This window comes from Rutilus rutilus (genome assembly GCF_951802725.1).
Source record: "Rutilus rutilus genome assembly, chromosome: 9".
In the NCBI taxonomy this organism is placed as follows: domain Eukaryota; kingdom Metazoa; phylum Chordata; class Actinopteri; order Cypriniformes; family Leuciscidae; genus Rutilus; species Rutilus rutilus.
The window spans coordinates 17,023,245-17,167,423 of NC_140223.1; the positions used below are offsets into that span (position 1 = coordinate 17,023,245).

The window sequence follows — 144,179 nt, forward strand, 5'->3', positions numbered from 1 at the left end:
CTTCTCTTGATTTACCAGGTTTACTGTTCAATCAGGCTTTGAAGGAGATTCTCTAAAGGCTCTTTCATTCCCGGTTTAACCTGTTGGACTGATTTTATGTATTGCACATCATTTGTTTAATCAAATAACATTAGCATGCATAGCTAATATTATTAGCTCTATTACTGCAGCCTTGTAGTCACACACAGCTGCGATGTCTAAAATGTATGTCAAGGCACGTATAAATAACCATTGGGGAAAAAAAATGTGCTTGTTGGTTTGTCACCAACAAAGCAATGGCCTAAATAATAGCCTACTAATAACACTCAGATTTTGTTTAATATCCATAGACTAGTGGTCTATTCTGACTCTAAGGCCTATTCAAATTTTTGTCCGTTTTAAAAATTGCTGGCTGTGGGAAGAAAATTGCAGAAGTGGGATGGCAAATCATGTGCCTCAGGCCATTTAGGTCTGATTTATTGTGGTTTTTAGTATTTTAAGTAAGTTAAATTATTTGTAAGTCATTTTGTGGCTCTCTTGGAAAGTTTACTGAGATTCATTCCTTAACTTTCTGAGGAAGTCCTAAGCATTCCCATAAGCAAGGATACAAAAATTAATAGTGCATTTCATATGAACCAATGTTGTCTTCCATCCATCACAGCCTGGTTTGATGTTGCCAAATCAAACATTACGAAAGTAATACTATAGCAGGCTAGCCTAAAGTAGAACTCTAGAAGATAACAGGACAAGATAAGAGATGTGTCATAAAGTGTTTTCTAGTAGGTTATGTCCACAGCGCAGGGGAGGGGCTTGAGGACAGACCTATAACCGCCCATCACATCTTCAACAGATGAGACACGTGGGGAGAACAACCTCAAAGTTTGAATTTACTGACGTAGCCTACGCTGCCCATACTGTAGTTTCTACATCATTATCCAGCAAGGACGCTCTAACGCAAGGATATTATTTCTCAAGATTAAGTGCAACACAGTCCCAGACTGCCGAAAGATGCACTGTACCGCATTTTTAACGTGTCTGCTCACCGTATGCCTGATCAATCAAGGTAATTCATTTTTACATATATTTATTTTATTTAAAATTTTAGAACGTTCGCAAACGTAATTTTAGACGAGATGGACAAGTGAAAGAACGGAGCAGTTTTACTTTTAAGGTCATTTGTAAGAGCTTAGAGAATGATCGCACCACGTTATGAAATTATATCACGTCCTTTTTAAGAGAAAACGCTCTTTCCAAAGCTTTGATGAAACTATGATTTACTACCTTTATCAGCAACATAATATCAATTCATTTCTATGGTCTTCTCCGTATAAAAGTAACATTTATTTCGATACACGCTTTTTGTCCCGCCCCCACCTTTTGCTACTTTTTGCTTGCACCTGTTAAGCTTGTGAAAAAAAAAAAAAAAACTGTCGGATATTACGCGGTGCAAGTTAAACCTTTATCGGTAGTTAAAATCCGTTAATAATTAATTTAAGCCTATATCTAAGTGTGCCTGTGTATGTTTAAATGCTGGGGCGCTGGTTTCCATAGCGCATGTTGTCGTATTAGTGCAGCAGTAGCATATTCAGGTAAGGAAATAAAGGACACAAAACAAAGGCTCGTGAACATCTGTTAGTATTTCAATGCAACTTTATAGAGTCTCATTCGCCTTTTGGGCTGGAAAACCAAAAGTATAATGATAGTGTGTGCTGAAAGATTGTTGGGTTGGAAGACAAACCTAAACGTTGAGTGAGTTGTGGCGGTTTTGTCCTTAGTTGTAAGAGAGAGACGGAGAGAGAGGAAAAAAAGTGTAATTCCATAAACCAGTACTGGATAAGTTGGACTTTATAATTAAAAGTAGTGGTTAATTAGACGTCGAATACAATTAGTTGTTAAACAGACTCTTACTAATTTTCTTCCCGGAGGAAAATTTGTCAAGATTTGGTCATGTGTCTGTTTGAGTCATTCTTAGTAGTCAGTGTTATTTCATTTTCACCCGTGACTGTTTGTCTACTAGATTGACCAAACTGAGTTTACAACCAGTAGTTTAGTGCAGCATCTGTTTTTTGTTCTCTCTCTCCACCCCTCCCCCACAACCCCCCTCAAAACACACCATCTGCAATGTCACACCCTGTGTTTCTAGTTTAGCCGGTGGGTTTCTGTCAGTTTGCTGCAAAAATATCACTTTTTTTTTCTAAGAAATCTACCCTTCAGTGATAAACTGTCAAGACAAATATTGTTGTAAATGCAGTACTGAGGTCTCCGAGTTCAGACTTATTTTTGGTGAGAAATTGTCTTCAAGCAACTTTGCTTTTTTGTATTGCAGAACTAATTAGCATATTCTCATTATCTTTATGGGCATATGTCGAATGGAAGTTTAATTCTAATTCTGATTTCAGTAAATTTAGACTATATAAAGAATTTTATTTATATATTAATATGAGACTTTTTAGAATCTTTTATTCAAAGGTGAATCAGCCACTTAGAGTTACCCGTCTGCAATATTGCACCATCAAATACTGCTCCGTTTTATTGTCCCATTATAAAAGAAAGCAAATATAGTGCATCAAAGGGCTGTTTACTTTGTTTAGAGGTCCTCTGTGCAATTTATAGGGCTTGTCCATTCATGCATTTATTAATATGCTTCCCTTAGTGAAAGTACTACTGTGGAAATACTATTGTCATCCTCTAGCTTGTACTCTTTTTACTGCAGAAGTACCTCTTTTTCATAGTGGCCTTCATAGGAACCAGTTTATCTGTCATCAGGCAAGACAAGGGAGCAATTGTCCAGTCAAAAGAGAGGAGACACATTGTTTTACAACAGGATAGGCGTGTGTGTGCTTAACAGTGGCACTCTTGACTTGCAGAAATGCGTCCATTGAGATGCATGAAGTCCCCCATGGTTCTCTGTAACCTCCAGTGCACTTTCTTGGATCTACCCTGCATTTCGGGACAAAAAGTCAGGTTGTTTCACTCTTGTTATTCGGCTTCGCCAAGACCTCCTTCGAACCCCTGCTGACTTTATTGTCCGGCAGGTTTTTTTAACTAATGCGTGTACGATTGTGACATCTCCCACAGACTCTTCTCCATTTGTAATTAAATTCAACTGTATACTCCCCACCGAGAAGCCGTTATCTCACCCAGCTCCTTTACATGCACTTCTGTTGAAAAAGACATTGGGTTACATATGAATTACTGCAGTGCATACTTCTGTTCTCTTCATGCATTTCAAAAGCACCACTGAGACTGAAGTATTAAACTGTATGTATTACAATAGATGTTTGTTAAAGGGATGGTTCACCTAAAAATGAAAATCGTCATCATTTACTCACCCTCAAGTTGTTCCAAACCTTTATGAGTTTCTTTCTTCCTCTGGACACAAAAGAAGATATTTTAAGGAATGTTGGTAACCAGACAGTTGATGGCACTCATTGACTTCCATAGTATTTTTTCCCTACTATAGAAGTCAATGGGGTCCATCAACTGTTTGACAACCAACATTCTTTAAAATATCTTCTTTGTGTTCAACAGAAGAAAGAAACTCATACATGTTTGGAACAACATGAGAGTAAGTAAATTATGACAATTTTCATTTTTGGGAGAACTATCCCTTTAACCCCATTGAGGTCTAGGCAAATGTATTTGGTTTGCAAATACTCGTGTCTGTCTTTAACCTGAATACTTCTAATATTTTTTACTTCAGGTAATTTTGTAAGATTTTTTGCAGTGTTTTCACAGTAGCAGCTGGGAGGAAGCATCTGTACTTTATATGTTCATTTGAGAGCTCTTAATCCTGCACTGTTTGCACCGGGATTCAGGAAATGAAACCACCATTACAATAAAGCCGCCTACCCCTCCTTTCCCGCCTTCTCTCTCCCCCCCTCTGTCTCTCTCTTTATCTCGGGTAAGGTGAAGCCAGAGGCAGAATTCAAAATCATTTTTACTCCTGCCCCTTCACTTCAGCTCTTTTCCTCATGCATCACGTTTCCTTCTTAAGAACCCCCTTTAGGCATAACCTGACACAATATTTCAGTTTTTTTTAAATGTTTACTTTTATTTGCATAGTATGCTGCAGAAGAGCTGTCATAATCTCATTGGTTTCCGCCATATGATCCATCTTTTTTTTGGTTGCATTTCTCACCAGACCTGTTAGCGTTAAATGCAATGATTGATTTAGTTAGATATGTTGACCAACATAAAGCTGTGTTAGCTGTGCTTAATATATTGCTAAGCTTTTGATAATGGACCTGTTTTCTTATGAAAATTCACCGAAATTTTGCTTATGTGACCACACCTTAAAACTTATCAGTCACCCTCTACTTTGATTCTTTGAAAGTATTGGTCAGATCACAGAAATCTTTGGAGGAGCCCTGAGAAGATCCTATCTCAATAAAAAAGGGCTATCTCAACACAGGTTTTCAGAGCTGCTTTAAACAGCTAGACATGGGTGCTATGTTTTGCAGCAGTAGGCTTTATTAAACCATGATCGGCTAGCTTAGTGATGTCATAGATATGTTTAAGTGGTTAGCCAAAGTGTGGGTCTCGTTTTAGCTTCCTTAGCTGAATGTTTTGATGATTGGTCTTCAATAATGAACTTTACCACAGCTCATTTAGCTCACGTACAAACATACTATGCATTTTTATATACTTTAGGTTATGACTGTCTCCTGATGAATATTCGAACACCAGAATTTTACATCCTGTTTAAAACCTGACATAATATGTCAAGTATTTACAAAGTTTATGTTCATATTCACAAATATGATGTTGAGTTCTTGTAGAAAAACAGTAGTACAACTCTATTTAGCATGTTGTTGCATATGTGCAGATTGTGTGCACTTAGTTTCTGTTTTTGTTTGCCAAATTCATTGATCGCCCGCCCTTAACATTTATGGCCCGTCTCATCTGTGCGATTGGCCTGATTCATATCAAGCTGGCAATTTGAATATTTGAATACTGATACAGGGAGGGTGAGTTCATGCAAAAATGAAAAACTTGTCATCAATTACTCACCCTCATGTCATTCCAAACCCACAAGACTTTTGTTCATCTTCAAAACACAAATAAAGAGAGCGCTTTCTGTCCCTCCATTGATAGTCCACACAACTACCTCTTTGTGGCTTCAAAAGATTCATAAAACAAATCCATATGCATTGTGCGGTTTAGTCTACATTTTCTGAAGAGACACAATCACTATATGTGATGAACAGATTGAATTTAGGCTTTTATTCACATATAAACATGAGGGTGAGTATTTGATGATGATGATGATGATGATGATGATCATATTTAAAACATTGTTTTACATTCCCGCCTAAGCTGCTTTAATGATTAATGATTCCAGTAAATGATTCACTGGTCCATGCTATTCCAAATAGTAAGACTGTTTGTCTTTGTAATCTTTAAACAAAATGTAGCTAACTTGCTCTTCCACTGAAACGACTTCACATTTCTGCTGATGTCACAGATTTTGTGGACTGTTGGAAATATTCATCAGATTATATGCAGAAGATTCTGATTCCTGAATCTCAGCACTTTCTGATTCCCGAATCTGAGCAGAAGCCGATTAATCCTGGATCTAAACCGATTCGATCAGATTACGGAAGTAAAGCTGGTTGCAAAAAGCAATCACATTGAATTTAAAAACAAACATCTTTCAGTTCAAAAGTCGGCGTTTAATGACCCACTATAATGTGGTGCGGGTTAGTGCATACTGATAGTGAAAAGGCAGACGATCCGATTGTTTCTTTGGAAATGTGTCCTTTTTTTCTGCACTTTTTTGGCCTCTTTCCAATAATCCTTTGACATTATAACTTTGAAGTTTCTTTTTTTTTTTTTTTTTTGAAAAGAATAAACATTTCTTTAGTGGGAACTTTGATGTTGCCTGCTTGTGAGCTGGCATGCCTGCACAGGTAGTGAACAACAGCCGCACCTGTCCCAGATGTCTGTGCTCTCTGTCAACATGAGAGCTATACCTAGTGGCCTTCCGAAATGGCACAGATTTCTAGTTTCCTCAACAAACACAATTTATATGTAATATACTAATTTTAGTGGCATCAAAGAGCATTGGAGTATACATTTGCTCTAAAAAATTGTGGTATCCAATAGGAAGGCGTTATATTTAGGTGCGTCATGGTTGTGACCGTTTCCTTAAAGTAATTGGAATTGAATCCATGTCATGCACTTAAAGAGGTAGGAATAGATTGAAACGTCTTTTACAATGTGAGACTTTTCCGATTTATACAGTTAAGGGTACTAAGTTACCTGGAGTTAATGATTTTTTTAAATGTATTTATTATTATTGTGCCTGGAAATTGTGTGGGAGTTGGTTGGTTATATCCACTTTCACTTGTGGCTTACACTTCCTGGATATCGTTAGCCTCATAGCATAATTGCCTAAGTCATTTCTTTTAAAATATGACTTAGGCAATTATGCTATGAGGCTAACGATATGTGGGTCAGTTGAAGCTGTACATTTACATTGATGATTATGATGATTTGCATTCTAAAAATCATCTAAAAAAGGTATTTTCTTTTTTAGCAGCTATTAGGATCATGTCTTCTCGAATATATGTAGAGAGAAAAGGTCTCTGCTCTGGTAGTTCATCAATAAATACCAATTTTCAATCCAAGTTATGGTTTAAAAATACTTTTTTGAAGTTCCTTCAAAGTCTGCAGTGTATATACTGCATTTATGCTGTTTTCTAGGTAGCTTTCTGCAGATGTAGATCCTTAGGCTACAGGAATAATGAAGAAGGAGACAGTTAAGGACCTTCGTGACCTTTTTTTACAAACCTGGCCAGTCCCTGAACTACACAGGAATGTGAAAAAGATCTGATTTGTTGTATCACAGCATCATAGTGGAGAAAAAAAAAGAAAGAACAGTCTCATTAGTAGTGACATACTATCACGTCAGAAACTTTTAAACCTAACATAATTCCTGAGAGTTAATCACTCAGACAGAAAAGGCCTTGAGCTAGTACTCCCTAAGTTCCGCTGTCTATTTTTTGTTGTTTCACTCCCTGCAGAGTGGAGTTCACAGTTGCACAGCACACACCCACCAGCCATGCTTTCTGAAATCAATATTTGCTCTACTTTTGTTTAAACGGGTATAAAGGGGGTCTATATATAGAGCCAGTGCTTGAAGTGGGGAACAAAAGTGCCGGTACTCCCGAGGGGGGTGGGTTGTTGGTGAGGTCGCTCCCCCTCAGTCCTCCCCCCCTCAGTTGCAAGGGCATAGTTTTTGGTTTGAACATTGTGGGGGTTGAAGTGTGAACAGTTTAAAGGGGTCCCAGGGCATGCTCCCTCGTGATGTTTATTTATTTGTTTTATGTATTTTTGCAAAATGGCCTTTTGTGATATCATCCACACATGCAAAGTTGGTTGATAACATAACTGCAATGAAGTAAGAACCTAGTTAACTATCACTTGTTTACAAAGTGCCATGTGAAGTCAAATTTTGTTATACTGAAAATGTTAATTTCCTGTCATCTCTTGGAACATCTGAAAGCCAGGGTTTTCCTAATATCTGTCATTATTAGCTGAATACATTTTACACAACTGTTTAGTCAATAATTCAACAAGGTCCAGACTTTAAAGCTCATCTAACTTCTATTTGGCCTTGTAAAAAAGTAACATAGTTCTTGTAATTGTTTAACTATAGAATTTGTTACAATAATGATATAATTACAGGTAAGGCCATTGATGTCTCCTCATCAATCAAGCTTCCCATGCTTAGGCCAATGTTAACTTTGTTCTTTCTTTTTTTTTAATCTGTAGTATTTATGAAAAATAGCAACCCATTTAGAAACTATAGCTACAACATGCCAGTGAAAAATCTATTCCCTTAAAGTCCCCCTGTGGTGAAAATCAAGCTTTTAATGTGTAATAGACATCTTTTTATGTCTATGTGGTGTTTTTAATATGCTTTAAGACAAACCATGTGCAAATGCATAAGTCAACACCATTGCTGAGTATTTTCTCCTTAAAACTGCAGTGAACCAAAGACAGTCTCAAAAACACGGTTTGAAATCGCTGGTGTTTCTTCTGACATCACAAACTACCTTGCAACCAATCACGTCAACGAGTGGATCTCTGAGCTGGTGTGAGTGAGTGGGGGCGGGGCCAATTTGCATTCTAGTATCAATTCTTGTAAGGGTGGTCATGAGGAGTTTAAAAAGCTTTATAATTTGTTGGTGCAAGATAATATTTTCTCTTTTCATCAGTCTTTTTAGTTTATGTGGCTATTTTAGATTATATTTGACTTTCTCCATACATTTTAATGTGGTAAATTCTCAATAGAATCATCATCGCGATAGGAACAGCTTGAGCAAATCTTATCACACTTTTGGAACGCCCCTACGGTGATTTGCGCGCCACTCACGCAAAATTAAACAATTGGTCTTCAGTCATATTGGGCAGATAATTGGTCAGTGTAGGCCTACAAAAAAGCCTACAAAAGCTCAGAATGCACGATGTATATGGTTCATTAATAGTTCTATGTTTTGATATGGGCGGTCAGAGTACAGACAGCATTGCCGGTAACCAAGATAAAATGAGGGTACACTACAGATTAAAATGTTGGAGTTTTGCGTACCGCCCCATCTCAAGCACTGTATAGGATTGAATTGTTGTGGGCCCTCTCACAACTTGAGAGCCAGCCCTTTTAGAGCCCAGAGAAAGAGCTCATTTAACTCTCAATGCAAGCTCGCTGACCTCTGTGTTTTGGCACCAAATTTGATTGGTGTTTCAGTGGCTGCAAGCAAATGCTGATGTTGTGAACACAAGGGCCCCTCCAGGATCTTGTGGAATGCAAATGCCCATAGCCTTGAGGCATCAGGAAGCAGAGAGACTGGTTTAGGAAGAGATAAAGGTGCTCTGTCTGTCTATGCAAAAATACGAGACAACCTCGCTGTCTTGTGAAATGCTTTTGAGATATGTTTAACAGAACACCTTTGATGTTAGGGAATGTTGTTAATCAAAGAACACACGAAAGCTTCTGAGTCTAATTGCTCGAACATAAATTTGTGAAGATTTGAAGTCAAGACTGGCTGCCTCAACGTGCTCATTAGTTTTACGTTTAAAAGTGTCTGTTCATTTTATACTGCGTGCCATCATGTCTAAGTATGTTCATACCTTGGTTAACTGATAACCTGGATGATCTTAGAAACGTGCTGTTTTGACCTTAATTTCTCAAATGCTACGAGGATCTCATAACTTACCTGATATAATCAGGTCAATGACATGAGACATGACATCTTATTTATGTTATCTAATAATTTATTACGAAATACATTAAAATGCAATTCACATATCTTCTGTCATAAGAATGTTTTTCATTTCTAAATTAAATAAATCTTGATATTTTTTTTAGGCCCGTAAAGTCAAAATATTTTGATCTAATCATAATGAAGAAGCCACATTAAAAGAATGAAATTCTTGAAAAGGAAACCTTAAGTACTTTATCAACATATTTGATCTTCGTTCTTAAAATTCATGTAACAAAACAAATTTTCAAATATTAATTCCCTCATGACGGTGAGTCATGGTCTCTAAGTCTCTTGAAATATCAGTTAATTGTACCTTTTTATGATGAGGCAAATTTAGTTCTGATCATAATGTGGTGCAACTTTTCATTTTTGTATATTTATCAATATCAGGTAATAATTTAGGATATTTCTAGCAAAACTTTCAATAAATTGAAAGTTTTCTTGAAAATGGTGTGCACTTTTTTTTTAAACCAACTTGAATACAAAGACTTTGTTTTTAATAAATCTGCACACTTTTTAACACATTTTTTTAAAGATTTTTCCTTTTCTTTATCATTGCTCTAAACATGCTGGGTTGTTTCAACCCATGTTTGGGTCAAATATGGACAAAAACACCCATTGGGTTTAAAAATTAAACCAATGGTTGGGTTTGTGCATATTTGACCCAAACATGGGTTGAAACAACCCAGCAATTTTTTAGAGCTTTGATTTTAAGATAAGATAAGATTCTGCAGCGGCAGCAGAATGAACAGTCTGTCATAATAACCTTGAACTAGTAAATTGCTTTTGGGGTTAATGGACCTCTACGGAAGCTGCATGACTGTATTTTGTTAATAGTTCGCTATTTAGTTTAATAGCTGCTCACGAATGGGGGGCTGTCGGTGAATCCTCTGGGTCACTATTGAATCTGCCATGATCTGCTGTCAGACGCAGACATTCTTTAAGTTCCCCGGGGGCCCCTGCTATCAAATACATAATTTAGAACTTAATGGATGTGATTTCTGAGTGCACTTATCACTTATGAGTCCAACCTGCTTGATGAGTTTTGTTTTGAGAGCCATTTCAGGCCCGTCGTAGACGTAATTTATGGCATTTTCAAGGAAGCCTAATGGCTCTTATATGTTGGAGTGAGTAAAGAAGGACATTTGGTGTAATAAGACAGACTCCAAATCAATTCCCGGGTCGTCTGTGTCTCCTGGATATTCACCATGGTGGCGGGGTTGTTCTTGGCAACAATGGACACATGATCTCTTAACTGACTGATCCTCAGGTTAATGGTTTACGAACATCCTCTTGGCCTGTGAGAGCCATTATATTTCTTTGAGTCTTATATGGCATTCAATTTGACTGCTAAAATTAATTAATTGTTGATTTTATTGAAATATGCCCACAATTTTTTTCATTTAAACATTTAATGTTTCTTTAGTTATAAACATAGTATCATTTCTTTAATGTATTAAATAAGGTCCACAAGTCTGAAACCACAAAATTATTCAATTTTTCCCAAATTATATTGTTAATTCATTTTTTATTTTGGAGATTTTTCTGATTTTAATAGATGTTTTCCATCAAGAGATTTTCAGCAACATAGAGTTTTAACAACAGGTGCATGGAGAAGCTCCTGCTGTAGCACCTGTTCATGAAACAAAGAGCAGAGGGACGAGGGGGTTGGGAGGCCTGTGCCATTTGTTTACTTCACCTGGAGCTGGTTTTGTAGCTCTGAGGGCAATCTGACACTCAATCTTTTGCTTTTTTAGTTTGTCAGCTAGCATCCATTTGCTTTATGCTACTTCTACTTAATGCTCCAGTTTCACCCCAAGTCAACATATATGTCATGCTAAAAAAAAACAGACAGCTGTTTGATTTGAAATCTAATGGTGTAGATCCAGATTGTCCATTCCAGGTCTTACAAATGTATTATTACAGTTAAGGTCTTAATCACAAAAACAAACCTGGCAGGTTCGTCATCAGGGTCTTGTATGATCCTGAAGGGGTTTATTTTTTTAGCACTGACCAGCTTTACTGTACATAGTAATTTATTTTGTGAGGGGAAAAGAGACTTCAGAGTGACACAGGAGTTGCCTGGGACAGTGGTGAAATTGTAGGGGCCATTATAAAAAATATTTAAAGCTGAACTGGAAAGTCACCCTATCTATCTTCTAAAATCTAAATGCATGTTATTGATCTTATTGTGATCAATTCATCAGTGCATGTCTAATTTGCAAAACTGTTTTGACCTCGTAACATTTAATAAAAATGTCTGGATCTTCTGGACTTCTCTCTAGTGATGTACAAAGGACTTTTCCAATCATTAGTCCACTTAAACTCCATCCCTGCTGGACTCGTTGATCTGCCTTCACTTTTGAGTGCAACGCCCAATTCTCAAAATCCAGTCAACAGCCATTGCGTAGGACCAAGTCCCTGTCCTACATTTTATTTGTATTTTTCGATCACAATATTAAAGGTATAGCGGAGGATTTTCTTTTTCCGGGTGGATCATCAAGACTATTGGTCCTCCTAAGTGTCAATCATTCTGCTGATATGTTTACGTAAAGCCGTCGTACGTGCTCGTGCACACGATTCACACGATGGTGTGCGCTCAAAACACAGGTTGGGCTTCCCACTGATGCCTCAGTCGCGAAGTTTCTACTTGACAGGTAAAGTTTGGCATGCTATTTGGAGAAATCCATTTAAAATCACTGCTAGTAAAAGTTAATGTAAGCTATGATTAGCTCATGCATGCTCTCTCGTGCACACGTTTAATAGGCGTTCCCTCTCGGGAGCAGGTAGAGTGCCTCCAAAAAGTGGAGAGGGCGTTCTTTTCTAAAATTCAGGAAAATCCTCCGCTATACCTTTAAAGAAGTGATCTGTTGGTACTTGGGTTTCTTTGTGACTTTAAATACAGAAAGGCGCAATTGACCATCAGAATGAAGTATTCCAAAAAGAATATACGATACAAAATGGATTAGTAGCATTAGAAATTATTAGAATGTACATCCTTGCTCTTGCAGGTCTTGTAAAAAAACATGGCCAGGAACTGAATCTAGTTTTATGACATCTCCATACATCCGGACCACACTCCACTTAGCAGTAAGACAGAAATGTATCTTAGCATAACAATGAAGCTTATAACTGTGTGGTCACAGGCTGCATTGAGGGCTTTGAGCACAATCTTTTCTCTCCCACTGGGTTCATCTGATATTTAATGAACCTGTACACTGTATGCTTTTTGTTTTTCCAGACAGAAAACTTGCTACAGAATAATTAACTTTTAACTTTTACAGTATATATGAAAATAAATTCACGTCACAACAGCCACAGATTTCTGTTTGTAAATCCTAAATGAGTTGTGTGGAAGGTTGAGTCAAGCTTTACATTTCTTGATCCATTTCAGTGGAATTTTGTCAGAAGGATGCGGTTTTGAGCCTCAATCTTATCTCATACTTTTATCAGGCCTTCTGTTGACAGTTATCCATCCCAACTGATGAGGTCCTATTCTCAGAAGTGCAGTTGTGAGTGTGACACATCAAACCGGTTTTACTTGCTTTGGTGTTTGTCTAGAAATTGGATTCGAAGCCTTTTTCCAATTTGAATATTTAGTTTCAGGTGAATCTCATGTCAAATTGATGTGAACTGAAACCCCAAAGAGTCTGATTGAAATGGCCAACAGAAATGTTTGAGTAGCATAAAAGTGTTTTTCCCCTAAAAGCATCTATTAAAAATCTAGAGATAAAAATGTTTGAAACAAAGTTTGTTTTTTTGTTGTTGTTTTTACCTGCCGATATTTGCGTCTTTAAATTGTTGAACAAAACTTAAGTTATTTTATTTAGTGACTGTTTGTCAGAGAACAAGACTTCTCTCTTTCAGCAAAGACATGCTCTCAGCAAAAACTCTTTGAATATTCAAATCACCCAGGCAAATTGTAAATATTTAAATAATATTAAAATATTGGGGGTCAGAATAAAAAGCCACTGCAAACACCCTCTTGACCTAAAATCAAGCAAATTAGTTGCAAAATACAAACCTATTACAATATGAGAATATCATTGTACATATGTCTATTTGATTAGGTTTACTTTAGGCTTTGTGTGTTCCTTCATAGGATGTTTTCACAACGCATTGTATTCACTGTCAAACTTTTTTTTTTTAATTGTGCATTTTAGTTAGTGGCTTGGAAACTGTCACTGGAAAGTATGGAGACACTGTTGAAATCCCATGCAACAATGGCCGTGTCACGGAAGGGCTTGTTAAATGGAAATACGTAAGTTACTTATTTATTTTTCTCTCATAAATTTACAGTGTGAAATGTCTCTGGAACTTAAAAAATAATTTGGTATCCCAAATATTTCTATTGCCACTTCCCTCTCTATTATTGTTAAGACAAACTACTCCAATTTCTAGCAAAATGGCTTATCACAAGAAATCCCACCCCCAATCAGTACAACTGTGGACAACTAATGATAGTGGCTAATTTGTTTTAAAAGCACTACAGAGCCGCAGTGTTTACACTTGAACATGAATGTCAATGTATGAATGGCGTAATTGTCATTGTCTCTGTTAAACGTTTTTTTTTTTACATGCACTAGGACGTCGATGGCAACATTCTGCTGAAACATGTTGGTCAGAATGCCTCTATTTCAAACGATGCGAACTACAAGAACAGAGTGGGTATCAAACAAGATTTTGGCCTCATCATCAGAGAAGTGACCATGGCAGATCAGAGAACCTTCACCTGCATGGTGGCGGGGAAAGATGACATTTTGGAGTTCCCTGTTCAACTGGTCATTTACAGTAAGAATCATACACAATAGAACATTTTCATACTTATAATGATAGAAGTTCTGGGGCCGTATTCACAAAGAATTTTAAGGCTAAAAGTAGCTCCTAAGTGGCGAATTTAGGAGCAACTCCTAAAAATATTGGGCGTGTCTCTCGTAACTTTAGGACTCCTAATTTTTTTGACTAAGAGTAATTCACAAAGCATTTTAGCCCTAAAAGTAGCACCTAAGCCTGGGACAGTTTAAAAGAAGTCGAGAGGACTCCTAACTCACTAAGACCTATTCACAAACCGCTTTTTGTGGCATTTCACGTTGCGATGTTTTGAAATGCGTATACGGCGGCTACAGGAGCTTCCAATCGCAAGGGAACAATTTTGCATTGTAGGCATAACTAGGGATGCAATAACGCCACCAACAACAACCAAAACTAGGCTACTCATTCATTGCATGTAAACGAATTGTAACGATTGATTGTGAATCAAATTAAAATGTTCTTCTCTTTGCAAACGTAGGCAGAGGCATATAGTGACAGATTAATTCAATAATGTTGCAAAGATATTGCATCAATCCATATGTTTCATTAGGCTACTAGGCTATTTGTTTTTCCTTACTCTTTATTCATTTAGGCTATTTATTCAGTTATTCATCATCTTCCGTCCTTCGCACTACTTGTGTAGCGCATGCATTCCCAGACCTGTCACCTGTCAATCATCATCGTAGGGGAGGGGTTTGGAATCATTCCCGCGTTACAATCATCAGCCAATCAAGGTGGTCACTTCAGTCAAGCTCGTGCATGAGTAATGACGTCATCCATAGCAACAAAGACTCACTCTTAGTTTAGGAGTTGTCATTTTTCTTTACTAAGAGTAGGTCTGAAAGGCGTTGTGAATAACTTTTAAGAGAAAACTCCTAGCTAAAATCTTTTAGTGCGATTTAGGAGTACTCCTAGTGGTAAGATAAAATGCTTTGTGAATACGGCCCCTGATAACTAAGTGCTAATATTGAATGCATTTATGAACTACACTGTCTAACAGTTTCCTCTCTTTTCAGAGCTTCCATCACGACCTCAGATTACAAACCAAACGACTGCGATGGCAGTTGGAAAACTAACTAAGGTATGTGTATATTAGACACAACATGAGAGCACTGAACACTGAATGAAATATTATTTGCAGTGAAAACAGCATGAATGTGATTTAAAGACTCGACAAATTCTTATATGCACTGGAAGTTTCACATAAATCCACATATAAGTCCTCTTAATATCTGCATTAATATTGTTTGGGGTGTTTATTTTTGTCTCATCAGTTAGCGCAGTGTCGTACTGAAAGTGCCAATCCAGCTGCCAACATCACATGGTTCAAGAACAAAACTCCACTTTTGTCTGATGGAGCAGGTAGAGTGAAATATGGTGAAAGATGCAGTTCACCTAAATATTTGCCATCATTTACTCACCCTCATTTCATTCCAAATCTATGTGACACAAATTAAATAAATAAAAAACTGTTTCAAAGCTGTTTCAATAATGGGTAATGATGCTTTCCAACTTTGAAAAAGAGGAAAAAGCACCATAAAACGATCATAGAAGTGCTTCTCCGTTTGTGTGAAAGTCAACAAGTTTGTAAAAGCATAAGGGTTAGTTTCAAATTATTAGAGAGTAAATGGTTACAGATTTTTTTATTCTAAGGTGCTATTTCTTTACATTTTATATTCCTTTATTAATTTTTTTTCTTATTTTTTCAGCCATTAAAATCAGTACAACTGTGGATGTTGATAAAGCGACAGGACTGTCTTCAACACAATCTGACCTTGAGTATACAGCAGTGAAGGAAGACATTGGTGCCAATTTCACTTGTCAGATTCAACACATCTGGTCTGCTAACATGGATTCCTCCCCTCTTATCTTCACTGTGAACTGTTAGTATCTTTCTTATACTGCTTTCTTATTCTTTCTTATAGTATTTGGATAATATTATTCCTAGTTGTGCTTTTTTGGCAAGTTTTTAATCACAATGCTTCTACTTTCCTCTGTAATTTAGTTCCAAACAATCTCACTGAAAACAAATGTATTCAGAACTGAAGTGGTTAATTGTCTAATGTTGAGCATAATTCACAGAATTATTCAGAATAACCCTCTTTCCATTTGAAGTAGCCATGAAAAAGAGGCCTTATCAGAATCAAATGGCTTGTTGAATTTCGTCCAATAAGATATGTAATTTGGCCTTTCAGGAGCAGGCCGTTTAGATGTTGAATGGGGTTTTGTCTTGCCTCTGGCTATTATTGTGAAGGTACTAGTCCACTGCTAACTCTCAAATGCATTTCACACCATGAGAGCCCTCCCAAAGCCTCAACTCTTGAGCTGAAGGGCCTCTTCTGGCTCATAAGGAGCTTTTCTGAAGTGCCCTTATCTGCATGGGCTCTGGCAGGGCTTTTCTGTGCGTGCTGTGCTGTGCTGTCCTCCATGATTTACACAAACCCTCTCTCCACAGACCCTACCGAGAAGGTCAGTCTTCAAGTGATGTCCCAGGGTCCTTTTAAGGAAGGGGACAACGTGACCCTCAAATGCACTGCAGACGGAAACCCTCCCCCTTCTAGCTACATCTTCTACATGAAGGTAAATCTTCTCAGATTTTTATTTATTTATTTATATTTATATAGCGCCTTTAACCAAGGCTCAAGGTTAACCAATTAACTCAAGGTGTTCACTTTGTTCGTTCCTTAGTCGTCAGTCAGGAAACGATGGCTGCGTTTCGACTCAAACTGCTGCTAAATCTTTCTTACTTTATCTGCAGGGAGAGAAAAAGACAGTGGAGAACTCCAACACATACACCTTGACCAATGTCACCCGAAAAAGCACTGGAGACTACAAATGTTCTCTGGTGGACAGTGAGGATGTGGCGGATTCTGTACCCATCACAGTTGAATGTAAGGAAATACTTCAGGATTCTGAGATATTTTGGATTGTTTTTCAAAGTAAAAAAATGTGACCGTTAGCTCTGTCTTTTTTCCAAAAGATCTTGATGTGGTTTTTAGCACCGCTGATAACATTTCCAAGGGACTTGGCGAGCGTTTTGAGATTACTGTAGACGTTAACGCTTCAGGAACACCACAAACATCTTGGAGAAAGGTAGAAAGTGAATATCTCTTTATAAAATATTGTCATTAAAAACTAAGGCACGCATGAGCACTCACCCCTATTAAAAAACTAAACCTTATGTTGATTTCTAGTCATTCATAAATGCTGAAACTTTTTTTTAGGGCAATACCAAGCTGGATAGCCCGCTCAAGTTTGACAAGTTGAAGTACTCCGACGCTGGTTTGTATGAGTGTGTTGTTTCCATGGCTGGCCTCAAGAAGACACAAAGATTTGAATTAATAGTTCAAGGTAAGATGAATATTTAATTTATAAAGTAGAGATGCACCGATCGACCGGCCAGGGACCGGAATCGGACGATTTTGTATTCCGCATAATTTTACTAATTCCCACAGGTTTCGCGCTCACACAAAAAGCGTGCACCACTGATCTATATAAGTGGAGCGCACAAGCCTCCTCTCAGTCTCAAGCAGCTTGTGAGTCACAAGTATCAAAATGAGTGGCTTACTGCGCTTAAACGGTCAAATACACACAAAATTATGTCAAAATCCCCGTCTTGGCGAGTATTAAACAGTCAGTTTTGGAACCTAATTAGTTGAGAAAGATAACGCCAGTATATTGGATCCCATAAACTCTTAAAGTGACAGCAGTCTAATAAACCTGTTGCTGTCGGTCATGTTAATAAAAGAACAAAAGACAAAGAAAATCACTCTCTGCTCTTAACAAAATAACTTGTGTAACTAATTGAATGCATTAATCTGTATTTAATTTGTACAATTCCAGTGTTATTTTACATCTGATTACTTTAATATTTCTTACCTGAATATACTGTATACCCACCTGAAAAACTAAAGCTGTATTTTTCTCTTTATTCTATTTCATTTATTTGTGCTGTTGTTTGAAATGTATTTGTTCTTATTTTATTACTGTCTTTTTACTTTTTATTTTATGAAAATTTAATGTTTTCACTGAAGAAAGACTTTTGTTTGTATATGCTATCAATTATAGTTCTTTGAAAGAAAATCAGAATTGGCAGGTCACACTTAAAAAAAAAAAAAAAAAAAAAAAAAGGGGTCGGACAATAAATTTGCAGTCGGTGCATCTCTATTATAAAGTATGCATTTGCTTTAGCTGTTGACCACATTTCAAATGCTTTGTAACCATTGTAAATCATAGAAATGCTTTTTTGGATGACTATTTTTGATAGCTGATGACATAAGTGTTTTTGCAGGTTCTCCAGTGATCAAGAACCTGCTCAAGAAGCGTGATGGAAACGTTGGAAACAAGGTCCTGTCTTGTGAGGCTGAAGGCTTTCCAAAACCCACAGTACAGTGGAGTGTCAATGGCACAGATGTAAGTCTGAACTATCTGACACACTTCATTCTTGTTATGAAGTAATATGAAGAAATATGCTCTGGTCAAGCTAGTTAAAGGTTTTCCAACCAACTCACAAAACATCACAGAATTCATCAAATATTTGCCATTGCTAATACCTAATGACTTTCTGGAGTAGGATGATGATGATGTCATTAGAGAGCTGACTTGTGTTATTAAACAAAAGTTAAATTGAGGATACAGGAAAAACCTTGGTAATTCTCACCAATAAACAATATTCCCCAGAAGGCATGTTTTGTTTAGAAAGAAAAAAAACCTGGAATATTTCTAAATAAATTTGCTGTTTTCATGTTCATGAAAAAACAAAAGGCCGTTTGCCAGGTGTTCATGTTATTCAATGCAGATCACTGGGGGACAAGGCAACATGGCATCATTCTTTCAAAGCAAGGAGCGAAATTATATTTGTTCACTGTGAATCGTGATGCTGTGATAGAAGACAACTAATATGATTTCCATCTGTAATATTTTTAAATGTATGTATATGCACTGCGTGATAGTCTTCTTAGTCTCAATCTATAACTAAAGGACTTTCTTTGGCTTTTTAAGTATCTTTTTTTTATTATTATTAAAACCTGAAACTAAGCCTTCCTTAAAGCTTTTGTTATGACATTTCTGAGCATCTGAGCTCTTTTTGAATTCTTCTTCCAGGGTTTATTGCTGCTTTCAACAGTGAAAGAATCTGAAAAGAGTAAAACTGTGCATCTCTTATTTTGAACAAGCTAGCAGCACATTTGTGAACTGATAAAGATGTTCTCACTGTGACAGCAGTAACAATGGGTCAGAATGTATTTTGTTAAACAAAGCAGTTATAGTACCCATATCAGGATGCACTAGGAGAAGGTCACTATTCAAACACACCAGACAAGTAGTGCGCTTGAGTGGGTGCAGGAAGCGATTAAAAATGATGAGGCTTTTACATACATCCTGTATTATGTGGTTCTGTATTGGTACAAATTGAGCTGTCAGTGCAACTCATCAGATGTGCATTACCTCATTCTCTGTGTACCTTCTGCTTTCTCTTTGTCTAAGTACATGCCTCCTTAAAAGTGAAACTGTTAGTGCACAGGGCAATAGCGCTCTCTAGTGGTGACCGTAATCCTTTACAAAAGAGCTTGTACTTCCCATATCGTTGTTTTAAATATGTCAAGTTATAATAGCTGTGAATGTTTAATGTTGATGTTATGTGCTGTATTCGCAGGTTTATGAGAGTACTTATGTGGATGGAAAAGTCACATACTACATCACTATCACTCCAAAGGTCAATCTCACCGTGTCCTGCACGGTCTCTAATGCCTTGGGCTCTGTAAATAAGAGCGTTAATGTGTCACGTAAGTGTAACCTCTTTCCACTCTTATCTGACTTCCGAACCCTCATGCATCACAGGATTTTTCCTGTATAGTTTATTGAAGTTGTTTAATTCATTTTTAACAAAATCATTAAGACAAAACTTTTAAAAGAAGAATATTTGTAAATGGCAGTGTTTGACATCTGAAATGACACTTATTAAATTCAAGTCACATCCCACCAAGATCAAGTTTGTGTTCTAATCTAATATAATGACAGTAACACCTTACAATAAGGTCCCATTAGTTAATGCATTGACTAAAAATAGCTAACAATGAGTAATTTATCATCTTTAACGCTGGTTAATCAAAATGCAACTGTTCATTGATTAGTTCATGTCAGCTCAGGTCCATTAAATAATGTTAATAAGATTTAATAAATTAACATTTAAGATTACATTTTAGTGTTAATGTTAACAAATGGAATATTGTAAAGTGTTACCATAATAAATATAATAGAGTAGCAAATATATTTTTGTGTAGCTTTTATTTGTTGACCTTAGAATATCATTTACAGTACAAGCGCACTTTTTTTCAACTCGGTTTTAATAAAAGTTTTGTCTAAATGGTTTGTCTGGCATTAATATCCAAGTGTTAGATAACAACATTACATCATGAAAACTCTTGCATCTTTTATTAGAGCTCCTTTTTCCTCGTGCTCATCTTCTGTTCTGTTTGTCGGGATGCTGGTCTGTGCTCTGACTAACACATGCTTTCACTATAATCACTATATATTTCACTATGCTTTATATATAATTTATATTTATATATATCGATATGTTTTGCCTAAACAACCCTATATATAAATAATTAATACATAATTAAATAAATAATGTATATGTATGTGTATATGTTTAGCCATATATTTGGGTATATAATTTCTTCAGTTCTCCTATGCAGTAGGCTTTTCATTCCATAATTCAATACGAATGCAAGTTAATGATTTTTATATCTGATTACAGTTGTTGAGGACCTGACATTTTCAAAACAAGGTAAGATGTTGAGCTGTTATCTACAGTCAGGTCTGGCACTGTGTACGGCTTTGCACTACAGAGGAAGAGAGCATATGCCAAAACTCAGTGCCTGTACTCAATTTCATAAATGCTTTCAGTTTGTACAGTGTAGAAGAATACATGTCTATTTTTTTTTTTAAGAAAGCTAAAACAAAGGTGCTGAGATGCCCAGCATCCTGACAAATATTGCATCAGCATCTTGTTTATTTTTGTTTAGTTAATGAATGGTTTATATAAGTATTCATCCAGTTGTCTGTCTTCCCCTTCTCCTTTGTTGCCCATATGTTATTCTGACTGTTTTATCTATTTCTTAAGCAGATCAGAAAGATGACAACAGTGATCCAGCACTAGCTGTTGGCATTGTTTTTGGCCTGATTCTGGCCATTATTGCAATCGGAGTAGCCTATTGGCTGTATACGAAGAAATACAGGTACTGGCATAACATCCACGTCTCAAACAGTAAAGATATATTTGCACTATGCTTATGTCATTCAGATTTGTTTTAAAGTGGTAGATTGTCTTTTTTTTTTATATATGAATGTAGGCAAGGATCCTGGAAAACCGGAGAAAAGGAAAATGGATCAGCGGAGGAGAGCAAAAAGCTGGAGGAAAATCAAAGCCAAAAAGCTGATGTGTAATGTCAAAGGAGCCAATCAGGGTGAGATGGGAACAGATTTCTGAAACAACTGAATATATGGGAACAATATTAATAATTTTTGTTGTGTGTGGGTCATTCTTGTAACTGTTGAAAGATATAAATAAATAATAATAAAAAAAAATCTTTAAAGAAGTCTTTTATGCTCACCAAGGCTGCATTTATTTGATCAAAAAAATAACAATAGTAAAAACAGTAATATTGTGCAAAATTATTATAATTTAAAATAACCGTTTTCTATTTTTATATATTTTAAGTTTAGAATTTTCAGCAACCATTGCTCTAGTCTTCAGTGTCACGTGATCCTTAAGAAATCAACCTAATATGCTGAGTTGCTGCTCAATAAATATTTCTTATTATTATCAATGTTAATATTTTAATAAACTGATCATTTATTTTCTAGATTATTTGATAAAAGAACAGCATTTTTTTTTAAATACAAATCTTTTAGAGTCTACTGTTACTTTTGATTTAAAAAAGATTGTATATGTGGATCCTTAACGACCAACTAAACTCCTCTATATTATGTATCTTGTCTTTCCTCAGGATTTATGAGAGATCCGTGAGGGAAGGAGTAGAAAAACTGGTGGAATCTGTGAAAAATAAAAATTTCAGAAGCTGTAATAAAGGTCCTGACTAGCTGTGTCAGTTACAATTCCACCATAATCTGTAACGTGTCTGTGCTGGGAGATTTAATTAATAATGTGTGTTGTAAAATATGTGAATCTTTTGAGGTGAAGATCAAGCCTGTTCAGAAACCTGTGTCTGTAAAGTGTTCATCCATAATTTTGGGTTTCATATTTGATCCCCTCTGGAGAAAAAACTCTTGTTTTTTGTGTGTGTTTGTGTATCAGGTATTTAGTTAATGCAAATTTTCATTTGCAATTTCACATGGTAGAAACACTGTGGCCTTTAATATCTGCAATGGACTTTTCCTGTAGAATTACACACAGTACCTAATCTGTGGCATGATGTGAAGCATGATTTTCAGATTTATACTGAGCACTTGGCTAGTTTTCAGGTCTTAACAAGTCAATGAGCAAAATTTATATCCATATATTATACTTGTTTGCATCTAGAAGACCATTATTTACCAATATAGACCTTATAAGCATTTTAATAAAGACTGACCTTCAATTTGAAGTTAAAATGTCTAAACCGGACAGATTACATATTGTGATTTCAGAAGTAAGCAGATGCAGGGACCAATGCTTGTTTGTTAATGAAAACCATGCCTTTTGCTTAAACTGTTTAGCATACTGTTTTCAATAACTGAAGACCATGTTCATTTAGAATCTTAATCAGATCTCAATGTATATTTACACTCCCTTTTTTCTCAGATTATCACCTGTTTCGTGTGTTCTTTGTTTCATTGTTTTGTGGCAGAATTGTATGTGATCTGGATTACTTGTAAATATGGTAAACTCTTTTTTCTATGTTCTATTTATATTGTTAAGGTTTAGCTAAATGCCAGTGTTTGACATTACGATAGCTAGTTTTAGTCAATTTGTTGAATGGTACAGTACAATTGATGGTATTTACTTGCAGGCTTTAAAACTGTGAAAATCTTTCAGTTTGCATAGTGGTGTTGCTGTATTCCCAGACTTCAGTGCTTATTCTGTGCATTTAATCCATCAAACCAAAGAGGTTGAATGTGGTCATGCAAGTATTGTACATACTGAACATTGTTTTGTACTCCTAGTTCAAATAAAGTGTACATTTTTAGGAAAGTGTTAGTTTATTCTTTGCTGTTTTGTTGACCGTCTTTCCACGCTGTATGCTCACTGTTAAAAAGTTTGGGGTCTGAAAGGGGTCCTTTTTGTTTTTGAAAAGTCACCATTTATTTGATCAAAAATACAGTAAAACTAATATTGTGAAATATTACAATTTAAATGAACTTTTCTTTCAATAATCTGCAAAAAAAGAAACTTCGCTCAGGATACTGTATTTTAAAGATAACTGAGTAAAATCCAAATAAGTTTTACAGATATCTTTATTGGAAAGTGTTTAAGCAATGTTTTCATGATTGTTCAATGACCGATAAACAATTATTGCACATGCATGTAGAACAGTCCTTAAGACACTACCAGTTTAAAGATGTAGACAGTTAAGTTCACAGTTATAACTTCGAGGACACTAAAGAGATCTTTATACTGATCCTGAAAAACACCAGGAGAATGATAGGGTCCCTGATCACCTGTGTGAACATGCCATAGTCCTGCTGCAGGGAGGCATGAATCTTTATGTTCATACAAATATTTACACGCATGATCCTTCAGAAACCATTCTAATAGAAAAATTTGACTAGTTATATCAGAATCTCAGTATTTGTAGCATTAGGTGATGACTGCTCAGTTGTAGCACATTACAACAACATTCCCATAAACACCACCTAATGTAACTGGGTCATCATATGGACGTTGCAAACCATGTCCAAAAAATTCCATATTTCTTTAGTAAAATGACAGACCAAAATTGATTGATGGAGATGGATTTGATTACTTTTAAAATTAGGCAATAGAAAATATAGAATAAAACAATAATATACATTACAAAAACAAATAGAAAAGTTTAACTATTTTGTGGTTGAAGAGGTAGGCTAATTGTTGGGGAACCCTGCTCCATGGACTTTGGACTTTGTCTTTGTCTTGTAAGGTAAATTGGAGAATGGCCTATAATGTATTCAAATGGTTAGCACCTGTTAAGTCTCCCCCAACAGTTTTTATTTCTCAGTGCAGCTGTTGCTGTCCATGGTGCTGTAATAGGCAAAATATTGATATATTGCAACTGCGATCAGATGAGCAGGTTTGATAAGAACAAACTCACCATTAACATTACAACACAATCCATGCATCATTTTTTTTTTTCTCTCAGGACAATCAAATGGCTGTAAAAATGACAAGTCTGACAAGTGATAAGCACAAAATGAATCACACAGACCCGAGAGACACTGCTAAGTAAGTTGTGCATAAAGTTTTAATAAATAATAAACTTTCAACATCATACAGCTTGACAAAACACAATGAGAATCTGGATAAACTTGCAATGTCCTCTGATGTTTTAGAATGTTACTGATCCTAAGCTTTGTATCAATTGTTATATATTTATTTTTTTACTTATTACATATAGTATGTTTTACCTAAAATAAACAGATGTTTAAAGCTGCATCATTATTGTGTAAACATAACATTTTGCATAATGTAGGCTAGTTGATTCTGAACAAACTCTGTCAATAAAGCGCAAAATAAAAAAGCAGCCCCATGTGGCATAAAATTGTTCAGCGTTTTGAAAAATGGTTTTCTGTGTAAAGGTTTTATGACAGTTTTACTTGATTGACACATTGCGTGCAGCAACCTTTACTGTCTGCTTCCCCTTACGAATCGTCATTTGAACATCCGGGTACTGGGTTGCTTGATTGACAGTTGCCATAGCAACATCCCAGGCTGTCGCCATTTTGTCAGTTGCTTTTTTAATCTTTCAAATGTTTTCGCTTCCCGCCGGAATAATGCAGTCACGCGCTCGTAACAGTGGCGATTTTGGAAAGGCTTCGCCAACCGCGTCGGACTGAAAACGACACCGGGACAAAGAATCGGAATGTCAGGAATATATTTAGTGGGCTAGTCGTCCGTGTCTCGGGTCCGCCGGGCCGGTCCGCTGCGCAGGTTTGGAACGCGCGCCATTTTGTGAAAACTGACAGAAAAGCTTAACGTTTTTTTTGTTCACCTTTTTTATGCAGCTGTTTCTATAATATCTGCACGTCGTTGTTTTTAGTGATTAAGTTTGCTTTTGAAAACAATAACTTTGCGCCTCCACCTCTCCAGAAGCGAATAATCTTGAATGTGCGTTTCCGACGCTAGCTGGTTAGCTGCGTTCGTTAAAGTCACTGAGAAAGAGCGCTAACTAGCCGCTAGCCTTCACTTCACCACCTATAAACCATGATAAATACACACATGAAGACTGACACAGGCAAAACTGAACTGGAAAGACGCTGTTTTATCTGCCAATTAAAATAAAAAGCATTTAGCCCCGTCTGGCTCAGTAACGTTACATTAGGGGTGTCTCATCGGAAGCAGCGTAGAGAAACTGGATCAGTCGCTTCACTTTACTGGATCTGGGACTTTAAATGAAGATCACACCATCAAAGGTGAGTCTTTGACATTTGTAGAGGTCTTATGGAAACATAGGGGGGGGTGTAGGTTTGTTTACAAATCGCTTGTTTGGTAAGTTAGAAGCTACAGGCTAGTTTGATTTGGCCTAGATGGCTAGCCGATTAAGAACGTCCCTTACGTTAGTTAGCGATCTTTTTTGATACACCAAATAGCTTATCCGATCATCTCTGCCTGATTTTACACTCCCCAAGCCTCAGTCGTGAGCTTTTGTACTGTTTTTAGGAAAGTCTGCTAGTCGTTTAACGGGAATGTTAACCCCCGTGTAGCTCCGCTAGGTCAGACTGCAGGGGCAAATGTTGTTTGCTCAGCCTAACGATTTTGTATACCAGCAGAAAGTCGGCCAGCTGGTCGTTGCAAAAGTGTATCATCAAATCAGTCTGATGGGAGTGTTTGACTGGTAACTGTGTTGATGGTGGTGGTGATGATGATGATGATGATGAAGCCCCATGACTAGCGTGTTGTCAGTTAGCCATCAGGCTGGTTTCCTGTCGGGGGAGGGGGGCTGACATTAGCCTGCGATGTGATGCTTAACCATAGTTATCCAGCAAACATTGCTCAGTCATGTAGTACGGGTTTAGACTTTTGCGTGACGATGGAGGCGTTAAACGAGTCCGATCGACCCCGATGAATGGCTAAGCCAGCTAGACAGGTAAGGTCCGCTTTACCTGTCACTGTCAATCAGTTGAACTCTGCTTAGTTTTCTAGGCTAGCTGCGTATTCAAGGGTTTATATCAAGTTATTATGGTTAATGTGGAGGAATTGATGGCACGCTACTCAGATTTGCATTTGTCAGTCTAGGTAACGTTAAAGCTTTCAGAAGGATGCTTTCGCCTTTGCTTGATGAACAATGATCTCTGACCAGGTAAATACAAGGCAGGCTGTAAGATTTGCCCTCACTTTCACCTGAAGGTTCAGCTTTAGCACTGTTATACTTGTAGCCCTAATAAAAGTACAGTTGGTTCAGATATGAATGTAGTATATACACACAGAGATGTCCCTTAAATAAGGTCATGGTTGGTTGTCTGTTTCCCAGAGGTAAACTTTATTCTGAAAGTTCATAGGTAGATCTATGTCAGATGCCATCTTTTTTGTCCATCACTTACTCCCACAAATGTGATTGACAGTGGCCTCACTATAACAGAGGCTTTTGTACTTATTTTTAGGGATGATCAGATTTATTTATGTTTTACAGCCAATACCAATTTTAATAAACTAGTAGCCGATTTTAAATACCGATATTTGTTACTTGCTCTCTTATATGAACTTTTGTCATTAAAATATATTAGTGTTCTCATCATGTTTTAAATTAGCAAAGTTCAAAAACGTATGCATTAAGGTATACGAGATAGTTTTATTGCTGCATCATCAAATAATTTCTATTGAACATGGATCCATTTAACATTCAACAGGCCAACATATACAACACAAAGATACACGTGAAATAAACAGTGCTTTTCAGGTGGTCTAGCAGTAGTTTTCAGGCACAGAAATAAAGTAATCAAAGTAAAATAACATTGCATTTTCTTTACTGTATGAATTAAAATATACTGTGGTATACAAGCATATCATTTCTCAACTGTTTATGTTCATGTTAAACCTAACGTCTATGTTTGCACTTTTTTGTGAATTAGAAAAAGCGAAAGATAACTCAATTTAGTATTTGCATGCTGTCTGAGTATTGACTCTGACTCTGACTTTGTGGCTTTTTAAAAATAAAACTTCTCACACAGTGAGTAGAATTGAATTCTCTTTCTCTTCTTGCACTTGAATATTTAAATTCGCAAGACTTCAAAACGTGTAAAGGATAAACTTTACTGAAGATGCAGCACTAGACCGATCAGGACAGTGACCGTTCCGTCAACTGTCCCGAGCGTCGTTCACGCTGGCACCGAACGATCAGTCCTTATTTTCAAGCCCTGCTGTATTTTGTACAGATTTCATTTTGTTTTGGGAAGTAGGCTATTTAATTATTTTACCCATAATCCAAAACAATCCAATCCAAAACATTGGATTATGCAACAGACATGATACAACTCAGTACCTTCACATAATTAATAAATAAACAATTGGTTTGTTATATCAGCTTTTTTCATGCTATAGTTGATATGCCAATGGTTTTAAATTTATCAGAAATTGGCTGATAAATATCAGCAGCCGATAAATCGGTGCATCTCTGCTTACCTCAATCACACTATAAGATTATGTGTGAATTTTGCTACATATGATATGCAGAAATAGGCCTACATGCACAAAAGGACCAGGATCCGTATACTGTCGCTCATTTGTTTTCTTCTTAAACTCCATAGACATTCCCATATCCCTTTCCCCGCCATTTTATTTGAATTGTTTTTGAGTATTGGTGCTGAAATCCAGCTAATCTGCTGGAGTGTCATTTGAGAGCTTCTGTTTTGATTAGCTGTTTAGACATTTATTTAGAGCATTTAGATTAATTATATCTTACTTTAACTTTTAATGGGAGAATTGGAAGAAAGTTTTTACTTTTTGAAAAGGTTAAATTAGGCAAAGTTTAGTTAGAAGTTTTGAAAATTTAGGCTTACTGGTAGAAGTAGGAATTTTATGTTGCCCAAGTTTAAAAAACAAAGTACACATGCATGCCTAGTGTTGATTTGAGTAATATTTTCTTTAATATGTTTTGTCCTTTTATTGCGATGTTTATTTTTTTTGTATCCAAGTTTATTTGCAGCCCTTATATCCATGCAGTACTCTTAAGGAAACGATTAAATGTGTTGGATACGTTAGTTAACACTTATTGCAATGAAAGAAAATGTTTTACAATGATTGAAGATTAAATAAAATAATAAATTATAAATAATGCATTCAGGTTAGTAGTTTGATGCACCTCTTACTCTATTCATCCCTGCGGTATTTGTAAATTTCAGTATTCATATGTCTAATGGTGAAAGTTGACTATTGCATGGCTAGATTAAATCACTTTAACATTTATTAGTTTGAAGTGGAATAAATAGGCTAGTAAGTAAGCAAAAACAAACTGCTTTTTCTCTTTGTTGCTTAGTCATAACTTGGGTGAAGTTTGTCTTTGTTTGCTGCACTTTTTTTGTTTTGTGTTGTTGTTCATGTGCTCCATGCCAAATATTAAGAGGAATAATGTTTTTGAAAATTTAGCACATATGTTTGCAATTTGAGAAGGAAGGTGTCAGTGGCTATCATGAACGCCATTAAAGTACAGGGAGCTGGCCTGCTATTAAACTAAGTAAGGGCCAGTTATGTTGATACAGAGCTTTATTATTGATCGGAAAATGTTTTATTTAAAGCCGTAACTGTTCTAGGTTCTTTTTGCATGTGCATTCAGCATTTGTTCAATTCAGTTTGGCTTTGTTGAGAGATGGTAATTTAGTGATCACATTTCCCCACTGTACAATAGTCAAAGGAGTTTGCTGTATGTTTACCCGGGCATGTCATAGGATAAAATGACTTAAAAACGATGAATTAAATGAGTTTTGGATTAGATGTCAAAAGCTCATGCGAATGATTTTATTATTCATTTATTTATTACAAATCACATCACAAGTTTGTTGTTAAAAAGCCAATAAAACTTAATTAGTCCTACTTAATTGTATTTATTTATGTTTTACTTGATTCCATCCCTTAAAACAGGATAATCACAGATCAGTAAACAGTAAAGTTGAGTGACATGCAGAATAGGGAAATGCACTGCTGAGGGTCATGTTGAATGTTTAGCCTATATTTGCAAAGGCTTGTTGACATTTTGTATGCTACCAACTTTACAATTATAATTCAGGCCTAGACATTCTCACAAAAATTTGTTGCATTTATTCTTTGAATTATAAAGGCAGCTTATAAATCACACAGAAACAGCACTAGATATACATTTAGAGGGACTTACATAGTGCAAAGTCTAATGTTGTTTCTGTTTGTATTATGACATACATCAGTTTTCTCTTGTTGAATTGCATGCAGTCCTTGATACCATGAATCATCAAGCCTATATTGAGAAATGTGCCATAGCAGAACAGCTATATATAATTGAAATACAGTAAAATGTAATGCAGATGCTTCTTTTATATATATAAAAGAAGCATCTGCATTACATTTTACTGTATTTTTAATTATAGAATCAATTTTAAATATTTATATTAGCAAATGTAAAATGTGCTGTGAAATATGTATTATTATTTCATAGGCTTTTGGCTTGAAAATCTTTTGAAATGGTTGTGTTTTAGGCTGTAGAAGTGTTTCCATCCTCTGATATTTTGTGGATCACATGAATTCTTTGCCCTGCCTTAGTTAGGTCAGCTGAATCATTCTCTGCTCCTACACCATGAGTGGGGTCTGAGCTGCTATTTTGCTGTCAGGCTCCAATGTGGTGGATGCTTCATCTAAGTGTGCCAAAGTTCAATTTTATTTCTTCTTTATTTCTTGTTTTCTTATTGGAAAATGGGAGCAGCTCTGCCCTGGCAACAAAAGTAGGCTATTTGCATACTCTTCTGTGATTGGCTTGAACATTGATGGGCTTGCCAAATCACACTGTATCTTCTTGGTGATAGGCTATGCTAATTAGGTGCTGTTGCTGGGATTCTGAATAGTGGTGGGATTCTGTGGCTGTGGTGCATTGTGTTGCCTGGCAAGAGATGCTGATATATGAGCAAGCTCCTTATAATTATCACAATTTACAGCTAAAAGAGGACTGATTTCTGACCAAATTTTTTTGCTCTTGACATGAAATTTGCGCTGTACTCTTTTCTATTTTTATTTAGAAATTGAGAAGAGAACTATTGTATTTTTCTTTTCTTTACAGCTACATTAATTGATTCTATGTATTTTTGCTCCTTTTCTTTCTTTAATTGCTAGTGCCCTAAGTTCTCTGGCATTTGCACTTAATAGGATATATTCTGATAAATAACATTACATAAATACACACATTTTTGTACATAAATATATATTTGCTTTCTATCCTGTTTTGTGTTAGTTCTAGTGCTATCTGTGCTTCACTTTGGTTACATAAAAATCTCAGGGATGGGTTTGCTCTCCTAAAACAGAGAAAAAAGGATACTCTTATTAACCTGAAAGAGCTTTGCAATTCAAAGGATCACAGGGAGAGAGGAGAATTTTGTTCTAACACACACTAATTTAGCTTAAATTTCCTCCAGGGGGAGAGACCTCAGCATGCAAACCCTCGTCTGTCCGGCTTGCACCCTCTCTTTCTTTCCATGCTGCTGGTCTTCAGATGGCTGCTCCCATGCCTCATTCGCACCAGCAGTACAGTGACTGTCACCAGCAGAGTACAGACCAGTCTGTCGCTGTACTGCCATACAGTGATCAGACACAAGCACTCACTGCCAGCCAGGTACTGAATGCTCCGCTTTTGTTTATTCACTTAGTTTGTTTATTTTTGCTTAAACATGCAAATCTGAATAAACATGGATGGAATATGCTCAATTATTACACTTTGTAAAATTAATTTTTACTGTTACATTTCACCTTGTTTATGGATTATTTTTCCTTGTTGACAAAAGTAGTTGGATTTGTTGAGAAATAATAAATATCATCTATTAAATCTTTGTGTTGCCGCTTTTTTTTTATTATTATTGCAGAGGCACATGCCCCAGTGCTTTCGTGACCCCACTTTAGCTCCTTTGAGGAAGCTCTCCATAGACCTGATCAAAACCTACAAACACATCAATGAGGTGAAGTTTCTTCATTTTAATCCTATTTCTGTGTTTTGCCAGATTACTGTCCTTGTAGTAGTTAAGCACCAAATAAAGATGAAAAGTAGTAATAAAGAACACAATTAGAATACTATATGTTAGGGCTGCACAATTAATTGAATTTCTAATCACGATTACAGATGCCACGATTACGTGATCGTTCAAAGCCGTGATTACAGAAAAAAAACGTCCACTTACATTATTCTGCGTGCTTAAGAGGTGTTTAGAGCATGTTACTTTGTGAGAGGCGACAACTACTTAAGAGTACCCAGCACAATAGGTACTACCAGTGATATGCGAAACACCAGCACCTGCCATTTTTAAAAAGCCGTGTACACAGCCTAAATATTTATTCCACAAACTAACTCTATGAACATGGAAAACAGTGATGGATGCGATCACTTCAGAGTTCCTACTGGCAGTGCGAATACAACCAGGAAAACGGCCCTAGCGGAACATTAGTTCTCGGCGAACCACCCTGGTGGCTACTGGCTAGTTCCTATAACTACGTTTCTAGGTCTACACTGGTGCGAAAGCCCATATTAAACCATGCATATTATTTTTACTTTAAACATTTTTTTAATTAAAGAAGAAACCAAACCAATATATAGTTGACATTTGAGACTTAATGCTATAGAAAAGCAATAAAAGTTTTTCAGGAAGAGTGTTTTCAGCTTGTTTTTAAATTTTTAAAAAATAAAAATATGGCATGCAGTTGCTTCAAACATTGGTATAAAGCTTTTCAAAACATCATTCAGTGTAAATTGTGATAATCGTAATTAATAGGCCTAATCGCAATTACAATTTCAAGGGAATAATCAACAATTATGATTTTTGTCATAATCGTGCAGCCCTACTAAATGTGAAGGTATCTATGAAAAGTATTTTAGGAAGTTCTCAGACTAAATAATAAAGTTATGAGCACAACTATGCTTACGTATTTGAGACTGATGCTGTGAAACTTACTTTCACTCCTTTGTATAGGTGTATTATGCAAAAAAGAAACGACGGCATCAACAGGGTCAAGGTGAGGACTCCAGCCACAAGAAAGAAAGAAAAGTCTTTAACGATGGCTATGATGATGAGAACTACGACTACGTTGTCAAGAATGGGGAAAAATGGATGGACCGCTATGAAATTGACTCTTTAATTGGAAAAGGGTCATTTGGACAGGTATGATGTTTTTGAGTCTCTTCAGATTTATTTTGTCAAGGAAAATAATAGTAAGAAATATCAACTTTTGCCATGACGAAACATGCTAAATTATTGTTTTGGACTTTGAAAGCAAAATCCATATGTAATCAAGTTTTCAGGGTAGTTTAGATATTTTGTAAGTGAATGAAACTTAAAATGATTGTCTTATGAAAGTAATTGACACATGATTTTAGGTTGTAAAAGCTTATGACCGAGCTGAGCAAGAGTGGGTAGCAATTAAGATCATCAAGAACAAGAAGGCCTTTCTGAATCAAGCTCAAATTGAAGTGCGGCTTCTCGAGCTAATGAACAAACATGACACAGAGATGAAATACTATATAGGTAAGTTGTAACTGTTCAATTCTTTGATTTATTTTCAAAGTCTTTACACACACGGTGCATTACTTCAATTCAAAATCTAATGTTGTTGTGGTTTTTTTTCAGTACACTTGAAACGGCATTTCATGTTCCGGAATCATCTTTGCTTAGTATTTGAAATGTTGTCATACAACCTGTATGATTTGTTACGAAATACGAACTTCAGAGGTGTCTCTTTGAATCTGACACGGAAGTTTGCCCAGCAATTGTGTACAGCACTTCTGTTTCTTGCTACACCTGAGCTCAGCATCATCCACTGTGACCTAAAGCCAGAGAACATCCTGCTATGTAACCCCAAGAGAAGTGCCATCAAAATAGTGGACTTTGGGAGCTCCTGCCAACTGGGACAAAGGGTATTGTGAACCACCTTGTTTATTGCTTGTATGGAGAATATTGAAAATGACTGTGTGGTGATTGTCACAGTATGCTTAATTTAATTTTGTATTCCTCCTCCCACATCAGATATATCAGTACATCCAGAGTCGATTCTACCGCTCCCCTGAAGTGTTATTAGGAATGCCATATGACCTGGCCATTGATATGTGGTCTCTGGGATGTATTCTGGTGGAAATGCATACAGGAGAGCCTCTCTTTAGTGGAGCAAATGAGGTAAGGAGCTATATGAAATTGTATTGATTATTAATGATGATGATTATTATTACTAATGTACTTCCATAACATTCCATTGATTCTCAATCTTTTAGACTCAAAAGTCATTTTAAAAGTCATTTTTTTACTCAATTTCGGAGTAAAAAATCTGAGTTTTTTTTTTTTTTTTTTTTTTTGAGTTTCAATTTACTCAATTTACCTGATAAAATATTTTAGAGCTTGGCATATCTTGAAAAATGTATGTTAATAAAATATATAAAATGCCTGAGGAGTTATACGATTTGATTAATTTGTATGACTTTACCAGAATCACACTTTTATAATTCTTCAAATTATGCTCATTTGTAATTCGCTTTGGATAAAAGTGTCTGCTAAGTGATTAAATGTAAATGTTCAAAGACAAAAAAAGAGGCTAATTAAAATAGGAATAATATCTTTATTTTTTTAGTTGTTTAGGCTTATTTAAAGCTTGTTTTGTCTTCATTTGAAATTATTTTAAGTTATCTTTAGGCCCCGTTAGAGGTTTGCTTAGGCCCCCTCAGTTGAGATCCACTTACTTCTTGTTTAATGTGTTACAGAATACGGGAGTCACGCCATAGTTGATTTTGGATGATTCTACCTAATTAAAATTGACTGTTATAGTAACAAATAGTGTGACAAAACTTATTTTTAAAATGAAACCCCAATAGGTGGACCAAATGAACAAAATTGTTGAAGTACTTGGGATCCCACCCAATCACATTATGGACCTAGCACCAAAAGCCAGGAAGTTTTTTGAGAAGTTGTCAGATGGCACATGGAGTATTAAGAAGACCAAAGATGGAAAAAGGGTATGTGTTACTGATATTTTGAAGTGGAATCACTATCATGTGAAGTTTTATGCAGATTTTGTGTGCATGCTTGTTATTATTGTTGTAAGTTCTGTAATGTGTCTCTGCTTTTCTGTGAGCAGTACAAACCTCCGGCATCTCGAAAGCTCCATGCCATCTTGGGAGTGGAATGTGGTGGACCAGGCGGTCGTCGGGCGGGAGAATCCGGCCACGCAGTAGCTGACTACTTGAAGTTCAAGGACCTCATTCTCAGAATGCTAGACTATGACCCCAAGACGCGAATTCAGCCCTACTATGCCCTCCAGCACAGTTTCTTCAAGAAGACGACAGATGAAGGAACAAATACAAGCAGTAGTGTGTCAACAAGTCCTGCACTTGAGCAGTCGCAGTCATCAGGGACCACTTCTAGTACATCCTCAAGCTCAGGTTCTACTATGTTTTAATCTGTTCTGGATTCTGTCTAAACTCTTTATTGTCACTGATTTGATAGTGGTGTTTCTGGGTAAAGCTTAACACAGTTCCTTTGCTTTGCCTTAGGAGGATCGTCTGGAACAAGCACCAGTGGCAGAGCAAGATCCGATCCAACTCACCACCATCGGCACAGCGGCGGGCATTTCGGCACAGCCATGCCAGCCATAGACTGTGACAACCTTTGCCCTCAGGTGAGCCCCCTTGGCTTATCTTGTCAAGTAGTTAAAGGAATTCAAAGTTTGGCCTTCAAGATTGATTTTTTTTCTTTTTCTGATTGACCTTGTTTGTGCAGGCGAGACAGCCTTATCATCCACCAGTAGTATGGCCTGGAATCGTAGGACCAGAACCTGTCACTGTAGAGACTCATCCAGTCCAGGAAACCACTTTTCATGTGCCTCCCCAGCATCCCAAGGCATTGCACCCCCATCACCATCATCACCACCACCACGGACAAGTCATAGCAACGCGACCACGGCCGCGACTCTACAACTCGCCCACTAACAGCGCCTCCACCCAGGATTCCATGGAGGTGGTGCACGGTCATCTGTCCATGACATCCCTGTCTTCCTCTGCATCCTCTTCCTCCACATCTTCCTCTTCCACAGGAAACCAAGGCAACCAGGCTTACCAGCTTCGCCACCTTCCTGCCAACACCCTGGACTTTAGCCAAAATGGAAGTTTGAGTATGAGTATGGGTTTGGGTGCCTTCTCAAATCCTCGCCAAGAGACTGGTATGGCTGGACATCCCACGTACCCTGTTGCCACGAACACAGGAACTGGTCACTTTATAGCAGAGGGACACCTGGGCATTGATAGGGAAGATTCTCCAATGACTGGAGTCTGTGTTCAGCAGAGCTCGATGGCCAGCTCGTGACTTTAGCTGAAATGGGTTTGTTTTTCTGTGTGAATTTTGTTTATTTTGTTTTGTTTTTTTTCCTTCCTTTTTTATGGTGGTGTTTTCATTTTCTCCTGTTTTTCAAAAGGTGCATAGAGAATAAAAGCTGCTCACTTCTGAGGGGAGATATCACTGAACCGCTACAAATTGAAGAGTATTTAAAAAAAGTATATATGTATTTCCATCCTTTTACGTTGTCGATTTCTAGATAAGTTAGTAATACTGCAAATAACCATAGTGAAACTGAGACATCCATCTGCCGATTCACTCACCTGCATAAAGTACTTATTTACCATCTGTTACATTGGAAACTAGGAGATTCATTTAATTTCTTCAATACAGTGAGCATTTCAGATCTGTGAGCTGTCGTACAGCTTTTTATATGTAAAGCAATGCAAAACATTTGTTTAGTTCAAACAAGTTAAACATTGGACATTATAATTTGGCTGGTCGTTCTTTTATTTACCCTTTAAGTGAAACTTCTCTAAAGAGCTGTGTGTTTAAACCTGTAGCGTGTCAAGGAAGCAGTACTTGCAGTGATATTTCGTGTTGTCGGTATCGTGTAACTCTTCGAGAGGGGGCACAAAGCTGCGGAGCTCCGGTGGCGAGCGCTGGCCTAGCGGCGGGGAGGAGCTGTTGTTAGGGCCCGAGACAGGCAGGTGCAGTACTCTTCAGGCCTGGAGTCCTCCAGACCGGGCGGCTTCGACTACGTACATCGACTGAGGAGTGACGGGGGGTGGGGTGGGGGGACAGATCCGGATCCGGATCCAGATGGATCTGGGGCTGCTGTTGAGAACCCTTTGGCCTTATGACTTTTGGACCTTGACTGAAAAGGAGCTGGACTTTATCATTAAATAGAGATGATGGCTGTCCTCTATTTTTAACATTTAAAGAGTCCTTAATTGGTGAGGGAAGGTGAACGAGAGTGGTTATTCAGAGGCCTTTATTTAGCCAAGATTTCTCATTTAAGGGACTCCAAATTGCAGGGTCTTGTTCAAACGTCCCTTACATGACTTCCTAAAATTGCTGAAGTGGGATTTCACATAGAAGGTATTCATTCCCATTAATTGTCTTTTATTACTTTTTCATTTTTTAATTCCCGTCGAGCATGTGGTTCCCATTGAAAAACATCTGCATAAATTTGCCTCTTTGTGTTGAACACAGAAGACATGTAATGAGATTTATGTGACTGCCTTTTTTCTCCTCTTGAATTATGCTGTGAATTTTACACAAATTAGTTTTTCTTCTTTATTAGTGTCTTTCTTTTTCTTTCTTTCTTTCTTTCTTTTGATATACCAAAGCAGTTGTTTTTTATAGCACTAGGTGTCTGTAAGAAATAATGTAGCAGTTCACCACTTCAGCCCAAGGTTCATCAACGTCCATTTTAGTCTGTATACTCTCTCAAACTGGAACTTTTGCTGAACCACTTTGTTTTAATGTTAACAAAATACTGAAATTATATGGATAAACCTCCCCGATTTTCATTCTTTTTTCCTGTCCAGGGGAGGGAAAGGACTCTGACGGTTACTCTGCAGGCTACAGAGTAGCTGAGAGATCACAAATTATTCTGAGGAGAGAAAAGTGTTTTGTTTTGTATTTACCTGGTCTATCAGTCAGTGATGCTGCCTTTTATACCTAATTTGATGAACATGCTAATTTCTACCTTTTTAAATCTAAGTGGCTACTTAAATTTATTTATTCAGGCAGTCTACTGTAGCTACTGTGACCTCTGAGTCTGAGTTGAATTTGTTATCAAGTGATTGGTTTGATGCTTGCCTCAGATGTACAATTCAAAGGGAAACTAGGTGACGTGCTGCCACACTGACACTGGGCACATGCATGTTGTTCTGAAGAGGATAAATGTTTATAGTCACTTCAGTCATGTTAAGGATAGCTATGCTCACTCTGATTCTTATATTAGAGGTTGTGAGCCCCCCCAAGACCCCCACCTAGCTTTCTCACTTGCTCTCATTTCTTCAAAGAAACCTTGTTTGCTACTTCTCTCAATCTTGCAGTTCTTTACAGACAGTTGGACAATATCCTGCCAGAAAGTGTGTGTGCAGATTTTTCCTTTCGCGAAGACATCACTTTCAGCCAGAGTCATGTTTGGTATATTTACAAATCTCGCAACGGCTAATGGTAATCGGAAAGAAGGTTTACCTGAATGTTAGCTGGATTTAAAAGTGTTTTTTATATATAAAAACATTTGAATGATGCAGTTTGATGACGTTGACAAAAACATTCCAAAAATCAAAATCTAAAAATTACAGAAACTTTTAAAGAGTGCACCTGTTTCAGCTGTTACTAAATGAGATCTGATTTAGCGCAGTTTTCATGAAATGCAGCCCCTTTTTAATAGTTGAAATAGAATTTATGTATATATTTATATTTTTTTAAATAAAGGAAGTATAGAACTCACTACATTGCTCCTGCTGGTATGTCAATTACATTGCCATGTTTTTGCTTACCTATTTAGTTTTTTTTTTTTTAACCCTTCTTGTCTTACTCGGTCATTGGACCAAAATCGCTTTTAGTCAGAGGCATTTGACAGGACAACATTAAAGGTAGGGCTTATAACTTGTACCGAAAGAATCTTTCCACAGGGTATGACGCATGTATGTCCACACTTTTATAATGCTCATGGTTTTTGCTAGGTCTGTTTCTTCCCTTTCTCTTAAATGCATTAAATGTCACTGTTTCACAAGATCATGGATTTTAATTCAACATTCTTCTGCCTTTTGATTTTCTTTTTCCAGATTTTCTTGACCCTTTTCATGCAACATGCACTATATAATTGAACAGCATGGGGAAAAAGGATAAGTGTCCACAGATTGTAAGATCTAGTCAAGACTTTGCTGTGTATATGAAAATGCCCTTTGTATTATATTCAAACAGTCTTATGTATGATATATAAAAAATAACTTAATTGACGCGCTCTTGGCTTTTTTCTTTATCACCCTGCTTGTTGCTTCAACACTACATACGTCTAATATAGAGGACTGCCTAAACGAGTATTTCTGACGAGAACTGTATACATGCGTGTTAAAATAGTTGCTGTAGATTATCGAATGACAAATTAATAAACAGTGCATATAAATGTTTACGACAAGGTCAACAGACATGATGGAATCAGCCTTAAAATATGGTATATATATCCCATTGTTCATATGGCGGTATTTTCTCTATTGACTGCGCGGCTCGTTGGTCTAGGGGTATGATTCTCGCTTCGGGTGCGAGAGGTCCCGGGTTCAAATCCCGGACGAGCCCAAAATTTTCTATCAAGCATAAACTTACTTCGAAGTCACAGCGTTCAATATAAATGTCCCGTGTTGAATTCTAAATACAGTACGCAGGTTTTAATTGCGAAGAAAAATCATATTTAATATGTATGCAATGAGCAGTGTTTCTATTCTGTAGTTCAACTCTATTGCAGAGATCCTATTTTGTAATCCGTACAACGCGGTAAATTGTGATTTTATGATAATATGTTTTAGCGTCTCTACGCGTGACATTTTAGGTGTTTGAATAGCTTATTTGGCGTTAAGATTATTAGTGAAGAGAATCCGGAATCGGTTCTTTTGAACAACTCGTTTCAAAGAATCGGTTCAGATTCAGCGATTCTTTACGCCATAGCGTAGTTACGAAATCTAATGATCCATATTTAAAGAGCTATTTGACAGCTCATTTGAAACAAAACTGGAGTATTCAGAAATGAGATATTCTAACGATACGGCATTGTAGTTTTAGAGACCACTGGTTTATTTTAGTAGCCTAGCTACCTCTGATTCAATATATGAATTAATAATAACTAATGTGTAATCACAAATTCATAACTAATATTTTATGTTGGGGGGGTGCTTGACGTTCAGCTCCCTCTCTCTGGACTTTAGAGGTGGAGCTTTAAGGTAATCCCTAAACCTTATTAGGTTAAGAGGTTAAGATCCACCCATTAGGTCCACAGAGGTGGAGCTGGACGTCATTTGGCTCTGCAGTGAGCAACACCACAACGTTGGGAATTTTATTGGGAATAAAAATGCCCGGTCTTTGCTGCCATCTACAGGATTCACGGCTTTAATGAGTGCGAAGGGAGAGGATCCTGTCAGGTGGCATTCAACTGAATGATTTCGACTCTCTAATGAACTCCGGAAAAACTAAGCGAGTTGGTTTTTTGAACATCGTTCACTGATGACTTTGTGCTTTTACATCAGTGAAAGCTCAGGCTGATTTTCAAAAGGGAAAACTGCTTATGCAAAAACCGCATTATGATGAAGACTATTCAGTAAAGTGTACTGATTTAGCTGTGCTTGAAACCATAATAAGCAAATTAACTAAATTGACCCAAATAATGACACGTATTATCTTAGATAATAACAGATAGTCTCATCTTATAGAACCACTTTTGGTTTTGTTTAATACACTGTTAACATTTTAGAAAGACTAAAATGAGAAGAATTAAACTTAGAATTCGTATCTATAAAAATATCGTTGTGTTAAAAAAAAAGAAAAAAAGACGACACAATTGGGTACAAAATGTATTTATATTATTATTATGATTATTGTTGTTAATTATTGTATTTTATAACATTTTGAGGTATAATGTAAACAGTAAAAAGAAAAGAAAAAGAATACGCGTTTATTTAATCCACAATCTCCATACCGGCGGACTCTCGTCACGGACCGAATACGCAGGAATAGATTGTGGATTAAAAATATGAAAATGCACGCATAGCATTGGCCAAGAGCCGTTTACTCGAGAATCGTTTGGAACGATTCAGACCGGTTTTGTGAACCGGTTGAAAAGATTCATTGAAACGATCTGAATCAAAATTGATTCGTTCCTTTCAGTATGGCTGATGCATTGTGGGATTGTAACGAATTGCATTGTGGGCTGGCACACCAACAATACTGGTGCTCTATACTTGCGCGCCTTTTTCGTTTCTGTAATGTTGAAATTATTATTAATGACAGCATAACTAATATAGTGCCTAGAAGGCTGTAGTAAATTTTAATCAGACATTCAATGCACAATGCCAAATTTTTGTGCCGCTCCCAACTGTACCAGGAAAAGCACCCAGTCCGATTTAGCTTTCTTTAGGTTTCCAAGGGATCCGGAGAGGTATGACTTTTTTTTTAAAGCTTCATAACACTATCACTGCCGTGCTGTGTTTAAATGCAGTTAATTTATTCTGACGACTTATATGAAACTAATTCTTCCTGGGAAAGGTAAGCCAAAGTTGCACCTGATGTTTTCTCAGTGCAGTTAGTGCATGTTGACATAATATGACACTTATCAGTGCTATTTACACGTCTGTCTGCGTCGATGTGATGTAATTTGCTGAAATATTTGGTGAATTTCAACAGAAGTTTAGTACCTAGTGAAGACAATTGATGTGCTTCTGAATTGAATTTCTGTTCTTTACTCTTTAGCTAAACTTTTTTCATTTTTAATGTAGATAGATGATTTGTATTGTAACTAATATTTACTTAAGAATATATAAAATATGCTTGTATTATTATATTAGTAATACTGTAGTGTTTTCTTGCAGGTGTTTGCCTCTCCTAACTTAAAGAAAACTTAACCTTTCACAATTTCAAATGCAAAAACACATTGTTAATCAAAATCCAGTGTTTGAATTGGAGAGGGACAAAAAAACATATGCCGTAGTTTTCATCAACAACATCAACAAAACATGTCCGTGTAAATGTCAAACTAAAATGTGTTGCAAGAAATGAATAATTGTTGATTTCATAAATCTGAACATGCTTCGTTGTGTATTTGCGCAGATGTAGGTTGTGGGTGGAGAACTGTCGGCGTGCAGATCTGGAGGAGAAAACGCCTGATCAGCTGAACAAGCACTACCGACTGTGTGCAAAGCACTTCGAACCGGCCATGATATGCAAAACTGTAATGCAAAATAGCAATGAGTTATCAGAATGTTTTATCATATTATCTAAATAGTTAAAATTCTGAGATGTTCTTTTTCTCTGTTGAATGTGTTTTTCAGAGCCCTTACAGGACAGTACTAAGGGACACTGCTATTCCCACGATTTTTGATTTAACCAGCCACCTCGGCAATCCTCACAGCAGACATCGCAAACGCATCAAAGTTCTGGTAGAATACTTTTTCTTTTTTTTTCAGGTGTTCTGATAAATATTCATATTCTACCATTGTGGATTCTTTTGAATCTTCTTCATTCCTTCTTTTGAATCTAAACTACATAATAATAACAGATTTTTTACAGTAAAGTATCATATTTCACATTATTAGTGATAAGTCAGTAAATGTAACATTATAAATCAGCTCAATAGTTATTCTATGTTTCTTATACAATTGTACTGAAGTAATTGAATAGTTTTACATTTAATATAAAATGTAACTTTTCATTCCTGTTTTCCTCAGACAGATGAAGAGGTTCGCAAAATCAAAGAAAGACGATGTAAGTAAGACATAATTGATTATTACTTGGCTCTCTGGAGTATTTGATTCTGATTGGTCAATTGGAACATTCAGCGGTCAGCCGACTCGTTCGCTCTTGTTCATACAAACGCAACTGCCGCCATCTTGTTCTCAGTTAAAGGGATACTCCACTTTTTTCGGAAATAGGCTCATTTTACAACTCCCCCAGAGTTAAACAGTTGAGTTTTACCGGGTCGAATCCATTCAGCCGATCTCCGGGTCTGGCGGTACCACTTTTAGCATAGCTTAGCATAGATCATTGAATCGGACAGGACCATTAGCATCTCTCTCAAAAAAATGAATCAAGAAACTTTGCTGCCGTACCATGGGTGCAGCAGGCGTAATGATATGACCCAGCGCCTAAAAATAGGTCTAATAGGTTAGACAAACTTAGTCCCGGTCACGTTGGAAGTTACCGAGCTGGGGACTATTTTCAGGCGCTGCGTCATATCATTACGCCTGCTGGACTCATGGTACGGCAGCAAAGTTTCTTGATTATTACGCAGGAATGAGAGTATAGTTCCTAGCCATATCAGCCTAGAAATTTTTTTTCGCAACTTTTCATTTTCCGTCGGTCTTAGTACACGATGTAACTACAGAAGAGTGAAGTTTTAAATAGGAAAAATATGAGAGATGCTAATGGTCCTGTCCGATTCAATGATCTATGCTAAGCTATGCTAAAAGTGGTACCGCCAGACCCGGAGTTCGGCTGAATGGATTCGAAAACGGTAAGACTCAACTGTTTAACTCTGGGGGAGTTGTAAAATGAGCCTATTTCCAAAAAAAGTGGAGTATCCCTTTAAAGTGAAAGTGTTTGTGTGTAGTGAAATATTGTTACAGTGTTTTTCTTCTTGCTAGGCCAATTACTTTGTAGGTTGTAAGATAATATACAAGACAAATTTCTACATATGTTTGCTTGGATCAACAATTACCCAATTTATTTTGTAATATTGACCGTTTGACTGTACGTTAACCCTTACTTTACTGATTAATGTTTGTGATTTTATCTCTTTAGTGGAGTCTTCAATCGAACAACTGCTCTCGAAAAAAGACTGTGATGCTCAAGATGACAGCGAGACCACTGACGACGTCCCTCAACTGACGCCCGAACAAAAAGACCTGAGAGATTTCTTAAGATCTTCGTTTGAAGTCATGGTTTTGATAGGAAGGCAAAACTTTCCATTCAGTTGCAGTGCAGGAGAAGATGAGATTAGCTCTAAGGAGGAGGAACGGCTCTTCTCGACAGGTACCTTTCAGGCACTAATTGAGAACCGTATCAATGCGGGCGATGAGTTTCTTGGAAGGAGGTTCGAGGCAGCGGCTGTTAATGAGGACTATTGCCCGGCTGTTCAGCAGAAGCAGCTGCTGGAGGTCTGCGAGAGATGCGTCCGTGAAGAGATCCTTCAACAAGTCAGAGAATGTCGCTTCTTTTCGATCGTCACAGGGGAGTTAGTGGACTTCCCAGAGGGAGAACACCTGCCTGTATTCCTGCGCTTTGTAGACCAAGCCAACACTCTTCGAGAAGAATTCATAGAGTTCCTCTCATTTGAAGGAGAGGAGGTTGCTGTCGCTGAGAGATTGGAGACTCAGTTGACGAAGGGATGGGGCCTGAGTATGGAAAACTGCAGAGGACAAGCGCATGCGGGATCTGGTATACTTGGGACAAAGATGAAGGTCATCGCTGCCCAGCTCAAGGAGAAATATCCCATGGCGGTGATCACGCCCACTTCCACCTGTGCACTTAATGTTCATCTTGCTAATGGCATGCCGATGACCGGAGTGCAAGTCGTGATGTCAGTTCTGAAAAAGACGAATGCGTTTTTTAAAACATCTCCGTTGCTGCAGACCGAACTCGATAACGCTCTATCCATCCTGTGTCAGGGAGACACGGAAAAAGAAAACCTTCTCAAAGAGGGCTCGCGTTCAACCTGGACCGATCTTCATAATGTGTTCGAGATGGCCGTCGATTTGATGGAGCCGCTTCTGCTGTGCATGGACAGCATACATGACAATGAGGATCTGAAGTGGAACGACCAAATCACCAATGATGCTTACGCTATTTCAGAGGCCTTGGCGGACTTTGAGTTCATCGTGACTTTGGTTATTTTGAAGAACGCCCTGTCTTTCACGAGGGCTTTTGGTAAGAACTTACAAGGAGAGACCATTGATGTGTTTTTCGCTGCCAACAGCCTGACAGCAGTACTGCATTCTTTGCACGAGGTATCGGACAATCTGGAAGTATACCACGAATTCTGGTTTGAAGAGGCTGTCAGTTTGGCGACTGCAATGGAGATCCCTGTCAAAGTCCCGAGGTTGTTTCTTCGGAAGCAACAGGCAGTAAAGACCATGGAAATCCAGGCGGAGTCGTTCTTTAAAGAGTATCTTACGCTGCCGGTTATGGAGTACATCACGCAGGAGGTCAAGGACATCTTCTCTGAGAATCATCTCAAGGCGCTCAAGTGCTTGTCTCTTGTACCCGCGGTCATGGGCCAAATGAGGTTCAATACTTCCGAGGAGACCCATGCGGACATGTACAGGGGCGATCTGCCCCATCCAGACACATTGCCGGCTGAACTGCATTGTTGGAGGATAAAATGGAAACACAGAGGCAAGGAAGTAAGTTTGCCATGCACCATTCACGAAACCCTTCAGCACTCCGATGTGAAGTTCTTCCCAAATGTTAATGCGTTTTTGAAAATATTAGCCACGTTGCCGGTGCTGAAGCTTGATGGGAGTCACGGTGAAACTGCCCAAAGACGCTTACAGGCTTACCTCACAGACACTGCGGTAAACCAAAGGTGTAAGAATCTGGCTGGGCTAAACATCAATTACCATATAAAGACAGACCTGGAAGAAATGGTTCAGTGTTATATAAAAAGTTACCCAGAAGAAAGTGAGAGTGATTAACCGGTAAAACACATAGACTCTCCAAAGTATCAACTGCAAAAATATTTGAGCTGGAAATGTGATGTTGGTTTGCATAACATTTTGTAAGTTCCCTTTGCTTTTCGTCATGATGCCAATTGTTTATTTTCATGTCTTTTCCCCCCTGGAGAAATATAGAGCTATTTTTACATTTGTGAGGACCGTCAAAAAGATTCACCATGTAAGTATCTACGTCAAGATGTGGTCTTGCTTTGTTTCGTTTGCTTGACTGACTAGTGTGAAGCTGGACTGATAAAAGACAAAACTGACATACATTGAAAATCAACTATTAAAGACAAGTTTGTGTTTGTATAAACTGGTCCAAAGGGTAAATTAAATAAAAACACTTTCGATGCTGTCTTCTACAATGATGTCAATTCTTTGCACTGCCACAATCATACATTATTGCAGTTACTGTATATATTTACTTGGCAACACTTTACAGTAAGATCCCATTAGTTAACGTGTAACGTGTTAATCTTTGTTAGCATTACTTAATAAACATTTGTTTATTGTTAGTTTGTGTTAGATCAAGTCCATTAAATAAAATGATTTTAATAACGTAAATGGTAGCAAACAATAACATAATTTTAATAACGTAAAAAGTAAATTTTGAAATTAAAATGAACTAAGATTAATAAATGCATTAGAAGTGTTTTTCATTGTTAGTTAATGCCGTTAATCACTTACAAGAAAATATGTGACTACATTTCTGCCATCTGTCATTAATAACATTTTGTGAAAATACATAAGCATAGCCTGTTGACATTATGCCTAATTAAATCATGTTTGTCTTTCATAATATTTAGTAAAATATTAAGTAAACCTTATAAAACCTATTTGCAATGCAAATTCTAAATGCATATCATAAATTGTAAAGTAATGTTTAAGCATAATAATGCATGAATAACATCTGTTGCTCTTTGTATAGTTGATTCACCTTTGGTCCTCAAGAGAGCTGCATTTGTATAAAATCATGCAAGTTGGAACTACTTGGGTTTCAAAAAAGACTTATGCATGAGGGCTTGCAAAAAAAAAAAAAATTCATTCAATCACCAAGAAGCTGCTGCCGATTTAATACAAATCTCAAATAGACAGCACTTCTAGCGCACAGGGAGATTCAAGTGGATTTGTATCCATGCGCATGTAAATTTAAAACATGAAAAAAGCAAAAAGTACACTGTTGTATTGTCATTCTATCTTATCATCCAACTGCGGGTTAGAAGGAAAAGGCAGCAGGCCAAACAGTGTGCATGCTATATCACTTTGAAAGGCTTGAATTAAGGTTTCTGATATCAGGTTTTTCCTCACTTGTCACTTTAAGTCTACTTCTGGAATATCTGACATAATATTTTAATTGAGGTAAGGTGTTATACTTTCCAATTTGGCCATTCAATCAATGTTTAACGATGCAAAAGCTGCATTGAGCTCACCATGCGAGAGTGCCCCACCCCATGGGCTACAATACACACATGCACAACACATACTGCAATCATTGCATGTACCACTAGATGGTATGTTATACACATGCACGAATGAAACAAAGGAAACTGGATGTAGCTTCAATAATACTGGGTGGGTCCAATATTAACCCCAACTTACAAAAACACATGCACTCAGTTGTAAGTGCTGGAATTTTCACAGAGTATCTTCCAAATTGCATTTAAATCAAATTGGAAAACGGATACCAACCACCACTGACTTCTAAATTTCCCTAAGCTAAGAGAGCACATAGTATTTGGATTGACCAATAAAACTGGAGCTTTTAAAAAGTTAAAGAGAAAGCATGTTTTATTCATAGTCATAATTGTAACTGTAAACAAAGAGTCAAAATTTGCTTAATTGATCAGTTGTACCCAATAGAAAGCTGCAAACAATACAATAGCAATTTTATATTGATATAGCCTAATCATGAATTAATCGTAACAATCATTCGATTACAATAACTTAGACATTGTAACACATTATTACATTATTACACATGTTTAAGTGTAGCCAATTGTGCTCATGACATAAGACAATCAATAATTGCCATCAATAGACTATTTTAATAATGCATGAATCAAATCTGTTTTATTTTTTGTTTTTTTTTACTAAAATACACCACCAACTCTTTTTAGACCCCTAGTAACCAATGCAATATATACATACGGGTCTTCAGATCAACAAGTTCCAGAATCATGTAGCGTTTGCAGTGGGTGGAGGATGCGCGATGTGTGTCAGTCTTGAAATGGTTAAACGAGCGGCGTCTCCACCCGATGCTGTCCAGACGCTGATGGCTGCAGGTGATAGTTCACTCCGCACATCACGACCGGGGCGGTGTCTTTGTCTTACAGCTGTCAATGAAGTCGGCTGGACGGTGTCTTCGCTTCGCTCTAAAGAAACATTTCATTTGTAACTGAAAGAAAACAATCGCGTCGAAATTACTTAGCCGCAAGTGCGCAAGCGCGTGCGCTACGATACAGAGGATTTCAAGAGTCTGGAAGCATTTCTCGCATCACAAGGAGCATTCATAGGAAGAAGCATCGCTCTCCTGATACAATTTTTGATTGTGTGCGTTGCATTCCTCATTTCTGAGTTTTTTCTCTTCAGATTCAAGCCTTCGCCTCGTCGTTATCGATCATGGCATGGCCCTGTATAACCAGGGCTTGCTGCATCAACCGCTTCTGGAGTGAGTTGGACAAAGGTGACATTGCAGTGCCTTTGGTTTTCACGAAGTATTCAGACGTGGCCGAGGTGCAACATCTGCACCCTCAACCCAAAGCAATAATATCACAGAAGCCGGTCACCACAGAAGCTCAACCTGCCCATAGCGCTCAGCAGGAGGCGTCGGCCAGAGCGACTCACGCCGCTCCTGATGCCGCAGCATCATCATCTCAAGATGGGTCAGGCGCTTCTGTGATGCGCGAGGATTTCAGAGCCTGGAGTGTGCGTCCGGAACGAAGCTGCAAACCCAGAAACGACTATCAGCCATCAAAGACCCCTTTCAACAACGTCACTCAGTACCAGAAAGATTATAAAGCGTGGCCCATTCCGAAAAAAGGGGATCATCCGTGGATTCCCAAAACCACTTCTGCTGCGCCCTGTAAGGCCGAGGAGGGCAAGGTCTCCAAAAAGGAGCAGGCCACTTCTGAGGTTGAAACCGGTGTGGAAAAATGTGAGATTGAGGAAAAGCAGCATGAAAAAGAAAGTGCTAAAGAAAGTAGAAAGAAGTTAGACAAAAAAGAGCACGAGGGGAACAAATTGGAGCAAAATGTTTCAGTGGAGGGGAAGAGGAGGTCAGCTGCAGATGCTCTCAACAGGCAGATCAAGCAGGAAGTCACATCTGGAAGCTCATATAGGTAACTATTTCATTTTGTGTTTCATTTGTATGCAGTTAACAACTTTCTGATTGGTGTCTGTCAAACAAACCTGATTAAGAAAGTTCATGTCAGTATTCATATATTTTCTTCTTATTTTTTTATTATTAATAGACTGATATTAGAATAATATATGAATCGTACAATATTTAGCTGCTTTGAGAATATTGGACGATAACCGACTTACAGAACATTCTAGGAAGATTTATGGTTGCAAAAATAAAACCTAAATATAACCATTAGAGAATGTACTGAATGTTTCTTCAGGTGCAACGTTAATGAAAGGCTCATTTTTGGTTACCAATAAGAGCCTAGAGAACATATAGAATGTTATTGTTTGCCCCCCCCCCCCCAACATCTGTCAACAATGCTCTTGTCAACTGATTAAATAAAACAATTTTTTTAATTTTGAGTAAATATAAACAAAAAACTATGTGTTCTTTGCATTTATTTATTGTGTGCTTCCTTCAAATATTTCTTGATTACCATTAAATGATGATATTGATGATGTAGGTTACCCAAAATCAACTCCCTTGTTGGGTCTGTATAGTATAGCCAATGTTACATTCAAGAGACTTAATCCTATATAGATCCATTTTTGCACTAGTTTGTACATAGACACAAAGCTGTAACCAAATATTGAGATTTGGGAGAACCAAAAGTAGAACTGGTCATTAAAAACCCCTCACTGATCATCCACTGATCTGATTATTTGCTACTTTTCTATTTTTACATAAAAACAAGCCTATCAGATCACTGTAACCATGTAGCCTCTGAAACAGAAGATTTTATCAATGAACCTTATGTAAGAGCAAGATGTAAGGTGAGATTTAGATCCAGTCTTTGAAAAATATCACCAGTCATCAGTGGAAAGCCTCTGAGGCTTTTCAGCCTGAAATATGTTGAGTCATTCTTGAGTTTTCAGATCATTTTGTGCACACTCACTCTACTTTCATAAAACAGATGCACCTCAATGTCTCTGATTTCTTTACAACCCTTATGAAAAGAAAATATGTTTCCCTCTCTCTCTCTATATATAATTGATCAATATATTAAATGGATTAACAGTATATTTGATATATTCTTATATTTTTTTATAATTTACAATATAAATGTTAAATATTTTCAAGCTAATTATCAAAAGCACACCTGCATGTACTCAAGTATTTAGCCAAGAGACTATCACGGTGCTGAGGAGTGCACAGTCATCACTTTTAAAATATAGTAAATACAGTCTTAATGAAATTTGGCCAATTGCAACCGAACCACAGGCTTTACTCTTCAGCACAATGGTAACCCCAAAAACTCAGATATACAAGAAAACCGTTTAAATTCCAAAATAATACAGCATTAAACACTAACAGATCTCCCCCTATATTAACACATTAAATAACATTTAATTTTAACATTTGCTCTCCTTTAACAGTCAGAAGCAAAGCATGCTGGGAACAAGAAATCTATTGTTACTCATTCCGGGAATGTGTGTGTATACATTTATATGGGAATATGTGCAATATATGTGCACAATAAAGAATAAAACTTAGTGAATATTACATGTAATGCTATTTTTGTCTTCATTTATAAATATTTGATATGTATTAATATATAGCCATACATGGTCCATGCATATATTGCATATTGAAAAATATATGCACTAGTTTCTCAAATATGGAAATATATTATGTAATAAATCGCATTATATTTCGCAGTATATTCCCATATATTTTTGTTCCGTAAGTGAAGGCATCAGTTTGATGCTGAATGTTAACTTTACTCTCTTTAAATAGTCCAGAGCCTCTCAACTATTGATGTCAACTAAATAAAGTATATGTATATTGCCACATGGTTGCTGATCTTTTGTCAGGTTATTGGTCTTCTAACAATGAACCATTAACCATATTTGATTACTCTGCCCTCATGTATATGTATAATTATAAAAGCCTAGCATTCATTTTAAAAAACGACTTTGTTTGTTTCTCCAGGACGGAGTTCAAGGCTTACACAGATGTCAAACCAGTGAAACTCATCAAAGCGAAATCTCAGTACAAACCCCTAGTGGAGGAAAAGACCAACCTGGAGACCAGTTACAGCTCCACCTTTAAAGGAGAGCAGGGCAAACCTCAGGCCACAGACAACAAGCTGGTGGACCGCCGTCGGATACGAAGCCTGTACAGTGAACCGAGCAAAGAGTCCAGCAAGGTATGATGTTTTTTCAGGTCATCAGGTTATGTTGCCATGTTGCCCGGTTTTATTACCATATCAATGAAATCAACAGCTCCAGATATGAGCGTAATCATCAACAATTTAATTACACTGTGAGGGATAAAACTGTAATACTTTCTAAATATGGGGCTCCAACATTTGTGAGTCTAATGCTGTCAATTCTTAAAGGTATAGTTCACCCATCATTTTACTCACCCTCATAACAGTCCATGCAGTATAACTTTAGTATTATTTATAAACTATTATAGAACTTATTTATATTTTGATTTGTTGTGTTTAGTTTTAGTAATCTCTATGGAAGCTTGTTTCTGCCACTGAAAAAAGAAGGTAATTGTGATTTTTTTTTTTTAATCTCGCAATTCTGACTTTTCTTGCAGTTACGAGTTTATATCACGCAATTGTGAATTATAAAGTCAGAATTGCGAGATATAAACTTGCAATTGCAAAAAAAGTCAGAATTGCGAGATATAAACTCGCATTTGCGAGAAAAAAAAATCAGAATTGCAAGATATAAACAGAAAAAAATCTAAATTGCGGGATATAAATTTACAATTGCGAGTTTATATCTTTCAATTCTGACTTTATAACTCGCAACTGCGATTTCATATCTCTCTCTTTTTTCTCTCACAGTTGCGAGTTTAGATCTCAGAATTAGGAGAAAAAAAAGTCCGAATTGTGAGTTAAAAGTCGCAATTATCTTTTAATGTTTTTTTTATTCTATGGCAGAAATAAGCTTCCACAAATCTCAGGGCTTCAACATACACTTATTTTAATTTTAGTTAGTTGCTACGGCAATATTTCAATTTTTTTTACATGAATTGTTTCAGTTTTAGTTAACAATAACAACACTGATTCCACAACTTATTTTCTTAGTAGACATTTTGAAGAATTGTTCTGTTCCCATTTGACATTCAATTAGCCCCCATTGAACTAGAACTTTCCAGCTTTAAAAGAAAGCAAAAACACAATAAAAGTGTCTCTTAAGACTTTTGATGTCTTATGATAGTTTCATGTGACAAAACAGACTGACATTAGATAATCTTCTCATCTTGTGAGCTGTTAACTGGATGGTGGATCAAACGATTCATTAAAAATATCAGACGATTCGTTCACAGATCAGTCAACAGGAGCTTTATTACAGAAACATTCGAACTCAGATCCTATCTGTTTAGTAACCATGGTAATTTCACTTGTGAAACAGAACGTCCTCCACAGAAGAAAGTCATACAGGTTTGGAACGACTTGAGGGTGAATAAATAATAATAGAATTATTCCTTTTAATATAAAAGCAAATATGTTGCAAGACGACAATTTTGTAGTGTTTCTGTGCATGTAATGTGTTGATGTAGCCCCTGCCTCTCTCACTCTCATAGGACTGTTCTGACAGTGACAGCAGCTCTGTTCTGTAGTCAGGTGTGTTCAGTGATTCTTTTGGACAGCATGGATCTAGAGTGTTTCACCATACAGCTGCACCATCACAGAGATCCTCAGTGGGACAGATTCTGATTAAATCCTCCTCACAATGAGGATTTGCTCAACACTATGCCTTTTTTTATTTTTTTGCATGAAACTAGTATCTTCACTATCAAGAGGGGCTATTTGGCTTCCATTGTAACTGAATGCAAATGATTTACGCGAGGTTACTGGCTTCAGAAACATATGCCAAAAGATACTAATAGGTTTCCACTCCATTAGTATCGAAAGTAAGCTCACACTGATCACTGCGATCATGCTATTGTGCAAGGCGTTTGAATGAAGTGCGATCTTGCAAAATAGCAGAAATTCTCCATTATTGGAAAGTATAGGTAAACGGGGATTAATCACAAATTATATATGTTATATATAAACTTTTGTGACAAGTTTTGAACTGCATCTCTTATTTTGAGTATGCAGAACAAATCACCTCTTGTTTTGAACACATCATCTACATTTAATAGGGCCTGAAAATCACATTCTAACACACATTTCTGTCATGAGATAACTAACTTGGATGCCACTATACTAATTGAAACATTTTTTTTTATTTTTTTATTGACGTTTTAAATGTACTGGAGGGCCAATGATTTTGTTTCTACTGTAAATTACACACTTTTGCTGTTTATTTATTTGTTTCCTAACCGTATGGTGCTAATATAATGCAAAGATACAGTAAAAACAGTAATATTATACTTCAAAATAACTGTTTCTTATTATAGCATTCTTTTGTGAATAAAAAGTTAGAAAGTAAAGAAATAGTTTGTAAAATTATAAATGTTTTTAATGTCACTTTTGATCAGTTGAACATGTCTTTCTTTTTTTTTTTTACTCTAACTGACCCCAAACTTTTGAACTGTAGTGTATATGGTGAACGTAATATTTTAAAAAACTTAAAACGAACATTAACGGTTAAATATATAATAGGCACGTGCTGTTTTGCAGATTTGAATAATGCACCAAAATTATCTCTTTTTTTTGTTCCTGTAGGTGGAGAGGCATCATTTATCACTTTCCAAGCCAAAAAAGACAACAAGCCATAGCAAAACAGTGAAAAGAGCAAAGGAGAAGCCAATCGCTGGGAGTCAAGCTGCCAAGAAGAAAACTTCAGTGAGCAACCAGGAGCCAAAGCCAGAGGGAGGGGTCACCAAGAAAAGCAAAGAAATGATCAACAGACTAGCCGAGGCAAAAGATTAAGTGCACTTTTGTGTTTGGGGGGGGGGGGGGGGGGGGGGGGGGTTGAGGAGGCTATAATATGGAATAGAGGACTCTCATCCCCATGTTCATGACCTTACTCTAATGGCCCGACTCTGATGGTGTCTTTACCTACGTATTGTAGTAGATCAAGGCTTGTCTGCTTGATTTGTCTTGACTGTGCGGCCACTGTCCTGTCTATTACGAATCTATCTTTGCTTTTGCCCCGCATCTGGCTCCCTTTCCATGTACATCAATAGCTTTCTCTGTGGCAAAGATGATTACCGGATCCTTGTTGCATGCTGCCTCTGAGCAAATGGCCATAAGCCTTATTATATAAGATAAGGGTTTTGCTTTATCTTGCATTGAAAGATATTTACTGGTTGTTTCTTTCAAGCAATCTCATTTAATGTGATATGGACTTCATTTGAAGTATATGGACCACTCTAATTAGATGCACCAATAGCCATAATATTTTTCACAACACATTCAGATTATAGCAATATTATATGCCTCACTTACGGACACAAGAATGTCTAAAAATCTCAAACCGCATGTTTAAAGATTGTGTGACAGTGTTACACTGGAAATTAGCAGGAGCTTCACGAGTCAACAAGTGCACCATGTTTAGCAAATGAACACGATTTAGATTCAAAATGAGTATTTCAGTACTTTCAACAACAGTGCCAGTCACCAGGCATGGTCTCTCTTAAAGTGTGATTGTTACCTTGTAGTGTAGAGCATTATGCTATGGACACATATTTACGCTCAGCTTGCTCTGCTCTCAATAAAGCAACATTCAGATGTGATCTCATATGCTCCATGCAATGTAATACAGAGAATTTGCTGATGTAAACCTTAAAAAACTGCCTGCTTTCCTTGCATTTTAATTTTGATGATTGAATTGGGAAGAATGCTGCTAACCATACAGCTGAGGTCCATGCGATTGACAGACAGAAGCATGCCCATCCTAGTCATCTGTATGTTAAACATCATTCTGACCCGATCTGTTTTGTGAGCGTGGTCCAGGAGGGGTGAGAGCCCTCTCAGTGTAAATCTACAGCCTCTTGGTTCTGAGCTTCTCCTGGGTTGTCCTACACGTGCTGTGCACACCATTCTAGGTGCTATCCTCAAGCTATGCTTTCCATAACAGTAGTGCCTGTATATTGAGCAACATAGGGCCATCAGATGTCCAAGTGGTAATTCTAAGTGTGATGTGTATGTTGTGAGCTTGCATTGAATGAAATTGATTAAAATCATTAAATAAATACATTTGTGATGTGTTTTGTTTCATTAAACTTTAAAGGTTGATCAATCTATTAATAGAAAAGCCTTTTCTGGATATGAGCCGCATATTATAGAGGAAAACTGGTTTTAAAGAGATAAAAACTCATTCATGTGATGCTATTGCTCACACCTGAAGCAGCTGGACACTTGAAACACACAGTTTAGGATGGTGGTGCTGTTGGCCTTCCGTGTCAGAAAAGGAACATTGCAGATGCGCTGGACTCAGTCGTCCTCACAAAATTCAATAAATTATTCAAGTCTCAGGCTCTGCATAGGGCAGGTCTCTGCACGAATATTGTTTGGGTGTGGTAAAGTGAAAATGAAGACAATGGGGCAATGTTACTTGTAGTAAAAATGTGAAAAAGGATAAATGAAATGGGTCCACCAGCACAGAATTGTGTATTGTGCATTGTGTATAACATGAACAACACCCCATCTTTAAAGTTAAAGAACAATACAATATTTTTTTTTATTCTTAAATCCAGCTACTTTTGATCACATTTGAATGCAGAATACAATTAATTCTCGTAACGTCCAGATTTTTGGGAATATTTATAAACGTAATCACTTGCGTTTAAGTAATAAGTAAGGTTATTTTAAGTACTGCACATTTCCCCCACTTGTTTTTCTATTTTGAAGCGTAAATAAAACCATTAAAATTGCATTACATACATGCATTAATATTGATTACAGACATATTAACATAATACCAATAAGAAACATTTAATTAGTGTAATTTATAAACTTTTCCAATAATATCAAGAATTGTCTAATAAACGTTTCCTCTTTTTTCTATCCCATGGACATGTATATCATTACTTGAGTATATCATTACTTCACTTCCACCAGCAGTAAAACTATAAGCACTTTTTTCAGCCAAAAGCTCAAACCCTGATCAACAGAAAGATTCGTGAGGACTTTTACTTTGCCTTTTACACGGAAACACACGTCATGACCTTCGCCATCCTCTCAAACAAACAATTTACCCGCGTTCCTGTCCGTCCCCTCATCTGCTCGTCGGACATGAAGTTTTATGTAATTTAATTTCCTAGACAATGACATGTTTTTACAGTACAGAGTCCATGTGCTCAATATGTTTTAAGACTACGTAAATTTCCCTCTACATTAATGCCTGGATGTGTGCGCGCGCTTCTGAGCCACGACCAGTTAATGAAACTGAACTAGCACCTGATCTTCAAACCAGCCAGTGACTCATTAACAACAGAGTAAGCGAATTTATTCATTCATAACCTCTTTGACAGTGTCATGGTGTTGTAATAAGATGTATATTATTGTGTATGCTGCAGTAAACCACAAGCACTCAACCTTGTTTACATTACGAGTTGTTGAACGTTTGTTTACTTGTCATGAGCTTTGCTCAAAAAAGTCTTAACAGTTTTAAAGGCACGTTAATGTTGTTGTCATTCCCAAATTTAATGTATTTAGCATTCAGAAGTCTTTTATTAATGTAGTTTTATGCTATCTTCAAGGTAAAAATGGCGAAAAGAAGAAATGTCTCTAAAATCGTGGTGGCATGCGAGTGGGCATCATGCACTTTCAAGAGTCAAAGCATGGAGGAGTTGAGCGATCATATGTCTCTACATTTGAAGGAGCATCTTGGGGAAGGAGATGCCATGGAGGAACTGGGTAGGAGATTGTTATACATGCATAAATAGACAATTAAATTAGGCAGGTCTACAATGAAGTGTCTTTGACAACATTTGATGATTTGTATGTAAATTGCGTTTATAGCACATAATAAGATTTGATATTGTCTCGTTTATAGAGGATTATCCGTGCCTATGGAGGGGCTGTGAGTTCCTGGCGATGGGAAGCCAGAGTGAGCTCATCGCTCATGCCCATTTCCACATCTTCCACAGCAAGCTGAAATGCATCGGGACTCAGCTGCTTGAATCCCACCCCGAACTGGCTAGTTGCACTCAAGATCTCCACAGCAGCAGCCTAGTCCCGGATGTCTCTGAGGGATTTGTCTGTCAGTGGCAGCACTGTGATGTTAGTATTAGTGTCACTTCTGTTTTACTTAAATATAGACATCATATAATGAGCTTATGTCATTATTTTTGTGTCGGCAGAGTTCATTTAATAATCCGGAATGGTTCTACCGTCATGTTGACATGCATGCACACTGCACTGAGCTTCAGCCGCTTCCTGATCGACAGCAGGCCCTCTTCTGCAGCTGGTCAGGTAAGTGCTTTCTGCAAACCAGGAACATTTTCACCAGTGTTTATTATCCATTTGTCTGTGTGAAACATGTTTGCTCTTTCTGTAGGCTGTGATGCGTTCTTTAAAATCAAGTACCGTCTGCGGGAACATCTGCGCAGTCATACGCAGGAGCGGCTGGTCGCTTGTCCCACCTGCGGCTGTATGTTTTCCAGTAATACCAAGTTCTTTGACCATATTCAGAGGCAAGCAGAACCGGAAGGTCTGTTTATTTCACATCGTTCCTCTTCAATCAAAAACTCTGTTATTTAAGATTCGCCATTAAAAGTCTTAGCTCCTTTCTTATAATACTGCTGTGCTGGCTGAAGTTTTTCCATAAATACATTTTATTGCAGATTCTCTCACATGTGGACATTGTGACAAAGCATTTGCCAACGAGAGGCTGCTGAGAGACCATGTTCGTCAGCATGGTGAGTTCATGTAGTTTGCACAATATATAAGGGTTGGCACGGTACATGAAAAACATCCGAACCGTTCGGTTCGCTTGTCTCGGTTAGGTGCGTGTGTGCGTCTCACGGTTCGACTTCGACGCATGCGCAATGTAGCCTCGTGCCCGTGCTAATACAATTCTAAATCATAAATCAGATGTATGTAGAATAACATTATGATGTCCAGCAATCGATTTAAATAGTACACTGGGTTTACTTAGACATTTAATGAGATCTACTCCACTATGTTGTTCTTTCACGTGAATAAATACATAGGTCGACTGTTTCACAAATGTAGCCTACTTTAATGGTCCAGTGGCAGAACTCTTGCCAAGCGTGTCATAGGTTCATCAAAACCGATTATGTTTATCAGTGGTTGTATATCAAGCAGGAACAGATTTGTGCGAATTTTTCTTTGTGATTTCACCGGAACGAATAGAGAGTCTCCTCAACGGATTGAAGCACGCGTCCGAGTGAAGACTGTGCGGCGTGTGCGCGAGCCACAAGAGAACACTGTATCAGCGCCACTGATACCGGGAACGAGCACTTTGATCACTTGATTAAAAAAACTAATTTCAGCGCTAGATTGCTTCTTATTTAACAAGCGAACGAAACAAATAATTTGCTAGTTAACTGGAGATGTTTTATTTATTTGTATTGGTACATCCGTGCCGCGAGATGTTTCAGAAGTGGCGGGGACAATATCGACCCTGGGGTACATGTCCCACCCGCAAATTACGCCTATGATGACGAGACACGAGGAGAAACTGACAAAGAACTGTCCGACACAGCCCACGTAGCTCTCCAGATGGATGGACCTCCAGGGCCACTGAAAGTTTCCTCACGGTGACCGCTCACTCACTATATTACTTCGAAATGGGAAATCGAGAAGCTGCGTTTTGCAAACACGCCCCATTTATTAAATAAATCAATTAATAATTAGATAATTAAGCTATATATCATATGCTGAAGTAAATTTTTGGAGTGTTAAAGATTAAAAGAAAAAAATAACAACAAGAACCGTACAGAGCCTAAAACCGTGATACGAACCGAACCGTGGGTTTTGTGAACCGTGCCACCCCTACAATATATCGTTATCAATTACTGCTGATAGTAGGGATTAAAATTTATTCGATATGAAATTGTGCATTCTCATTTGCACTATTTTTACATTTAGGTTACCGTTGCTGTCGTATAACAGTCTCTTAATCTTTAAAAACACTAATAATTTAATAAATAACACTGTTAAATTGCAGGATGAATATCCCATTCTTATACTGCCCGAGTGTCCATTATGTTGTAAAGCCTGAATTCACTTGTAGCATGTAAAATTATAGATTTTTTTGTTTTAATGTTCTATTTTTATTTATTTAGACAAAATAGAATGGAATTTTTATATCATCCATAGCATGAAAATCATTTCCAGCTTATGATTATTGGCCAGAATATCGTTCATCACTAAAAATGTAAGATGGTTTACAAAAGAATGACACCTTCTGGAAAACAATATAGAATATTGCTCTTTGTAGATGATTTACATGTTGTCACATTTATTTATATGCCACTATACAATACGCAACTTCACAGTAATGTGAAAATAACAGCATCAATGTTGCAAAATCATTTATTATTATTGTTCTTAAATGATGAAACAAATAAAATTTTAGCTGTATAGCAACTCTCAAAAGACAATAGTGTCATTATTTAGCTCAGTTGAGTTTAGTGTTGATTGGAGTTCAGTGTCGAATTCTGATACTAACTTGATTCAGAGTGTCGGTGTCAAATGAATTTTTGTATTTTTTAAACCTACATAAGAACATTTTAGTTCAACTGTTCTTTTTTTTTTTCTTCTTCAGTGAATCATATAAAATGTCCTCTCTGTGACATGACATGCACATCCCTCTCCACCTTGAAGATCCATATCAAGTTTCGTCACTGCGATGAGAGGCCCTTCCCATGTGACTTCTGCGAGAGCAGGTGGCTGCCGGGAGTTTGCACACTGTCCACATACGCTGAAATAGGACTGAGGAATATATTACTAATATTTAATGGTTTGCCTCTTTACTTTTAGCTTCAAGAACCAGCATGATCTGCGGAGACACATGGAAACTCACAATGAGGGGGCAGCGTACCACTGCACAGTAGAGGGCTGTGGATACTCTTCACGCATGGCCCACACCATGAACCAGCATTATAAACGAGTGCATGAGGTCAGCCAGCAGAGGGTGCTATAACATCAACCATGCTTCATATTTAAAGGGACAGTTCACCCAAAAATTGTTGTTCCAAACCTGTATGAAACATTGACTTCCATAGTATTTTTTCCCCCAGTCAGTAGGCTCCATCAACTGTTTGGTTACCAACATTCATCAAAATATATTTTTTTGTGTTCAGCAGAAGAAAGAAATTCATACAGGTTTAGAACAACTTGAGGGTGAGTAAATGATGACAGATTTTTCATTTTTGGGTGATCTAACCTTTTAAAAAGATGCTCTTAGTTGACCGCATTTGAGTCAAAATGTTGGTTACTACAGAAAATATTTCGGACATGTTTTTTATAGAATGAAATTACAGCCACAAGACTTAGAAACTGAGCCGATAGCATATACGTTTTTGCACTTTTACAGCTTAAATAATAAACATTTATTAATTTAAGTGCTTTAACATAAGGTTTGTATTTCTGCTTTTTTGTCTTGCATCTCTTACTGACGTCTTTTTATTATTATTATTTTTATTGAATTTTTTTATTGTTGTTAATGCGTTAAATTAGTGTAACTCACCATTTACATATGCAAATGTTGTCAATAAAGATCAACTTATATTTTCCCCAGTACATTCTATTAATCAAAGTGTAACTTAAAAATCAAAGTTTATTTAGTGATGACATTTAAGTAACATGTGTGATAACCGTCTTCAGCAGGACAACATGGTCCCGAGGTACAAGTGTCACCTTTGCGACAAGACCTTCTCTTGGTGTTACACTCTCACCCTCCACCTTCGAAAGAAGCATCAGCTCAAATGGCCATCTGGACACTCACGTTTTAGGTATGTTAAAAGCACTACATAATATCTTTGTGTAATTAGTTTCTAAGCTTACAATTAGTGATGTGACGTTTGGCAACGAGGCTTCGAAGCTTGTATAAAAAAACATCTCACATTAAAGCACTGTACCGGAGCTTGATTTATATTGCCATAACCACGTGATCTGTGACATCTGAAGCTTCGTTTTTACACTCAACCACGTGACTGCTTCGTATTCGGTTTCAAAAATAGCACGAACCCCTCGCGCATGTTTCGCAAGTCATTTGCTTCTTTATTAAGAATAAATATTTACATGCGTAGTGTTGTGCATGTTCAATTTGTATTAATCCCTAGTTCACAAGCACTTCAACTGACAATTCCGCAATCATATTAATTTATTTTGATCATGTATGCCTACATGAGCCTTGCCTATGAACTCAAAGGTTTAGGTCGGACTAAGGCAAAAGCTTATATGAATAAGGCTGTATGTGTTGATCATAGCAGATTCATTAAATCTGCTACAGGACAACTATTACAATATATTAATTTACCACATTTTTTTATTTTTTCATAAGTTTTATTCTCATTTGTTCATACATTGTGTTAGTACAATGACACGTGAAAGACTATTATTTATATAGACTTAACACTTTCATTTCCTTATATGATATTTGTAGCACAAACTGATTTATTATATGAAACAATTGAAAAATGGCTGGGTCGTCTGGGACGAAAAGGCAGCTTTTCCACCTTTTGACCACGAGATGACGTTAGTGTGCACCGTGTTTAAAAGCTTTGAGTTGTGAGCCATTTTACGATACAGTTGATGGGAAAGCCTCGGTGCTTCGCAAAGCTTCATTTCACCATCACTACTTACAATTGCCTCTTGAACAGGTACAAGAAGGATGAGGATGGGTATCTGCGGCTAAATATGGTGCGCTATGAGACTGTAGAGGTTACGGAAGAGTTGATCAAGAACATGGCTGAAAAGCGCACCCCTCGCAAGGTCTCCGGTTCAACCGGCCATTCCAAGGAGCCCATGATGCATCCCGACAGCGGCAACAGCACTCCCCAAAACTCTTCGTCGCCCTCTTCTCCTTCCTCATCATCTTCCACCTCAGAGCTCTTGGAGGGGGCTGACAGCAGTGCATTGAAAGGCGATGAAACATCTGTGTATTGTGTGTTGAACACTGTGACTGAGGTGATTGGGGAGCCAGAGGAAGTGTCCCTGCCTGGTGAGCCGTCAGGGGCTGTTAGAGCTCTGGCTGCAGTGGCTAGAGGTCTAGGAATGGATGTGGTGTAGTTTCATACTTATCAAATGCAGTTTCATCAGAGATAACCTGTGTAAGAATACACAATCTGTTTGACCTCCATTAGATCAATGTTTTCATAAACTAATATGTACAGGTCAGAGGATGATGTTCAGCATTATCTGATGTTTAAAATTTTGCTGGTGTTTTATTTAAGGTTTTTTAAATTACCTCAGGTGTCTAATTCTATTTGTAAATAAGAAAATTCTGGTCTGGAAACGTGCTGTTTTTCTTTCTTTTTTTACAAAAAAAAGTTTTACATAAAATTGATCCTCTTTTTTTATCTGTTTTAAAAGATGTTTGCTTTTATTTTATTTTTTTAAATAAATTTCCAGGAACAATAGAGTGAGTTTTTGAGGATAAATAGCTAACATCTACTTTATTTGTCTTGATACTTGTCGAATATTTTGCATATTGTGCTGTATTATTGTTCCATTGTTGCCTGGCTATAGTTGTAAATAGTTGTGTATTTTTTAAAAGCAACGTTCTAAAAGAAGAACAAGTAAAACCACTTTTCTCAGAAAAATCATTTTAATATTTTCTTTGACAAAAAAATCATTTCATAACTTTCCACCACTGTACATTTCATGACTACACTTTGTTTCACATGAAGTGCTTGATATACACGAGTCTGTCAGTTCCTGATGCAGTCCAGCTTACCGAGTATCAGTGTCTCTGTGTGGATGCAAAACAGGTCTATCCATAAGAGGGGTCATCCGTCTAGGAGACCCTGATCTTGCCAGCAGCATTGGGAAAAGTGGGTGTGGTTGGGTGTGTACATAGGCAGCAGGTAGAGTCCTACTGAGCGAGTTGTAATGTGGGAGCCCTGTGTTGGGGTAAGCTGCCGTGAGGAATCCTGGATGCGGTAAGTGAGGGTCCAGTGCAGCATGGTGCATGGCCAGTAGGCGACCCCGCTCGCTCTCCTCTCTCTGGAGGGTCAGGCGATGACGCTCCTCCAGCTGACTCCTTTGCTCCATGGCCATGGACTGCAGAAACGGATCTCGTGGGTAAGCAGGGTGCCCCATCATGGTGCGTTGCAGGTGGTCATTTCTCATTAAGAGGTCCTTGCCCAAAGAGTCTCTACGAGGAAGGTCTAAGCCCCGATAAACATTACGCATAGACTCCCAATGTTGAGGCGAGTAAGGAAGCCTTTCGGCTCCAGGTAATGGACTCATTCCAAGAAAAGGTGAGATCAGCCTAGCCCTTTCGAGACCAGGGTGGCCAGCTGGGATTCCTATTGGCAAATGATGAGTAGAAAGAGGTGAAAGGTTTAAAGCAAGGGCTCTGGGACCCTGCCATGGTTTTTCCAAGACCTTCTGGTGAGTTGTAGCCCCGTGGTCCTGGTCGTCTCTCTTCTCCTCCTTGACCCTCACCTTGCTGTTCTTGGAATAGGGGGGTTCATACTCGACTCTAATTTTCTTCTCAGCTGGCTCCCAGGGTTGGCTATCACTATTTGACCGCTTGAGATCCTCTCTCTGTTGTTTGGGTGATGAACTCTCCTTTACGGCTGGCTTGTCCTCAGCGGGCTGCTGCTCACTCTTGACATCCTCTTCTCTTTTGTCACTTTGGATCTCTTTGTGTTTCTGCTCCTCAGTTTCTCGGGTCTGTTGCGGGAGCTCCTGGGCTTGTGTTTTCTCTCTCACTCGCTCCTCTTCTTTGGAATCATCTGGAGAGGAACCTATGAAGGACTCTGTTGATGGTTTGTTGTCAAGTGCGCTGTTTCTGATGGGGGACAAATGCCTTCCATTTGATTTCTCTTTTGGCTCCCTGCAATGATTGAAATAAAAGATTTGAGTTTTGAGCAAGAACTGTTGAACCAGGGGTTTCCAATCCTGCTCCTGGAGGGCCAATGTCCTGCAGAGTTTAGTTCCAACATGCCTGTCTGGAAATTTCTTGTAATCATAAAGACCTTGACAATACAGTTCAAGTCTGTTTTACTGGTCTTGAAACTGGACAGTGGCCCTTCAGGTGCAGGATTGGACACCCCTGGTTTAGGCAGTTAGTGTCTGCTACACCGTTAAATGGCCCAGACGCCAACATAGTGTTGGCCCACATCTGGTACCAGATGTGGCCCGGATCTGGGCCAACACGATGTTGCTGTCTGGGGGTTGAAAAACATTAAGGAGATCAAACAATTCGTTGGCATTCCCAGTGACTGCTTGGCTAGTGCAGAACTCCTCAGATGTACCCAATTTCTGAAATCTTTCCAGATCCAAGTGCCCATGAAGCAAATATGGCCGCAACCTGTTTACCAACTTTTGAGGATGTTTGCGATAACAGCATCTATCATTGAGGTCAATTGGAATGCTAGGAGATAGTGTTCTGCAGGTACCTTCTTGCTCTTGGCATACTGACAAATTAGCTGGTACGTACCTTTCCTGATCATCTTTGTTGATTATGGAGTCTTTTTTAATCGCTGTTCTGTCTGGTACGGAGGGAGCTCTTTCAGGTTCAGATGGCCTTTGACATAGAGGGGGCGTAGGGAAGGATGAAGGTGTCTGGTGCAGTCTGTTCCAGGGCTCCAGTGGTCCACTTGAAGTTGGCACCATTTTACCATCTTTAGTACCATGCGTTGCATTTGGTGCTATGAATGTCAGAGAGTAATTATTGTCAATCAGGGAAAGACAGATTTTTCACCTGCAGCAGTTGCAGATCCTTTATTGTAAGAATAAATGAATGTCCTTACTTATTGATGGGTTTCCAAGCCCTCCAAAGGCAGATGAACTCAATGTATTTAGGCCTCCAAAGGTGAGTGGCTTATTAAGAGACTCTACACAAGAGATACGTGGGTTTAGATTTTGAGCAGTAATGTTGATCTATTATGAATTCAATTCTCTAGGAAGTAAATTTAATCTCACCATGATGGGGGACTAGACTGTGGAGATTGTTTGGGGTGTGTGGTAAGGATCCATAGGGTGAAACGGAAGGTTGTTTGGGACCTAACAAGACAGATGTAGATGATACTGGATGAGCACAGTTCTGTTTCTGTCAGACATTGTCTTATAACTCTTATAACATTAATGTTTTCTATTACAGAACACTGCTCACTGAGATCACAGGCATTCATTGATGTTGTAGCTTTGTCCATTTGATCTAATACGGTTCCAGTGGTTTTGCTAAGACATGTTTCTGGATTATCTTTTTACTTCCAAAATATCTGGAAGTAATGCTTTTAGTAATCATGAAGACTTTAGCTGGTTCAGGTGTGTTTAATAGGGTTAGATCTGATCTCTGGAGGACAGTGGCCTTCCAGGAGTAGGATTGGACACCCTGCCCTAACCTTAACCCCTAAAATCAGTGGGAAGTAAATGGATTGTAATATTGTACCTAGTGCCTATAATCTAATTAGTTGATAGGGATGTTGTTCCAGAATCAACAAGATGGTGATCCAAGAACATCCTACTTGGCAAAATTACAGTCACTTGTGTGGATATGTTCCTACCTGCATTAGAGAGGATGGTGGAGGGGCGGGGTAAATCACGTGGCTGCAATCCCATGAAGCTCGAGCTAGACGATCGATTAAAAAAATCAGGCTTAAACCCAAAGTCTAATTTATGTGGCTCAATCTGCATCTGCTTCTGTAACACACAGGAATGGAAAAATGGTTATAGATTAAATACGAGTTTAAAACTAGATATATTGCATATCTTGAAAATGAACAATTATTTGATCTGAACTTGCCTTAATTTTCTGTTGATGATGGTAAACCTGCCATGCAATGTGGACATGCATTGCACACCACTTCCCAGATTTCTGAAGTAAAAAAAAAACAATGTGAATAATGGGTAAAGCGTTTTGTTCTTGGTTTACAAGGTTAATACAAAGAGCTGAACAATCACATGCAAACCTTACCTTTGGTTTAGGACACATGGGGTCTAGGAGCTGGAAAATATGTAATAATACAATACATTATTATTCTTATATTTCATTACTGATAGACAGAACAGCAGTAAATATTTAATGAGACACCTGAACATATCTGGCTCAGATTTTTGGTCCATTAGAGAAGCCATGCAAAGGATGATAAATTGAAACCTACTCTGGAGTCCCTTTGTAAAAGTTGGTGTGGCACTGATCCTGGTCTTGAGACCACATCTAGAGGGTTGGAAGCCTGCAGATACAAAAACTTTGTGAGTACTGTGTCCATTTTTAATTAAATTATAAACATGATGATGAATCCATAGGATTCACTGTTTTTCCTCAGCACACTTTCTCTCTTATGAAAGTAATTTAAGTATCTAAGTGTGGCTAGACTGGAATTTTTTCATATATTTTTATTTCTGGCCTTTGAAACCAGGCTTTGCAGATGTGGGGCTGAAAATAAACAGTTTGCAGAATCTCATCTGAAAGCCATAGAAAACCATGAGACTTTTCTTCTCTCTTTTTTTTATTTCTTCCTTTGTGGGAGGTCATCTCAACTTAAGAAATATCAAGTTATTCACAAGCTTCTTTCAGTGTCAAGGCCTTTTAAGAATGCTGTGTTTCAAACAAAACAGACAGCTGAGAGACAGAGTGGCAGGCAAACCTTGGGCTGAAAAGCTCCCTGGAGAGAGCTGAATGGTCCAGCAGGTGGAACCATAGGAGGTATTCCAGTCATTACTGACGGATACGACGGGACCAACTGTAGGGAAACCACAGAAAAATGTCATTAATGTCAGGAATCAAAAGTCTGTTCATGCTGATTCAGGACATAAAAGCATTTCTTTTTATGGCTTTTAAAGTGAAATCAAAATGTCCCATTTAAAACCCTATTTAAGCTATGCACATTCCTGAAATTATTATTAAAATTATAATTAATTATATAATTTACTGGTATGTTAAGATTTTTATTTTATTTTTTTATCTTTAATCAAAATGTAATAATGTTGGAGCTGAAGGGAGTTCAAGTTGCGGCTGATAATAAATATTTATATGTGGCACATTAGTAATGCTAAACTGTGTAAACTTCTAGAATGAATCACTAAAAGGACCATGCCACTCAAATCACAGGCCATTTACTCTTGCCAGCCACCATCAGTGTTTTTGATACAAAAATTAACAAAAATGTAATGTACGCCAGAATACTTTGTTGTATGAATATCTGAACATGCATAAGAACAATAATGTGCATAAGTAATGTTTTTATCGCTTGTTTTTGCTCCTTTTTTGCCTGTATTTTAATCTGGAGATTCTGTACTCTTTCAGAAGATGCGTAATAGGGGCGCTACCGTATAACAGTGAACACACGGTAAGCCGGAAAATTCTGTCAATGGCAGGAAAAGAGTTAAGTGCTCAGAATTTATATCTCGTCTAACTTACATTGTGTCTATGAAAGGTGTCCACTTTAGCGGGGTATTTGTCAAACTGCAAGAAAAGAGGGAAAAAAGATATTTACCTTCACTTAGTAATTTTATACATTGCAATTGGTGTTTGATTACTGATGTATCAGTATTTCTCCTCACTTGTCTGGCAGGGGTACGCACCAGTGGTGCTGATGGGCTGGGCATGATGGAGTTGGGGAATGGAGTGAAGGTGTGCTGATGTGTGTGTTGGTGTGTGTGCTGGTGCTGGTGGAACTCCGTGCGCAGGTAGGCCTGGGAGGCTAGCGCTCCTCCTCGATCGACAGTCTGGGAGGCCAGGAACCGAGAGTTTAACTCCTGCCGCAGTAGGTCGTGATCTAGAAGGTGCGCAAGAGAAACAGTGAATATGCAAGAAAGATTTCAGTCACATTTTGATGGTGCGGTCTGTCTGGTGCAGCTGTACCTGTGTAGGGACCTGCGGATGGTGCACTGGGCACTGGCAGGGGGCTTCCTGTTAAGAGGGGAGGAGGAGGAGGCAGGGCTGTCGTTGGGGCAAACATGTTGAGGTGTTTGGAAAACGGGATGATTACAACGCTCCTCTTCAACTTGTGCTGATGCACCCAAAGTGCACAAGAGTTTGTATAAACTGCTTTGGAAGGTGAAAGTTGTTTTCCTTCAGTCTTTCTAGGGGTACTTAAATATCTCCTTGTGGCATCCTGCCTGCTGTTTTCTGATCACGCATTTGTGGTATTAGCAACATCAGCAAGACCTGCGGGTCATAAAATATCGAGTGAACACATTGGACACCGGGCCAGCCAAGAAGAGCAAAATAATAAGAGAATCCATCAAGAACATCAAGAAATAATAAAGAAACACGAGTGAAACTAGATTTTTACATCGCTTTTTCCCAGAAAAACACTATCGTTTTCTGAACCAAGTTAAAAGGGCCCACCACAAACACACTGTGATATTCTGGTCCCAAAACATGACTTGTGTACCTCCTTCAGTGTAAGTCATAACAAGTTTTTACCTGTTTTATAATTCGCATTTGAACATTAAAATTTCAAATATTGTTAGTTTGACTATCTTTTGTTATGTTTAAAAAAATTAACTGATGGGTTAAACTAAAGCACATACTATATACAACATTGGCGATGGTAGGTCTGTCTTTAAAGTTATTGTTATAAAAAAATTACTATGGAGAAAATTAATGTGATTTTAATTTCAGAACCTGACTCTTGTGCCCTATTACTTATTAATATTAAAAATAAATGTTTTTGAGCACCAAATCATCATATTAGAATGATATATGAAGGATCATGTGACACTGAAGACTGGGATAATGATGCTGAAAATTCAGCTTCGCTCAGGAATAAATTACATTAAAAAATATATTCAAAACAATTATTTTTAATTGTAATATTATTTCACAATATTACTGTTTTTACTATATTTTTGATCAAATCAATGCAGCCTTGGGAATGAAACTTACTGCCCCCAAACTTTTGAACAGGAGTGTATAAACGATGGCACAGTGCAGTAATTGTGTCAATGCAAAGATAACAGTGTACAATGAGGTAAGCAGAGCTTGTAAAATAAATAAATAAGGAGAGAAGGATATCTCTATCTTTACAGCATTAGTCTTTTCACATGCTGTTATAGCACTGGTGACTTTGGTTTCACAGTGACATTTACTGGTCCCTCCCGGGGGTGGGGGTCGCTAATAGTGAATGCAAATGTGATGAAGGGGTGAAATCCCTTAGGGATTCGCCCATCTATACAACCTGCAATTACCTCCTTTTGAACAGCACTCATGCACATAAAGCAAAGCAGTAAATCTCTTTTGTGTCGAGCTGTCAATTTGGGCCTTTTCTCCAGTGCTGCTGTATCTATAGTGAAAGGTCTTTTGAGAACCCCATAATGGATTGTTAGCTTCTCCAAGGGGTAGACCTCCTTTCGCGAACACCAGGGGTACACAGAGGAGGGAAACACAAGGAGCAACTTATTCGCCTGAGCTGAGCTCCAAATCCCTTGTGATGAGCTGTTTGCATTGAATAGGGTGACACAGCGGCAGGGGTCATTCAAACGTTGGGAACAGTAAATGTGTGTGGAGAAACAAACTAAATGTAAACTGTTTGACATCTGAAAATATAAGGTGTTTAAAGGTGCTTCCAGAATGCAATATTTCATATGCTCTTCAAAATAAAGAAGGGAGTTTTCGCAGTCATGCAATAAGTTAAAAGTTCTTAAAGGGACAGTTCATCCAAAAATGAAAATTCTGTCATTAATTACTCACCCTCATATCGTTCCAAACCCGAATGAAGATCTTTTTTGATTAAATCTGAGAGCTTTCTGTTCCTCCATTGACAGCTACACAACTACCACTTTGACGCTTCAAAAAGTTCATAAAGAGATTGTAAAACTAATCCATATGAATTGAGCGGTTTAGTCCAGATATTCTGAAGAGACATGATCACGTTAAATGATGAACAGACTGAATTTATGCTTATATTCACGTATAAACATTCATCAATTCACACATCAGTTGTGGTAAACAGAAGCTCAAGCATGTTTGCTTGACTTGCGAGAACCAATGAGGTTCATTCTCGTGTTACGCAGCACGTTTGAGCTTCCTCAAGAACCAATGAGGTTTGTTCATCATACAGTATAAAGTGATCGTGACTCTTCAGAATATTTTGACTAAACCGCTCAATTCATATAGCCTGACTACGTCAGACTTCGTACTTCCACTCAATTTCATTTCGCTTCTGTACTCAGTCTGAGACCGCGTCATAGCTTTCCGTTTTCCTCCGGCCTGAAAACAGCCGGCCAATCAACGAACAGAGGGCGGGCTGAGAGCCGTGACGTAGACGCTGATTGTACCGTGGATGCGTAGATTTACTTCACATAATCTGCAAAAGTCGTTCACAGCCATGTTCACTCCGGTATTTCGCTTTGAGTTTACAGTGGAAGTTAGATGTGGCTGAGCATGCGCATAACACACGCCATAACCAAACGTTATGTGATTGGCTTACGGGTAACCAATGATTTTAAGCTTCAGACTAGCGCCCCCAGGCGGTAAAGAAAACGTTTTTCTATTACGGAACTCCAGACTCTCTCTACGAAGCAAAGCGAAGTAGCAGAGTCTGGTATTACCAGGCTACAATTCATATGGATTAGTTTTACAATCTTTTTGTAAACTTTTTGAGTGGTAATCAAAGTGGTAGTTGCGTAGCTGTCAATGGAGGGACAGAAAACTCTCAGATTTCAGCAAAAATATCTTCATTTGTGTTCCGAAGATGAACGAAAGTCTTACGGGTTTGGAACAGCATGAGGGTGAGTAATTAATAACAGAATTATAATTTTTTGGTGAACTATCCCTTTTAAAAATAACTCTTAATAATCTAAAGAACCGTTTTTAACTATAAATAACCTTTTGTACAATGGAAAGGTTCCATGGATGGAACCATCAATGCCAATAAGGAACCTTTATTTTTAAGAGCGTAAAGTGCCAGACCAGCATGTTAGTCCTTAATGAGATGAACGGGAGAAATGCTGGAGGAGACAATAAGTCTCCAGAGAGGAGAACAGACAGTCTCCATCTAGTCCGTAATGAGTGGTACAAGCCACATGGCACAGCTCAATAGCTGGACTGGCTACAGACTAATCAAGTAAAGCTAAATAATAAGCAAGCACAGAGAGTCCTTAATAGACCCTTGGATCATAATGGGGCTGGTGTTTTAATCTAATTTGCATCCAGTTAAATGAAAGAACAGTGTGTGATGATGTACCCTTCCATCAAACGAAGCAATGACGAGCGGTAAAAATAAACGAAAATATTTGGCTTGTGTGTATAAGACTCGTTTCGATTAAACTGCTTGTTTTCAATTAGTGTCATGGCACGGTAATGCTCTATTTTGATGCAGGTCAGGAATTAAGCTAAGCCTCTTTTTGGAGCTGTCAGGCCACCAGCGAATTTGTCTTCCTGTGTCAGTTGGCAGCTCCCTTCCCCAAGCCATTTTTGTCATTCATCAAGCCCATTACTGGCCTAACCCTTCCAGGCATGCAGAAACGAATGGTCTAATCCCTTCATTCTCACAAAGACAAGATTAGCTGGAGGTTAAACACTCGTGTTCTTTAAATTTTGTCCTTGACAGGGTGCCAGGGGAAAGCTCTTAATCTCGTGAAGAAGCAATTGGAGGGAGCTTTGTGTGCATACAAAAGTAGACGAGCGCAGCTCAGGCGGAGCGCAGGTAAGCCCTCCTAAAAACTACACTTAATCTTCAAATCATAAACCTGTTTACTGTAGCCGGTCCTCTGCGGTTTTGCGCTTGCAGATGGCGGAGACGTCTCATTAATCATCCGGTGGCATCGAGGGCCACGTGTGTTATTGCTAGGGCACAGTTGGCAAATGACTCAAACTGAGAAACAGTTGCTCTTGGGTGCTGACAGGTTCCCACATGGTTTTTTAGCTCACTGTGAATGAAGCCCACTTAGCTAAGGTGCATCTGTTCGGCTGCACCTCTCTCAGACACTTAGCCACATTTGTGCGAGCAACGGCTATCTCAGAGAAGAACGCTACACGGTTGGATTTCACCTGTGTGGAAATGAGCTAACACAAATACTCACTTCTGATATGTTCAGGATTAGTCGTCAACTGAAAACAGCTAAAAAAAAGCTCCTACCTCAATGTTTCTGCACCCTAAGTCTGAGTCGTGCATGGATTTACTAGAAAATTGGCGTTCCAGGCAGTCCAGGCTGTAATCTGGCAGGTTTAGAGAGCTCTCTCTGGTGCAGCGTTCAGCAGGCGTTCAACAGCTCTTGAATAAGACACAGGGGAACAGTATCTCTCTGTATTCTCAACTTGCCAGTCTGTCTGCAGGATCACAGTCTGTGGTGTTGGGTATCACACAGACTAAGCGAACACTTCCTTTATGGCGCTGCTCTCTCTCTCACTCTCTCTCTCTCTTTTTTCCAGTTAACACATCAAAGCAGTAAGCCAACTGGGTGGTATGCATAGGATTTTTACGCTTACTGTGATTTATATGGATCAAAACTGTAATATGTGCAGATCGTGGCTATGAAAGTGGGATTCTACACACAGTTTTTTGTTACAATATTTGTATTTACCAAAGAAGGTATACGAAATGAACACTACTTGACTGCAGCTCACCATAATGCCTATTTATAGTTTCTTAAACACAATTCTATGTGTTTTCGGTCCTTTTTAATCTCTCAATTCACTATTTTCTCCTAAGAAAGGATCACATGTGTCTCATGAGTTTCAGAAGAGATCTCAAACTCAAACTGCTCTCCAATTTGGTAAGATACTAGATTACAATCAAAAGACCATTTTGTGTTAAAAAAAAATGTCATACAAATCTTCACATTTGTCTGAGTTGTGCTAGCTACATTAAAAATGTTATTATTTTACAATTAAAAGACAATTATGTATTTTTTGATAAAGTGGAAGTCTATCATTTTAATATAGAGAGACATTTACTTTGTCAGAAAATGTTTCTTTTGCATTTATAGTTTAATTCAGAGACAATGTTTATACTTAGATGGAACAGACTGATTTATACTGCATTTCTCTCAGTTTTAAAGTTTTAAAGCTTTAAACCCAAATAACTTATTTCAAAAAGTGCAATTCCTCCTCTTAAACCTCATCAGTCATATACAGCATAAGAATCAAGCCGTATTTGAGCAAGTCATGGCTTGTTATCATCAAGTAATCCCTTCACAAAGGATGATGTGAAAGGCCAGTTCAGGACACAAGCTAAGGACGTATAAATTGCTGTGAGCAAAACGACTGCATTCTCCCACAGTCAGTACAATAGGCAGCAATGCCCGGCATAGAGCGGTTTCATTATTCAGCGCTCAGGTTTCGTTCAGTCGGGGATTAGTGATGGGGATGTAGGCCGGCCGTGCACACAATGTCTCCTGAAGCCTGTGGGATGTGTTGTACCTCCCGCTTCCGAGAAACCGAGCCCCTGGAGCGCCAGTGAAACAATCAGCGGCGTGGAGGACGCTAGAGACTCAGATCCTCAGCTTTAAAACAGACTCTTAAAGCGGCTTCACTGATGATAAAGGGCCCGTTGTGAGTCTTATCACAGTGGTCAGTCACGGCTGTAACGTGTGTGAGAGCTGGGGGCAAAGCGAGCGCTAAAGTTGGATAGTCAAAGTGTTTATTTGAGTTGTGTTGAAAGCTCCAAACAGTCAGCTGTCTGGCTGATGTCTCAGCAGCGGCGATTTCAGCTATACACTATCCCCGACGCTCGGGCCAGGCCCGGCTCGGGTTACCCAGCGAACAATGCCAACTCTGTTCTGACTGCCTATCTCACAGACTCCGTTGTACTAACATGTATATCTATGTCTGCAACGGACAGGGGATGAACAGATTATACTATGGCCTTGAATAGTTTCGCTCCTACTTTGAAGGTGGCTACAGTGATCATGCCTGTGAAATGCATTCTGGGCCCTGTATAGCATATAATCTTAACACATCCTTAACAAGCATTGCAGGAACTTAAAAAACTCTATCCAGGCCAGTCACCGCACCTCGGCCAAAACTGAAGCAAAGACAGCTCTGTGAATAGCATTTGAGTTATTCCTGGCAGAAACATGTTACGGCTGTGAGTGTTGAGGGAAGCTGTCAACTTTTGACAGCCGAGTGTCGGGCGGACAGATTACACAGCTCCTCAGCAAGCCTTCTCATATTAGCATTAACAACAAACAACCATAACAACAGAGTCAAACATAGTACAGTGCTTATACTGGAGAATGTGGAAAAAGTTTTTAAAAATATAGTATATTTAGAATATAAGCTTGGCGTGGCGTGGTAAGATTATGCAATGTTTTTGAAAGTCTCTTATGCTCCGCGTGGATGCATTTTTTGGATCAAAAATACAGTAAAACCAGTAATATTGTAAAATAATATTACAATGTTATATTTAATACGTTTTAAAAATGCAATTTTTCCTGTGGTGGCAAAGCTGAATTTTCAGCATCATTACACCAGTCTTCAGTGTCACATGATCTTTCAGAAATCATACTAATATGCCGATTTGCTGCTTTAAGAAACATTTCTTCTTAAAAATCAATGTTGAAAACAGTTGTGCTGCCGAATTATGTTTGTGAAAAGGTTCTTTGAATAGAATGTTCAAAAGAGCAGCATTTAATGTGTCCTTGCCGAATAAAAGTGTTTTTTTTTAAGCGTTTTTAAGCGTTGAAAAGTTAAATATGACAGATATTTGCACCCCGTGCAGTTTGAAGATCAGAAATGTCATTAATTTCAAGATTTACATTAAGGAACAATTTCAAATCGATTAATATTTGAGAAATTTAATTAAAAAGCATTTTATTTTATTTACTTTTTTATTGTTTTAAGTTTATCAACTGTTACTTAACTAATGTTGTTTTAGCATTTCCACAGATGCAATGCAAAACCCCCCCCCAAAAATGTCATTACCGTTATGCTTTATTACCTCAAACTTTCTCATGTACAATATAAAAAATTCATACCGTCATACATTATACCAAACTTCAGGTGATGTTTCCATTATTCCACGAAAAACTGACCCTAACTAAAGAATCACCTATATTTCACCAGACTTTGTGTTAATAGTTTGTCTATAATTGTCATCAGAACTGTGCTGTTGCATCTAAATAATACACAAATACAAAGGAAGCTGATTAGAAATATGATATGTGCCATTCAATGAAGTGATGTCTAATTAAAAACTGAATTCCGAGAAGCATCTGGCAGAACACTGAGAAAAAAAGAAAAACAGATCCTGAAAGCTGTCTAATCCTCCTATGATTGAGACAAGCGTCCTTTAACTCAATTGCATTAAGATGGCTTAAGGTTTAATAGGCTTCTCAAAACACTATGTGCTCACATCCTTTCTGTTACATTTGCAGGCCAATCATGGTGCTAATTGCAGCAAATTACAAGTCTAAAAATATCTTTCACAAAACACAAAAAAACAGTTTGCACACATAGAGCGCTGCCTCCTGTACATACCAGCAGTCTGACCCAAGGCCGTGACCCATCATTCCGGTGAGACCCCAGCCCAGTGCTGGTGGCCAGACCTTGGCCCCTGCTGACAAAGTGCTAGACAGGAGCCTCCAGAGCACCCAATCTTACTTAAAGACGTAAATTCCATTATCTATTGCTGGTGACCCTATGAAAGTAATCTGGTTAAGTTCTTAAGTGCCTCTGATTTGATTTCAGCACGCTTAAGTAGCAAAAACTTCATGAAGTAAATGGTGATGAGTGATATAGAGAGAAGCAATTGTGGTTTTCATGAATGCTTCATGACTGAAATGTGTAAGTGTGCCAATAAAAATAAATGCAAGGACTGAGTGTCTTGTTAAATAAATCAGCAAGGCTAAAGTGTTTTTGGGCGGTTTGGCTGTGGAGTGTCCAATCCTCAATCCAATTAAGTGGAAGATTACCAGCACGTACTTGGCCTGAACGTACCCACCTCCTAAGAAGTTATCGAGAGGCTAATTGGCTCTAAGGGTATTGTGTTTTACATCCTTGTACTCAATCCAGGGGATTTGTCATCATGCCATCTGCCCAATGCAAGTATAACATGTCTTTTATATCTTTTGTTGCGCAATTCATCATATTACAGAACGGAAAAGTCATGATGTTCTGAACCTTCAAATCTTTCTTAGCCTGGGGAAAAAGCCATGAACTGCACCCGTCAAATGTCCAAAGCAATAAAATGAGAATATATACGTTTAGTATCTAGAAAGATCTTTTTGTGCAGAGGTTTGTATTTATAACACCATGTATCACAGCATGTGATCTAAATGAATGCACCAGGAGTTCATCTACATAAGTCAGCTGATTTATTGCCAATAAATAAGAGCTAAACACATTTCTATTATTACTAAGAAGTCAACGTAATTATACAAATGCCCACTAGAGGTTCCCAGAGGATTTTGTCTCATTGGAGTAGGAACTGATGTGATGACACTATCATTAGATAATTGAGTCTATCTATCAAAGCTATCAAGAGGAGTTAGATATAATGGTTGCTAATGAATTCTCACCCAGGGAGGCAAATAAACACAACATAAATAAATAATGTGCACGTTATAAAATGTGACCAATGGAATTTGAAGAGATTTACATACCTTCATTTGGAGGAGGGAATGTCTCTGTTTGTCAGAGCAACCTGCAATATTATTAATAAGTTTCAGTAAAAATGATCCATAAGCCAACACACACATTTTAACCACAAGAGGACACTGTTTCACCACTGCAAAACATGACAAGCTCCTTCACTGTTTAAAAGACCAAATGCCTTCAAAGGGAACACACTGTCACTACACATAATAATTTTTCCATGCTTCACAACAGGAAACAAAGACATAGATGCAATGAAATCAAAAGAAATGATTATTTTAATCAAGTTTGATTCTTATTTAAGAATTGTTGTACTGAGCTATCCATTTCTCTCTAGGCAGTTCTCGTCTTTGCTGTAATATCTAAACGCACAGCAAGAAGCACAACCAACCCAAATCCATCAAATCTCAAGACCTTAACATTTTATTAGATTTTCCAGAGGCACTTACCCCAAATGGCAATGAAAAGATAAGACAAGGAGGACGATAATCTCTCTGGTTCTTCTCAGTGTAATCCAAAATACTGCCAAAAATGTTTTTCAACTATCCAATGCTTTTCAGAATACAGTTAGTGTGTTAAAAAGTTGCTTTGTTGCATGTATAAATGAAAAAGATAGGTCCTTCCAAAATCTAGGAGCTCTGACAAAGTGTTCGTTTCTACACTTTGATTATCAGAGCACGTATGATGTTGAATCCTGAACCAATCCTTTCCAGAGACTGAATCTGTATCCAGTAAAATCCTCCAAACAGAGTAAACATTAGGCTTTGAGTTCCTTCACCACCAACAGATTAAACGCAAATCCACCCGAAACAGGTTTGTGATCATCCAGGAGATCCTTTCCAGAGCGTGTCCGGCTCAAGAATGCCCCCTCAGTAGCGAACCGTGCATTCCTGTGATCCCTCCCTCCGCGGACACTCCCACCGCCTCCCACACCTCCCTCCTCAGCCCTGACAGCGGCACCCCAGCGGAAGAACAATTACAACACTCTCCTCCTCTCTGTTCAACACGTACCTATAGACAGTCTAGTGATTATGGCCATCCTCTTAATTACAGGCCCAGAATAACCAGAGGGGACAGGCGACGGGTCAAGAATGCTGATGAGACGGTTCCACCTCGCACCGAAATGAGACTTCGCTCTCATTGGGTGACGTCGTCGACTCCAATTAAAGCTGCTGTGCTGGTATGCCACCACGCTTCTTTGTAGGGTGAGAGAAGGATAATATGATTAAATGCAGTGGTTGCATTTGTACCCGTCACAGCTTATTATAAACGCGTCAAATAAAAGTGAATGTCATGCACACGGTGTTGTGGAATTCTTAGAGATCAACCAATCGCAGAGCTCCTCATCAGACAGAGGGCTGTAAATGTCAGCGGGAAAAGGGCATGGCGAGATGATAAATCACAAGACGGGGTATTATCACAACAGATATATCACATAATTTATTAGAACCGTCAACACCCCCATGGGAGGAGGCAGATGAAAGCTCCCTGCACTCTTCCGTTGCTAATGCGGTGTCCTCTCTGAACCGGGGATGGGCTCTCTGGGGGAGATAGCACAAGACTTCAAAGTCCATGGCCTGCCAAGACCGCGGGGAGGTCTCATTCAGTTGCTGCCCCTGACGGCCCTGAGGGAGTTTCTAATTGCATTTCACAGGCCCTGAACAAAACAAGGCCTTGTTCAAGCTGAAGTTGGTCCTCCTGCTGGGACGTAGCTGTGATTTGCGACTCCTCAGCGGGACGTGGATCTTCAGCGTGCCAGCGCCGCTGAGAAAAACAGTTTCAGCTTCCTTCTTCTGACTGCACGCACCGGGAAGCCGATTGGCAGATGAATATGCGAGTGGCCGCGACACCTTCCTTCTCCCCTCGGAGGGTGTTCGATCTGTGGGACTGGAGGCAGATGTGTTAAGTTGAAAAATGAATACAGACCTACAAGAGAGACTCTAAATCGTATGCAGGTCACCAAATATCATCAAACAGAAGAAGATTAGGGGGTTTTCTTTTCATAATTTATAAGCTCCAAATAACAGCCAATGTACTTTCAACTGGGTCTAGCTGAGCCTGATGTTATTGCTGTATTTTATTATCCTGACTGTGGGGATTTGATGTCTAATATCAGCAATAATATCAGTCCTTGTGCATTTTGTTTAAATCAGACATGCAACATGCATTTGACATTAAGAACCAGGACAGTGTTCAGTGTTTGCATGAAAGCAAAGCTATATGGCACCTTTGTATGCGATCTTTTGAGAAGTCACATACATTTACTGCTCTATAATTACTAAAAATGAGTTTTTAAATCATACAGTATTTATCTACCACTAATGCTAATTCTTATTCATACTTATGAAGAATATTTGAGGTTGAAGCCAAAACAAACCCAAACTGCAACATCTACCTCCCTAACAATTTTATAAGCATTATTTATTTTAACACATAAACAGATTCATTTATAATATAATTTTTTTTTTGTATCACATGCAAGTTAAATGCAGATGTCCAAAAAAGACTGCAGTTTATACAGACACTAATTTTAACTACTGTACAATATATTTTCAATTCTAGTGCTAATGGTTAGGACTGGTAATTTGATCCATATCTGAGTATTTAACAGCTTTTTTGATTTTGTGACCAAATAATAACAGCATTAATAACAATAATTTCCCCCAAACTTAGCTTTGTTCAGAATGTGGATTTAAATCACTGCATTATTTTTCATAATCTTCTGTCATAATCTCATTAATACAAAAGTGAAATGATCTGACCAATATTTGAACAGTGCCATCACAGCACCAAAAAACATAATCATATATTACCAGCGCACAGCGTGTATGAATAACACAAAATAGTAAATCACTGCTAAACTGTATCATCATCATCATCATCAAAGGCAGAAAATCAGAGTAAAATGTGATTACTGAAAATGAGCTGTTGCTTTTATTAGTTCTGTGCTCATTCTAATAAGTCCATTTGAAATCATTTTGTGTAATTATGACAAAGAATCAGCTTATGATAGCGCATATACATCTGTCCCAGCTTTAGCCGTACCCCAAGGCCCTAAAAAACAAAGATATCGAATGAAGAATGAGCACATGGAAGTTTTTCCTTCTGTCTTCTTTTAAACATCGAAAGATTCTTGCAGACTCTCCTCAAAGGCAAAGTCATTAGTGCAGACTTGGCCTGATTGTTTTCACTGATTTTCTGTCTGAAGGAGGAGTAAATTGATGCCTTGGCCCTTCAGCTTCAGTCTGGCTATTAATTTCAAAGAGCAGGTTTGGCCTGATGGCCCTTTGAGAGAAAGCTGATTTAACTAGATCATTTTTAATGGGGATGGATTCCTCCATACTTGCCCTTTGGAATTGCTTCTGTCCTCCATAACCACTGGTCTGTAATGGCAAGCTCCTTCTGAGACTATTACTAAGGGCCAATTGGCCTTGAAATGAAATACATAATCTTAATGTACTGGAAGATGTGCGATCCGTTCGCTTGTGGAATGGAATGACTCAAGACTGCAGGAGTTTTTAGTCCATAAAGAGAAATGCTGCAAGAAACCGCCTATTCCACGCTGTCAGATCAAGGTAGCCTTCGTGAGCAGGCGTACGCAAACTCGCATGACAGCCGCTGCTATTTCCAGGGAGAGATAATCAAAGGCATTTGACTTGTGAGAGCCATGGCGAAATACCAATATTCTTGGATTTCAAAGAGCGTCTAACTACTGAATAGGGTTCCCATACGCCCTTTCATTGGGATGACACAATGTTGCATCTGCTCGGCAAGGGATAAATTAAGCATGTGAAAGTTTTAGTGAAATCCCCATTTTCCAGTTAATCAAATCTCCCCTAATCAAATTAGGAGCTGTAATTCCCCAGGATGCGTGTGACAAAAGTGTATTATTCCTGCCTTTGGGGCAGCAAAAGAGAAATCAGCGTGAGGCCATTCCCCTCTGCTTCAGTGGCCCTGAATTGAATTGCTCTTCCGACTGACCCGAGCGCAAGAGGCAGGGTCGAGGTAAACTTTGGCAGTGTTTGAGTTCCCAGCTCATTAAAGAGCTGCCTCTGAGGCCACCTCCAGAGACTGTTGAGCCATTCATTAATGAGGCACTTGTGTAATTTTCCCTGGACATCTGTGACGAACAGGCTCTCTTCCCAATGCCGCACAAAAAAACACCTCAGACAATAAAGCTCACATTGACGGCTTAGGGAAACAGCCAACATCCACAGTTACTCGTAGTGAGCATGCATATAAAATCATCTTCAATCTTATGAAACTGCAGCGATCACCTGTGAGCAATACACAAGGACTTATTTTCCACTGAATGAGAAGTCTTGAGATTTGATTGAAGATCTTTAGCAGAGCTGGCACATACAGGGAGCACAGAAAGTGCCCTTTTATACTCGCTTAGCAGGGCGGTAAATAGGCCCATGGAGCATTCAGATGCCACTTATGAAGTGCTCATAACCGATGTGTACCTCACGGCTTTGCACAACAGCTTCCTTCCAAACCAATTCATATGGCAGCTAATGAATATGCCACTTTAGACTTCATGAATTGTTCCTTTCCGTTCACTGCCCCCAGTGTTAACACCTCTTTATACGATTCTTAACACCTACTGCACTGCCTCTCAAGGTCACTCTGGCTGAACGGAGAGCTGGAGAAAGCCGCACAAAACCTGAGAGGCTCAATTCCTATTCATTTGTCACATTTGCATGCATGCCTCTATACTCAATCACACAAAGGCCACGGTAGCTTAGCCATTGCCCCCTACCAATTACAAATGAGTCCATTAAGCTGTCTGCATTGGGCCCAGCCTCTTCATGGTAATGGCTTGTGAGATTTCCATCATAATCGTCGGGCTCCCACTGCAGTCATGAGTGCAGATGGAGGAGGAGAGTGGGTAAAGAGCTATCAAACGGGGCAGAGTGCATTCTTTCAGCTTTGTTTACGCACAGGCCAACTCAAAAGCCAGTGCTTTCTATAGGAGAAAAGAGCCTTTAAAGATTATTACAAAATTCTTGTGCGATTTAGGGAGCTGCATGTGCAAAAACTGGCCTTGATACTGATAAACTGATCATTATTTTCATATTATGATTGATTGATAACCAATAAATAACATTAAAAATTCTAAACTATTTTGTCTAAATACATGAAAAATAACACTAAAAACTAAAACCAATAATTTGAGTGAATTTAGGCATCACAACAATATGATGTACAGTATGAAGAATGAATATTCATTTTGATAAAGATTACATTTAACAGTGTTAATAAATTATTAGTGTTTTAAAAGATCACCTTTAAGTGAGACTATGGCAAGAGTAATCGAAATGTAAACAGGCACAATGTACAAATAAATCCAATATCGACCAATTAGATACATTTAAAAGAATCTCTAATATTGGCCAACATATTGTCCATCCCAATTAAAATGTGAGTACTAGTGCTACTGCCAATGCAGTACAACCTCAATAATATTATCTTGAATAACAATTATTATAATGATTCTACCTTACAGTTTCAATGTCAATGTCAATACCAAAACAAAACCTACTCCAGATTATCCTCATTACTCATAAGTAACCAAATAATTCTTTATCATTTTTATGTACTTTTTTAGATAGTTTTTTCTGTCAAAATCAGGATATTGAAGCAGATGGGATGTTTCTTGTGGTGTCAAATCATTTTCCTCTTTGGATCCAAAATTAAATGGCAGGGGGTGATTTACGCACCTTCTCTATTAGCAGTCTTGGAAGAATAATGTGAACAGCTTTTATTACATGCTGGTTGTTACTCTGACACATAATTAACAAAGTCTGTTAACGTCTAAAGGGAAATAACAAATCATTTAGACCAGACAATCAATCCCATAAACATGCATTTATCAAGCTCATTTGTGAAGCCTGACCTAGTTCTTTCAAGTCATATAACAGGACAACTCTATAAAAGTCTATTGTCTAAGTGAAGGTAAATCACAGCTCATGAAAGGTCTCAGCATTTAAAAGTACTCATGACCCTCACATTTCATTACATGATTTCATATAAATATTAGCATATCCAGCTGCCTGTGAGTTTGTACAAGTTTACTAGACGATGTGTTGTAATTAGGAACAACGCGCAAGCAAGTCATGGCTTATAAATGTTGTTTTGTACCCCATTGATTTTTATTGCAAAACCTGCTAAAACATTCTTCAAAATATCTTCTTTTGTGTTACACTATTTTTTTAGGTATTTACTATTTTGTGTTAGTTTGGAATTACATACATTTTGACTGAATGTTCATTTTTGGCAAAGCTATCCCTTTAAAAGTCAACAGTTCCCGCTAACTGACGTTTGTCAACCGCTTTCTACAGGTCTACAGCTTGTGAACCTGCAACACTATTTACAAGAGTTACAACCATTCTGTAGCAATACGACCCCTCACTACAAAGTTAAAACCTATCACTCCACTTGCAATATATTTCAGAGAACTGTAGACTATCCTTAACCGTTACATGGTGAGAGTGATTGCAGCAGATCACCTTGAGGACATCTAGCCCTAATGTAGTGCCTCAGTAGTGGAAGACCATGAAGAAAGATGATAGGACTTCAGTGGTATTAATCACCACGACAGCGAGAGGCTCAGCCCCCGGCCGCCAAGGGCTCAGGATAAGCTCGTAAAAATTGCACAGCCCTCCACAGGGCGCTCATGTCTTACTTGTTTATGGCAGCGAGTCCCAGAGGACGTGGCAGTGATGTGCTAGCCTCTAAACCCACGCCGTCAGGAATGATGTATGACCATCATTACCAGAAAATATCACTTCAGCCGACCCATGATCTTGCTCCGCTAAGGGTCATATTATCCATGAAGAACAAATTATGGTCCCCTCCGCACATTTAAATTACTAGGGGGAAAAAAATGCTAGTACGGAGATGGTGATATGTCATCGGTGACAATGCCCCCCAGTGTAACGCAGATAAAAACCCACCTGAGAAATCATCATCCTACAGGATGCTAAAGTTCACTTGCGTTTGTTGTCATGTAGAAGCAAATATACAGGAAAGGTTGTGCAATTTAATTTCCCCCATTTGAGCAATTAGCATATTTACACAACAAAGACAGTCATGAAATGGCATTTTCAGATTTTGCTGTTTATCACTGTTTGTATCCGTACATAAATGGTGGCTATATTCATCTGTATGTCCTTAAATATCATCACCTTCAAAGAGCTTTTCTAACTGTGCTTTAAGCTATTTCAAATCCCTTTTGGCTGATTTCAGGTTTAGATATATTTAATATAAATTACATTTCTTAAACTTTCATCCAAAGCAACCTACTCAGGGGATACATTTTTTATCAGTGCTTGCACATTTTCCTGAACATTTCCTGGAACCCCTGACCTTGGCATTGCTAGCAACATGCTCTGCCAGTTGAACTACAGGAACACTACTGTAAATCCTGAATGTAAAAATACTTCACATACTCACGACGTTCTTTTCCAAATCTTTAACAGATCGTTATATTTATTTAGAATTGCTTTACTCATTGGTGCTTCTTTGAAAACCTTGCCTGCTCTCACATTTCCTTTTTTCTTAAATGGCAATACAACTTTCTAATTTATCCAATTCAAAGAAGAATCTTATGGGCTTTTCACACTGCGCTTAAACCCAGTTTATACTACGGGGCTGTTGAATCCTTGAATCTGATTGGTTGATGAACGTTCTAAGGTGTGCAATTATTTTCAGGGAAACGTACGGCTAGAGTAGTTCTAGGCAGGTCTTGACCACATTACAGTTCCATATCACTTCGCCAAATGATTTCAGTTATTTCAAAGGTCCTTACAGCCCACAGAACTAAAACCCACAATGACACTGACCGAGCAAATAAATATAGTAAACAATAGGATAAAAAACAAGCAAATTATTTCCATGTTTTTTGCCACAAATTTACGTTTTATTGAAATACTCTTTCTCACGCTCTCTCTCCCACTCAGATGCACACACACTCTGACATATCTGACATTGATAACTCTCTCTCTCTTTCATAACTGCATTAAACTGCTATTAGTGGGTCAAGTCTCCGTTACTAGCTCTAAAATTACGTTTTGGAATTAGCAACGGAGATGTGGGATGAGATGTGCAAGAAATTAGTCCTACACAAGAGACAGAAATACATCTTCTGAACAATGTTTTGAGTTGTAGTAACCGTATAAATGGAATAATTGACTCTGGGCCATTGAATTATCAAAAAATTATGTGCATTCCTTTAATCCTTAAATTAATCCTTACTTATCATCATTCTAAACTCTGCTTTTAACCTCAGGTAAAGGAACGTTTCACACTTGTGATTTAGAAGTGGAAAGTGTCAAATGGTGACAGAAAACATTGGAGTGAAGAAGAGACTGTTTTATTCGTAAGGCCCCAATATCCTTTAAGAAAAATCAAAGAATGAACTGATGTGACATCATTTCGAACAAAATGAGGCCAAACCGAAGTTTGTTTGGAGATTTTGTTTTTCATTTTTAATACTATAAAGCTGCTTGCTTTAAGCAATCTATTGTATAAAGTGCAATATAAATAAACATGATCTGACTTGACTGGAGTGCCAAATTGCAGACATCATCCAAACATATCCACTTGGCTATGATCAGATGCTTTCTTAACTGCTGTTTTCTCACCACTATCATTTTTGTTGTGTATTTATTTTGTTGTTGAGAGGAAAGCACACACACATATACATAGGCCTATTCATCTAAACCCTGCTTCTTCTTCTTTTTTTACCCCTATGCGAAGGACGAAGAAGAACTTTGCCGTGAGTATATCAGGGCCTTTAACTTTATAGTCCAAAAAGTCCATTTAGAAAAACCTTGATAGTATAAATCAATATGTAATATAAGGGAGCACAATGCTAAAGCCTTTGTGTAAACATATATAGCATTCGTCCAATCAATGACACAGAAATTGCGGTAACACTTTACAATAATAGTACATGAATAATCATGTACTAATACCTGAATTAATAATTACTTTACTATGAACTAATGATGAGTTAAGACATGTATTAATGAGGTACTAACCTTAATTACGACATGAGTATCATGAATTCCTACATGAATATACCATCTTAACTACGCGTTAGTACATGCTTGTTAATTAATGTATTAATTAACATTTCGAGGTAAAGTAAATCAAACATGCTCTAGATCAGAAGAAAGATGTACTAAAAGGGCACAATGTTAAATTGTTCATAAATTTAACACCATCAATTGTCACATACATCAGTGAATGACACAAGATGTCTTGAAATATTTATATTAAACCTACTCATTGAACACACATTCCGTTTTAAGTGATTCCACTGCTGCCTTCAAGTGTAAAATACCTACTACACTAGCATATTCATTAAACAGATGCAATTTTCAAAATTAAAATCAGTGTTAGCACAGATGATGGTTATTTTCTGGATTTGTTTACTGTCTTTCTGTCTCTATCATAATGCATTCGGATGTTAGTCTTGTTTGTTGGCTCTTCTTTGGGGCCACTATTGCCCCTTCAAAATTTGTCCACTTTTTTCCTACCGTTCAGTTCCTTCTCCATCTAATTCAGGCACAGCACCTCTGCTCTTCCACTTCTTTACAAACCACCGACAAGCACCAAATGATATCTGATTTAGAAGAGCTGAATATGTATAAAACATGTGTAATTGATACATTTTTGAAGATTTACTCTTGGATTTTCCAAGTAATTAATGATGAGTTAGTAATGATGTGCCCCCCCAAGTAAAGTCATGACATTATGATACATTAACAAGTCATGAATTCATGTTACTTTTACTTCATGGAGGGGCACATCATTACTAACTCATCATTAATTACTTGGAAAGTAACATGAATTCATGACTTGTTAATGTATCATAATGTCATGACTTTACTTGGGGGGGCACATCATTACTAACTCATCATTAATTACTTGGAAAATCCAAGAGTAAATCTTCAAAAATGTATCAATTACACATGTTTTATACATATTCAGCTCTTCTAAATCAGATATCATTTGGTGCTTGTCGGTGGTTTGTAAAGAAGTGGAAGAGCAGAGGTGCTGTGCCTGAATTTAGATGGAGAAGGAACTGAACGGTAGGAAAAAAGTGGACAAATTTTGAAGGGGCAATAGTGGCCCCAAAGAAGAGCCAGCAAACAAGACTAACATCCGACTGCATTATGATATAAAGACAGTAAACAAATCCAGAAAATAACCATCATCTGTGCTAACACTGATTTTAATTTTGAAAATTGCATCTGTTTAATGAATATGCTAGTGTAGTAGGTATTTTACACTTGAAGGCAGCAGTGGAATCACTTAAAACGGAATGTGTGTTCAATGAGTAGGTTTAATATAAATATTTCAAGACATCTTGTGTCATTCAATGATGTATGTGACAATTGATGGTGTTAAATTTATGAACAATTTAACATTGTGCCCTTTTAGTACATCTTTCTTCTGATCTAGAGCATGTTTGATTTACTTTACCTCGAAATGTTAATTAATACATTAATTAACAAGCATGTACTAACGCGTAGTTAAGATGGTATATTCATGTAGGAATTCATGATACTCATGTCGTAATTAAGGTTAGTACCTCATTAATACATGTCTTAACTCATCATTAGTTCATAGTAAAGTAATTATTAATTCAGGTATTAGTACATGATTATTCATGTACTATTATTGTAAAGTGTTACCGAAATTGCAATAAGAATATGCAAATAAGAATTTTAACCCATTGTTTAGGAATATACAGTGTGAAACGTCAGCGTATAAATACCCGGATTAATAGTTAACCTAGGGTAAAACATGAGCAGTGTGAAATGTGAAGCAAGGATTCTGTTTAGCCGGGGTTTAGAATGAGCCTTGGTGTGAAAAGCCCTATGAGTTAATATTTTGGACAAAATGCTCTTGAATAGTAATATCTAGCTATGAATGTAGTCTGATGCATATTTAAGATTTCAGCACCAATAATGGAGTGTCAGTGGAACAGAATAAGAAACTGGTTTAGTTTGAACATACATAGGAATTTTAGGAATACATAGGAATAGGTGTTATTGATACTTTTTGTGAATATGCCTTACCATGCTTTGCACTAAAAATATTCAATAAATATATACTTGGGGAAAAAAAGAATTACTATTCATATATTTATTATATTATATTATATTATATTATATTATATTATATTATATTATATTATATTATATTATATTATAGCATTGAATAATATGGTTTAATAACTTGAGTGACCTTTTGTTTCAGTGCAGATCCCATGCAATGCAACAGAATGGACAATTAAGGGTACAGTGGAATGGTCATTCTCTGTATTCTCTTTGCCTTGGAAAAATGAATCCCCTGATAATTTATAACCGAGGAGAAACAAGCGGCTGATGAATAGTATCCATTATCATGCATCATTTACTGTAATAACAGGCTGCTATTTCCATACAAGAAATGACAAAAATCCTCCATAAATTAGTTTCGAATTTCGCCTGTGGATGTTGGGAAGAGAATAAAGGAGCTTGTGAGTTCTACCACCCAATATCAATTTCAAGGTCCATTTACTTCCTCATCCCTGATCCCTGCCACGCTGAACAGACGGAGACCCCTGAGTGGGCGCATATGGCAGAGGGCTGGGAGTCCACTGGAGCTGGTAATGATGGCAGCGGTGGACTGGTCCATCACCGTGCCAGCGCTGGGGCTCCATTGGCGCAGAGTAATTGACAGCCATGAGCTTCCCTACAGAGCTCAAACACACCGCCTGCTCTCTGGCACACACTCCCTAATTCACACACGCAGTCTTGGCTGCTGGCTCAGCAGGGGCAGGCCATCCAATTTACAGCTCTGTCCAGCACTGCCCCGGGAGCCATCTCCAGCCTGCCCAGCCGGCCCAACAGAGACTAATGAAGGGCTCTTCCAGCACCTCATACATTATGGAGAGAGCAGAGACAGATCAGGAAAACACTGCCAACGCACTCTGCTTTTCTGAACGGAAAGAATCAATTGGGTTGTTTTGGGTAACTGCTCCCCTGCTATGACATCACTCTCCATTACATGCACAGGAAAATGCGCAGGTGATGGAGGGAGAGAGATAGCAAACGAGATATTATTTCTGGCTCTCGTTTACTTAAGTTCCATGTGTAGCGGTTCAAATTTTCTGCACCGCATGAAATAGCACTTAAAGCTTTGCTTCCACTTACCAGCTCAGAAAGCAAGATGACGCGTCATCTTTCCAGGTTACAGTGTGAAACGACCCCTCCAAGAACCATTTTTTGTTAATCTGTGGGGGAAAGATTCATAATCAGTTATTTTGTATACTGTGTAAAGACTACGGAGGTCCATCTACATCAGCATACACAGACTTTACGTATAATGGAGCTTCACTTCATTCTGTTCTTACATACTTATGAGCACACCGACTCACCACTGAGCCTGCCTTGGCATGCTGTTACAATGAAACAAATTGTATTCTGCGATGGCTCTGCATGAGTCTTGGCTTCACTAACGTCCTTGGGATGCTTACCATCTGGCAGTCCCATCACTGCGTTCAGATACACTGCATTACAAAGTGAGACAGCCCAGAATGCAAACAAGAATGTTATCAAGTACTTTCCTCCAATGGTGAGTAGTAAAGTTAATAATTCAATAAACAATAATAGAAATTGAAATGTTGGTTTTGTTTATTTATGGCTACAGAAACTGGGCCCAATGTATCCGGGCCAGTGTTGTTAATGTTAACTAAAACTAAAATAATTAAAAATCATTTTGTTAATTTAAAATAAAGCAGAAATAAAATAAATATAAGATGAAGAACTTAAAAATGAGAACTGTTGTTATGGAAACTAACTGAAATAAAATAGGTTGTAAAAAAGTACTTTTTTTTTGTAAATTACTAAAACTTAAATAAAAATAAATTTCTGATTAAAAAAATAAAAATTGACAAAAGCACATAACAAAATTACTAAAACTTAAAAATTACAATGAAAACTGAAAATGTAAAAATAGAAGCTAATTCAAAATATTAATAGATACTATTATAGTATATAAATAATTCTAAATTAACACTGATTTGGACACTTGTGGTTAAAGGATGTAAGAAGTCAGTTTCCCCTTTAAATAAATGAAACTTGGTTTGATATTTTCTATTTAATGCACAGGCTAGATTTGATGTGAACCTTAAATTAAGTGTTCAAAACTCTTTCTGGGACCTCTGTAAATATAAATATTAAAATAGCCTATTTAAAATAGTTATTAAATAATTATATTATATTATATTAATAATGGCATCCTCTCTTTTTCCCCCCAAACTGCCATCAATTTTGAAAGTCACATGAAAGACCTGCTGCTTTCAATGTTTTCTTAAAGAGCCTAGGGAATTAGTTGTTGACTGCCATTTTCAAATTGGCCAGAAAGGGAATTACTCAGAGGTGAGTTTGACTCTCATTAAACAATTGACCCTTATTTGTGCCCATTTTCACAAGGTGCCGCTGCAGAGGTTGGGGCAGGAATCAGCCAGGTTCATCCATCAGCTTTATGGCAGGTGGCAGGGGCTCCTTATGCTCAATGTAGTGGAAAGCAAGGCTTTATTACCTCTGGCTTCTCACTGAGAGAGATGAAGACAGAAACAATGGTGACAGAGTATAGAATTTCCAAGGCTGATGGTTATGGTTGATGCGTCAATATAACTCCGTATGTTCTTGAAGTCTGTTGTTGCGCCAAAGGATGGCAGCCGTAGTGCAGACAAGGGTGGTGTCCTTCTTCACAAAACAATCCCTGTCTGCTCGATTTTATCAGCTCCACAAAATGGCGTCGGCAAATTATTCGTGACAGGTGAGAACTGTCACCGTGTTTAACACGCTGAAAATGAGCCGATGTCTTTTGACTTCCGTGGACTCAATGAAATCCACTGATGACAGCTTACTTAACATTTACACACTCTGATTCCCATCCTTTAATAGCTACGCTCCATCTCCCTAGGGATTGCCAGCCAGGCCGACTGATAACAAACCTGTCAGGAGGGTTCACAAGGGATATGAATCCAGTGCTGGCGGAGAAATGATGTGTTCACTGGAGGAATATGGAGACTGACATGAGCTGCACACCGGCTTAGTGACAGATGATTTGTTACACCGTGCGCTAAATGGAAGTCGCCACAACGGCTGATTAGGTCTTATCAGGGCCGTTTCGAGCGAGCAACTTTTTCATTTCACCTCTCTCCAAGGAGCCACCATCAAAAGAGATCACAGAGGTTTCCTGGGCGAGCCTGTCAGCTCAAGGTGAAGCCGAATGAGGGAGGATAACAGGGATGAGGAAATAAACTGCTGTCTCAGATAACATTAATGCTCAAGCTTCACGGCTGACAGTTACCTGATAAAACATTATCTCAGCCAATGAGAGACAGAACAGGACAAACACGTCCCCCCACACACAGTTTTTCTAATCCATTTGGCCAGATTACAGCAAATCGCTCGCTATTCATCTGTGGATCATATTGCTGCTATGGAGATTCTTTTTCTTTTTTATAGAAAAGGTTACCCATCAAAAAAAAAAAAAAAAAAAAAAGGCCAGCAGTGTAAGCCTAAATGCATTTGCTCCCTAGCTATATTAGTGATATTGCGTGCTCAATAAACGAGACACCTAACAGTTCAATAAACAAGATAATACTGAGTAACTTACATTTTAGACACAATATCTTGTTCACACAAAGAATGAGAACGTTAAAGATAACTATGACAACTATATTAGCCTCCACATCATCGCACAATAACGTTGGTTATTATAAGAGCACTGCCACTTTTTCGTCTGTGCTTTCAAGCGTTAGTTCACTTCACACAATGACAATTCTGTTATTAATTACTCACCCTCATGTCGTTCCAAACCCATAAGACTTTTGTTCATCTTCGGAACACAAATTAAGATATTTTTTTGATGAAATCTGAGAGTTTTCTGGCCTTCTATTGACAGCTACGCAACTACCACTTTGACGCTTCAAAGAGATTCATAAAGAGATCGTAAAACTAATCCAAATGAATCGAGCGGTTTAGTCCAAATTTTCTGAGGAGACAAGATCGCTTTATGAACAGATTAAAATTTAGGCTTTTATTCACATTTAAACATTGATTAGCAAACATAAATAGAAGCTCAACCAAACCTGCTTGACTTGCGAAAACAAACCTCATTGGTTCTCTCACGTCAAGCAAACATGCTTGAGCTTCCGTTCATCATAACTGATATGTGCGTGCGTTGATGAATGTTTATATGTGAATAAAAGCCTAAATTAAATCTGTTCATCAAATAAAGTGATCATGTCTGTTCAGAAAATTTGGACTAAACCACTCAATTCATATTTGATTAGTTTTACGATCTCTTTATGAACTGTTTTTGACCGACGCGAGTCTCCGAGCAATAGTAGTGGTGTTTAATTATTCAATAGGGTATATGTCGAACGTCGCATGACGAAACCGGAAACCTGGTCTCATCGCATCCGCTTGTCATAGAAAGTGTTAACAGCCGTATGAACTGATGCCGATATCTATGGAATTTTAAGGTAATCAGCTAACCGACCTATCTCACTTTGTTATTGGCTTTTTATTCTATTTAAATATCTAAACGTTAGTGTGAAGATTTTTTTTTTTTTACTTTTAAATATCGATCTTCACATGCGAGGGACATTGGTTATGATCATCTTTGCTCGCTCCTTTTAAGTTATCTTGAGTAAAACGGTAAAAAAATGCATGAAGCACATACAAAAGACCTGAACCGGAAGCGATGCGTTCTGTTTTCCGGTTTCGTAATGCGGCGTTCGACATATACCCTATTAGGCTACTCAGTCATTCCTGAATGAATCTGCTTTTGAACGGATCGGTTGAAAGATCTCAACCTTAAAGGGATACTCCACTTTTTTCGGAAATAAGCTCATTTTACATCTCCCCCAGAGTTAAACAGTTGAGTTTTACCGTTTTAGAATCCATTCAGCCGAACTCCGGGTCTGACGGTACCACTTTTAGCATAGCTTAGCACAGATCATTGATTCTGATGAGTCCAGTAGCATTTCTTTCAAAATGACCAAAGAGTTTCAATATTTTTCCTATTTAAAACTTGACTCTTCTGTAGTTAAACCGTGTACTAAGATCGACGGAAAATGAAAAGTTGCGATTTTCTAAGCCTATATGGCTAGGAACTACTCTCATTCCAGCGTAATAATCAAGGAACTGTGTGGCTGTACCATGGGTGCAGCAGGCGTAATGATATGACGCAGCGCCTGAAAATAGTCCCCAGCTCGGTAACTTCTTCCAACGTGACCGGGACTAAGTTTGTCTAACCTATTAAACCTATTTTCAGGCGCTGCGTCATATCATTACGCCTGCTGCACCCATGGTACAGCCGCACAGTTCCTTGATTATTACGCCGGAATGAGAGTAGTTCCTAGTCATATAGGCTTAGAAAATCGCAACTTTTCATTTTCCGTCGATCTTAGTACACGGTTTAACTACAGAAGAGTCAAGTTTTAAATAGGAAAAATATTGAAACTCTTTGGTCATTTTGAAAGAAATGCTACTGGACTCATCAGAATCAATGATCTGTGCTAAGCTATGCTAAAAGTGGTACCGTCAGACCCGGAGTTCGGCTGAATGGATTCTAAAACGGTAAAACTCAACTGTTTAACTCTGGGGGAGATGTAAAATGAGCATATTTCCGAAAAAAGTGGAGTATCCCTTTAAGTCACTTGTTTTGCTTCTGAATGAATCTCTTTTTGAATAAATTGACTGAATGAACGATTCAGTAACATACTCATAAAGACTTGTCGCCACCTACTGTCGTAACTATGCAACTAACAGAAAAGGTTACTGAAAATCCACTGGGGAAAAAAATGCTTTAAAGGCATGCAGAATCACATCAATATTTCAAGCATCGTCTCTAACTCAGAATCCTCCTGAACAACCATGAAATCCTCTCAGAGTGAGCAGATGGTCTTTCCTATATGCAACATCATCCATGTATTGACTGAAAATTCAATCCAGATGAGACCACATTAGACCGCAAATTGACATCTATCACAAAGACTGAATCTTCCTCTTAGTGCTGTAGTGATCTATATGATGGGTCCCTCAAAAATCAATAGTAACAATAATGGTCTTGTTTCACAAATCTAAAATCCATAACATACAAAAAATGTATAGCTTCTGGAAAAGTAATAACTCTTATGCGTAGTTTATATCTTGTAGACCACAAAAGTTAAACCAAGCAGTTGAGATGTGATGAAAATCCACACATTTGTTGGTCTCTGTTCCCATTAGGACACCTTGGCTCAGTCTACACCCTCAAAGTGTATCTGTTTACCCATGGATCTCATTTGATGAGACATAAGGCAGTAATTGGATGAGGCTTGTGATCAGATGTTCTCTTGGGGAGCTAATTCCACTCTTTCTGACCTGCCTAATCTTCTAAGACCAAGCTGGGGTTAATGGGCTGCTCTTCCCCCAACAACTGCTCAGGGGTGACTAGGATATCCAGACCGCTGTATAGAAAACGTTAGGCGCGCTGTATTAGAGAACGGCAGAAGGATATGACAGTATAAGCTGCACAACACGATCCATGATAAAGTAATTTATGCATGAGCACTGGACCGCAAGTGAATAGAAGATACATTTTCATGATTAGCCGAGCAGAGGTCATGCGTAAATGGATATCATATAGCATCCCTTCTGACAAAAATCGTTAATCTGACTGTAATAGTTCCCATTTACTGGAATGTGTGTTTCCCCCCCTCCGTTGGGAGGTAGCTAACAAAATATTATATTTTAAGAGACAGCAACCATATTTGTGGCTGTCTGCGATACGGTATATAATGCTTTCTTCATATTCTCGTATTTAAGGAAAAAGACTGGAAGTGTTAGCAATTAAGGAGTGGACTGGACTGAAGTATATCAAATGAATTTCAGTTCAATACACTAGTATATTGTTTGTTATTATTTAGTGTGATTTATCGCTTGAGTGAATCATTCAGTGACTCACTCATAAAGACTGGTTGCATAAACTACTTAGACTAGTTAGTCATACATTTTTTTAAGACTGGTCATAACTTTTTTTTGAAACAGTTACATAAAAAGGTAGATTGATCTAATTTAAACATAAAATTAAATATAGCTAACTAGCATAAGACAACAAACAAACACATGCACGGTCAACATCGGAGAGCTATTTCTCGAGGACGGTATCAGTCATTTCTGGTGCAACTCAGTCCAAAGATCATCTGATCATGTTATTGGACAAAAATGGTAGGAGTAGCGAAAAAACGGTTTTCATTCACTTCAAAATGGCGGACAAACAAAAGGATGGAAAATGAAAAATAAGATATCGTCAGAATCGGCATAAGCCAAGGAATGGACATGGAATGGACCAGGACAAGGAAAATGTTTTCAAAAGTAATAAGCGTTTTTGCAAAAATCCTTATATCTCTGAAACACTAGATGGCGCTGTGTTCAAACTTCTCAGGTACCTTCAATGACATGCTGTTGATGACCCATATCAAATTGTGTGCCGATATATCAAATCATTCAAAAGATATTGCAAAACGATTGATTAATTTCAAAATGGCGGACCGATGGTTCATCCGATCCTGACGAAATCTATAGACAGCAGGATCATGATTGTTTAAGAATCACTGTGATAGAGAGAACAGGTTTCAAACAGTTTCAAACTATGGCACTGTATGTATACAACAGATTTTCTTCTTATTCAAGAGAGGGGACAGGAAGTGCTAGCATTACCATTTCATTTTTTATCTCAAAGATGATAGATATCTTTAAAAATCTGCCACACAATGGCCACTGTCGAGCGTGTTGGCAATCCAAATGAACCACCTGCCTCCTCTCAGAGTCCCAAACCCTGTAATTGTGCATTGATTTGACAGACAGCTACATTATGATCATATGAAACAGAGCTAATCACGCTTTCCTGTCTCTTTCATCTGCACCAATGAGCTCCTTCCATACGAAATTCAATGACATTTCGCTTCTGCACCAAAGATGAGGAAAGGTCTTCTGTGACCCCTGTTTTTCAGGCCTGCTCACATGCAAAGCAGGTTATACAAGAGTCTTAAAAGAGCCTTCCTTTCAGCAGGCGACAGCAATCAAGGGCCCTCAGAAATAAAAGCGATTATAAACATCAGCCTGTTCGTTATAGCTATTAAGCCCGTCTGCCTTTCTGTCTATTCTCCCCAGAAATTTTTAGGCAATTAATTAAATTCCCATGTCCGTGCCTGGCAGTCATTAGTCTAATATCGGCTTTCAAGGGAGCACCGAGGCGGCGGTCGCCGTGCCAGGTCACATCACGAGAGACAGCGAAGCTCTGCTTCCCGTTTGCCCTCTACAGATCGCCTCTCCTCTTTTTATCACCATTCATTTTCCATCAGCAATACGATGCCAGCATTATGCTTGACTGATGTGGAGAGACAGAGCAATTTCCTGAGACACTTAACACCAGGTCACATGGGGTTGAAATACGATAGACAGATACAGCCATTCACAGGCTGCTACTCGAGATGATGCCAACCCAGATGTTATGTCAATGGGTGAGGAAAACACTTTCTCGGTGCTTCGATTTTCGAGGACGGCGAAATTGCTCCTCGAGTGCGCTTTCAATTTGCCCAAAGGAACGAGGTGAAAGCGAGACCTCGTTCGAGTAGATATTCAAACATATTCATTGAACTGCCTAACGGAGGAGACTAAATATGGAAATTAACTTTGACTGCCAGATGTTTCCTCTGTGTAATAGAAGTCATTACCATCACATTTAGTACTTCGTTTCCAAATCGCCTCGCATTACGCGGTGAAATGTATTCCTCTGCGAGCTCGGTAACAGTGCATTACGCACAGATAATGATGACTTTGTTATCCTGTGGTCTGTGAGGTCCATTTCCCAGCTCGCCTAACTACAAATGTCAGCCCCGACAGGCAATTACAGGAGTCCGGTTACTCTCTCCTCTGCTATCGTTCTCCAATCTGAGAGACCCTGGCGTGGTGAAGAGCAAAGGTAATTTTCCCTCGGGCCTGAAACGAGGCCATGAACTTGGCTATTAAAGGCCTAACAGGTTTTGTCCAAGCAGTCTGCTGGATGCTTGCTTGACACGCAGTCGATATCCTCTGTCCTCTCGGGCCATCTCAACTGTCAGCGGTCAGAAGTTAGAAAATGCTGCACTCAACAGCTGATGACATGTGAAAATCAGCCATTAAAGATGTTGAAAGATGTTTTTCATATGAGCACATATTTTATAGTAGTTTTCCTGCATTAGCTGAAGCACTTAAAATAATTAAATAAATGTATGTTGTAGGTGTACTTGCACTGCTCAGATAGCAATACACCCACAGATGCCTTATTAACGGCTGTTTCAATGGGCCGTAAACATAAGCTGTAAGCCCACCGCCATATTGGCACGGTCAAAGGTGGCCCGTGAAGTTGACTGAGATTTTGCAACCTTAGTTAGACTGAGTTAAATAATGCATGTATGATGAATGTCTATATATGAAATAGACTACAGCAGATGATTTTGCTAAACTATCACAATACAAAATTACGAAGGCGTCAGCTAACACGAAATAAAAAAGTTACCATAGTAACTTAAAGTAAAAGTAAAAAAAAAAAAAAAAAAACATTAAAAGAACCATAGTAAAACCATGTAGGCCAAATATTAAGTTAGTACATATAAAAACACAAACCAATACATTCTCACCTTTGAAAGGTTATCCAATTTCTTCGGAAATTTAAATCGTGGCGGCTTCACAACCAGAAGCTGCGCTATGATTCATACTGTGAGTGACGACCTTTTACCGTCTATGGTGACAACACGCTGACCGTTGCAAGATGGCGGGAAAGCCATATCTGGAGCGGTCGAATGTGATCCTACGTATACATTTTTCTGAATAAATGCCTACATCTAATCTAAAAGGTGCAAGCTCTTCAGCGGCTTCGGGATGTAATGAAAGCGCAACAGATCCACCTGCTGGACACATTTAGCTGCATCTATTATTTCAGAGGATGAAATACCGTTCAATAAACATTTACATGGTAACCATATTTTCAGACAGAATATAAATAATAGTTGTTGATTTACATTGTCAATTTGACTGTCAAAGGTTTTTAATAAAATGATACTAATAATATAACGTTATTAATCTGTTTGGGGGACGGGGTTGGTTTGTAAATGTTTTGTTTTTCCATTTCAGATTGGCTACCTTTATCCAAAATTACAAATTAATGAACAACACAAACATCGAATGTTCTATAAGGAAATACATAATGTAATAATTTCGGTTCTAGTAGTTTTTATTCGTTTTGTATAAGCTACATATTAGCCTACAAGCTATAGCTACACTGTATGTTTAACACTATAACGTTACTTTATTCAAACTTGGAGAGTTTATACCAATTACATGTCATTACATGGGTGTTTCTTCAATTATGGACACTTTTGGCCCTGTAGACTAAACTCTCTTTAAACACAAACTTTCCACACACTGAAAGTTTCAGTGTAATTTCCACCACATCTCTAATAACGTATTCTGTATAATGACATCTGTGATGGAAATGGCGGTAAAAAACATTTTTGCAAAAATATAGACTTAACTTTGAAAGAAAAAGAAACATTTAATTGGATCAGAATCGTTGGTCTGGGTGAAGATGACACCAATTAATTATTTTCACAAAATAAATATTTAAACGGGTTATTCATTTTTCTTACTCCTTTTTAAAATAATGGTTTATGCTTTTTTGTGCCTTATGTTTTAAGAGCTGGAAGACTTCAGACAAATGTAAGGCAGTAAAATCTTTACACAAACAAATAATAAATAAATTATGAGGCATTATAAAAAGTTTCCAGTTTCAATGTCACCTTAATCCATTAAAAATAAAAACAGCTGAAATCTGTTAGTTAAAAAACAAAACAAAAAAAATGCCCTGGGAGATACAAGTGCCTGAAGTTGAATAAACACACATATACAATTCGTTTAATGTCTGTATGCACATCTCAGCGCCTCTAGGAACTTCACATCTTTGAAATGAGCAATTTCCAGGAAGGAATGCAGAACAAAATGACAATATTTTGACACTACAGAGGGAAATATTTTATCTGCAGCAGCAGCAAAAATGACTGGAGCATGATGCTGAGAGAGACAGGAGGTAAAATATTATAATAATGCCCCAGGAGTCATAATCATCATGCCAAGAATAGTGATGATAATATAGAGTAGTGGTGCAGCAGTGCTCAGGATGTCAGTGAAGAGTCACAGTGCCATTAGCACAACACGTACACTCAAACCTCAGCCTCTGGTTCAGCTCCATCAGGAAACGAGCGCATATGCACAGCCGGTCGCCTGGACACGCGAACAGGCCTGATGAGAATAGCATCATGTCATTTCACAGGGATTTGAGCTGAATAAATACACCGCAATTTCTCCCTCGAGGGCTTATCAGACCTGAAGAGTATGATGAAACCTCCTGCAATATGGCGTCTCGTTTTTTCCCCTTGAAACCCAAGATATTTATTCAAAACCAAGCACGATGTGCAATGATGACGACCACAGGTTTCAAGTTTTACACACTTTATTCCTAAAACATTGGCTGCACCATCCATAGCGGCACGCAATTGTATGTACACATTTATATACACACACACAATTCTCTAAATCTGTGATATAAAATATATAATCCGACAATGTACCTCTTGTCCTCTTATTTGAACACATTAAATTGCTGTACAGGAATTCTGTAGCTACAGCCTATCTTTAAAGTCCCCACCACACAAAGGTAAGAACGTGAGCTCCTGTATACTTCATCTGTACACTGTGACAGTAAAAATTGTGGAGAAAATATTTCTCTAAATATTCCTCTAAAAGCAACCTACAGCAAATTCACTTGTCGGTTCTGTAATTAAGACAATTACATATATGACAAACCATTTTCATTTAATTTAGGAAGGCAATATGCATCTTCCCGTGTTTATATAATATAAAAGGATTAAGAAATTACACATTTAAAAACATACAATAAATAAGATATATGCAGGCATTTCAACTGGATAAAACCTGACCCAAACTGCACTTTCAGGCCTTTATCAGTTCACTGAGATGGTCTAGTTCCTTTCCCTCCAGTTGTTGAGATGGACACTTGGCATAAACTGGGCAGCCTGGCATTGCCATAAGTGCGCTGTCTGATTGCAGTTGGTTTGTCCAGCCGTGTCCACAGCGTGGAGGCCTGCGACGGCAGTGCAGTGATGCGGTGTCTCTGCAGGGTCTGTTGTGAGAAATCAGGGCAACAGTTGTGCAGAGTCCCTCGTTTGTTAGAGCATGTTCATAATGAAGTTGTACATTTGGTTGAGCACAACAAAGTGCACGGGGAGACAAGAGCGCCGGTCCTGAGTCGCTGGGTCACAGGTCAGCCACGAGAGGGCATTGTACTGCTCCAGCACAAATCTGCAAACACAACAAATATGTGGTTAATCTTTTTTTGATATGTTTTTCTGCAAAGAGGAGGATATTGATTGCAGTGCTGTGGCAACGTTGAAAAAAGGGCAAGACTGAAATATGTGGTTGCGATTAAGCTAACTTTTAGTTCGCCTAAAAATTACAATTCTGTCGTCATTTACACACCCTCATGCTGGTCCAAACCCTTGAGACACTTTCATTCATTTACAAAACACAATTGAAGATATTTTAATGAAACCTGAGAGATTTCTGCCCCTCCATTTACAATTACACCAAAAATGTGACGCTTCAAAACGTTCATAAAGAGATCATAAAAGAAATCCATATGAATCAAGAAAATGGATCCAAGTGTTCTGAAGAGACGCAATCGCTTTTTATGATGAACTGATTTAATTTAAGCCTTTATTCATATATAAACATCGATCAGCAAAAATACAGACCATATCAAATATGGTAAATGAAAGCTCAAACGCAAAAGAACCAATGAGGTTCAAGCAAGAACAGTTGCGCTTACATTTATCATATTTGATGTGTTCTACGTACAAGCGTTGATCGATATCTAAATGTGAATAAATGCCTAAATTAAATCTGTTCATCATTTAAAGGGATTCTCCACTTTAAAATTAAAATTCTCTCATCATATACTCACCCTCATGTTGTTTCAATCCTTTATTAATTTCTTTCTTCTGCTGAACTGAAAGGAAGATATTTAGAAGAATGTCAGTAACCAGACAGTTCCTGGTCTCATTGACTTCCATAGTAGGAAAAAAATATACTATGGAAGTCAATGAGACCAGAAACTGTTATTCTTCTAAATATCTTCCTTTCTGTTCAGCAGAAGAAAGAAATTCATAAAGGATTGAAACAACATGAGGGTGAGTATATGATGACAGAACTTTCATTTTAAAGTGGAGTATCCCTTTAAAGTCCGCGTGAACCGGAAGTTGCAAACGACTTTTCTCCAGTGCTGTGACGTATTTCCCAGTGAAAAGGAATATTGAACAGAGGGCAGGGTTTTACTCTAGTGCTCCTCCTCTCCATCTCTCGCTCATTACAGACTAACGATTTGAGGGGAGTGGTTAAGCGTTTCTCAACCCAAGCCGTCAAGCATACGTCATCAGGGAAGGTCCTCCAATGCAGAGGGGAGGGGCATTTTCAGATTTTGATTAAAGATTACGAAGCCAAAACATTTCTTTCCGTGTTTTAACTTGCACGGATTAATTGTTCACCACAAGACTAGTAATATGCGCTAACAAAGTAAATAGGGTCCATTTTGATTTCAGTTGGACTTTAAAGCAGTGGTTCTCAATCAGGGAGCTAGGTCCAAAAAAGGGTCTCAGCAAAGTTTTGGACAAAATAGGGTTGAAAACCTCTGTTAAAGCGATCGTGTCCCTTCAGAAGACTTGGATTAACTGCTTGATTCATATGGATAAAAAAAAAAATAAAAAAAATCTTTATGAACAAGGTTTAGGTGTAATGGACTTGTTCATTAGATGGACAAATCTTTCAGGTTTGTGTTTCAAAGATGAAAAGGTCTTGTGTGTTTGGAATGACATGAGGGCGAGTAAATGACACCTATGGGTAACCTATCCCTTTTATTAAATCATTGATTTACTAACTATTAATAAATCATGTTTAATGCCATTCAATAAATTAACAAATTTGTCAGGATATTTCATAAGTCAGCTCCCGTCCTTCTATGGTGGAGTTGGAAGTATGAAATGGAACCAGCGAAAAACCCACCTGGGTTCATATTATAAATGTAAAGAAATATGAGAGGCATGGGAATAAAGAGAAGAGTGACAGTAAGGTGTCCAGCTGATACCTGAGCACATCTGAGGTATGGCTGGAGTCCAGAGGGTGGGAGTGTTTACTGTGCAGCAATTCATCTGACTGCACTGACGAAACATTAAGGTGCAGAGAAGCCTGACAGGAAGACAGAAACATTCATTATATAACACCTCTGCAGATCTGTTAAATAGATTAGATTATGAATTGTGTTTTAGACAACAAAGCTGTGATGAATCTCTGGAGTGAAATGATTATTACGTTTACTCGAGAGCTCACCTTCAGGAAGAGAGGACACTGGTTCTTTGCCTGTGGGCAGGAGGACCAGAACCAGTCAGGCAGTGGACCCGCTTTAGCTGTGGACACAAAGTAGCCCAGAGCCATGGGCTGCTGGAGGATGTTGGGAGATTCGTCGTGAGACTCCATCCTGTCTGTGCTCTGGCCCTGAGGACGGGAAAGAGACCGAAAGAGGTTGAATTTAGAGGCCTATAAAACTGAGAAATTACTTCAGTCACTTAATGCCAGGGGTATATTCATTTTCTGCGTTCAGCGTCTCACAAACGGTTGTGCGCACGAGCCTTTCAAAGTAGATGCGCTTAGCGCTCAAGTCACATGTGCGGTTGTACGCTCACCATCCGCGCGGACACAAACATTCGGGCTGCACATGGACAGTGTGAGCACACGTCTGATGACGAAAATTACATCACGCGACAGTGTGTGGAACACGGATGGACGAAGTATACTTTGGGCTTTACAACACTTAAGTAAAAAGTATGGAAAGTATTATTCCTAAACTTGTTTTATGATAGTTACGACTAGATACGAGATACACAACCATTCAAAATGTAGGGGTCAGTAAAAAAAAAAAAAAAAAAAAAACTTTTATTCAACAAGGACACATTAAATTGGTCAAAAGTGACAGTAAAGATATTTTTTCAAAGAATCATGAAAAAATGCATTTTACCACAAAAATCTGTTATCAACAGATAATAATAGAAATTGATTCTTGAGCACCAGATCAGCATATTATAACGGTTTCTAACAATCATGTGACACTGAAGAAATAGCTGCTGAAAATTCAGCTTTGCCATCACAGGAATAAATTACATTTTAAAATGCATTAAAAAAGAAAAAAGTTTTTTTTGTTGTTGTAATATTTCACAATATTACTGAATTTATCAAACAAATGCAGTCTTGTTAATCATATGAAAACATAAAAAAAAAATCTCAACTCCAACCTTTTGAACAGTAGTGTATGTTGAAATTCTTCAAAAGGACAGTGCAAACAAGTTTACCTTGCTGCCATCTCCTCCGTGGTGGTAATGTGAGCCTGGTGACTGTACTGGGGAGGTGGTGGGAGAGTTGGGTAATATGTTAATGAGATCGGGGTCAACCAGATCATTCTCTGACAGCAAGTCCAAGATCCCATCCATGCCACCCATTCCATCTGTGACATCTGCAAACACAATGACAACTTATATTAGTCCGCTATAAATAATAATAAAGTAGAAGAGCTAGATGGGGTGGGGTGAGGGTGAAAGTGTCTGACCGTTGTTGGGATTGAACGCCTGGAGGCCGGCAGAAGTGGGGAACACGAGGATGTGTGTGCAGGAGGTGTCCTGAGGAGTGTTTAACTGGGACGTCTGCATGTTCAGGGTCGTGCTGCGGCCAAACACGGAGCCCGTGGACACAGAGTCTATGCAGAGATGGAGAAGGAAGGGAAATTATGACTAGGTTCTGAACTTTCATCAAGCATTCAAAAGTTTCTAAAGGCCTGAAAGGAAAAAAAATCGAAGTACAGCCCAATGCAGAACAACTGCTCTGTGTGAAAGCTTCACATTAATTACCTGGCATGATGACAAAGGAAGCCTGTGGTTCCATTGCAACTAGACATGTGCTAAGAATGCTGGGACTGTCCGCAGCAGAGATACCGCACATCCTGCACATTTCCTTCAGTCGTCTGCCGAGAGACTGCAAGTTTCGCCTGCTCAACAAAATACTCCAATCTGATTGGAACAAAAACAGCAGTTAGATCAAGAGCAAAGGGCACATGACGCCAAACACTTATAACTTATATACATTATTTAAACACTTATTATTGAATTATTGCAATACCTACCACGTAACTCCCCGTGACCTATCCTTCCAAGCCTGCCGATCACAATGCGCCAAGGAAGTGAAGTCATCTGTACAAGACCCAGGCACCATTCCCAAAGCTTCTGAATGCCCTGTCGTCGTGAAGAGCCCTTTTTCCTCCGAGCTCTGTGTGAAAACACACAAACATCCCAGTCACACACAGGCTTAGGCTTGAATAAACTATACCAATCACAGACCAACTCAGTGCTCACCGGTTGGGTACGTCAATGCTGATGATGCAGGTTTCCAGCAGCTCTCCGTACTGGTCAGTGCATGAGGCCAGGAGCCACCTCTGGTCATGTGACAGGCAGTAGGCCACAAACAGCACATTGTATTTCTGCGCAGCCTCTCCAAAAGTCTCACCCAGCTCTGTCTGTTTGTCCTTCACTGGTGCCAGGATGAATGGCGGTGCGTAGAGATGTAAACACTCTGGTCTCTGAGGGCGGCAAGAACCAAGAGGTCAATATTATTATTTATTACAAAGCTGTTTATCAAAATCTTTTTATAAATTTAATGGAAATGGTATATCTCAGGTGGTTTTTAAAATTTTTTTGATGGCACAGACCCCAAAATAAAAGACCCCATTTTAATATATATTTTCATGTATAAAGATGCATTTATACAACGAAAAAATATATAAATTTTTTATTTATTTATAATAAACAAATAAATGTGTAAAATATCTAAAAGATTATACATTCTATTAAGTTGATGATTTCCTTTTTACAAAGAATGAAAATGTAAATAAATATCAAATTTGGTCAATTTGAAGTTACATTTATTTAAATAAAAGAACAACAACAAGAATAATTTATTAAATAAATCTATTGTCATTAATAGCAAAAGTTTTTCCTCTATACTAATCCAGAGACCTTTTAGGACTCCCTTGTGGACACCAAGAATGAAATTTGGTAAATTTGGAATTGAAATCTATTTAAATAAATAAACTTCTTGTTATTAAATACGGTACAAATATATAATTATTTTGTTACTTTTCCACAGACCCTCTAGCACTATATTGCGGACCCCGATTTTGAAACCCCTTGGCCAATACATTGGCAATTATTAGGTGTACCTCTTTGCTCTGTAGTGCAGTGTCAATGGCCAGACCGGGGCCAAAGCCTGTTAGCGTTTTGACATTAGTGGAGGTTGGCAGACGCCGTCTGCACTGTGTGTAAACTGAGAAAGCCAGAGACTTCAGGTGCTGTGCGTATATATGGCGCTCCTCACTCCAGACCGGCTGCAGCAAGTATTGGCTGGGTATAATCTGGTAGAAGAAAACGCCAGATGTTTAGATCTAAGCTAAGTGAAACATTACGATCAGAAAGCGGATGAATTCTTACTTGGACATATACAGCATTCCTGATGTGAGGAGGAAGAAACTGAAGCATCTCCAGATAACAGCGGAGAAGACCCATTGTCCACACACTGGAATTACCCCCTTGGCCTGTCTCTTCATAGCTGAAGGGGTTCACAATGTAAATCACTATAGAGGGAGGATAAGTGACGGCATGGGAGTCTCCGTCAGTCGGCACCCCCACCTTCTCTCTGTCCATCGTACTGTAACAGATAAATCACGGATCAGCACACACCTCTGAGAGGATCAGTGAGAATCAGATTGTTTGGATATGAAAAGCAGTACCTCTCTGGAGGCTCAGACTGGACCTGAGGTTGGCTGGTGGTCGATGAGCCGTCCCCCAGCGTCCCTGCACTCTGACCGCTGCTCGGCTGACTGGACTGCAGGCCCTGAGCCCCAAAGGAAGGCAGGGAATTGGGCTTGGAAGACGGCAAGGTACCTATGCCCTGAGAGCAGGAGGAAGAGGTGGTGGATGTGGTGGTGGTGGTCGCCGTGGCGGTTGTGGGGTTAGTGTTGGAGGTGCTGTTGGTGGTAGGGGTGGTGTTCTGAGTGACTGTGGTGGGGCTGCTGGAGCTGGAAGTTTGCGAAGAGCTGGTAGGGTTTCGTTGGGAAAGCAGTGAGCCGTCCAAAGACTGGGATGCCAGACAGGACACTGAAGAGATACGAAATATTATAGGATATCTCTATTTTTCCTCATAACATCAAAAAGCTTTCTATTTGCTTCTTTACATACCCAAGTCTTGTCGGCACACTTGCGCATAAAGTCTGAGCTTGTTGAAAGCCTCGCTGCTGCTGTTGATGGTTTTTGGGAGCCAGTCAGTGAAAGTCTGATCTGTAAAAGGCTGGGATCCAGTATCACTCACAGTCACAATGCCATCAGCGTGAGACTTGGCAATGGGCCTGTGCTGACCGAGCCGACAGGACTGCAGAACAATAATAAATCAATCAAGTCACATTTATTTGTATAGCGCTTTTTACAACACGCATTGCTTCAAAGCAGCTTTACAGAAAATCATGACGTTAATGTTTATAATAACTTAATAGCTTGATCTTCCAAGTCATTTATCAGATTAGTGATGGGTTAGTTACATTTTGTGACAATAAAAGCAATCAAGCAGTTGAGATATCACATACCTGAGTGTACTGCAAGTATGAGAATATATCAAGTTGGATGTATGAGTATGTCCAACTTTAGAGTAATTATGCAACAAAATAAATGTAAAAAAAATCAGGCAGCTGAGATTTTCTATATAATATATTGCTTTACGTGAGTGCACTGTATGTATGCAGGTTAAGTATAAGGTACTATATATCCAATTTTGAGCATATTGCTGGACGATAATATAGTTTACATTTTTCGATGACAAACAAACAAACATCTAACAATCAAAACGATTTTCTTTACAGTACATGCCACTTAATGTGAGTGAGTGTAAGCGTATGCATCCGGGTAAAGGTTGTACATATAGTTGTTAATTTATTATAATAAAATTTTTTATAATTCGTTAAGTGGAATTATTGAGAATTACGAAACCTGTGATTTTTCAATTTAATTATTTGGTGTAGTGACATTCCGAGGTCATTAGCATGTTCTAACCTCATATACTGCTGTCAAGTCTCTGAAGAAAGTCTTGGCTCCATTAAGCAGAGTTTCATTGTCGGGACACACCACCATGTATCCGATGTCCCTCTGGGAGCTGTACGGGTCCAGCAGAAGCTTCTCCCAGTATGGCAGAGCGAAAGGAGACAGCACCACATAGTCATACTCATAACCCACCAGTAAGGTGGGGATGGGGAGGGGCTCTGGAGATTCATCCGTGCCTGAGAGAAAAGAGTTGTATTAATATACCTATATCATTTATAAACTATGCTGAGGATGGTGTCTGTTGATTTAGGCCTACCGTACGATCCCCTGCCAGCCATCTTGTGAAACTGCTGCCAGGTGAGGGGGCCCTGGACCCCCCAAGAGCGCACAGACCTCTTCTTCTGAATGGTGTCCTGCAGGACAGGCTGAAGTGACAGCAGCATCCTCACCACATCCTGGGAGAACAGCATGCTCATATCGAAAGCTGCAAGGACACAGAGAGAGAAGTGTTTTACAAACACACCGGATTTTACTTCAAACAGATTTAATGCTAAACTTAGTTAGAGAAAACTGTTTTATAGTTTACTGGCAGAATTTGCTATAGGTCTGCATGGGGATTAAAGTCACCATGAAATGACAATTTACGCTTAAATCCCACCTCTTTCCTACAATCAACCTCAAGCTTGCATTCAGATCGGTCTCCATCCAATTAACAACTGATGAATAGAACTAAGTCCTGTCCTACAAGTTTTTTTTTTTTTTTGATAATCTGTTTCACTTTGATGTCCATCACAATACGGAAGAAAATACATGTAGCTACTTCCATTTCATCGCAACAAACAAATCAAAGGTGTTTGTATTTAATTAAATACATATTCCTAGACTTCCTGGTTGGTTGATAGGAAGTCTGTGTATGTACTGTAGGTATTGTGTGTGTGCGCAACAACCTGTGTATGTACTGTATGCATGTATGTATTATGTTTCTTGTATTTAAACAGCAGAGACTGTATTGTGTGTCCAAGACAAATTTCCTTCGGGACAATAAAGTCTATCCTATGCTATCCTAGAAATTGTAAATTGCTATGTTATTTCAAAGATAACATAGCAACAGCTCCTCCGAAAAATAAATTATTGAATACATAAAAACAACTCCAAGTCCTCTTTTTATTCAATCTCTCCCCTTCAACCACCTATCACATAGAAAATACTTTTCACAACCCGATCAATTCCAGATGCTTTACTCCGACATGTCACATTATGGAAGTAAATTGACTGTAAATGTTTCATGCTGACTTTAAAACATGACTCGAAATCGCTCAAAATCACTTGTCACAACTTTCTTTTTTACAATTTTTTTTGCTGATATTAAAAACAACAGTTATTGAGGGGTAATAAATATTTATATTATTTATTATTTTTATTATATTATAATAGTATGCAAGAAATAAGTCTTTAAAACTTTTTATTTCAATAAAGTTTATTTTAATAATGTATTCATTTAAATACTTTTCAGTCATTTTGAGGCCTCCTTGTGAGCCCCAGCCCCCTGCTTGAGAACCACAGCTAAACTTAAACTGAAGGAGTAGCGAAAAAAGAAAAGTTAAAGAAAAGTAAAATAAAAGAATAAAAAAATATATCAACAACATCACAAGAAGTCGTCTCACCGTTGCGTTTGGCCCAGTGGTGTAAAGAGGAGCTCTTGACCAGTGTCTCATCGACTTTTCCTCCAGACATGTTGTCCATGAACTGTCTGCCGTGCTCAAGAGCCAAGTAGCAGTCACTGTAATAGTCCCTCTCCTCCAGGCGCATGGGCGGCTTGAAACTGGTGCTGAGAAGCTGGGGCCTGATGATGGGGGAGAAAGGGTTCGTGCACAGGTCCTGCAGCAGAAGGACGAGATCATCCGGGACCTGCTCTTTAAGGACCGCCCCTCTCTGAAGCGAGGCTGCACGTACGGCCTCAAAGTGCTTCTCTGTCTCCCGTCCGGCATCCGAACCCCGTCCCATGATGTCCAGCTCATCCTCCAGGAAGAGGCCGGCCCCGTTGCCATATCGACGGTTCATGACGGCACTAAAACCGCAGGAGCAGGGGTCCATACTTGAGTACTGCGAGTCCATGTTGGGATCACTGATGTAGACGCCCACATCCGCCCCTGTGATGTTCATGTTGCAGACGCAGATGCAACAGCTGTCAAAGTTGCAGTCCTTGAAGAGGTTCATGACTGACTCGGAGAGGATGAGGGTGACGTATAAGCTGTGCGCTTCTGGGATGGAGGGCACGGTGGCCGGCTCAACTGAATTTAAAGGTCTGCAGGTGGAGGGTGTAGAGGCGGGAGAATAGAGGTCGGAGTTCTCATATTTCAGTGAGCCCTGGACGCTGGCAGGGCCTCTGGGGGTGCGTGGGGTCCGGGGTGTCCGTGGCGTTGGGGCAGAGATTCGAGGGGTGGCGGGGGAGGGCAAGATGCCAGCGCCGCTGTTGCTGGGTGGGGCGCTGTTGGACATAAAGGTGTTGTGTGTCTGAGGGGTGCAGCTCTGGTCCTGTTCAACTGCACTTCCCACACTAGGGATGTTACTGTCAAAGAAGAGGGGGACAAAGTGTCATATGTAGTGGTCAAAATTTCAAAGCAAGTGATATTTATGGTGAGGAAAAATGGCACAAGCATACATTTCAAGCAAAATGTATGACAAAAAGAAGTTTGTTTGGTTTAAAACTATAAAGAATAGGTGTATTGTCCAAAATGAAGAGAAAAAAGTATTTGGCAGGAATTTTTATTCACCTTATTCAGTTTTTCATTTCCATTTTATTCAGTTAATTCAATTCAAGGAGAAATTATCCAAATTAAAGTCGCAACACAAGTTCTGCTTTGACCGGCCAATAGAAACAAGTAGGCATAATAAAGGGTCACTAAGATATTTTTTACATTTATTTGATAAAAAAATATAGTAAAAAAAAAAAAAGGATTAGAATTTAAAATAACTGTTTTATGTTTCAATATATTTAAAAATGTAATTTATTCCTGTGACGGCAAAGCTGAGTTTTCAGCATCAAGAAACATTTCTTTTATCAAGTAAATACAGAGGTCACGACCTAGGCTATGTTCAGACTGCAGGCAAAAACCTTTTTTTTTTTTGCATATACAGATTTTATCCAGACGGGTTTTAATAGTATTAAAAAAAAGAACACATTTGGAGGTGGTTTGATATGCGATTCCAATCAGATTTTCACAGATGCATCTCAGTCTGGATGCTCTGGCTGCTCAAATCTGATTTCAAATTGTCTTTTGCATCATTCCATCACACACGCCGATAATGTCGAAATTGGTGGCGAAAATGACAAAGTATTCATACAGAATTGAAACGGTATGTCCAAAGATTTGTCCATGACTACAGCACAGATCATCACAAACTCAGCGATGGAGGAGACTGGTATATATTGTTATGCACCGCTACTCGACAGGGCATTTATTTGAAGAGTGAGATGATTTTCCCTGCATCTGTTTTGAAAGCCTCGTCACATACAATGGTACGCCTACGTCGTTACCAAAGCAACCCATGCAGATAGGTTGGTTATGTCTGGACACACAAATCATATATGAACAATTGCAATTAATAGTGCAGAAAGTCTACCTTAAAAAGATTGCTTGCGGTCTGAACATAGCCATAAATGTTGGTTTATCTGCATTTGGATCAATCCACCAAATTGGAAAACATTACAGGGATGTTTAAGAGATAAAAACTCAGTGAATAAATGTCTCCCTCCTTCCCTTACAGTTTAAGTGAAACCACACCGGTGGCTACTCTGTTGGGAACTGTCTTCATAAATCCACTACAACCACCTTGGAAACACTTGGCAAGTTATTGCAAAATAGATATCAAAGTGAAGATATGGTAGAAAAACATCTCTGCATTAAAACACATTCTAAAAGTTGAGTGTGCTTGGCATGAACGCTCTCGGACACATTCCTCAATTAAGGCTGCACTATCATTAATATTGAATGGCTATTTTGGGCTGGCAGCTGCATGGACTACAAACAGCAGAGAAGAGTGTGTTCGGTGCTTATTAAAAACCTGACCCACTTACTTCAACCACCACCTGCTACATATACAAGAATCCCCCTGCTAAATAAGGTAAATCCATCTATTTAAAAGCCTTTTAGGCTTCCATACATGGCAACAAGCTGATGCTTGAATTACTCAATGTCTCAATGTTTTGTTTGTTACAAAAGAACAAACATGCAAAGAGTGTGAAGCATTAAAATCTGATTGGGAGGAAGAAAATCCCTAATTTCTTGGCTGGTGTACCTGTCCTTGTGGAGGAAGGTCATGGCTGCCATTGGGTGCATCATCTCCAGTTTGCCGACTGTCCAGCTGGGCCTGTAAACGCACTCTTCTGGAAGCTTGATGGGAAGCAGACACTGGCTGGGCAGCATCTTCAGAGGGGCGTAAAGGGAGCAGCCGATGAGGGCTTGGCAGGACTCAGTCTTAAACACGTAGGAGAAGTCCTGTAAATATGATAAAGAAACATGAGTCTCGCATCACAAAATGCCTCTTTATGAGAATATTCCTGGGAATCCACAGCCTTGAGTTCTACCTTAATCTCTGAGGGTCTAGGGCTACAGAAACCCTCCTCCACCTCCATCTTGAAGTTCCCGCTGATGGCCCCATCCAGAAGAGACAGGCCAGCAGCTGACTCTGTATTGCCCATGTTTATAGGAGAGTAGCCCTGCTCCAGTGACGGAGGGGTTGGGAACATCTGGTGCAGGTCTGCAGAGCCTAGATCAATAAACACACAATGAAGGAACAGAATATTGGCACTATAAAAGGAAAATAGTTAACAGATGCTTGCCATTAACAGTGTTAGTCTGTGAAGACGTGCAATCCTAAAATAGTTTTTGTTTGAGAAAACTGAATTTTATTTTATTTTAATAAAATTGTATTTAAATGATAAAAGTAGTGTTATTTTAGTATTATTTATATATTATTATAGTATTTATACATTCTAGCATGTACTCTGTTGGGTTTCATCTTCTTATTTCAGTTTTTGTAATAGTAATTGTAGCACTTTGACTAAAACAAAGTAATTAGAATAGTTGCCTTTGCAACTAATGGAAATAAAATAAGTTTTCAGGCTCACACAGCTTTATTTTAATTAACGAAAATGATTTTTCTCACACACACACACACACACACACACACACACACACACACACACACACACACACACACACACACACACACACACGTATATTAATGCTAATATCAGCCGATAACCAATATGGTAGCGGTATATGAGGCATTCTTACAGATTTAACAGCATTATTATAAAAAATTCTCTATATCTCGATAATATGATCTTTTATTTACACATTCTAAACCAAACTGCTCACACACTTCCAGTAACAACAGTAATTAGATCAAATTTATTAGTAATGATGTAGATTCAGCAGGGGTTACGATGTGGAGCACATACAAGGCAGGGGGTCAGGCGCAGCAGGTTTTGGTTCTTTCCCACCAAATTTTTCCTCTGCTCCACCAGCAGCTCTCCTGGATCCAGGCTGTTTGGGGTAAGACAAAGACAGGCTCACTTTAACTGCTCCACTGATTCCCTAGTTCAGCAAATAAAGAACTTTATGAGCACCTAAGCATTTTTCTAATGAGGCAGGAGATCCAGGAACAAAGTGGGAACTGACTGCTCTCTAATTTGGCACTAATATGCATATCACGATATCCAAAAAGATTCATTACTGTTGGGGATTCACAAACTTTGATTCATACCAAAAACTGACAAAAAGAAAGAAAGAGTTGATTTACACTGCTTAAGTTAGAATACCAAGGCCTTTTTACTTTCCACACACACTTGTGTGCATTTAGGCAGTGGATACATGGCAAGCTCATAAGAGTACTAACCGTCAGGTCATCCTCGTCAGAGTTAAAGAGGTTGTCCAGGTCATTAATGGACACAACCAGATCGGTCTCATGGATCAAGCTAGTGGTAGGAAGTGGTTTACCTCCACCTGACCCCTGGGCATCTGTGTGCAAACAAGGTTTGTTCAAGATCACAAAAAAAAATCCAGAAATTTCCAAAAACACTTAAATATTTTATTTTGTTGAGGAAATAACTCACCATCAGAAGATAAACTGTCATCATCCCTCTAAAAGTACAATAAATAAATGAATAAATAAATAAGACTGTTAATTTTGAGAAACGCAAACAGACTTTTTTTTTTTTTTAAGAGAATTACTTTCTGACCTTATTTCTCTTTCCGGTCTCCCTCTCGGGTCCAGGCTTTTTGTCTTTATCAGAGAACATAAAATCCTCGTCTCCTTCCACGAAAGCGTAAGGATCAGATTCTCGCTCCTGGTTTTCATTGCACACAGCTGCAGAAAGATACTGGTTTTTCTTATGTTCGTACATCTTCACCAGCTCTTCCGACACCTTCAGAGGCCTTTTGGAGGAGGACATAAGCCTGCAAAAAACACCCAATACTACATTACATCTCTAGTTATTGGAAAAGAACTAGTCTTACTAAATAACTGATAAGTTACACCAACTGTACTTTTTCCATCAGGTTGCTATCAGCATTATAACTGTATTTACCATGATAGATAGATAGATTAATTACTTAGGATGGCATTAGTAGGGCTGGAACAATGTGTCGACGTAATCAATTAAGTTGATTTGAGTGGAATGCGTCGACGCGTCACACTGTTTACACTCATCCTAAATCCTATGTCATATTTCACACGAAACAAAACTTGCGCGCAGCTCAAACATACTCTCTGCACTTGGTTACAAAGCATTTAAAGTCCTTGTTGGTTGTTTACAGACTTGTTTATTTAAGAACACACTGTCAATTGTGATAAAACCGCTCGGTGTTATGGACATCTGCATTTTTTGATACTGTCGCTGAATGCAGATGTGACGTAGACATGCATTCAAGCAGGTACTTTAACCTGCTGAATGAACGAAACATTTCAAGACTCACACCTTGCTGTCAATCCCAAACAATGACTAGGAATGCAGCCATCATGTATATTTGTATAAATGAGAGATGCCTTTTAATTATTGGCACTTTATTTAAAAGACTAACCTATTAAATAAAAGCTTTAAATAGCATAATTGCCACAATGTCACTATTTAATGTAGAAGGCTAGAGAACTTACTCTGTAACTGAGACAACACCGTCCTGGCTTCCGGCCCTGTTCCCATCCTCAAAGAGCGTGACCACAGGAAGATGAGGTGTGTGGAAATCTGCATTCTTCCCTCCAGGCACCCTAAAGTACTTCCAGGGGTTATGCGACATGTCCTCGTTGGGGTTTATAGCGGAGCCCATGTATACGGTGGCTTCTAGGGACTCTGGGTATGGAGGTGGGCAGGCTAAGGGCAATGGGTCTAGTGGAGAATCATCTGGGGGTTTCTGGGGCACCAGGCAGGGCTCAGAGGAAGGAGGATAGAAGTGTTGGTGCAAGGGCGAGGAGGAACTCTTTAGGCCGTCATTGGCATCCTCTCCGCGCTCGCAAGGGTGCGGGCTAAGCGGCGGGGGCTGAGGGGAGCCGGTCATCTCGTCAGCTGAGCTGTGCAGCATTGGGGTCTTGCTGGAGGTGACGTCGGCGTGGAGGAGGCTGGGATAGCGGCTGTCCTCGTGGCCCTGCAGACAAAGCCTGTGAACACCATCCCCCTGCTCCAAGTTAGGATGTTCTTCACATAAAGAGCTACGGTGGTGGAAAGGCGTCTGGGGCCTCTTCTGCTGCTTGTCCCCCTTCTCCAGCTTCTCCGCCATCTTATGTTTGGTAGATGGCTGAGGAGGTTGCCCAGCAGATGGAGGAAGCCCTGGGGTGCTACATGCCCGCTGTTTCTGGTTCTTAAGCCTGGAGTGAAAAGCGAAAGATTGAAAGATCAGTCAGCTTTCATTCATTCACAAATTTTATTTAATTACATGAAATTGGTTGCAAATGTGCAGCTTTTGAGCATACCTTGAGCAACTGCACTGTGACCTTTGAGATGACTCTACAAAGTCCCAAACAGAAGCTTTGTCCGTTTCTTCCTCGCAAGCTCCGTTAGACATGGTTGAAAACTTTCTCCTGCAAAAATAAAACAAACCAAATGCCTGAAGTTGCTTTGTTCATACACAATAATAATAATTTCCCATTGCTAGGTTATTTGCTCTGGCTGATTAGTATATATCATACTTGTTCTGGGCTCGGTTAACATTGCACTCCTGCCAGACTCGTTCCACCATTTGGCTGGCTAGGCGGCGGGGGATCTTGCCTCCGTGATGACTGCTGCTGTCCACACTAAAGGCGCCTGACATAGCCGAGAGTTTCACCAACTTCTGGGCAGGCTGAGAGACTGCAATGGGAAAAAAATCTTCTTAAAACGTTGCATAACTAATGGCTTTAACAGCAACTGAGAATGCAAGTGCTTTTGATTGTCCCTGGTCTTATCCATAATTCATCATCATTTTTAATAAAAATAAATAGTAAAAAAAAAATTGTCCGACACCAACATGAACAAAAACCTATTGATTCTGATATAGAAATTTGTTAGTTTCTCTCTTATTTGTAATGAAAGTAGATTTGTGTTTTGTTCATGTTTTAAATTAGCAAAGTTTATGAATTAAGGCATGCATTAATGCTGGCTATTTTATTGACGCATCATAAATAATTTCTATTGAACATGGATTGGATCCATTTAACATTCAAAAGGCCAACATAAATACATTAAATAAATAGTGCTTTTCAGGTAGGTCTAACAGTAGCTTCCAGGTACATAAAGTATCATACATCACTGTATGAGTTAAATATATATTTACCCTTATTAAAGTTATTCAGTCCAGAGTAGTGAGCAATTTTGTTTTGTTTTTTGCTGTTTGATTAAAGGTCCCGTTCTACGTGATCCCATGTTTCAAACTTTAGTTAGTGTGTAATGTTGTTGTTAGAGTATAAATAATATCTGTAAAATTATAAAGCTCAAAGTTCAATGCCAAGCGAGATATTTTATTTAACAGAAGTTGACTACAAAAAACGGCTCGATTGGACTACACCCCTCTACATCCTGCTTTAATGATGTCACTAGAACCGTAACCTCCGCCCACAGGAACACAGGCGTATTGATGGCGAAATGTCAACAGACGTGGTTGATGTTTATCTATAATCGGATACCGCAAAAGTTTAATTCGAAGTTAGTTTGCTCTGTCCATTTCACCACGGACTGTTTTTCTAACCTGGGATAATATCAAGCAGGCTTCTCTCAGCGTTTCATTCTGACGAAGGGGGCAATTTCAACTATATTCCAGCAAGCGGTAAGTACAAGTAGTGATTTAATATGGAAGTAGCGATCAACTTCACATCGTTTCTCTTAGTAGGATGAAAATAATCTAACTTAAACTGTGATTAATATACAGAAAGCGATCAAAGAACAATCCCTTTCCAATCGCCCAAGCTGTCAATCACACAGCGCGAGTTTATCTGGACACTTGCCAACACTCGTTATGAAATCAATAACGCTGTTACACTGCACAACGAAGCTCTTACTGTACTTATATACCTCATGTTTGCATTGGTGAAATCATTAGTGAGTGCAGAAACTGCGTTGCAATGATAAGATCTTTTTTCACGCGATCAACAGGCTGTCATCTGCTCAATGCTCGTCACTGCAATTTTTTATGTGATTGAAAGAGATCTAAATACTTAAAAAACTTCTCACGATTCGTTAATCCCGATAGCTGTAATAGTAAAAACGTATAATAGCTGTAATAGTAAAAGTTTTCCAGATAGTTCCACATGTAATACCAGATATTTCATATGCAAGCATTTCAGCCAATCACAGCAGAGGGCGTTTACACTGAAGTCTCTCAGCATACACGCCCCTTCAAACAGAGTGTTCAAACCAGGGAATGAAATCAGGCTAGGAAATATGCCTTTTATTTCTAAATTATAACAATTTTTGATCTAAAAAACATACTAACATTATAAGGGCACCCCTGGAAACATGATAAAATAATAAAAATAATCCATGGAATGGGACCTTTAACATTATTACACAGACAGCAGCGCAGCAGGAATATTAGGCTGAAATGGCCGTATAACTCTTTCCAGATATATGGCAGCAATAATTGTTTCTCTAAGATCATTGCTGATGTATTTCCTCCTTGGCATTGTGTTAAAAAATACAGTATATTTTTTATTAATTTTTTTTATTTAATTGTATATATTATTTTTAATTTTAGAGGCAGTGTTTCTCTGCCTCTAAAATTAAATTACAATTACATCAGCAAGTTATTGTATATAAAACATTATTAAATAAAATACATTCAAAATATTTATTCAAATATCTATATATATCTATATCTATATATATTCATAATAATCTAAAATGACTCTTTCATGCTGTATTAGGACAAAAATATAAATAATCACATAACCAAACATGTTTCCATTAAATCTAGTCCAAATTAAGGGGAATCAAATTATGTACCTTAAGTTAAGCATTTTGAATATTTTCTCATTTATTCAGAATAATTGAGAATGAAGTAGTGGTACCTGCTTGAGCCTCCTCAGGTGAAGTGGGAGGAGTCAGAGTGACCGAAGAGATGCCAGTATCTCCATGGACCATCTGACTGTGCTGACCTCCTGAGTAAGAACCCAAGGAGGTGGAAGAGCTCACCGTGGCCATTACCGGGATGTCCGACTGGGCCACCAGCACCAGGTTCGCTGGGTACACCATCCTGACCCCAGCTGCACCACATAAATTATTACTCGCACTACAGATCATTTGATATTACCATGAACTCACAATGGATGTTTTTCAAACTGAAGGCTGCATCCTACGAAGGATCCTCCATTTCGCATCCTTCATTCGACCCGTTTTGAAGGATGCATCGGATGTATCCTTCACGGCTTTAAATCACCCACAATCCTTTGCACACATTCAAATTCACGAAAATAAACTGACGGAAAATGAGTCTGTACTGAGCTCGTTTGAGTTTATTATGAAATTTAAGACAAAAATAATGTTTTCGGACATGAAATCATAGATGTTATCTTTAGTTTTGCTGTAAAATAATCACTAACACTAAACTAACAATAATGTAAGCCACTGGAAGACCTATACACTTTATTGCATTAATAGAAAGCCAGTTAATATAAAGACTTGTAATACAAAGTATTTTAAGTTTTAATAGTATTTTCATGTCATGACCTTGGGGGCGGGAACATGTGTGACGCAGCCATGCACACTTACACTAGACCGTCTCATTCTAGCGTTTAATCGCTGAGGAGGACACTAGCCTATGCCTCAGAAGAACGCAGTCTCGGTAGGATGCAGCCTTCCGTTTGAGAAACACCCAATATGTACAGCTGAAAGTTTCATTCTTACCAACAACAACTTCAACAGCAGCCAAGGAATCATCCTCCCAGTCGAGGTCATCCATCTTGTCGTCGGTGACCTCCTTGGTGTTGGGGCCTATGGGATAGAACTGCTTCCATTCTTCGATTAACTTCTGGGTCGGTGGGTCTGAGAGCTTGAAGGACTGGCCCGTCAGAGTCCCACTCAAACCGTACGGAGAAAGGATCACTGGGGTAAAACAGGCAGCGCATGGAAAATTGTGTCAATGTAAATGCAAGAGTGATATTTCTTTGTAAAGTCTCTTTTCACTTTGTGGTAACATGAGAACAATGCTTTGACCATGAAGGAAGCCATAAAATGAAAGTCAAAAGCTCTGCCAATATTTCAGACTGACAAGTTCACACTAGATCTGAAACAGGACGAAAAATGCAAAGAGGCATTTTCTTTTTGAAGCATCATGAAACACGATTTTGGATGTTAACAGATATTTCTCGTAATTATTCATGATACCACAATCAAAAAAGCTTGAAAGTTATTGAATACAAAAGTGCATTCATGTTGCTGATACACAGAACAAATTTATTTGAGCATTTCAATTCTAGACATACATTACCATTCAAAAGTTTGGGGTTGGTAAGATTTTTAATGCTTTTGAAAGAAAGCTTCTTATGCTCATGAAGACTTCATTTATTTAATCAAATAGATAGTGTAAAGTTGTGAAATATTATTACAACTTGAAACCGTTTTTCACTTTAATATATTTAAAAATGTATTCCTGTGATGGCAAAGCTACATTTTCAGCATCATTACTCCAGTCTTCAGCGTCACATGATCCTTCAGAAATTATTCTAATACAATACATACAACATATGATACATGTTTTTCATAAATGTTCATAAGAACAGCATTTATGTCCATGTCCGAACTGCCCCTACAGTTGAGTGTTTTAAGGCTCGTCTAAAGACTCATTTTTATTCTTTGGCTTTAACTCCGCGTGAGTTGTGTGGTCCTCTGTGGTGTTTATTCTTTTTATCTTTTATATATTTTAAAACCTGATGTTCTTGTTTTAATAATTCTCTATTAATTGTTTTGTATGTTCTGAGTCTTCTGTGCAGCACTTTGGAAACTTTGTGTTTGTAAAATGTGCTATAGAAATAAAGTGGATTGGATTGGATTTATTTGACATAGAAATCTTTGAAACATTATAAATTTATTTACTTTTGCCAAATAAAAGAATACATTTCTTTGAATAAAAAAAGAAGTCTCTTTCTGACCACAAACGATTTAACTGTGGTGTAAATTGACTGTCTTTTTGCAACATATTTACAAAACAATAAAATAATATATTTGTGAATGTGAATTGCAGTGTGCATATTTGGTCACTCCATTAAAGCAAAATGAAAGTAACTGGAGCACAAACAGTTGTTGCATTATCTCCACTCCACCTACAATTTCTGCAGCTTTCCTACACCTACAATTACACACTATTCAAATCTGTGGTGAGATCTGATCTGCACTGAAACGGAGAGTTTCATGACTCTTTAACAAACCAAACAAGTCAAGTGAAAACTTGGCATGTCCCTACATGGGTATGAGTAATAAAAAAGAAATGCAAAAAGAGTTAATGTTTCTAATAGGCTAATTAAGCACAGTTGTGAAAAGCAAGAATGATACTCGTTTCAATCATTTAAAAGAAACGCACTAGCTACATTATCAGTAATTTTCCATGAAGATAAACATTACTTGAGAGGATGTTTGGCCCCAGAATACAAGACAATAAAATATGAAGGGATAATAAGGAGGAGTGTACTTGGCATTCAACATCATTGCTTTTGCAAAACCATCTAACAAGAGTCTAACATAAGCATTAGATTGCCCTCTGGGAGACGGTTAATGAACTAACACATGCCAGACAACTGAGCACAAACCCTGTGAACAAGCTCTGCCAAAGTCAATCTTCAGCCATTACAGTGACAACAACTGGAATAAAACTAAATTAAATCAATCCGTGACTGTTTGCCACTTATAATGCAGCACAAAAAAAGCTTTAAATAAAGATGTCATCGCCAATCTTGAGGAACCAGAAAGGACTCTTTCTTTAAAATAAATGTCTGGTTACTAACATTCTTTAAAATATATTCTGTGTTCAACAGAAGAAAGAAACTCGTTTTATATCTCGTTATATCTCGCAATAGGGGTTATGCGGAACATACTTCCGGGTTCTACAAAACGGGTATAACTACTTCCGGTCGTCAGCTACTGAGGTAAACACAGCGTAGGAATGGCGACCTTTTATAGCCGGTGTTTACAGGAGCTACCCATTCTATCCATTTCAGATGTACATCGCATTGCCAAACGGACGTCCAGAGCCCCGAGTACTCCGTTAGATAAAGGATTTAAGTTTTTACGCCTCCTCATTTATTCATGATTATGAAGGTATGTAAGTTAGTATATGTAGCTTTTGCTAATGGCACCCGATGTAGAGTTAGCTAACTATCAGTAAGTTAGTTTAGACTTGTATGCTATCATAGTAGTTTAACCTTTTATATTTGCTTGCAGACGATTAAAACAATCATATGAAGACAGAATTTTTTTTTTTTTGATACTTAAGCATTCGTGACATTTTTATTAAAACAGAAATAAGAATTGTATTCTAAAAAAAGCGCAAAATAAGTTACCTCAGAGATAACCTACCGCTGCAGATGCGTACGGTAATGCAAACCGGAAATGTTTATACCCGTTTTCCGGTTCGAACGTTGGGCGTTCCGCATAACCCCTATTCCGAGTTTATAACTTGCAATGATAAACCCAAGTTTATAACTCGCAATTCTGACATTTTTTCAGAAAAAAAAGAAGAAGAAAAAGAAAGGCAACTGCTAGTAGGGTTTTTCTAGGCGGAGGTGGTAAAACCCTGATCATGTATTTTAATAATACGATAATTTAACTTGTATTTTTCGTATACCGTCATATAGCCTACTGTGTTTCCCACAGTATTTTTTTGGGTGGACCTCGGAACTTCTAGGGGGGGTCCGGGGGCATTAATTAAATTCATTAATCTGGTGCACTTTGAGTCACCCGGGAAAAAAAAAAAAAATCCACCCGCCAACTGCCCGAACCTATGATATTCTTTGATTTAGATATCTGCATCTGATCATCACATTACAATTATTCAAATTCTCAGTGTTAAGCATGATAATATGCTAAAATATCACACTAAAGTAAGCTGATTTAAAAAATAAAATGTATTTAAAATAAAAGTTCTTCTTTTGGCAAAATTACGTTTCCCTAATAGCCTAAACAGAGGCTTTACTCCCTTCAAACTTAAAGCGTCAATGTTTCATTAAATCACTGTTTGAAAACACATTTTTTTACCTTTATAAAGGGCTCCATCTTTCATTTCAAATTCTTAAATTTGATCAATACATTCAATTAGAATAATAAGACACTAGGCTGTTACCAATCAAATGAAATAATTTACATTGAAAAAATACAACTGTATTAAATGAGATTATTAATTGAAATATTTAAAATTCTCTTTCACTTGTCCCTTAAAAAAAAACAAAAAAACACACGTGTCCCAGACAAGCGTTAATGTCGAGCCCTGATATGTTTTCCTTGATTGGTTTTCCCTGAAGAGTTACGTTGAAAACGAAAGTAAAAGAGTGACGCAAGATCATTGCGTTTTACCGTGATGAGAGTTCCGTGTCTTTATTTAAAATCAACACATTATAATGATTTATCTGTCATCCACCCTCGATTAATTGGAATGTTATTTTTTTAGATTTGTAAATTAAGTTACCTTTTAATTTTTTATTTTATATTAAGCCCTACAAAAACTCAGATGTGACTTTACAATCTTTTTATCTTTTACAATTTTTTTGCAGGATGCCATCAATAGATCAGACATTAATTCCTATTTAACCTGGAATTCTCCTTAAAAAAAAAAAAAAAACGCATTTCCAAAGGTTAATTAAGGAATGACGTGGATTACATATAGAAGAACAGGTTGAGGAGAAACACAGATGTATCTTGTTCAGGATAAAACATACTGTTCCAAGCGGTAATGCAAGTCACAAGCTTGTGAACTCAGCACCCTGGAGGGAACGGTGGTGATGTAACAAAGCTGAAAACAGGAGAAGTACTGAATCTGGAAAACACCTCATCAGGGCCACAGTGGGGCTACACTGAGATAATGACTACCACAAGAGAAGCAGCGTCTCAGAGGTGTTAACATGATGTAGGCCTGCCATTATTGCGCCCTTGAGCAGAGGAGAAAACGGTTTTTTGCCACAAGTCTGACTGCCGAGGCACTGACAAACCACAAAAAAGGCAGCAGAACAAAGGAGGGGGTTTGTCATCTTTTCAGTTTCAACAATAAAGCGTAAAATTCCCTCTCAAGTCTACTGTCAACATGTGCTTCACAGTGAACACAAAACTTTTCACTCTTTGTACAGTATATCAACATAACTGTGGGACTTTTAAAAAATATAAAAAGTTTAACAGGATTTTTTTTTTTTTTTCACATAGACACAAGTCTGGTTCACATTACAGCTTATTCTGGCCGAGATTCAGGAAAGTGCCACGGATCTGGTTGTTTTTTCCTACTTAAATCTGAAATCGGATTCAGTACAACCACGAAATATAGGAACACTAAGGTTCATAAGTTTAGGGTCAGTAAAATTATTTTTTATGCTTTTGAAAGAAGTCTCTTATGCTCACCAAGGCTGCATTTATTTGATCAAAAATAAAGCCAATAAAATACATACGTTCTGAAATATTATTACAATTTAAAATAACTTTTCTATTTTACATTTTATTTCAAAATGTAATTTATTCCTGTGATGGCGAAGTTGAAGTTTCAGCACCATTACTCCAGTCTTCACTGTCACATGATCCTTCAGAAATCATTCTAATATTACTGCTCAAGAAACATTTCTTATTATAAATTTTGAGAACAGTTGTACTACTTAATATTTTTGTGGAAACCATAACACATTAAAGCTACACTGTGTAGGATTTTCTCCCATCTATCAGTGAAATTGTTTATGACTACCAACTGAATATTAATTTCTAGCCCCTCCCATTCCGAGGGCGTTTTAACTCCTACGGTGGCCGTATTATTTCAAATCTGCCGGCAGTCGCGAATAATCTCCCCCTCGCATTCGTCACGGTGACACTGAGTGTAAAAACGCGAAAGGCGAAGCTTGAATTTCCCGCCATTCGAGCGACTCGCTCGTATGTATTCTAAATGGCCGATTCTACGCTTACGAGAATAGGCCTACTTGAGAATAGGCCTACATATCATTTTGAAAGAACGTGTTTTTTGCTAAGAATCAACTTAAAAAAATTACACAGTGTAGCTTTAAGGATTCTTTGATGAGCATAAAGTTAAAAAGAACAGCATTTATTTGAAATCTTAGAAATCCTTTGTAAGATTATAAATGTCTTTACTGTCACTTCTTCAATTTAATGCTTAGTTAAATAAGTATTAATTTCTTTACAAAATAATTCTTACTACCCCATACATTTCAACTTTGTATATTATATTATGATTATATTGTACAACAAGAAAAAGAAAGGATATTCATTTTGAGATTTGCTGAACAGGAATCAGGAAAAATCAGGAGCTTAAAGGGATAGTTCGCCCAAAAATGATATTTAGCCCATGATTTACTCACCCTCAAGCCGTTCGAGATGCATATGTCAATCTTTTTTCAGACGAACACATTTTCAGTTATTTTAGAAAATGTCTTAGATCTTTCAGTGGTTAGAATGTGAAGCAATGGGGTCCAGCTCGTTGAAGTCCGCAAATGAGCATGCATCCTTCACAAAAGTAATCCATCCGGCTCCAGGGGGATAAACGAAGGCCTTCTGAGGGTAATCCGTGCGGTTTTGTCGTAAAAATATACATATTTAAAACTTTATAAACGAAAATAACTGGCTTCCGGTCGCGGTCGACGCGCGTTCACGGAGATGGATGCTGGCATGTGATGTAGGACGTAGCGTAGGAAGCGTCGTGACGTAGAACGAACGTAGAGTTTTGTTTTGCTCTGCTCTCTGGCTGCGCTGTCACGTTCGTTGTACGTCACGACGCTTCCATCTCCATGAACGCGCGCCGACCGCCACCGGAAGCCAGTTATTTTCGTTTATAAAGTTTTAAATATGTATATTTTTACGACAAAACCGCACGGATTACCCTCGGAAGGCCTTCGTTTATCCTCCTGGAGCCGGATGGATTACTTTTGTGAAGGATGCCTGCACATTTGCGGACTTCAACGAGCTGGACCCCATAGCTTCACATTCTAACCACTGAAAGATCTAAGACATTTTCTAAAATAACTGAAAATGTGTTCGTCTGAAAAAAGATTGACATATACATCTCGAACGGCTTGAGGGTGAGTAAATCATGGGCTAAATATCATTTTTGGGCGAACTATCCCTTTAATCAACATGGGATCAATATATCATGAAAGAATCCTTATTTTTGTGTGCAATATCCATTATACAGCTTGTGCAAGTCCGGAGGTTGAGACTACAACAGCATGTGAAGCAGTGCAGGTTTCGACTGGACCTACTGATCAGGAATGCTCTTACCTTGAACCGAGCTGCTGCTGCTCTGCTGGGCCAATGTCAGGTGCTCCTCACTCAACAGGTAGACAGGCTGGTGCTGGTTAATCTCCACACTGGTGCACACGTTACTGTCTCCATGCACGAAGAATGTGAAGGAGCAGGACAGGTGTTCACTGCAGAGAAAGAGGAACAAATGGAGGATTACTCGAGGACTCTGGAGTCACAGCCTGGGAGAAAGTAGCACGCTTCCTGGAGGTCTCTGGGAATGGTGTGTGTTGACAGCTGAGGTCTACACAGTGTGTTTACAGGCGTAGTTTCCTGAGAGCTGCAGTTAGTGACTGAACCTTGACCAGGAGTACTATGAAAAGAAATACTAGGACATTAGATACGCGAGTATACTATTACAAGTTCAGAGAGTCATCAATTAACTTCAACTTTGAAGTTTTGTCAAAAAAAGTTTTAATTAAATTCTTGAACCCATAATGAATGTGTCATAGTCTGACTTGCTTTAGCACACATTCTTAAAGTGAACAACCTAACACCTGTGTGTGTGTGTGACCTGCGGGGTAGAGTAAACAGCTGTTACTGTGTAACCAAACATGCAGATGATGAGTGATCAAACTCACGCATTCAGGAAACATCAACTAAACCTACTTTTTTACAGAAGCCTTAGTTCGATAGACTTTTTCCCATTTATTTTCTCCATATGGATTTAAAAAAATTACTGACTTACTTTCATTTGAAGCAAAAAGCTAAAATCTAAAATAAGGAACTGAATGAACTACGCAATGCTGAAGCAAAGCAAATAACAGAATAAAAAAAGACAACAGTAAAATATAAACAATAGGTTATTAATCATTAATAATAAGCATTACAAATGTACTGCTATATATGTTTATTTGCAATTGCATAATGTACAAAGAGTAGTCTGTGTTTTCCATGGTGACATCAACTTGATAGGTGGATTTCTCAAATATAAAAAAAATAATAATAATAACATTGAAATCACACCGACTTGTGGCTTTTTCAGATGCTTTAAAGTCAGCATGAAACAAAAATTCACTGTATCTAGAACCAGGAAGACTAATAAATTAGTAAAATAAAGCCTGTGGTAAGCATAACTTGACTATACTTTGACGTTTTGTTCTACAACATAAATTGCACACACTAGCCTGCCCGTCAAATGCGGGCAAATATATATATAGTGTGTGTGTGTGTGTGTGTGTGTGTAGATAATATGATTTTCAAAATGGACACATCATTTTCCACCAACATCCTGCAGTTGGTGGAAAATGATGTGCCCATTTTGAAAATCATATTATGATTTTGTAAAGTTTATTTATTACACTGATCCCAATTGACCTTTCGCCGGCCCCTCCCCCAAAACGGCCATTGTCCAATCACACATCATAGCAACCGTTACTATGTGAGCAGGTCCGACAAACAATTAGCAAGATGGTGAAGCGTGCGCCCACGGCGTTTGTAAATCGGATACTAGATACCCCGAGAGATTGTCTGGAGGAGTTGTGTTCTTTCCATTCCCAAAGCCGAAAACACAACGTGAGCGATGCCTACAATGGATAAAACAGTGTGGACGGCCCCACTCCCAGTTAAATGTGTCGAACATTACGAAGCATAAATACGTCTGCTGGCTGTGGTGTCGATGGCTACTTAAAGTTTTTTTTGTTTTGTTTTTCTGATCTGAAAAACTATCCTATCTGTTACTCAAAAAACATAATATTGTCTGAACCGCGAGTTTTATGATCCGTTGCCCCACTAATAAATATCATGGTCTCAACCGCGAGTTTTGTGATCTGTTGTCCCCCTAATAAATATTATGGTAAGTGCATTATGAAAGACAAGCAATGAAAGTTATTTAGATGCAAATTAAGGCTATGTCTGGTTAAACAGTTATTGTGTGATTTCGTTTATTGTGCGTTGTCAACTTGAAGCATGAATTTGAGAAAAAATCATTTTTGGAAGAAAATGCACCACATACTTTTGTCAATGATATAAGTTATAGCTAAAAGATTGTAAAAGCTTTCAGTTCACCCTGCCTAATTGTAGTTGAAAAGTCAAATTAAGCTTGATTAATGATATACTGTGACTGATCAGATAAACTACAGCATCGGGAATATAACTCCCATGTGTTTTGCAGCATTTAAAATTTTAGTCATAGTGTGTTATGCGAAAAAACACACATAAGAAATTATTGCTGACAGCACTTTTATTTTCAGATAGTTTTTTCTTTCACACAAAAACACAACAGTGAGTGTCTTTCAATGCTTTTAAACACTTGTTTTCTTGTTCTTTGTCATATCACAAATGATGTGTATGAACACCGGTAAGCATTACCCTCGATAGAGACGTAGATAGTAGTCGTGTCTCCTTCATTGCGTATTTTTATATTTTGAATATATCCCTCCACTGCATACTGTAACCCCGTTTGCCTCGATCTGGAGGATATCGCGGAGGTATTGCTCCAAAAATTGTCACTGACACGCACGGGTATACCTCTTCCCGTCATGGCAATCTGTCGCGCTGGTTGTGTTTGACCATTTGTTTGTCGGACGTAGCAACAGTAACTAAGGGGGGCGGGGCTCGGCGAAAGGTCAATTGGCTTGCCAAGTGTTTATAATAGGTTTGCGGTCTGAATGTGGATTTGGGCATTTTTGGAGCTCTAATGATCCATGACAGGTCTGAATTTGAACAATAACAAACATTTCAATACAAAATCTATTTCATTTCTGTTGCACTGTAATTATAGATACTACAGACACTAACGATCTCTTTGATGGCATTTACAATTTGACTTTCCAGAACTTTCCAGTGGGAGGCTGGGAGCATTGCCTCTTTGCATGCCTGAACAGTGTAGTCCATTCTCATTCAAAAACACCAACACAGAGAACCAGAACTTCCTGCCTTTAATCCAACAGTGCATGCGCTCACTGGAGTGATCGAGTGACGGCCCCTAGTAACACCAGGGAGTACAGTGCCAGCATCACTTTGTGCAGTGCCAGGCACGAATGAGAGAGAAAGAGAAAGGGAGAGAAATGGGAAAGTCTGCATTCCTCATATATCTGTTAAGTACTCTTACAAGTGTCATGGAGTCTCCACACTTCAAAGTGTGTACACACTACCACTCAAAAGCTTGGTGTCGGTAAGATTTTTCGGAAAAGAAATTAATTTTATTCAGTAATAATGATGCATTAAACTATAAACAAATAAATGCTGTTCTTTTGAAGTTTCTATTCAATAAAGAATCCTGAAAAAAATCCTGCTCATCCTGCTCAATGTGACCTAACAGCATTCAAGCTCCCTTGTTCCACGGAAAAAACAAAGCACCAGACATGCTTGACCACGAGTATCAATGTGTATCAGGAAGAACTCTGGATGTTTGGCATATTTTTAAGTTCAGGCAGAGCTGAACAAGTGAAAGCGAAATGGTGGTTCCTGTTGACCTACCTAGTGTGAAACCACCAAGTCAGTGTTTTGTGAGAAGAGTAAACTCTTCATTAAAACTTTGACAGAGGAAACAGCTACACTTTCCAGCTCTTGCATCCTTAACTTACACAGAGTGCACTGCACACACACAGCAGGAAGCCATATCCTCCAACCCACAGACATACCACAACACCTCTGCCCTGAGGGAGCCAAAAACATCTATGCAAATAAGACAAATAATTAGATGGACTGCATCTTTTGCCCCTCCCTATAACATCCAAATACTTAAGACAGGAGCTTCGTTGGAATGATGACACGCTTTGGTGCAACTCTCACGCAAACAGAGTATCCCAGGAGGAAACACAACAGTATTGCTGGCTTCTAGAGCAGGGGCTCTTCCCCCCACAAGGATGCCAACAGCCTGATGTCACTCGTCTGCTGCGACAAACAATGAGGATCATGCTGTTAAAAGCGGCAGCTTACGGCATGCATCCACATCGCTGGGCATGAAAACACACCAGGTTATCACCGTAACATAAACAAGTTGCACAGCTACTGTTTCAATCAGCGGCTCGCACAACGTGTCTTTTACCTTTTGTTGATGGGCTTCTCATCCTTCTCGTAGGGTTTGACGAACCACTTGCCGATACGGATGAAGGATCTGTTCATGAGGCAGCGTTCCAGCAGGTTATGAATGGCTTTGAAGAGTAGCGTTCGGCATTCATAGGTCAGGCCGCTATCCCATGAACCGTCCTCATTACCTGTGCAACAGACGACAGATTAATACACTATTACAGTTTTTTTTTTTTTTCATTGAAAATATTTTAGCGGCCACCAAAATTAATCTTTGTCAAAGGATTCTATTTACAGAATGTTAAGCTTTGCAGCCACAGACATATCAGTTTATTGAGTGAACACAATGGATAATCAGATGTTTTAGAATTTGTGGTAGAGAATCCGCTCCGAGTTTTTGTTCAGTGCGAGTTCTGCACATTTGCGAATCCTTTCATTATAACAAAGTATAAAATCACAATGTCAGTAAGAGATTCATCGCACAGCCAAGACAGCTTCAGTGATTATAACGGGAGTTTTCGGAAGAGTGCAGCTTTGTGTACCTCGCGTTGTAATTGACAGCTTCAGTGAATATAATGGCAGTGGTTTTTGCTCAATTTATATCGCAATATATATTTTTATGCCGCTAACTACACATTGCAAAGTTTCTGGATTGACAACTGTATTTAAATGCCCAATAGAATCCAATTGACAGTGACAACCATAGCCATGGACGGAACAAAACAATCTGATACTGTATGCAAAAGGATCTGTGCATTAAGTCTTGAAGTAAAAAATGCAAATAGACCTGTTGTTCATTTTATTCCTCTCATTTTATTACTCTCACTGAGTTTACCCTCAGTAAGTACATTTATGGATTTTATTAGTTCTAAGCACTTTGTTTTATAATCTGCCCTGACAGAGATGATTTTTTTAATTGTTTCATGAATAAATGGGATAATATTATGAACAGTTTTTTGTGCATTTATTTTGGATTTTATTTATTGTCAGTACTGGGCTCGCAGTTTACATGTGTTGGTTACTTTGAAGTGTGTGTGGTTGGCAGTGTTTGTAGGCCACAACCGTAGACCATTCTTGACCCATGAAAAACCCTGTATTATACCCACATGCACATGCTCAACTGCTGCTGGCCCAGTTAAGTGCCTAAACATCACTTTTTAGTTAACCACAATGCATACAATACAGACAGAAAGATACTTTGGGAGACCACACATATGGCCAGTGATAACGTTGGTCGGACATTTTATTTTTATAAACATTTTATCCAGTCAGAAAAATATTCACTACCTTTCAAAAATTTGGGGTCAGCCTAGGTGTACATATATGACTTTCTTCCAGCCAAACACAATCCGAGATATATTATAAAATATCCCCGTGAACGCACGGGCGGCCGTTACGGTAAGCTAGTGATTACAGTTTATAAAGTTATAATTATGGATATTTTTCTTACAAAAATGCATTGCTTCGCTTCAGAATGCCTTTATTAACCCCCTGGAGCCGTATGGATTACTTTTACTTTTCATAAAGTTTGGAAGAGCCAGGATATTGTTTAATATAACTCTGATTGTGTTTGGCTGAAAGAAGTCATATACACCTAGGATGGCTTGAGGGTGAGTAATTTATAGGATCATTTTTGGGTGAACTAACCCTTTAAGTAGCACAACAGTTTTCAACATTGATAATAATAAAATGTTTCTTAAGTATCACGTGACACAGTAGACTGGAGTAATAAAGCTGTAAATTCAGCTTTGCCATCACAGGAATACATTACATTTCAAAATGTATTACAATTGATTTTTTTTTTTTTATATTTCACATTATTAATGTTTTACTTAATTTTTGATCAAATAAATACTTCCTTGGTGAGCATAAGAGACTTCTTTCAAAAACATTTTTAAAAATCTTACTGACCCCAAACTTTTAAATGGTAGTGTATTTATTTTTTTAATTTAATGTTAGGTTAGACAAAATTACTAGGCTTTATTTTCAATAATAGCTGGAAATCATACAAGTTATACAACTATAACATGGCATAAAGGGCAAACATTGATTTATTTACTTGATGCTTCTTAGTCGATCATTAAGTCATTTTTGCATTTATCACAAAACATCACCTACGTTAGCTAGTAATAACACAGCCCTGGTCTGATAGGTCATTGTTTCTCGACCTGAGGATCCACCTACCAGAATGTTTAAGATGTTTCACTGGTGTTAAACAGGTTGACATCTAAAACGTTCAGGGAGGTGGGTCCCGAGGACTGTAGTTGAGAAACAGTGTGATAGGTCACATAACCGTAACATCTACTGGCCCAAAGCTCAAAGTTATTGCTGAGTCCTGCCAACAGCTCAGCACAGTTGGCTTGAACCTCTCAATAGTGTTTGTTGTTGAAAGAGAGATTTTACAAATAGCAATTTTACAATACAAAATATTGATCAAGCTATTATGGTAATAAAGGTGGATCAGAAACATGTTTTATACTTTAGACTTGAGTTGCACCTTCAAAAAGAACTGAGCCAATCTAAATAAGCATTATTAACTTCAGTAACCATAGTTTCCTCTTCCATATATGAAGAGCTACTTATATACGGAGTAGGGTCTTATTTGTTATGCAGTCTCGCTGCAGACATACTAAAATCCTTCAATACTTTGTTTCTGTTTTGACGCAATTGAAATGAATGCAGTTAGCAAACCTCAACAACTGAAATAACTGGTCTATGACTGATGTCTAGAAAAACCTAGAGTCTAACCACTGATTTTGCCATGAGAAATTCAGTATCAGGCCCCTGACAACCGAAATGTCATCTCTGACTACACGTATTTCTTATTCTGCATGCATATGCGTTACGGTTCGGTAGATGTGTGTCAGTTTAACAAGGACGCACACATACATGATAGGTCATGGTGGACGAGCTCGGCAAAGTTGGGGTCGTCTCCCCACCAAAAGATCCAGAGCTCCCGCCGGCCCGGGGTCTGGTGCCTCCGCCACACGCTCAGCACGTCTGCCTTCAGGCAGCGACTGAAGCTGCACAGGATGGGGTCCTCCTCCGTCACCGGGAAGAGGATGGGGGACGAGGTGGGGCCCTGCCATACAAAACACTTCCATTTAATCCCCGCGAGGTCAGCCTGAAGGCAAAGAGAGAGGGAGAATGTGTTAGAAAAATCCATCATGTGGGACGGCTTAGCAGCAACCAGTGATAAAGCAACAACTCCACTGGGGTTAATAGGCATGCATATGCAAAAACACAGCCAACCTGGCAATCTAAGTGTCTGATTGTGCAACTTTGATAAATGTGGACATGTAAGAAGAGTTTCTCTGTGACTAATGCAAGATGACGCCATCTAGCCATGCCCATAAAGCATCATGAATCAACATATAGGCCTATTCAAGTTCACTGTAGCATTAAGCTCAAAAAAAAAAAAAAAACTTTGACTTTTGATTAACTAAAAGGCCAATTTGATAAGTATCTGAAAACTTCTCTCATACGCATGCTCATCCAAAACTCATTCTACAATTTAGGGTACATTTCATGTCCATTGATGATGAACAGCTTTCTACCATATTACAATTTTACACAAAATATTTTGTGCACCCCGTTTCATTTTGCTTGAAAAATAATGATGTTGAGTAGAGATAAATCATTTATAGTAAATAATGCAACATTGCATAAAACATAAGAATTGGCCATTTTGATTTCATGGTGACTTTAAACTTGGCAACTGTGACGAAATACATAAACTGAAACCAATAGTAATTTTATCGAGGAAGCATATTGTTTTTCACTTTTTGTTGCTGTGAAATGTAGACCCATTTATAGTATAACACTTCAAATCTACATAATCTGCATTAAAGGTCAATTCACACAAGTTCACAGCCTGACCTGGATTAGGCTATGTAAGCAGTTTATCCATTATGTCCATATAAATATGAGCTTTTGACACAAGGAGGAAGTGAAATGGGGCCTGACAGACAGGAAACTTGTCATGAATACTTGGCTCAGTGTTTACAGATCACTCTACAACCACAAATTGAAGAAACTAAGTAGGTGTATCTAAGAAAATAGTCTCATATTACCGCAGATTACACATACAAAGAGCAACAAGGTTTATGCCTACTAGTCCTCAACCAAGCGGATAATTAGACTAGCTTGTACAAGATAGACAAAGAACGCTAAAATGGCTATTATAACATGTCTTTTCTTGACAGTTCACACACACCGTCTAAATATCAGGAAGGATACAATGAGATGTGAAACATTACCTCAACTTTTTTAACTGATAGACATCACCATTATTGCCTAGTGTATTAATCACTGTACATTAAGACATTTTTATATTACAAGTTTACTAAATAGTTAAGTTTATATGTGCAAATACTCTCTAATGTGCATATATTTCCAGAACAAAACACCCATACATTGAATAAAGCCAGGTTAAAATTCTTGCTGACATATTTGATATCTCTTTTTTTCCCCACTGAAAACACTGTCAATAGCCAGAAAAAAAATTGGCAACAAAATGATTTATAAACCAGGTGAATGACATTTAAGCAAAGCCCTCTTATTAGATGTGCACAAATAAAAATTGTTACTATTGTCTGTACTTTCCAATGTCAAAATTAATACGTAAAAAAATATATATTATTGATGAAACCATGATTAAAAACATTCGACAGAACAAAAGTCCTAAATCTACAAAGATTTTCTATATAAATATGTTCTGTTTTTATGTTGCAAAGGAGATTTTGGAAGTCTCTTTTATCACTCAATAAATCAGAAAACACTGTCAAGTGTCAACAGACAGAAAAACGAATTAACAATGTTTTTAGGAATAAAATGATATAGAAACCAGAAGAATGACACATAAACCCCACTGCAAAACCTTCTAAATATAGATATGAATAAAACTGGAAAATTTGTTGTGTAACAATGTAATGAAGTGGACATTTCTAAATAATTTTGAGAAAACTATATGTATTGTGCATATAAAGATAAAGCTTGATAAAATAAACACTGAAATGTGTAGGCTATTTTTGGATGTTAACTTTATACTAGCCTAAAAGAAGAGATGCCATGAAATCAAAATAGCCCAAAATCTCAAAATTGGCCAAAGGTTTGGCATTGTTGATGTCGTTAAACATTCTTCATTAAGGTATTTTTCCTCAGAGTAAGTTCATAACAACAACTTGCAGCTTGTCCCGGCCAGTTAGGTGAGCAAGTGTTTACCAACGTTAGCAAACACGACCTAAATAACACAACAAAGCCGTAACTAACGCACCAACCTCCGTTCACACAACACAAACCTACATGTCTAATATATATTTATAAACCGGCAGCAGTAGCGGTTTAGTTCGTATTAAGATCAACAGGCCTCAATTTGATTGACTGGCCGGCTAAAAATGGCTTCTGGCCCTCAGTCAGTTGATCTCTTACCAGACAGAATAGATTGGAGTGGCAGTCCTCCAGGCTCGCCCCGTTGGGTACAAAACAAGAACTCATCATCAAAGCGCTGCCCGGCGAGCCATCCTCTCTTTCAGATCCCAGGAACAGATAATGCGATGGCTTTTGGACCGGGTCTCCGTCTCTCGGACACAATCAGCAGGACGGGTTCGCGTCCAGCGAGCTAATTAGCTTAGCTCAGCTCTGCTATTACTCCGCTAGAGGTTACTCACTTACCAGAAAAAATTGCGCTAAAAACTTCCTGCGCACATTTACCATGATCCGCGATGATACATTGTTCTCCCCCCAGATTTGTTACATCAAATAATATGTAATTACAGAAGTCCGAGGGGGTAGGGGGGTGAATTCAGCCCTCCCCCTTTAGCTTAGCATAGCATCAGGCTAGCTGGGGTTAGCCTGGCTAAGCGAGGCAGCAACAAACAGTTCAAGCCAAAAGAGTTCAGCTTTAAATTTCTCTAAAAATCACTATTTCCTTTCCAAGTCTTCGCCGGACTGCCGTCAACGGCTATTCGCGGAGAAGCTGACGATGGAAGTAAAACGTTCTGATTAAAAAGTACAGTTAAAAGAGGCACGACTGTGCTGTGCTCAGCTGTGTCTCACTGGTTTGTTTGAATACATTGGTCGCATCCTTTAATGGCGGCCACAGGGACACAACTCTACTACACTATCCAGTCTACTCTACTCGGCTGCGATTGGCAGCGCTGCGACTCAATAGAGGAAAGAGTCGATCCTGGATTCCACAAAGCTCCGAAGGAGTCGACTCGCCAATAGAGCTGTCAACTCTTTTTAGGGCTTTAAAATCTTTTAGATGCAACGGACCCCCAAAATTATGATCGTAGCCTACTCATGCTAGGGACCACCATTCTAAAGAAAACGTAAAAGGCATCATTATAGTTTCTGGTGTAAAGAATCTATTTATACTGTAAAAAAAGATTATTATAAATGTGATTATTTTAGAAAATTATTTTATTTTTTTATTTCCATTAAGCCCATTATTATAATGTTTTTCTACGTATTATAGTGCTGTACTGATAAATGTTATTTATTTATTTATTTAGATACATTTCTATGTAATTTAATCAGATTTTTTATTTTTATTCATTTTTATATTTTACTACACTGTTTTATTCTTAACATTTCTACAGACCCCAAAGCACTTCCCTATGGCCCCCTGAGGGTCCTCGGATCCCAGTTTAAAAACCCACGGCTTAAAGAATCTATGCATTAATATGTCACGTGAAGTTGCAGTATAAAATATTTCTGGCCCCCTTCCACACAAAGCTATTATTATTTTATTTATCATAATCATGATATTAGCCTAAGCCTGCCATATATCACAATCTACAATAATATCATATTTGAATTATACATAATATCATGATTATATCTATTATGTATTTCTGCTTTGTCCAGTGATTAAGGGCTAACAGTTTGTTAAAATGTGCAAAATGTCATATCCATGTGTCTGAATGACAATAGTAACTAATGGTAAATCTAATCATGCACGTCACTAATTTCATTTTCTTTGTCAAAAGTAATATTTTTTAAATTATTTCTGAAATTCCAGAATCAATTTGTTAAATGGTATTTGACAGAATAAAACCCTTCAGATCTCAATATCAATATGTTCTCTTTTTATGTTCTCTTCCATTGTGTTTACAACAAGTTCCAAACACATGATTCAGACTGAATCAGCCCTATATCTGGTCTCACTTGTTATACCAGCTTGTCATTACCTCAACATATTTGATTGGCGAGCCATGTTCATTTTGAGCTTGGAAACTAATTATGTGAATCATTAAGGAGAGAAGCTGGGCAGGGACATACGATGACGCTGACATCAAAATAATAGCAACTATGGCTGAAGCAAATATTTGGATGAATGGAAATACAAGGACATCGTGCATGAAGTATTATGGCATCTGGATGAAAATGACTTGGCTTTGGTGAATATGGCTTGCTACGTCAACGTCAGGCATCACTATCACTTTATCTCATATGTGTGCTGGCAAGAAATTAAAAAAAGTTTGATGAATTAATATTTGATGAATACATGTATAATATACATTATTACATATACATGTCAATTAGACATTTATGCTATATACCTGGAAAACTGGGGTTTCACTCAGTCATGCCAGCTGGATGAGACTGCCTGGTGTTAAAGCAGAGCCAGTAAAAGAATGAATTGTTTCAGACATTTGTCATTGTTGTTATATAATGACTTCATGCTTGAAATGCTGGCAAATTTTAAATAAAATCAGATGATTTTGAGTTAACACTTATTCAAAAAAATGAAAACCGTTATAATACTTTTCAAATGTATTAGTTTTGACTGGCAGTGAAAAGTTGACAAGATTTTATTAATATTAAAATTATAATTAATTGTTTTATTAAATGACTTAACCTTGAGATTTACACATAACTGTAAGTGCTTAGCCTACTTTTTGCTTAAATGTGAAACATCATTAAACATCATTAAAGTGTTTTATTCTTTTGTAGAGTGCATTATCACACCCATTATGGGTTCATTAAGTTGACCTATTCCCGCGTTTACCCCTGCTGTGTATTTGATATGCATGCAAAGGGAGCTCTTTTGTGTTTAATTAGGTTCAGCTCTGACAACCTTCTCTCATCATATCAGTCTTTTCTTTGTTTGTTTGTTTGTTTGTTTGTTTGAGAAGCGCGCCATCTAGTGTAGGCTACTAAGACTATCCGATCAGATGCAAAAACTTCATTTTGAAATGAGTCTGACCAATTCATATCCTTGCTGTAAAAAGTCCAAACCATCAAAATTAAAAACATTTATGAAAAATTACTTTTAAATTTTAGCCTGAGATAAATTTACTGTTTAGGTCAAATCAAAGTGGCGCAAATGTAACCACCAGCCAGCAGTGATAAGTTTATCCACACCAGTTTAATCACTGAGACGAAAATCGAGTGGAAATTATTCGCATGCGTTCCTGCTGTGCTAACTTTAACAATACGGATGATAGTAGGCCTATTTTTCCCTATATAAGATGGTCAGTCTACTCTAGAGGTCGACATATACTCCACAGAAGCCCATATGGGAGAACTGTTACCAGATCACTAATGACATTTTATTCCACGACACATATTGGTCTATATGAATTATAACAGATTATGGCATGCTGCTCATGGGTATAAGGGCTTAAGTGGATTAACGATCATTAATCGCTTGTTGTTTTGGCCAAGCAATGGTACACTAACATTCACATTTTTCTTTCATTTTTCCTCATGAATTGTTTGATCAATATTTGCTTTGTTTACATTTTTATTTTAGCTGAAAGCGTGATGTGATGGCTTTTTTAGTTGGCTAGATGACTTTAAGGTAGCTATATGCCTATACAGAACTATATTTTTTGAAAATAAACCGAATAGGAGTAAAACAAGTAATAAAAACTCAGTGAGTGTTTTAGCGCAATTTTCTCACGTCATGGGATCACAACACTAAGAGATAGTAAATGAAAGAGAAAATAAGTTGCTCGAGAATATAACTTTGTCTTGAAATTCAAATGAACTTTCTGAAATCAAATCAGCAATGGATAATAAAAAAGGCACAATCACTTGACTAGTTGAACATCATTTTTTTTATTAGCTCATTATTTTTTACATGTTGTGTTCACTCAATAGGCCTATCCTCGATTTTCTCTGTATCAGCTTCCTTTTCTGCTTTGTCCTCTTCAGATTCTTCCTTCTTTTCTGCTTGACTATTGGCTTGTGACTTTGTAAACTCTTCTTCTGCTTTCGAGATATTTGCCAAAACATCATCTGAAAGCCACGAGTCATCGTAGAAATCAGATACGCCTGATGAGGAAGCCGTTGGTGTGGATGTCGCCATCTTTTGTCGCTTTGCTGAACGTTCTTTCATGTATTTTGCATCAACCTCTTGTCGTTTTCTCATATATTCTTGCTCCTTCTCCAAATCTTGATCGATACCTTCATTGATTTCTTGTCGTAATTCAGTGGAATTAATTGTGCTCATGACTCTTGTGAATACCTTCCTTACGTATTTCTGTGGAACAATAGTGAAAAGGCAATATTTTTCTTATTTCCCTTCATATAAAGTTTTAATTATTTTTTGAAGCATAAAGGAAAGATTTTTGATCAATTCTTTTTTTCTAATATTATTGTAAATTTTAGAAGCTATCGATTGCAATTTGTTTCAACTCGATAGCTATTATGGTTGCCGAGAAAACGGATTTTTTTCTGGAATTTCCAGGAAATCCAAAATCTTTTCCTGGATTTTTTTTGTGCGTTCGCGAGATTAGACCGAAAACCCGAAGTCTCTAGGTGGTCTGGTTGAGGAGTAGATAGAAGTGCAAGATTGGTGCGCACAGACAGGACAGAACAGAAATCATGAGTTGTTAATCGCAATTTTGTCCGGTGGAAAATTGCGCTAAAAAATGTGTTGGTCATCGCCTTATAGCCTAGTGCAGGGGCGTTGCTAGACATAAAGCTCTACTGGGGCACAGGCCCCCCATTGTTTGTCTGAGATAGCAACAGTAACTAAGGAAGGCGGGGCTTACCAATAGGTCAGTTGTTATTAATGATTCATTGTTATCACACACAATGAAACATAGTAGTACAGAACACAACAATATGTTTATTTTATGTGCTATACAGTGCTGAATGCTGGGCGATTGTTTTAAAAACACCAGGCTATATTAGTTCTAAAAAGTTAGGGGGGTTCGGGGGAATTCTCCCCCGAGAAAATTTAGATTTCTCGGACCTTCATATGTGCATTTAAAGGTGTTTCAAGGCCAAAAAATTGGATAACAATTAAATGCATGTTAGTGGACAGCAGTAGCATAAATTATTTGTCAAGCAGATAACAGATTGTTAAACATGAGAATGAGGATAAATACAGGTGCTTCTCAATAAATTAGAATGTCGTGGAAAAGTTTTATTTATTTCAGGAATTCAACTTAACAGGTGAAACAAATATATTATACTCATTACATGCAAAGTGAGATATTTCAAGCCTTTTTTTTTTATTATAATTTTGATGATTATGGCTTACAGCTTATGAAACCCACGAAATCAAAATCCCAGAAAATTAGAATATATATATGCACCTGTGTATGTATGTATATATATATATATATATATGAGCTACAATATATTGAAAATGCCAAGTCAGAAACTCAATTAGTTCTGAAGCACTGTGTGAGTGTGTATGTATGTATGTATGTATGTATGCATGTATGTGTAGTATGTACACAGAAATATCTATGCATAAACAGAAATTCAAGGGGGTAAAAACATTTCACACATTATCATTGTGTGTAGGTTGCCAGTAAATGAGTGTGGCATGTAGAGAACTGTGTTTAGAGGTTTGAAAAAAAAGTAGATTTTTTTCAATTTCTAACTGATTGTAAAGCGTATAATGTGCTTGCAGTTTTGCTGGTCTGAAGATTCAGTACATAAGTGAATGGTTTCATTGAGCGAGCCTCAAGTTCCACTTTGTATATGAAAAAACTATTTGAAAAAACTGTAATCTTTATGAAAATGTTTATTAGTTAGTTAGTATCTTCATCATACATTTTTTTTGTGGCATAAAAGGCAAACAAACACACTGTAGCCTATATGAAATAGAGAACTTTAGAAAATAGAAAACGGAGAGAAAACTTTCTTGCACATTTGCATTCTTCTACATTACACAATGTTAATAATAAATAATTAGCCTATATATTTTTCAAGAATTTACAATTACAACATTTCAATAAATCAATAAAGATTTAATGTATATATAAAGAACATGTATATTCTAAAAGAAAACAAAGTTCCCCAGCCAAGTCCAAGCTCATTTTTTGAGCAATAAACTGTACCGCCTATGCTTCATTTTGGCAAAACGGTCAATCACTTGACTCTGACTCAATTTACCAAGTTCTTCCCTCTCAACTGATAAGAGAGCTAGATGGTGAAGCCTGTCTTGCCCCATTGTTAACCTCAGCCAAGTGTGGAGCCGTCTCAGCACACTGAATGACCGCTCACAGCTACAGCTATTGACTGGGATTGTCAGAGAGACCTGCAAAACCTGTGTCAAGGTTGGGAACATGACTTTATCCAGCAAATTGAAAACACATTGAATATTTGAAAGGCTTTCCATTTTGTGAGCCAGATAGTTTTTAGCCACTAAAACCTCCTCCGATTTTAGATCAATCTTGTAATGATCTGATAGACCTCGGAGGCGCTCCTCACAAAGAAAGCTATCTGATCCCGGATTACAGGCCTGAACACCTCTCAAAATTTGGTTATTAAGAGATGAAAAGCGTTGATCCATCTCAGCAACCATTCTGTCAATACAAGGAAGAAACAGGTTTCTTTTTAGCTTCTCTGCATCACTGAGGTCACTCATTGCTCCACAACTAGATTCCACTAGATAAACCTCCATGCGTTTCTGCTTCTGCCTTTGTCTAGTAGCAGCACATGGCTCTGGGATCTGATTTGCTGCACAAATGGTCCTGACAGTCTCATAAAGCATAGTAGCCTTTTCATCTGTGCGCATCTGCCTTAGAGTGTCACACACAGCTCCTTTGTACTCAACAGCCTTAGCAAGGTCTACTGTTTCACACTGCAGATATTTGTGCAGGTTCTCAGTTACAGACAGAAAAGTCTTGAACATTACCAATAGGTATACTGTGGAGAATCTACTAAGTTTGGCATGGAGTCCTACTGCCATGGAGTTGTTGATGCTGGAAAGACACTGAAGAACTGCAGGGAGATTCTCTAAGATGGCATTTACAGACCGCAACTGGCTTGACCAGCGGGTCTTTGAAAGCTGGACAAGTTCGGATGGCTGTAACCCCAGCTGATTTTGAACATCTCTAAATTTGTGATGGTTTACAAGTGAAACACTGAAAAATGAGTAGACACTTTGCAGCAGGTCAAAGAGATCTCTGGCCTCCGGTATAGCCTGACAGGTGTGACATAAAACTAGGTTGAGCTGGTGTGCATAGCAGTGCACATAAATGGCCTCTGGATGGTTTGTTTTGAATTTGGCTTGTACACCACCTACAGCCCCACTCATAACTGCCGCGCCATCATATGATTGTGCTACGCACTTAAGCTTATCAATGGCATGATGAACTAGCTGCTCTTCTATAGCAGCAGTTATGCTGTCTGCATCAAATTCTTTTAGTGTTGTCATTGCAAGCAAACACTCCTTCACTGTATCTTCAGCAACATAGCGAACACATATGGCAAGCTGTTCAGTATTGCCGTCTCTGGCTTCATCTGCCATTACTGAAAACATCCCTGCCTCTTTTAGCTCCCTGACAATATTAGCTGTAACTTCTTCAGCACAGCACTCAATTATCTCATTCTGAGATGCAGGTGATAAGTAGGTGCTGTGTGAAGGGGCTGAATAGGATTTCAAAAAAGGGTCAAACTGTTTTAGAAGATTCAGACACTCCAGAAAATTCCCCTGGTTATGGCTGGAGCCTCCCTCATCATGGCCACGGAAAGGAATATTTTGCTTGGCCAGGAATTGTGTCACAGCAACAATACGGGTAAGGTACTCCCGTCTGTCTTTTATTTCTGCCTCATTTGCTGAGTGCAATTGTTCAATTACACTGCCATGAACAGCACTTGTTTTAAAGCTGTGCCAGGACAGCATGCTTTCTTTATGGGCAGGTGTTTTCTCGTGCTCTCTAAAGAGATCTAGCGATTTTTTCCAATTTGTTTGGCCAGTGTTAACAAAGGTGTCATGTTTCACATTTTTACCAAACATCCTACAGGAAAAACAAAAAGCTGCATCTCTAGATACAGAATATTCCAACCAGGGAAAGTTTCCAAACCAGTTCGAATTAAAAGATCGCTTTTTTAACCCAAAGTTGTGCTGGGGATATTGAGACAACTTAACCTGTTTTGGGCCACAATGCTTTTCCCCCAGGTCACTAATGTTTCCCTCTATATTGTGAGCAGTGGTTTTTGCCCTCGCACCCTGTCTAATGTTCTCTGCTGCCACTGTGCTCATCTGTTCCTCAGTTTCCTCTCCATAGCTCTCCTGTCTTTGACCTGTCTCTCGCCTGTCCTTCTCCAATCTCTCACTTTGCCCTGCCTCCGACTGTTCATCCAGCTCCATCTCTCTTCCTTCTCCTGCACCTGCAGGGTCCCAGTCAAACATTAGACAACAAATCCTTGAATGCAGATGAGCCAATGTCAGTGGAGTATCAGTTGCACGGGGACCGAACTCAGACAAGTAACTAGATAAGACAGCTTGGGGTGTGAGTGTGTGTTGTAGAACATATGTACAAGTTGTTTTGAATCATGACCAAAAAAAACTGCATTTTTGTGGAATGTGCTTTACTGTGGAAAAAGTGGAAATATGTCTATTAGCTGCAAAGTACTGCAGGGCAAAAAAAAAAAAAAAAAAACCTACATTAAAGATTACACTAAGAACTGAATTCTAATTTAATACATATTTAATTAATTAAAAGTAGCCCTATATGTATTTTGTACCATGATTCATTAAAAAGCTATATCATCATCATTGGGCACACAGTAGTTGGCACAACACTTCATGTTTTATTTTAATTAAACAACATACAATATAACAAAATATTTATAATTACATTAATAATTTTGTCTTTATTTATTAAAGTGCATAATGTCAGCATCATATGCTTACATGCAGTTATAATAGTCATTACAATTCAAGTCTCATCATCATAACTGGTAAAACCTAAAAAGCCAAAGAAACTTTTTTTTACAATATAATATCACTCTTTAATTTGATATATTATAATATATAATAGCACTTTTTAATATCACTCAATATTACTATTAAATACTATGATAATGACGGAATGAGTCCTTCCTGTCGCGTCATTACCTTATCTGCCTTATCTTATAAAATAACCTTTTTAACATAGTAAAATCTAAATATAGTTCCCAACAAAAGTATTTTTAGCGTAAAACATGTTCAAGATTAGCGAACAGGCTGTGTCCAAAGTCAATGGAGACGGTTGGATTGTTTTCCACCTCGGTGGGCGTGGTCTGCAGATTATGACGCGTGTCACTCGTGTGCAGTGGAAAGGCGGCTTATGGCTTTGGCGGGACCTTGATATCGCGGCTCCACTTCATGCTCACTACTGCGCAGACTCGGAGACTTTGGCGGCTTCACTTGAGAAGAGAGGGGCGTCGTCCATCTTCTTTTACAGTCTGATCGGAACAAATATGGTAATTCCGCCATATTGTACATTGCACATTCTCTAATTCATAGTAGGCTAATGCGAGACTAGTGCACTAGCTGTTTTTCTGTATAAAAAGTATTTGCCTATAGTAAAGTGCAATTCCATTTCTTGGCAGAGGTTTTTCATATGGGTTTTTCTGAGGCTTGATGTCTGATTATGTAAATCGTTTATCAACTCTTACCTCCCTCAAACTCATCATCTCTCCTTTCTGCTTCCCTGTCCCTGCTTCGTTGAAAAAAATTTCTGATGTCCATCTACAGAAGCCAGCAATGAATAAAAATTGTATTATTTGTATTATTTGTATTATTTACAAACTTTTGTTTCGTCATGTTTTCATAGCCTACCTCAATAGCGTGCGAACACCGGACGTCGGTGTGCTTAGATGTGTGCGCGCTGCAGTTGCTAGGAAACACAGACGCGCGCAGACAAGGATTTCTGTCGCGCGGGTCAGCTTCTGTTTTCGGTTAAACTGAGTTGCTTTTACAAGCGTTGATTGTTTTATTAATGCGTTGCAAATAGATAATTTATATTACCCTATAATATATATTTTTTAAATACACTGAAATATAAAATAAATTGTTAAACTCAAACTTCAGATTTACTGGGGCACAGCAGATTTATACTGGGGCACGTGCCCCAGTAAAAGGTGTCTAGCGACGCCCCTGGCCTAGTGCTTCATGTTGCTTAAAAAAGCTGGTGTAAAAATAATTTAAATAAAGAAAAAAATATATATGATCGATCACTGTACTCTTCAACGATAGTGTTATAAATATATTTAGTGTGTCTATAGACCTTGCGCATGCGTCTTTGCCTTGGCTTGGACTAGCGCTCAGCACCAAGGACAGCGGCGGCCAAAGACACGAGCAAGCTAGATGATGATGACGTGAGAGGGTCGATGTGACGTCAAAGCAAGCGAATCACAGGAACACACAAGCTCACACACTAATGTAACCCACTGTTGTTATCAGTGGATAATTTGACTCATAGTGCTGTATTTAAAAAAAGAAAGAAGAAGAGCAAAAAACAAAGGCTGAAATGTCTGATCCTCCGTCATTTATTATATGTGATTTAATATATGTACACTGTAAA

General features: G+C 38.2%; 8 protein-coding genes across 12 annotated transcripts in view; 5 read left to right on the forward strand and 3 right to left on the reverse strand.

The window, feature by feature from the left end:
- Positions 1–827: 827 nt before the first annotated feature.
- Positions 828–23,253, forward strand: alcamb (activated leukocyte cell adhesion molecule b). Of its 2 annotated transcripts, XM_084418266.1 has the most exons (16): positions 828–1,042; positions 13,412–13,509; positions 13,835–14,039; positions 15,077–15,141; positions 15,335–15,422; positions 15,770–15,943; positions 16,516–16,640; positions 16,819–16,951; positions 17,041–17,153; positions 17,285–17,411; positions 18,352–18,473; positions 19,714–19,843; positions 20,821–20,850; positions 21,190–21,301; positions 21,416–21,529; positions 22,073–23,253. In XM_084418266.1, exons 1-15 carry the CDS (start codon positions 988–990, stop codon positions 21,507–21,509), a joined length of 1,671 nt encoding a protein of 556 aa, XP_084274392.1. In that variant the 5' UTR covers positions 828–987; the 3' UTR covers positions 21,510–21,529; positions 22,073–23,253. The 2 variants fall into 2 exon arrangements, with proteins under 2 accessions (XP_084274392.1, XP_084274393.1); XM_084418267.1 differs by lacking the exon at positions 20,821–20,850.
- Positions 23,254–24,939: 1,686 nt separating this feature from the next.
- Positions 24,940–38,710, forward strand: dyrk1ab (dual-specificity tyrosine-(Y)-phosphorylation regulated kinase 1A, b). 2 transcript variants are annotated; one of them, XM_084418346.1, is made up of 11 exons: positions 24,940–25,670; positions 30,846–31,042; positions 31,290–31,382; positions 32,388–32,576; positions 32,792–32,939; positions 33,042–33,328; positions 33,438–33,584; positions 34,274–34,414; positions 34,537–34,840; positions 34,952–35,076; positions 35,178–38,710. In XM_084418346.1, the coding sequence occupies exons 2-11, from the start codon at positions 30,923–30,925 to the stop codon at positions 35,757–35,759; spliced, it is 2,136 nt and encodes a 711-aa protein (XP_084274472.1). In that variant the 5' UTR covers positions 24,940–25,670; positions 30,846–30,922; the 3' UTR covers positions 35,760–38,710. The 2 variants fall into 2 exon arrangements, with proteins under 2 accessions (XP_084274472.1, XP_084274473.1); XM_084418347.1 differs by lacking the exon at positions 24,940–25,670 and adding an exon at positions 26,211–26,344.
- Positions 38,711–40,588: 1,878 nt separating this feature from the next.
- thap12b (THAP domain containing 12b) lies at positions 40,589–45,529 on the forward strand. The gene is made up of 5 exons (XM_084418683.1): positions 40,589–40,896; positions 41,565–41,685; positions 41,786–41,893; positions 42,182–42,218; positions 43,254–45,529. Exons 1-5 carry the CDS (start codon positions 40,808–40,810, stop codon positions 45,143–45,145), a joined length of 2,247 nt encoding a protein of 748 aa, XP_084274809.1. The 5' UTR covers positions 40,589–40,807; the 3' UTR covers positions 45,146–45,529.
- A 1,805-nt stretch (positions 45,530–47,334) lies between these two features.
- map6b (microtubule-associated protein 6b) lies at positions 47,335–54,673 on the forward strand. 2 transcript variants are annotated; one of them, XM_084418934.1, is made up of 4 exons: positions 47,336–47,448; positions 47,756–48,504; positions 50,505–50,721; positions 53,209–53,444. In XM_084418934.1, the coding sequence occupies exons 2-4, from the start codon at positions 47,786–47,788 to the stop codon at positions 53,413–53,415; spliced, it is 1,143 nt and encodes a 380-aa protein (XP_084275060.1). In that variant the 5' UTR covers positions 47,336–47,448; positions 47,756–47,785; the 3' UTR covers positions 53,416–53,444. The 2 variants fall into 2 exon arrangements, with proteins under 2 accessions (XP_084275059.1, XP_084275060.1); XM_084418933.1 differs by having other exon boundaries at positions 47,335–48,504; positions 53,209–54,673.
- A 916-nt stretch (positions 54,674–55,589) lies between these two features.
- Positions 55,590–62,263, forward strand: LOC311296832 (histone H4 transcription factor). The gene is made up of 10 exons (XM_084418796.1): positions 55,590–55,925; positions 56,190–56,346; positions 56,486–56,712; positions 56,793–56,904; positions 56,990–57,142; positions 57,276–57,350; positions 59,225–59,345; positions 59,440–59,578; positions 60,286–60,413; positions 61,284–62,263. The coding sequence occupies exons 2-10, from the start codon at positions 56,196–56,198 to the stop codon at positions 61,690–61,692; spliced, it is 1,515 nt and encodes a 504-aa protein (XP_084274922.1). The 5' UTR covers positions 55,590–55,925; positions 56,190–56,195; the 3' UTR covers positions 61,693–62,263.
- On the reverse strand, positions 62,216–76,986 carry auts2b (activator of transcription and developmental regulator AUTS2 b). Of its 2 annotated transcripts, none has more exons than XM_084418795.1 (14): positions 76,570–76,986; positions 76,129–76,169; positions 67,442–67,747; positions 67,162–67,355; positions 66,998–67,042; positions 66,225–66,320; positions 65,739–65,810; positions 65,552–65,581; positions 65,381–65,452; positions 65,142–65,277; positions 64,558–64,638; positions 64,386–64,469; positions 64,073–64,283; positions 62,216–63,466 (listed from the first exon to the last, which is right to left on the reverse strand). In XM_084418795.1, the coding sequence occupies exons 3-14, from the start codon at positions 67,536–67,538 to the stop codon at positions 62,356–62,358; spliced, it is 2,229 nt and encodes a 742-aa protein (XP_084274921.1). In that variant the 5' UTR covers positions 67,539–67,747; positions 76,129–76,169; positions 76,570–76,986; the 3' UTR covers positions 62,216–62,355. The 2 variants fall into 2 exon arrangements, with proteins under 2 accessions (XP_084274921.1, XP_084274920.1); XM_084418794.1 differs by having other exon boundaries at positions 67,141–67,355; positions 76,570–76,983.
- Positions 76,987–98,968: 21,982 nt separating this feature from the next.
- Positions 98,969–134,553, reverse strand: med13b (mediator complex subunit 13b). Its single transcript, XM_084418276.1, has 30 exons — positions 133,843–134,553; positions 131,302–131,536; positions 128,432–128,600; positions 124,420–124,568; positions 117,856–118,053; positions 117,021–117,215; positions 114,669–114,828; positions 114,453–114,560; positions 113,643–114,347; positions 112,729–112,945; positions 112,603–112,630; positions 112,386–112,507; positions 111,949–112,033; positions 111,070–111,251; positions 110,781–110,980; positions 108,146–109,050; positions 106,798–106,965; positions 106,494–106,717; positions 105,630–105,819; positions 105,182–105,548; positions 104,883–105,099; positions 104,615–104,806; positions 103,752–103,975; positions 103,523–103,665; positions 103,251–103,409; positions 102,953–103,099; positions 102,699–102,859; positions 101,683–101,847; positions 101,441–101,541; positions 98,969–99,603 (listed from the first exon to the last, which is right to left on the reverse strand). The coding sequence occupies exons 1-30, from the start codon at positions 133,909–133,911 to the stop codon at positions 99,471–99,473; spliced, it is 6,318 nt and encodes a 2,105-aa protein (XP_084274402.1). The 5' UTR covers positions 133,912–134,553; the 3' UTR covers positions 98,969–99,470.
- Positions 134,554–144,121: 9,568 nt separating this feature from the next.
- exoc3l2b (exocyst complex component 3-like 2b) overlaps positions 144,122–144,179 on the reverse strand; it is a 25,801-nt gene continuing 25,743 nt past the window's right edge. The window contains exon 9 of the mRNA XM_084419588.1: positions 144,122–144,179. This exon is cut by the window's right edge and continues 1,660 nt beyond it. The gene's annotated coding sequence lies outside the window, so the exon portion shown is untranslated.

Coding starts and splice junctions, on each gene's coding strand:
- alcamb (XM_084418266.1), top strand. CDS start 988: ATGCACTGTACCGCATTTTTAACGTGTCTGCTCACCGTATGCCTGATC. Junction 13,510..13,834: donor GGCTTGTTAAATGGAAATAC/GTAAGTTACTTA, acceptor TACATGCACTAG/GACGTCGATGGCAACATTCT. Junction 17,412..18,351: donor ATTTGAATTAATAGTTCAAG/GTAAGATGAATA, acceptor GTGTTTTTGCAG/GTTCTCCAGTGATCAAGAAC.
- dyrk1ab (XM_084418346.1), top strand. CDS start 30,923: ATGGCTGCTCCCATGCCTCATTCGCACCAGCAGTACAGTGACTGTCAC. Junction 31,383..32,387: donor CCTACAAACACATCAATGAG/GTGAAGTTTCTT, acceptor TCCTTTGTATAG/GTGTATTATGCAAAAAAGAA. Junction 34,415..34,536: donor AGACCAAAGATGGAAAAAGG/GTATGTGTTACT, acceptor TTCTGTGAGCAG/TACAAACCTCCGGCATCTCG.
- thap12b (XM_084418683.1), top strand. CDS start 40,808: ATGCCAAATTTTTGTGCCGCTCCCAACTGTACCAGGAAAAGCACCCAG. Junction 41,686..41,785: donor CGGCCATGATATGCAAAACT/GTAATGCAAAAT, acceptor TGTGTTTTTCAG/AGCCCTTACAGGACAGTACT. Junction 41,894..42,181: donor GCAAACGCATCAAAGTTCTG/GTAGAATACTTT, acceptor TGTTTTCCTCAG/ACAGATGAAGAGGTTCGCAA.
- map6b (XM_084418933.1), top strand. CDS start 47,786: ATGGCATGGCCCTGTATAACCAGGGCTTGCTGCATCAACCGCTTCTGG. Junction 48,505..50,504: donor ACATCTGGAAGCTCATATAG/GTAACTATTTCA, acceptor TTGTTTCTCCAG/GACGGAGTTCAAGGCTTACA. Junction 50,722..53,208: donor CGAGCAAAGAGTCCAGCAAG/GTATGATGTTTT, acceptor TTGTTCCTGTAG/GTGGAGAGGCATCATTTATC.
- LOC311296832 (XM_084418796.1), top strand. CDS start 56,196: ATGGCGAAAAGAAGAAATGTCTCTAAAATCGTGGTGGCATGCGAGTGG. Junction 56,347..56,485: donor AGATGCCATGGAGGAACTGG/GTAGGAGATTGT, acceptor TCTCGTTTATAG/AGGATTATCCGTGCCTATGG. Junction 56,713..56,792: donor GTCAGTGGCAGCACTGTGAT/GTTAGTATTAGT, acceptor TTGTGTCGGCAG/AGTTCATTTAATAATCCGGA.
- auts2b (XM_084418794.1), bottom strand. CDS start 67,538: ATGTTTGCCCCAACGACAGCCCTGCCTCCTCCTCCTCCCCTCTTAACA. Junction 67,356..67,441: donor ATCCGCAGGTCCCTACACAG/GTACAGCTGCAC, acceptor CGCACCTTCTAG/ATCACGACCTACTGCGGCAG. Junction 67,043..67,140: donor TGCGTACCCCTGCCAGACAA/GTGAGGAGAAAT, acceptor CTTTTCTTGCAG/TTTGACAAATACCCCGCTAA.
- med13b (XM_084418276.1), bottom strand. CDS start 133,911: ATGATGAGTTCTTGTTTTGTACCCAACGGGGCGAGCCTGGAGGACTGC. Junction 105,100..105,181: donor CAGTCTGAGCCTCCAGAGAG/GTACTGCTTTTC, acceptor TATCTGTTACAG/TACGATGGACAGAGAGAAGG. Junction 103,410..103,522: donor AGGTCACGGGGAGTTACGTG/GTAGGTATTGCA, acceptor TGTTCCAATCAG/ATTGGAGTATTTTGTTGAGC.